The sequence below is a fragment of the Cyrtonyx montezumae genome, unplaced genomic scaffold, assembly GCF_038088225.1.
Source record: "Cyrtonyx montezumae isolate F1298 unplaced genomic scaffold, pur_monq_1.0 scaffold_41, whole genome shotgun sequence".
Taxonomy (NCBI): Eukaryota; Metazoa; Chordata; class Aves; order Galliformes; family Odontophoridae; genus Cyrtonyx; species Cyrtonyx montezumae.
Window position 1 is genome coordinate 2,400,425 of NW_027072047.1, and position 121,422 is coordinate 2,521,846.

General features: G+C 42.2%; 4 protein-coding genes and 4 non-coding genes across 9 annotated transcripts; 6 read left to right on the plus strand and 2 right to left on the minus strand.

Annotated features, from left to right (window-relative positions):
• Positions 1-15,992: 15,992 nt before the first annotated feature.
• On the minus strand, positions 15,993-23,509 carry LIPG (lipase G, endothelial type). The gene is made up of 10 exons (XM_065747081.1): positions 23,437-23,509; positions 23,188-23,357; positions 22,119-22,298; positions 21,531-21,642; positions 20,537-20,761; positions 19,892-20,134; positions 19,416-19,536; positions 18,657-18,875; positions 17,662-17,754; positions 15,993-16,155 (listed from the first exon to the last, which is right to left on the minus strand). The coding sequence occupies exons 1-10, from the start codon at positions 23,507-23,509 to the stop codon at positions 16,134-16,136; spliced, it is 1,458 nt and encodes a 485-aa protein (XP_065603153.1). The 3' UTR covers positions 15,993-16,133.
• An 8,099-nt stretch (positions 23,510-31,608) lies between these two features.
• Positions 31,609-34,796, plus strand: RPL17 (ribosomal protein L17). The gene is made up of 7 exons (XM_065747122.1): positions 31,609-31,665; positions 32,030-32,082; positions 32,160-32,200; positions 33,146-33,280; positions 33,577-33,675; positions 34,181-34,372; positions 34,704-34,796. The coding sequence occupies exons 2-7, from the start codon at positions 32,043-32,045 to the stop codon at positions 34,749-34,751; spliced, it is 555 nt and encodes a 184-aa protein (XP_065603194.1). The 5' UTR covers positions 31,609-31,665; positions 32,030-32,042; the 3' UTR covers positions 34,752-34,796.
• Positions 31,881-31,948, plus strand: LOC136055392 (small nucleolar RNA SNORD58). The gene has a single exon (XR_010622856.1). It is a non-coding gene; the product is annotated as a small nucleolar RNA SNORD58 (small nucleolar RNA).
• Positions 33,427-33,493, plus strand: LOC136055388 (small nucleolar RNA SNORD58). The gene has a single exon (XR_010622853.1). It is a non-coding gene; the product is annotated as a small nucleolar RNA SNORD58 (small nucleolar RNA).
• LOC136055390 (small nucleolar RNA SNORD58) lies at positions 33,950-34,016 on the plus strand. The gene has a single exon (XR_010622855.1). It is a non-coding gene; the product is annotated as a small nucleolar RNA SNORD58 (small nucleolar RNA).
• Positions 34,420-34,485, plus strand: LOC136055389 (small nucleolar RNA SNORD58). Its single transcript, XR_010622854.1, has one exon. It is a non-coding gene; the product is annotated as a small nucleolar RNA SNORD58 (small nucleolar RNA).
• A 3,183-nt stretch (positions 34,797-37,979) lies between the features above and the next one.
• On the plus strand, positions 37,980-59,415 carry SMC2 (structural maintenance of chromosomes 2). The gene is made up of 24 exons (XM_065747086.1): positions 37,980-38,175; positions 39,107-39,256; positions 39,902-40,024; positions 40,778-40,816; positions 40,955-41,065; positions 41,234-41,278; positions 41,781-42,014; positions 42,769-42,918; positions 43,565-43,798; positions 46,632-46,791; positions 47,327-47,444; positions 48,166-48,304; positions 48,488-48,607; positions 48,880-49,084; positions 49,609-49,744; positions 52,959-53,083; positions 53,530-53,723; positions 53,994-54,137; positions 54,396-54,590; positions 55,151-55,351; positions 56,085-56,201; positions 57,166-57,326; positions 58,855-59,002; positions 59,207-59,415. The coding sequence occupies exons 1-24, from the start codon at positions 38,008-38,010 to the stop codon at positions 59,327-59,329; spliced, it is 3,540 nt and encodes a 1,179-aa protein (XP_065603158.1). The 5' UTR covers positions 37,980-38,007; the 3' UTR covers positions 59,330-59,415.
• A 3,337-nt stretch (positions 59,416-62,752) lies between these two features.
• ECPAS (Ecm29 proteasome adaptor and scaffold) lies at positions 62,753-121,050 on the minus strand. Of its 2 annotated transcripts, none has more exons than XM_065747071.1 (49): positions 121,008-121,050; positions 112,841-112,971; positions 107,618-107,734; positions 105,228-105,346; positions 104,379-104,531; positions 100,643-100,808; positions 99,966-100,105; positions 97,752-97,833; positions 97,387-97,506; positions 97,167-97,252; positions 96,798-96,876; positions 95,664-95,713; positions 95,055-95,121; positions 94,826-94,948; positions 93,785-93,888; positions 92,448-92,571; positions 90,612-90,692; positions 89,649-89,877; positions 89,068-89,159; positions 87,151-87,285; positions 85,947-86,112; positions 85,383-85,555; positions 84,785-84,886; positions 83,241-83,364; positions 82,045-82,190; positions 81,076-81,130; positions 80,239-80,353; positions 79,300-79,365; positions 78,930-79,047; positions 77,671-77,838; positions 76,740-76,819; positions 75,888-75,993; positions 74,878-74,925; positions 73,776-73,897; positions 72,462-72,612; positions 71,511-71,576; positions 69,681-69,770; positions 69,510-69,576; positions 68,664-68,755; positions 68,510-68,576; positions 68,077-68,268; positions 66,935-67,143; positions 66,304-66,347; positions 65,542-65,734; positions 64,797-64,941; positions 64,306-64,411; positions 64,065-64,153; positions 63,391-63,462; positions 62,753-63,036 (listed from the first exon to the last, which is right to left on the minus strand). In XM_065747071.1, the coding sequence occupies exons 1-49, from the start codon at positions 121,042-121,044 to the stop codon at positions 62,897-62,899; spliced, it is 5,547 nt and encodes a 1,848-aa protein (XP_065603143.1). In that variant the 5' UTR covers positions 121,045-121,050; the 3' UTR covers positions 62,753-62,896. The 2 variants fall into 2 exon arrangements, with proteins under 2 accessions (XP_065603143.1, XP_065603144.1); XM_065747072.1 differs by lacking the exon at positions 121,008-121,050 and adding an exon at positions 113,336-113,548.
• Between the last annotated feature and the right edge of the window lie 372 nt (positions 121,051-121,422).

A 121,422-nucleotide genomic window follows, 5' to 3' on the forward strand; every position in this document is an offset into this window, starting at 1 on the left:
TGTTTGCAGTTCAGCTCATATTTGGATTTGATCCATTGTAGAAGAGCCACCCAGGGAGACTCGATCTAATTTTAAACTTTCTGAGAGCTTTTCAAGGTTTTGACAGAGATTCTCCATTGGGAACTGAAGTACGGGGAGTAAAACATATACATGAACTCCACAGCCAGATAATAAGATCCTAGCAGGGAAGGCCATCATGACATAAATGCAGATGCAACTCAACAATTAAGTATTCATGGGAACTATTTATATCTGTCTGATAGTTTGTGCAATCCCTAGAGGACTCTGTAGAGGCAGCCAAGCAAGGCAAAGCAGAGGCAGCAGTCCAGAAACACATGGAGAAGATGTGTGCCCATCATGAAGAGGCATCTGGAAGACCACCTGAAGGAGGCCAGGTAGAAAAGGGCTAGCAGTTGTTTTGCTACAGAAAGTGTCTGTAGGTTTCCCACAAACAGGCATTAGTGTTCCTGTTTGTGTTCTTCGTGTGTATGCTTTAAACAAGTTAAATATTTGGTAAGATTGAATGGGTCACTTGAATGTTTCTTCGTTGCCAGGACTCACTTTGTTGAGGTTGAGTTGCATCTGTGATTATGACCACTTATAAGAAGAGACAATCTTCAGAGTCCTGCATGCAACAAAAATCTGTCCCAACAATGTGTAGTCTGAGTTGGGGAAAAAGTCAACAGATAGACTGGGAGTGCCAAAGAGGTGGAGACATGCCTCTAGGCACAGCAGTAGGAAGAAACCCACATCTGCCAACTGCTGACTTCACTCAGCAAGGATCTTCCCTTAGCAGCTCTATCCAAAAGGCTTTTATCAATCCATGTTATTTTCCTCTTCCTCTCACACAATTATTGACTTTATTTTCCTCCACTCACTCTTGCTCAATATTTTCTCTCCCTTTTCTGATGTTCAACAATTTGATGATTTCCTTTTATCTCCCCAGCCCCTACTACCATGTATTGCCAGAATTGGATAACAATCACATTAATAGACAGAGGAATGACAACTGGTGTTTACTAAACCTGTGAACTTCTACTGAGACATATTTTGCAGTATGAATTCATTCCGAGTAAAACCAGAGAATACAGTAACACAGGGAGTGAGGCTGTTCTCTTGCACAGTTCAGCAAGTTCATGACATTAGGAGTGTTCTGGATCTCAGATGGTGATCCAAACCCTGCGATGCTGTCACTCTGGGGTGCATTTCTAAGCACTCAGGCAAAATGTTTCAAAAGCTGAAGATATACCATGGGGGCCATGTTTAGGAAAGGCTCAGACTGCAGCTGGACAAACGTAGGTTGCTCCTTTTAGGATGCACCAGTTGCAGAGCTGGGAGTTCCGCCATCTGAAAAGAGCACTGATTTTGCCAGGCTCTGAACTCCTGCAGGGTTATGGGCTCCCAGTGTGCTGTCCCAGCTAATGCAGTGGGCTTCAGAGACACAGCTGGATATGGGAATTCTGTGCTTCTACACTAGAAGTCTGCTGGCACAGCTTTTATTTATTTATAGTAAAACATGAGAGAGTGGTCTTTGTGCATAAGTGTGCTGCTGGCCAGCCTCCAGGATGGCACTCATCGGGTTTCTGGCAGTGTTAGTTGCATATGGTTCCACATTTGGGAGGGAAAGACCTTCCTCCTGTGACAAAGCAGCAGCCTCTGCACTCTCTGCTCAAGTACTGCATATTGGAGCAGATTTTCAAAAGTCCAGTTTTGAGTTTCTCATTCAGATCTCTAAGGAGAGGCACACAGAGGTTTGATTCTTCAATCCAGTTTCGTGCAACTCTTGGCAACTTTACATTCCTTTCAAGACCCAGAGCTTTATTTTGTTGGCTGAATAACTTTTTGCAGCTGAATTTGACATCAGTGTTAACTTTACCATGTGCCTGTGCATCTGATAAACCAGTGACTCTTATCCCCAGCACCAATCTGTTATTTCAGTCATTTGTCATCTGAAATAGATGTTTTATATCTCTGTGTACTGACTGTCACACCTCTTGAACCAACCTTCACAGCTCAGTACTTCTTTCCATCAGAGTGATACACAGACGTATCTGAATCAATGTAAGTATATTTAGGACCATGATAATGCTTTATTTTGAAACCCTTTGACTCACTGCCTTGCTACATTCTGTTATTGTTGAGGTTTTCATGCATGTCGTCCACATCCAGGGTTTGCTGTTGTCCTTGATCAACCCCACATTCCGGGGAATCTTTGCTCCATGTCTCGCTGGGACTACTTGAGATGTCTCTGTTTCATAATCCTCCATACTCTGGAACCTAAACTCAAAGCCGTCTATTTCCTATGACATGCTTTATTCCTACTGTGTTTAGTTTTTTGATATTTATATCCAAACTATCCATCTTGTTTACCTTTTTAGTGAGTTCAGCCCTGTTCCTATAGTCCATCACTTTGTTTTTTCTCAGCTTCTCCAAGCCCAGTCCCTTCTTATCTTCACCAAACGAGGGAGGCCACTAGTCCTTGTTCAACAAGCTGCTCAAGTTCAAATTATTTTTTTCCCCATCTTTGAGGCTGATGGTTGGTAAATTCCATTGCTGTGTGGTTGTTACAAACTGTATTACCTTGGAAAATGAACCAAATGTCTAAGAGGTTGGACTTGGTGATCTTGGAGCTTGGATCATTTCTCTTAGGTATCTTTCACATGGGGAACTGAAATTTCCACCCCTATCCAAGCAATGATGCTTTGAGGGAAGTGTTGTTCAGAAACCGAACCTCCACATCCCTGGAAGGAAAAGATGTTTGACCACCATCTTCTCTGTAAGTGCATTTCAGAAGGGATCCTTCAATTTGCAAACAGAAGAACAACAAGCCCAGAAATAAAGGATTAGGATAATCTCCCATTCTTCTCCTCTTCCCTGTTGCTTTTCTTGCTTTTCTTGCTGTGCTGGTCAGACCTTGTAGGTTCTGAAGCTGGTTTTGTATCAGTTCTTCCCCTTGCAAATTCTCAGCAAACATTTTGTCAGTGCTCACAAGTTTTGGTGTCAATAGTGACTTGGAGTCTGGGCATGAAAATAGTTGTGATCCTGAGGCTAATCATAGAATCAAAGAATGGTTGGGTTAGAAGGGAGATTAAAGGTCATCCAGTTCCAATCCCCTGCCACGGGCAAGGAAACCACCCACCAGAAGATGATACTCCTGTGCCCACAAAAACTCTGTTGCTAACATAGTTATAATTTCATAAATACTATACTAACAGAGCAAGACTATAGTGGCAGCTACCTATCACGTAGATTGCATCAAAAATTTAAAATCATAAGATATGGAAGTTCCCAACACCTGTTCCAGCTTTCAGCTCTGGCTAACATAGAAAAAATAAATTATTTTCCTCTGCATGCATGCCACATGCTTCCTGTCTTACATGGGGCAGTAACATAGTAGTTGAGAAACTGGGTTTCTGAGTCTTGAATGGCAGGCTCTTAGCTATGGAGAAAAGGTTGGGTCAGCCCTGATGTTCTTCTGAATGAGAAACTAATCATCCAGTGATGTATAGCAACCTTCCTCTTCCAGCATCACTTCTATGCTGTATAAGCAGTGTATTTGTTCTTGATAATGTAATCTCCTCATAGAATAATGAAGGTTGGAAAAGACCTCTAAGGCCACCAAGCCCAACCCCAGCTTGCCCCTACCATGTCCACTGACCACATTCCCAAGTGCCACAGCTCTGTGGTTGTGGAACACCTCCAGAGATGGAGACTTGGCCACCTCCCTGTGCCACTGCATCACCACTCTTCAGGAGAAGCAATTGTTCCTAACTTCTAGCCTGACCCTCTCTTGGTGCAACATGAGGCCATTTCTTCTTGTCTTATCATGATTAATTGATAATTAATGAAAGCCACATTGTCACTTCTACCCAGCAGACACCCAGCTCTTCAGTGTGTCAAGTGTAGAGAGGACCAGGCTCAGGAGGTGGGAAGTCCTTCAATTCACAGCTAACACACCCATGCAAACCTGCAGCTATGCTCTTGTTCAGAAACCGAACCTCGTTGGGGTTGGTGTCCTCAGAGCTGTCAGTGTGTGCCAAGTATGGTGGTAAACAACACTGAGCTGCCCCTCCTGCTAAGCCACGCATCAAGTTAATTCCCTGGGAATGGGATCAGGAGCTCACTTCAAATGCAAATTGCCGTTCATCCCAGAGGTTCACAGCTTCACGTGCACACACCGCCATTCTTCCAGCCCTGAAAGCCAGACAAGACTTAAACGAGTAATAAAGTACCTAATTAGACTTTGACCTCCTGCTGAAATGGGCCCGTGTGTGAGTGCTGGTGTGTATGTGTGTGTGTGTGTGTGTTTTGCACTTCTTGCTGAATTTTTCTCTCCAGTAACTTGCTGTCTAAATGGTGTGGGTCTGTCCGTCACGGTCTGCTGCATCTTGGCTGGGTTCCACCTGGCAGCGTTTTGGCTGAGCCCTTCAGACAAACAGTACCTCTGTATGGGCTGCCTTGCATTCTGCTAGGCTGGGAGCAGCCGAAGAACCTGGGATCATGGCAGCAGTGAAGAGGAGGGAAGGTCTGTGCCATCGCCCACCATATGCCATGAGTGTGGGTTGATCTCGTTCCAGTGCTCTGCACCAGCACAATCCTTGTCATTAGAAAATGGTGCTGGAAGCTTCAGCAAATCCCACAGTGGTTGTCTCAGAAAAGAAGCTGCTTGGTGGGTCTAGGCTGAGAAAAGAGTTGGATATGGGAAGGTGTCAGACTTCTAAGACAAGAATCCCTGAGTTTGCCCAACTTCTGCCTTTCATCCAAAACTGTGAAGAGCTTTGGGAAAACTGGCAAACAATTTCCTCCTGGTGTTCACCAGTGAATGACTGTTGGCAGAGTACCATGAAAAGGGTAGATGTGGCACTGAGGGACATGGCTAGTGGGGATGGTGGCAATGGACTTGATGGTCTTAATGATCTTTCACAACTGTAATGATTTAATGATTCAGTTCTATGAGGAAGACGTGCATGATGCACAACCTTCCTCGATCCACGGCTCCACATGTCGTCAGGGCTCTGAACCTTTTGCTGACTCCATCCTTCATCCTGGAAGGGGCCTTCCTATGTTTTTTTCTAAAAGACTTTAAGTGTTTCAGCACTGTGGTGTGTTATTTTAGTGTTAATTGGGATCTTCATCCTCTTAAAGAGAACACTGACAAACTTTAAGGTCTTGGGACTGGAGGACACAGGAGTGAGGTGGTAAAATTTGTGCATGCATAATTTATATTAGCAGGAACTATTGATGGGACTTGGCTGATTTCCCCTCTTTTTTTTTCTATGCCTTTATTTCCCTTCCTATACTTTGTAATGTTGTTTTGTGCAATGTGACTCCAGGGAAGCCCACTATTCAGTGTCTACCTGCACAGCACCTGGAAAAATGGATTTTTATCAATTTTGAGGTGAAGCTCTACCACCTTTCCCACACCATCTGGGGCTCCTGGAACAAATTCTGCTTTATGATGCAGGGTAATCAACAATCTTTCCTTTATTATCTCTAAACAATGAGCAGCAGGAATATTTAGGAATAAAGAAAAACAGACAAAATGAATAGACCGTACCAGAGACAAATGGGCTTCATATGGAGTTAATTCTTATTTTGTTGTTGCACACACTGTAGTGATTATTTGCTCTCTGTTAATTCATCTCTCTCCCAGCCAGCACAGGTTGCACAGATGCAGCTGGACATGGAGTTAGATCCGTGGTCTGTAAACACTTCAGCTAAGATTAAAGGTACTCCTTCAGAGCGGAGTGTTTTTGTAAGGTGTTTCCAGGTGAGAGAGAACTGGATGGTAATCCTTCAGCTTGGTGAAGAAAAACACTGTATTGCAGAGCCAGGCTCTGTGTGCTTGGGTTCTAGCCCATGCACTTCCTTATTTCAGTGCAGACCAGTTTGCTGCTTGAGTTGAGGACTGCTAGTCATGCCTGCAGACAAGTTATCAGCCAGCAGCAGTGTGCAAGGTGGCCAAGGAAACAGAAAAATATGGTTTTCTTGTGATGCTTCAGCAGGCGTGGTTATGACCTGTGACAGCAAGAGTTTTGGAGTTCTATCTGCTGAAGATTTTGGGTGTTTGGGAGCAAGCGCATGAGGAGGTGCTGGGTCACCAGGGGCTTTGCATGGAGTAGTTCTCAAATCCCAGCTTGACTGGGCTAGAATATACATACCCAGAGAGAGGCAGTGGTTTGGGAATGAATCAGTGAAACAATTCAAGGATGGTTTGGCACATTACAGTGTCAGCATTCTTATACGAGCTCCCTGCTGCCAAGGGACAGATCTTTGCTAAAACTATTTTATTCCTTAAGGAAATAGTGGCTTTAGTTGATAAGAGCAATATATTGAAGTAAGATGTTTTGACTTTGGAAAGGTCTCTTTGACTGTATGGAAACTGATGAAGATTTGGGTGCTGTTCCCCATGTCCATTAAGACAGGAATGTGATAGGATGATTTGGAGGAGGCTGGATTAAAAACACCAGAAGTTCTTAGAATCACAGATTGGAGAAGACTTCCAAGATCCTCAGCCCAAACCCATCCTGCCATGCCTGCTGACCATGTCCCCAGGTGCCACATCTCCGCATTTCTTGAACACCTTCAGGGACAGTGACTCCACCACCTCCCCAGGCAGCTGTGCCACTGCATCACTGCACTTTGGGAGGAAAACTGCTCCTAATATCCAACCTGCGTCCAGCTAATGAATCCTCACATCAGACACTTCAGTCAGACCCAGATCTTCACTGCCTTATGAGATTAATAGTTGACTGTGATTTTTAGTTATTTATTTCTGCCTGAAGGCAAAAGATACAGACATCACTGTAGAAAGTGTGGAAAAGTTACCAGGAATAATCAATATTACTGCTGTGTATTGTGGTGGCTATACCTGATACTCCATGGGACATTGATAGTTTAGGCGCAAAACTAAATTGATTATAACAAAACACTAATTGATTATATTATCACAGTTCTTAAGAGCTAAAATACAACTGGGAATTATTTAATGAGGAAAAAATCATATCCGAGTGGGAAATGGTACCTTTCATACCTGAAAAGTGCATCACATAAATTCTGATTCATTAGATAAACAGTTTTAAGGGTATTTCAGTGGAGATATTGTGTATTCAGTATATAACAACATGAACTTTTGCGAAACAAGTCATAAAATACTACCGTGGCCTTGAGGCATTTTGTTAAAAATATACATATTAGTTCTGCTCAATTAACTTCTTCCATTTGGCTTCACATAAAAGATATCTTGATTTTTTATTTCAGTAGCCCATGAGCAAAGATCTCTCATGTAAGTATATTTATGTACGGCCTATGTAGTTATTAGGTCTATACAGAGTGCTCTGAAAATCAAATTTTTGAGGAAAACATGTCAAATATTACTAAATGAAGTAATATTTTTGGTCAGTGGACACATGAGGAGTTAGATCTATTCATAATAAACTGCTCTTCTCCTTTCTTTTCCCAATCTTTGGCTTTCTTCTACTTTTTATTGGGAATGCACAGCTTACTGTTCCACATTTTCTAAGTCACATGCATTCAAATGTCTTTTTTTTTGCCTTTGCCTTGGCCTCCTTCATCTTCTCACCCAGAAATCTACAGCCACCTGGTATAAGCTCTCTTGGATTTTCCTGCTCTATTACAAGAGATCCTCAGCTGCCAGCAGGACCTCAGCGTGGTGGAATGTGCCAACCCAATGTGGTGTAACACCAACCCAGTGTGGTGCGAAGTGCCAGTCTGACATGGTGGGATGTGCAAAAACAATGTAGTTGCACAAGCCAACCCGAAATGTTGGTTTGTGCCAGCCCAGCATGGTGGGACATGCCAGTCCAATAGCGTGGGACACCAACATAATATGGCGGGACATCAACCCACTGTGGTGGGGTGTGCCAACCCAATGTGGTGGGACATCACCTAATGTGGTGGGACGTGCCAAGGCAACAGAGTGGGACATGGTAGGATGTACCAGCCCAACATAATTACCAGCCCAACTTGATGGGATACTAGCCCAGTTTGGTGGGAAGCATTCCCACATGAGGCTCTCAGCAATGAAGGTTTATCAACTACTACTGTAGAAAAAAACTAGGGTGCTCTGAGACAAAAAAATCCTGTGTATGTAGAAACTCCTGTACAAAACCTGTGTTTCTTGTATCTTGAAGAGAAAGTATCAAATGCAAGGTCCATAAAAATGCCAAGTTCTGGTGGGAGTGCTCACAAACATGCTGGAGAACTGGTGTGGGGGATAAGGTTTCTATATGGCATGGCCTCCTCTGCCTTAGGAGAGGGCTTTTATGCAAGAAGTGTTACCACCTGAGGTTTGTTTTTCAGATCTTTGAAGAATAAGGGATGCAATAGCAGCAGACAGTGAATACAAAGCAGAGTCAGACAAAGTCCTTCATTAAGGGATCGGCCCTGAACAATTTCAGATGCTAAGGAAAGTGCTCTAACATGATGCCTGTAACAATACATCTGATTTTGTTATTATTCATGGTCCCAGCTGTGGTCTTACTGCAGAAGTTTTTCTTCCAGGTCCTTTTGTTATCACTGGAATTTCTGAGCAAATGGAAAGAAAGTGAACAGGGTCAAAAATGAAACTAATTTTCCTTATACTTCCTCACCCTTCTTTTGCAATCTCATCCACATTCAGATAGTGATCTGAATATGCCGATGGTCTATAGAAAATTACACAGATCTTGGTTGCAGTCTGGCACCTCTTTGGCTTGACATGCTATCTGATATCAAGTGATATACATCCTTTGATTTTGTGCACCCCAACTTGAACGCTCCCAGACTGGAGACACCTGGGAAGTGCATCCCTCAGCTGTTATCCTTGTCTGTTCAAGGATCATAGAAATCACAGATTGAGTGATTCTATTCAGAATCATAGAGTCACAGAATTGCAAAGGTCAGAGAAGGCTTCCAAGATCCCTGAGCCCAACCCCAACCCACCCCACCATACCTCCTAACCATGTCCCCAAGTGCCATATCTCTATGGTTCTTAAACACCTCCGGTGATGATGACTCTACCATGTCCCTAGGCAGCCTGTGCCAGTGCCTGACTGCCTTTAGGAGAAGGTAGTTGTTGTTGTTGTTTTTTTTCTAATATCCAGCTTCAGGTGAATGGGACATGTTGGTTTTACTTCAGTAGCCCTGGAAGTTGCCCTGGATCTTCATAGGATTCTCAAGGGACCTCAGCACTGATCTTCTGATTTGTTTCCTTGAAGGTGAAAATAATGTGTTGACTGGACCAGATTGTAGGTAGAAGCTGAGAATTCAGAGCTGTCACTTGGTCACTCGATGTCAGGGGTTATTTCTCCTGCAGAATTTAATGATGTGCTCTGATAATGTCCTACAACAGAAAAAGGCAGTGGCTGCCAAGTAACATGTCCTTTTCTAACCCTTGGACAATACTGGTCCTTGATGTCACATATGGTCTGTGTCTTTCTGTTTATTCTAACTGTGCTTGCACACAGCTATGTCCAGGATTGTCACATGGGTAACTATGGCCGCACTATGCAAAGTTGCCCTGTGTTGGTTGTGTCAGACTTCCAGCTCAGAGAGACTATAGCCTCATGAGGCGGCAAGCGTGCATGTTTGTCTTTACACAGATTTCACCCTTAAATTGCCATCAGTCAGGCTGGAGTGCTGGTGGCACCCATTCCCACCTCCCATGCTTTGCCCAGCTGCTCACCTCCAAGCATGAACATCTTCACTTGTAGCAGTGGACTGGAGGTGCAGTAAGAACAGGGACTAGAGGAGTGCTGCTGAGGGAATGTGGGTGAGGATCCTGCACTCCTGGGTAGGCTTTGGGCATCCTTTAAGAAACAGAGACAAGAACCTCAGAGTCCGCTTCCAGCAGCTCTCTGAGGGATTGGTAGGACACTCAGTATTGTCTGGACCGAGCCATGACCTTAACGCTGTCCTCAAGGGTCACTGCTGATGACCAACTGTGGATGTACTATGCTGTTCTATGTCATAACCAGAGCCCCTTCCTGCAGTTGGCCAACCAGCCCTAGTATCCCATCTGTGACTGCTTCAGTGTCATTCCTGGGGACTCTGAAGAGTCAATGGGAGTCCAGTAAGCAGGCGTGATGTGCTTGGGGCATGTTTTGCAATAGGTCAGCCCGGATTCCTGTGGGTATGGAGAACGTCTGCAGTCTAACAGCACTGGGGGATTTTCTGTTGTCTTCTGGTACTTTCCTATGGATCTCTCTGCTGTGGGGTGCAAGATCTGCTCAGGTGGAAGCTATGGGATATAGGCACAAACAGCATCCTGGTTTGATGGGGCAACAGAAAGCTGCTGGAGCTGCTGCAGGGAGGGCAGTCGGCAGAATTAGGAAAACAAATTTCAGTTTAGATTTTTTTTAATAAGCTTTTTAATGGAAGTTAAAAGCTGATTCAGCAGAAGTGGAGGAAAACAAAGCAGCGGGAATTTGAGAAACAGTTTATGTTTGTCAGCGGAGCATGGAACAATGTGCAGCTTTGTTCAGAGCACGAATTATGCAGGAATAAAATAATAAATAAAGGGCTCTGAATGGGGCTGACATACTGTGTCTCTTGAAAGACGCTGAATTAATCAGGGAAATAAATCATCCTCAGTTTACAAACAAGAAGTGCACTCGTGCGCCTACCTTGCAAGGTGTAAATCAGCACTGCTTCGCCTGACACTGAGCAGCTGTCTGCAGTCCCCTGTGCAAGACTGGGGCTGATGCAAAGCAAAAGCTGCAGGTTGCTTCACCCCAACTGCAAAATCTAATAAAGCAGATGGGAGGAAGATGAGGAGGAGCTCGAGTTGGCTGAAATGCAGTTTTTCTTGGCTCAGCTCTGAGCTGTAGAAATCTTGTTCAGCAAGGTGTTGGTGAGGATCTGTTTGTATCCTGTGAAGGCTGACTCATAGAATCACATAACCATTGAGGTTGGAGAAGACCTTCTGGAGCCCAAGACCAATCCCAGCCCATGCCCACTGACCATGACCCTAAATAGAACCATAGAATCATTAGAGCTGGAGAATACCACCAAGATCCTCAAGCCAAACACTAACCCATCCCCATCATAATCATTAACAATGTCCCTAATCAGAACCATAGAGACGTTACTGTTGGAAAAGCCCTCCAAGATCTCCAGGCCCAAGTACAACCCACCCCACTATGACCACTGACCATGTCTCCAGGTGCCACATCTCCACAGTTCTTGAACATCTCCAGGGACAGTGACCCCCACCGTTTCCCCGTGCAGCCTGTGCCTGCGTCACCACTCTTTCAGAGAAGAAATTGTTCCTAACATTAAGCCACATGGAAGTGTGATTAGGAGCACTAGCACAGTTGACACTCATAGAGAGGGCCAAGTCCCTGCAGATGCCTGGCAGCAGGAGCAGCAGCTGCAGAAACACAGATGTAGGTAGTTTCCAAATAAGAGGAAAACGATGCAGAATTAACTCAAATGTATGTCTTTGCATACTTTTTAGAAACTAACGATGAACAGCAGAGCTCGGCTTTGGCTCTACTTGAGTGTATAGAATGTGATTTGATTTCACAACATCTTCATTAAAATATTTGGTAAGCATATTATTTTGGTGTAGTAGTGGAAATTTAGGGGGGTTTCTCCTGTCCCAGTTATTTCCAGTATTGGCTATTATGATTTTGAGATGTGATAATTAAATAGATACGAAATCTCTGATTTTGTCCTCCTTCTATTTAGTAACATGTAATGGGACTTAAAGAAAAAGAAATATGCACACACACACACATATGTTGGTTCTTTTTTCTCATTTTCTTTCTTGTTCCTTTGACAGCACTTCACTTACACAGTCAGATTCATTGCTTCTCCCACATAGCTGGCATCATTTCTCATAGCCCCCATCATTTCTCATAGCCTTCCAGCAAGGAAGAGGGAATACTTCTCAGGAGCACTGAAACCCTGCTACAGGGCAGCAGAAGTTAATTGAGTATCTTCGATGAAACTGAAAAAAACAGAGCTTCTCTTGGCTCCGCTTTGCAAAGATACATATCAAGTTCATTGTGTCCTGATAAGTAACTGTTGGCAAGGATGCAGAATTGGCTGAGATCAATGCTTTGATGTTGTTACTGGAGCTGTGTGGAAGCACTGTGTGACTTGGACTTCAGACAGAGATTGAGGCCAGGAGCTGGGGAAGACAAGAGGAGGAAAAAATGAGAAAAAAATACAGATGCAGGTTTATCTTGTCTAAACTTACACCTTTTTTTCTCCCAGTTTCGCAGAGTGTACTTCTCACCCAGTCATCTCAGCACAGCACCAGCTTCTGTCCCTATCCCACACTAATGTCTCTCTGTAGGGTTGAAACCCACCAAATCCCTGGTGAAGTTCAAGGAAAACTCCTGCAGATATCAAAGGGAATTCAGATGGGCCCTCCTCACCCCATCCTTTGATCTTACACACATGTGTGGCTTTGCCAGCTGTGCCTGGGTGGGTGAACTCATGCAAAGGCAGCTCAGCTTCCTGAGATGAGGAACCCATCACCACAGTGCCCACTCACAGAGTCCTAGAATAATTCAGGTTGGAAAAAGATATCTGAGATCACCAAGTGTAACTGTAGACCAATTTCAGTTCCGAAATGGAGGGATTTGAAGCATTATTGTCCAACTGATGCTTTAAGGTCTGCCTTTGGGATTTTCCTCTAGTTTGTTTGGAATGAGATGATCAGCTGGCATGGGGTGATAGCTGAGATCCTTCCCAACCCAGGTAATCCTGTGACTTAGTGCATTAGTGATACATAATCCAGCTTTTCTGGGGTGTTTCTTCTTGGGTTAACCAAAGAACTGACATATCTGGCTGTTTCACAGATGTCTGCAGAGCAAGGATCTTCTCATTAACATCTGCAGGTTTTATGGCATGGAAGGAAGATGGTCCCAGTGTACTTTAGTGAAGCTGAAGTGGCTTTCCTCATGGTAATTTGGTAGAATACGTTTGCGTTCAGACAAAAGCAGGATATAGAAAGACACACAGAAATGTGCAAAAGCTCAACCAGACTGGCCTTAAGGCTTGGTCCAACTCTTGTGTCATATCTTACTTTGTCTGAAGCCCTCTGCCTGTTTGCAATAATCAGGACAGCTGCAGAAGTGGAACAGCGCTGCTTGGAAATCCCTGCTTTATTGGTCTCTTTTCTTCATTTTCCCATCTTACTGCAAGCCATGTCAGAAGAAAGGGATTCTGAATATTTGCACTTTGTGTCTTCTTTGCAGTTTACCATAAACATCTTAAAGATTCATGCAACAGCTGCAAAACAATCTAGGGCAGAGATAGGAAAACAATAACCCAGCAATAAAAGTGATCTGATTTTAGCCTTAAATGTGGGTCAGCTCTGGGTCATGCTGCTTCACCCATCCCTCCAAACCCTCCCAATACTTCGCAGGGATTTACAAAGGTTGCCGCATTCTTTGTGCTCACTGCTGGCTGGATAGGATTGCAAGGAAGTCAATGAGCTGTATAATTTATGTTGGAATGCCGGCATTGAACAGGCATAAAATTACAACCCAATAGTGTTGCTGGAGAAGTGGGATATTGTTTTTTTTGGATGTTCAATATCATCTCTGAGTTGAGTCTGACTTGGGGGGGGGGGAAGGCTGAGATGGCAGAGTGGGGCTTCCCCATTGTCTCAGCACGGGGAACCAGCAGGGAATGTGCTGTTCCAGTTCCCAAATGGGCTTGCTGGCCATCCTCTTTCCCAGCACAGCTGTTGTATTGCATTTATTCAACCTCAGTTTTTGTAGCTTGGAAACTGCATTTGTGAGGCATCCTCTTGCAGCAGGGACTTTGCTGAGCAGTTTGATATGTGGGGCTGACAGCAGCCAAAGGCTGTTGCTACAATGGGAAACAATGCGGAAGAGTTCAGTAATTTTCGAATGTGCTTTGCTTTTAATTTACTTTAAAAAGTAGTGATGCCCAGAGAGGACCTGGTGCAATAGGGCACTATTTGTGGCAGCGCTGGTGAGGCTGCAAAGCATTCCTGGAGCCAAGCACAGCATTGCTCAGGATACCTGACCCTTGGGAAGACTGAGCTGTGGGGCTGAATGGAGGAAAGTCCTAAAAGCACTGGGGGAAGGGGAACATGCAAGAACAGAGCTTGGGCCACAGCTCCCTGCACCCATCCCAGGTTTAACTGGCATACATTGAAACTCCAAACTGGAAAAGGTGTGCAGGAATGGATGTTGATACATGCTGGGCTGTGTGATGTTAACCCCAAAATACAGAGCAGCAGGATTGGATCCACAGAAGCATTCAGGTTAGAAATCACCACTAAGACTCCCAGGCCCAAGTCATCCCCACATCACAGACTACCACATCTCTGCAGTTCTTTGACATCTCCAGGGATGGCGATCTTACCACATCCAGAGGCAGCACATGCCAGTGCATCACCCCTCTTCCCAAAAAGAAGTGTCTGTTAATCATCAGGTTGAACCTTGCCAGCACAATCTGAGGCCACTGCCTCTCACCCTAAGTCCCTCAATCTTGCAGTCAATGTCTGCTTTAGTTTTCACAGGAAAATGTTAACCAAATAATTTCATGTAAATCTCCCACAGCTCGGGGTATTTACTTAATTTGTAGAGTCCTGCTGCTGGAGCTGTGTCACCAGCTTTGGTCAGGGTTCAGCAAAGCACCATTAGACATTCCCTTAAGCTGGATGGTGAGGCAGCCGGTAGAGAGACTGAGGAAACCAGTGTTCACATACTGCTGTTCTGGAAAAGCCCATAGTAGGTTAATAATGAGACTTCACTGACTGATACAGAGCTCTTTATTTTAATCTCAAAGCTTATAAAAACTGGAACTCAAAACCAAAATTCTTTAAAACTTTACATATGTACATCATGAGAAATAAATAATGTTTAAAGTCATACAAAAACCAGAATATACAAACAGAGCTTTGAAACCACTCCAAGTATGGCACGGTAACAAGTCTTGGCTACTTGCAAAGGCTTAATCATTAAAGCCTTTACACAAAACCATGAAATAAAGATCCCCAAATGTGCTTTGGTCGGACTGAAGCTCTACACAAACTCAGAACCTCTAAGGATGCGTTCCATCTTCAGAACTCAGTGCACCACATGGCAGCACCACTTTCTGAGGTTGCCTTGCTGCATGACAAAAGTTCAGAGTTGTTACACCCAGTATCCTTCCAAAAATTAAAAAACTAACAAGTTTCACCTCTGATACAACCCACTCCGCTGCAGCAAGCAGGACAGCTGTAGAGTGTCAAGCTCAGAGCAAAGCCATGTTCACCTGGCACCAGGAATCTAAGCAAGGTGCTGTGGCAATGAGGATGAGCTGTTGGCTCAGGTTAATGCTTTACACAGAAATAAGGTCTTAATCATACACTGGTACTACAGCAGCATTGGAGCAGAGGCAAACATTCTCAGTAGTTACAAGGACAAGTGCAAAGCTCTCCTGGAACAGTGCAGTAATGACCTTCCTCCTGTGCTGGGCAGCTGCTATTTTCCTCTCTCATAGATTAATTAACACAGAGGAGCATGGAGCAAGGACTGGGGAACTTAGGAGCAAGGAGCAGCTGCCACTTTCTGTGTTTTGTCCTAGGGACAAGGAGGATGGAGTGCTGGTTGGCACACAGTGATGCACAGACCTTGGCATCAGCCAAGCATGGAGCTGGTTTAAGGCAAGCAGAGGACAGACAACCTGAAGGTAAGTGGCATGGTGCTTATTCTCCACCCCTCCCTACAAAATACCACACAGTTTGTGCTGGTCTCACCTTCCCCAGCCCACAATGCTCCTACAGTAGATGCCAAATGGTTCCTGGAATCACTGTTTCCAGCAGTTCATATAGTTCTCTTCTCAGCTCCACTGGTGGCAAACCAGAGCATCATTGCTGAGGTATGGAGCTCCAGAAGTGTCCCCCCTGTAGTTATGGTTAATGGAAGCAGGAAAGTCATGGCAAAGCTAAATGCATCCCCCAGGATCCCTGGGGAAGGAGTTATAGTTATTCGGGTCGAGGACTACAGTCAGTCAGCTGCTCCTCAGTTTCTTGCATCTGATCCAAAGTGTTATGTCCTGCAAAGCTATTTGCTTTAAGTGCTACCAAAGTTTTTGCCAGAGCATCTTCCCACTGTCATGGTCGTCATGCATCCAATCCATTGTGGGTTTCAGGGAAATCTTCAGAGTGTGTTTGAGATAGACCTGGGAAAAGCAGCAAGGAAGAAGTACCTCCATTAAATGCAGAGGTTAAAAGGAATATCAAAGAATTCCTAAGATTCTCTGGGACATTGGGAACTAGTTTACACAGTACAGGTCAGTATTTTCATAGAATTCATAAAAGTCCAACTGTCAACCCATCACCACCATGCTCTGTCCATCACCATTCTGTCCAAAAAAAAAAAAAAAAGCCCAGAGGAAAAAATTCAGCACCTCTCCAGCAGTCATTCAATGGGAACCTGACACAGACATCACACACAATGAACAGGCCGCAAAGAACTTGCAGGTCTTGTCTTTAGGCTCTGCCTACTCAGATCCACTTGATGACGTTTACAGACAAATTTCAAGCAGAGAGCTGTCATCTCCCAGTGACTTGGCAGGAGAGCTGAAGAGCAAGCAGTTGCTCAGTTTCTGGGAGGAAAGACCATTTCCTGGAAACCATCATGCTCTGGAGCTCAGAGCTGCTCCTCTGCCTCATGAAAAAGCTGTTCTCCACCAGCAAAAGCAGGAAGATATCTGCCAGCACTTCTTTTATGGGGTTACTGAGAAGCACATCAGAACAGCCTTAATGCAGGAGTATTTACTCAATCACGTGGTAGAGAAACAAGTTTTTGCACAGGGGTTTCATTCACAGAATTGTTTGCTACTGTGTGGAGAAGCCTGCTAGCTTCTGCCAGATCCGGGCCAGCAACAGCAAGCATTTATCAGCTGATTTCAACCAAGAAAGTTGTGCAAAGGGTTCTGCTAGCCCTAACAAGCACTAGGTCTCCAGATGAGAAACAAAGGATTAGGTTTACAAAATGAAATTTGAGAGGCGAGGCTTTGTCTTGAGGAAGCTGTCATTTGGTTAAACGAACAGGGATTCATTCAAAGCATGGCTCAAGGCAGCCTGAAGCAATTGGGCTGTCACACCTAGGACCAGGCTTGCTGGCAGTCACACTCTGAGGAGAGATCCTGGTGCGTGGGACATCCTGTGTAGGGCAAGACAGGCATGCTCTGCAATGGGTGAGCTGCCACTGCTGAGTCAGGGGAGATGATTCATAGAATTGTAGAACCCTCACAGTTGGAAGGGACCTTAGAAGATCCTATAATCCAACTCCCCTGCAATGCACAGGGGCACCACACTGAGGTCAGGTTGCCCAGGGCCTAATCTAGCCTCACAGTGAACACCTCCAGGGATGGGGCATCAACCATATCTCTAGACAACCTGTTCCAGTGCCTTGGTAGAAGTGGTGGGAGTTAGTGCTGTAACATCAGCCTCAGCCATGCCTTGCTCATGCACCGAGCCCACATTTAATAAAGAGATTTCTCTGCAGCTCAGAATGAAGTGATCTTTGAGGAAATGTCCTCCACCTCCAGCATTCCTGTGCTTTATAGGGCAGCAGTCTTTAATGGGAGCACCTAATCAACTCTCTCCTATGGCAAGAATCCTGAATTTATCCCCAAGCACCCACACACAGCACACAATTTCTCCCAACTGACTTTCCCTACCTTCTTTTCCATTCATCTGTGCACTTCACAAACCAGAGCTCTTTGCCAGGAGATATGCTGGTCAGCTGGGAGTCCTCCACACAGAAAGCAAATCTGGAAGGATGAAACAGCAGTCAATGAAGGGACTTGCTGTCTTAAGGTTAACAAACAAGATGTAATATGGATTACAGCTCATTCTAGGACATGTTGTTTGGTTTGACAGCCTCTATGGAGCATCTTGGTACACCATTACTTTGTCAAATGGTTGATGCAGTGCTTTCTGTCCTACTGTAAAATTGAACTGGTGGATCTTTTTACCACCCCTTTGTTTCACAGGATCCAGAAAGCAGGACACAAAACATCTTGCAGATGGCAAAAGAAGCTAATTTAAAGCTGAGTGATGTGAAAGACCATAAGCATCAACTGCTTTTGACAGATCTGGGTTATCTTCAGAGCAAGAAGATAGGATTTAGGCATAATACGCTACCAACCTGGCAGCCTCACTTGTTGCTGGCATATACCTCCATGTAATTGTACAGTTCCAGGGATCTCATGAGGAGCAATATATCTCTTGAGTTGGTGCTACAGTATTACCAGCTGCAGTTTTACACACCCATGCCAGATCAGTATGTTATCATGTAATAAGGAGCCCTGCCTACGCTTTGGGTATGTGTTCTTGGCACTGACAGTAGTTTAATCCTCCAAGTATTATTTAAACCACCTAAAAGTAGGCTGCTTCAGTCCCTAAAGGGAGGCAGGACTGTTCCAGCATCTCAATAAAGCAGAAGAACATCAGCTCTGACCTGCAGCAACTGGTTCTGCTTCAAGTTTGCTTTGTAGCTTCATGCTGCAAGCAACCTGCTCCTACACTACAAAGATGCAGGAGGTGGTAACACTGAAGATGGGATAATTTAGGCCACTAGCTAAATTCACACCCTACCCCTTTTCCTTGCTGGATTCCAATTATTGCTCCTTTTGGCTGAGTCAGCTCAGGTGCTGTCCAGCACCACCATTACCTCTGCTGCGTCTCTCCAGATTTCACACGAATCCGTCGGATGTGCAGCTCCTGGGTGGACTTGGCAGGCCGGTACCAGTAGCTCCTTAGCTCCTTCCACAGATCGTACCATGACTGAGATGCTCCCTCCCAGGTGAGCTTTATTTTTAGAAGTTCACCCATGTCCTCTTCAGTATAGACCAGGAAGGTGTTGGTAGCATTAAGGCCAATTTGCTCAAGCCTGGAAGACAAGTAGAGACTCAGTGTTTCCTCATGGAAGTCTGCCAGATGCTCACTCATTTAAGCAGAGCCTTTGCAGCTTAGCAAGTGCTTCACATTGAGTTGCCACCACTTAATTACTGATTGTACTCAAGAAATTTAGCTGGGATAGCTGGTTCAATCAACTCATCATGGATTTGGCTCAGCTACCTTTCCATGGCTTAAGGGTGAATGTCATGCCTTGTCTCCCCTTGGAGGGGCTAAAGGAGGTCAACAGCACCTCTAGAAATACAAGGGCCTGCAGACTGCCCAATGGAGTAAGGCAAAAGCAGAGCAGTCAGCAATGAGCCACAAAGACCAACATGTAGAGCACTGGACACAAATTACTTTCCAAGCAATACAATGTAATTAAGTTTCTGGATGAAATACTAAATAGTGATAAAGCGGGTCTGCTAGACTCAGTTGCACTGCTGGTGTTACCAGAGTGAAAAGAATAATGCCACCTTGCCTAGTCCCAGTGACCTTGCTGTCAAGGGGAGCACAATTGGCAGCTTATACTTACACTTCTAAAGAGAGAGGTTCTGAGTCTCCATTGGTGCCATGGAGGGTGACAGAGAAGGTGGGGTCAACCTCCCCCAGGCTCTTGTAGCTGAAGACATGCATCTTCATTTGATAGTGGTAAACTGGAGAGAACCAAAAAGAGTGCATATTAACAGCAAAAAACAATTTCAGTTTGGTCAAAAAGGACCCTGAGGATCACAGAACTGTAGTACCATAGAACAGTTGGGTTGGAAGGAACCTTAAAGCCCATCTAGTCCCAACCTCCGCTGTGGGCTGGCTTCCCCCCCATCAGCCCAGGCTGCTCAAGGCCCCCATCTTTGGCTTTGGGTACCTGCAGGAATGGGGTGCCTACACTTCTTACTAGTGCCCTGCATTGAGGCGGTGTTCCTCACCCACCTCTAGATCTTCCCCACTACTGAATTAAGGGGCACCTCAAACCTGCACTCCTGGAAATCAGTGTTATTTTAAGAAGCATACCTTTGAACGGCATGTCAGCTCTCGTTTTTAGGTACATCTTGCTGTTCCTTTTATGTCGTGTCCTCCTGGCATTGTAGCCAATGCCGCTGCAGCGGTTCTTGCGGCAGCTCAGACAGATGCCCTTCTTGAAGCGACTGGAATCAGTACATTGAAACGCGAAGCTTTGTTTATCCTGGTTCACGAGGGAGTCCACAAACAGGTGCACAGACCTCTCGTGCTCACACTTAACAACTTCACCAATTGCTAGAGGAGCAGAGTTGCAAGGGATACATTTGGTTTGAGTATTTTTCACCCCACTAGGTGCTAAAGACAGTGAGCAGAAGTGTTTTGCAGCCCAGCATGGGGCAGTGTGGCCAAAAGTGTGATTTTTTTCAAGCAGAAACAATTCAAGAAGTTAGTGCAAGACATCTGGAGAGGATGGGTCACTTGATCTCCTCCATAAAGAGAGCCAACATAGGACAGCCACAGGTTATGATCAGGTGTTAGAGGGACAACATGCTACTTCAGATCTACAAGCAGGTCGAGTTCTAGCAATCAACTCTAAGAGCACAGATAATTCAGAAAGAAAAAAATGGTTTTCTCTGCTCATGTATATCAACCCAAGGAGCGCAACCCGATCAGCAGCAACACAAGTTGTGAACTTACTGCCATAGGCAATGGCTCCCAGGACATCGCTCAGTCCACAGCCAGGCTGGAAGTCCCCCCCATTGGGGTAGATATCTACATGGCCCACAGGCATCTGGATCCCAATACTGACACCCAGCGTTTCTCTTGTGTAGGTGTGAAGGACATCCACAAAGGCAGCATCATCAGGGGAAAGGCGCCTGCTAGGGTCCACTCCTTCAAACATGGGGCCAGCAGGGTCCAAGCCTGGGTTGGAGACAGCACAAGGTGCTAGGTAAGGAACTGTGGTGTTTAGTACAGAATGGGTTATTTCCTACAAAACTGGAAAGAACCTGCTGCTGGGAGTGCCTGCCTTACTGCAAGTATTAGCACTTTCAGAGCTCTTCCCCATTATCTGAATAAGTTGCTCCTTCAGTGAGACCAGGGGGAAGAGCTCTGAAGGGGCAACACTTGCTCACTCACAACCTGAAGTCATGCAACCTGTGCCATTTCCCATCTTCAGCAATTTTACCAATACAGATATTTACTGCTAGGCTCCAAAAGCTCTCATTTAAACTTTTCCCTTCTGCCATGTCCTAGGTTCTCCTCAGTTGAAATTATTTTCCCTCCATAAGTACTCTATGCTCTCAGAAGAAGGTTTCCTGGTTTTTACCAAGTATCCCATGGAACAAACTGCACCCAAGAACTTTATGAGCTATGATCACAGAAACAGTGTCACTGAAAGGCTTCAGATTTAGACAAAGAGGGCATGAGCTGGACTTCTGCTGAACTCATATGTAATTTCAAACATATTCAAGATCAGGTCCTTTGATTTTCCACTGTCTCTCCAGCTCTTATCTGCAGTCCAAAGTGAAGATGCCTTCTCATTGGAAGAACCATTGCTGCCCCAGGTAGAGAACTTGTCCTTTCTAACTCAGCAAGCCCAAAGCACTGAAGCAGCACAGGGAATGAGGCTCTCTGGGGAAGCTCACTACTGTAGACTAGATTGCAAGAGACTGTTTCAAGAGCAACTCACCTGTGATTCTGCCTATTGTTCCATGGACATGGTTACCAGCAAAGCCAGCAACATGAGCACCCAGGCTGTACCCAATAAGATGGACATTCTCCAGTTTAAAGAGAGGGATCTCCTGCAAGGTGAAAACAAGAACACTTAATTTGTCCCTGTGTTTCATGACACGTGGCTTTGCCTCTGTTTGCAGGACTACAAAGTCCAGTTCTAAGAACAGAGACGAGAGAGGGGGCAGACAAGTATGCTTGGTGCTTTATTTCACCAAGATAAGTGCCAGCTGAATGGAGCAAGTGATACCTGTGGCTTGATCTCACAACAGCACAAAACTTTCACCTACAGAGGATGCTCTGTATTGAACCATCTGAAGCAGCCTTGCATGAGAGCTGGCAACAGAGCTCCATCTGAATTTTAGCTCAGAGCTCACAGGTGCAAGCAACCCAAAAAGCAGCATCCCATAGGTAAAGCAGTGCAGTGTGCAGAAGAGCACAATCCTTCAGCTGTGAGCCCTTTCTCCATCTGGCCTTGGGGTTGGGGTTACATCAGTGCCTTCCCCACTTGCTAGAAAACACAGAACATAACAGCAGAGCATATTACCTGCAACCAGTCAAGCAGCTTTGCTATGCTCTTCCCAACAATCTGTGTGTTGTTCACTGCGTCAGTGTAGAGTTGGTGGGCAAGAGAAAGCCAGTCTACCACCACCACATTAGCATCCTTTTCCCTCTCCTGCAGGGCGGAGACCAAGCTGCCCAGCCAGGTCTCAAACATGCCACTCATCTGGAATGAGATTTGAGCATTAGCTTTCGAAGCTCCCTAGTCACACACACACTCTTTCAGGGCAAATGAATGCTCATGTTCAAACCCCAGTGCGCCAGGCTAATGGTGTAAGAGAAACAGGTTTTGGCACTCAGGCCACAGTGAGCCACCACGCCTGTGGTGGAGAAGCACCAGCTCCTTGCATCTTATCGCTCTTTCCTCAAGAGCCTCAGCAATTCTGATGGATCATAAAATTATTCTTGAGCCCTGGCACTGAAGTTTGCTGAAGTGTAAAGCTGGTAAATCCCCAGGCGGGACATGAAATGCAGAAGCAGCTTGATGAAGCCTGCCTGCCCTCTGTTCCTGGGGCAAGAAAAGCCAGTAGCAAATGGCACAACTGTGGATACAGAAATAAGAACATAGAATCACAGAATGGCTTATATTGGAAGAGTCATAAAAGATCTGAGGACCACAGAGACATTAAGGTTGGAGAAAACCTCCAAGATCCCCAACCCACACACACCATGCCACATCTGCACTGTTCTTGGATCCTTCCAGCTATGGATCCGCTGGGGTTGGAAAGGCCCTCAAAGATCACAGAACCATGGAATGCGTTGGGTTGGAATGGCTCATACAGACCACTCTGCACTGGCCCTGGGCCATGGAAAGTCCACAACTCCATCAACTGCCACTGGTCACATCTCAGGAAACAAATCTCAGGTTCTGCTGCCTACGCTCACCTTACAGAGGTGCAGAGTGATGTAGAACAGGTGCAATCATTAAGTTCAGCCATCACAGCATTCTTAAGTTTGGCGAAGGCTGCACTGGTGCAGAGCCCCCACAGCCTGCAGTGCTCAGGGACCGCTGCAGACCTCCCGACCACAGCCACTACTCCACTCCCCCCACTCACTGTCCACCCGTGGATGATGAGGAAAGTCCTGGCCGTCGCGTTGAAGCCGCACTCCTCCAGGCTCTGCTCGCTGCCCAGTTCCAGCACACATCCCTCATCCTCAGCGTCGGCCGAGCGCCGGAGCCCGAACTTCACCCGCGGCCGCGGGGTACGGGAAGCGCCGGGGGCACCTGCAAGGACGGAGCGACGGCTCAGCGGGACGCTATCGCACAGCGGAGCCTCCCGCCGTAGCCCAAAGCCCGTACCCACCTGTGATCCCCGCGGCGAGGCAGGCGCCCAGCCCGGCGCACAGCAGCACGAGTCCCAGCACCGCCCGGCTCATGGCGCTCCGCGCCCGCACCGCCGCCGCCGCTTTAAGGCCCCGCGCGGGGCGGAGCTCATGGCCCGATGGGGCGGGGCTTGAACGAAGCGCGCCGCTCATTGGGCACGCCCTCCTTGGCGTCACGGGCAGAACCAATGAGAGTGCGGGGAGGGAGGGGCGGGGCCAGCCGCTGGGCGGGGCCTGCGGGAAGCGGCGTGGGGAGCGCGCACGTGGGTGCTGCGGTGGGGCGGGAGAGCGGGGGAGCGGGGGAGCGGGGGAGCGGGGGAGCGGGGGAGCGGGGGAGCGGGGGAGCGGGGGAGCGGGGGAGCGGGGGAGCGCAGCGCAGCGGATCCATCCCCGGCACTGCGGGCGGGAGGCAAGGGGTAGCACCGCTCACCTGCTGGGTGGGGTGCTTTTCCCTTACTTTTCGTTACCTACATCCTTATTACCTTTCATGATTCATTCCGTAGGGATCCATAGGGCTCAAACGGTCATCTTGAGATGTGGGACCTCTTTGGCCCTCTCTTGTAGGTACTGATGCAGAGAAATACTGGAGGTGTCCCTACTCGTTGCAGGGAGTTGGACCAGAAGGCCTTTATAGGTCTCATCCAACTCAAACCATTCCATGATTCTGTCACCATGGAGGAGTGCTTGTCTGCTCAAGCCAGAGGTCAAATTTATTGGTTTAAGCGAGATATTCACCATCAAGGAGTGATTATTACTCATCCACAAATGTTTAGATCCACATAGCAGCGTATTACACAATTCTTCCTGCCTGGTTATCTGATACCATTCCTTTTCTCCAGTTGAGAGGGGGTGTGATTTGCAGAGAGGAAGAGGGCAGAGAGAAGAATTGCTCCAATTATTTTTCCAGGTTATAAAACAGCTTTTCTTTTCAATTATAAACCATGGCTCAGGCGCTAGGGTGTAATGAGATTGATGTTAGCTTCCCTCTTGGCTCCTTTCCTTGTTCATTTCTGTGATGCTAGGTGAAGCAGGGCTGCAGAACAACCCAACCTGGGGTGCAGAAAGGACCTATGCAGCACCTGAAGGCCTTGGGAAGGTGACATTCCAGGGTCACCCCTATATTTCACCCTCTCCCTGTATTCCTATCCTGTAACCTATTCCTATATCCCACTATGCCCATGTCCTTCTTTGCCCCTGTATGTGATACAGTTTCTGTTGTGGGTGTTTCTGCTTTCTGAGCACCACGGCAGGGTGCAAGCAGCCCCATGCTTTTGTTTCATGGCCATTCATTTTCCCTCCCAAGCCTTTCAAACACCCCATGAATGTGCTTTGAAGGGACTGGCGCTTCCCACCCCTCGGCAGGGATGAGGCTGATCCCCATCAGGTTATGAAATCAGCTCACATGTGGTGTTACCCATGGTTGTTGAGCTCTCTTTGTCGGAGGAGCCCCCATTCCTATCCCTAAGCTGATTTCTTAGGGCCACAACATTCAAGCCCCACAGCCTTATGAGGTAAAAATGACTGGGGGAAAATCAATGGCAGCCAGTGAGCCACTATACTGCCTGACTATTAATGGTCCTGCTAGCTGCAAATTTACTTTACCACGAAGTCCCCAGCATGTAATCCTTCGATGAATGCCTTTGATTGTGAGGGAATATTTACAGCTGACCCTGCCAGCAGCCTGCAGACCTGCACGGGGCCTCCTGGCCCACAGTAAATCCGCTGGCATCTGTTGCTGGGTTCTTATCGAGCACATGCTCTGTGGCTGCAGTGTTTGGGCTGGTGGACACGGTGGGCCTTGAGGAGTAAATCCCCACATTCCTGATTGATGCTAAGTCTTGTTCGTGTTGTCACCTCGTTGGGAACTGCTTGTACCTGCCTCCAGCCACCTCCAGAGCTGTGAAGCTATTTGATCCCAGCCCTTCCCCATGGCACACCCCATTGATTCTCCATTGCACATCCCCAATGATCCTTCCCCATGGCACATCCACATTGATTCTAGCCACTTACATATGACACGTCCCCATGAATCCCAGCCACTTCCCTATTGCACATCCCTATTCCTGCTGCTGGACAGCCCTTTCCCATGGCGAAACTCTTCTTCATCAGCACTTACAGCGCTTGCTGAGAAAGATAGGTTGGGGTTGGACAGGATGATCTTGGTGGTCTTTTCCAAGTTTAACAATCCCATCATTTAGACTTTAAAAATTAGGTGGAATTTCTCTCTTCTCATGCCTTTCCCAAGCACACATTTTCCATTCAAGCCATATGAATACTAAGCATGTTTGGGCTTGAGCTGGCTTTGGATCCATGCCCATTGGCACTGCAGTGGGGCTGTGTGTGGCCAGGAGAGATGTTTTCTCCTTTATGAGGTCCTCTTTTTGGTGAGAGATTGGAGGAATGGCTCAGGGCATCCTGCACAGCTGAGCACCCAGAGCTGCACCCGTCCTAATGCTCCTGCAACCAGCAAAAGAGAGGTTCCCCAAGCCGAAGTGTGATTTTCAGCATTCATTCATCCATTTACATTTATCTTGGTGGTGCTTGAGCTTTCAAAACTGACCACGTAAATCTGAAGAGACAGCAGAATGAAGAAGCTCTGAGTATGCCATTCATCTTCCCTCTACCTACAAGAAAGAAAAGGAGCTAGCCAGTAAAACTAATTGTTTTCTTTCTTTAGCAAAGCCCAGTAGAAACAGCCTTAATTCTCAGCATTGTTACTGCTAACTCACACCCCACCTTTACTGTTGCACAACTCCAGTTTGTCTTTGCTGGAGTGACAACTGTGCACATTCTCCCTCTGTTTGTGGTCCTGACTGATGTTTGAGAGGTTTTTGACAGCACTTTCTGTGATTCCTACTGGAAAGGAATGGCTGATATTGTAAACCACAAAGGCTTCATGTACTATCTCTTGTTTTGCAGAAGCAGTGTGACAAACAATTCTGGGGCACAGCAGCAAGCAGTACCAAGGCTGCTCTTCATGCAGTGCTCCTCTTCTCTGAACCTTTTGCTGTCTGGATGGGAGCAGCACCTAAGACCGCCTGAGATGGAAAAACCTTGAGCTAGAGATATGCAGCATCTCCTGCTCTCTTCTCATACCAACAATATTATTCACATTGTTTTTCATCAGCTTGCACATTTTACTATGAGAACCCATCCTCAAGCCCAGTATTACTCATCAATGAAAAGTTAACAGCATTTACCCCATACATTTGCAGTATGTGCAGTAGGGGGGTGAATGAGATGTCCATGTGCAATAGGAACACAGGGATAAAAGAGATGTCCCTGCATGAGCTGCTTGCCACAGGGCTTTGCTTCACCCACAGGCCATTTACTCCTAATTGCCCAACTTCTCCCATTTATTATGTTTGTGGAGCATGTGGATTTTATTAGGAAGAATGGGTGGCTCTGTAATTAATTGAGAAAAGCTCAAGGCACTCCGTAGTGCTTTGTCTTCCTGCTCCTGCCTGTTATGTACAGACAGTGCTGATACCCACCCTGGCCCAAGGCCAGCAGACAGACAAGGTCATGCCATAGGGAAAACAGGAGCTGTGTCTCTAGCCCAGAGGAGTCACGGGATGGCGGGACTGAGGTGTGCTACCAAGGCTGCCTGCCACTGCCTTGCCCTGTGCTTCCGACCCATCATATGACCTTCCCGAGCAGCAGCATGTGATGAGGCCATGGAGAAAAGCCCACTTGGAAAGGATGGAGAGGGGGAGGGCTGCTCAGCAGTGGGATTAGGGAGGGCAGACAGATAGAGAAGGCTGTGAATGAGGGGGCTTGGGGCATGGGTGGTGGAAAGGGGATAGGGAGGCAGTGGAAGGAATTGAGGAGGGAGGGATGAGCGCAGAGGTGAGATTTAGGGTCAAAGTGGGAATAGCTGAGTGTTGCAGGAAGGAAGACAGTGCTGTTGCTAGAGCAGAAAGTTGAGAAATCTGTAGCAAAATAAATGAGAAAGAAAGAATGCAGAAATATACATCAACACAATAACTGGGGATGCTGGAAGGATTGCTAAGGACATTATCAGGATTTTGGGAGAAAGGAACAGAGGTTCAAGGCAGCAGTTCTAAGTATAAACCTGTCTGCTATCTGAAACTGCTCCGCTCTGAGGGCTTGGACAGATCTCACCTTAGGCCAGAATGGAGAGGTGGTGACAAATATGGGTAGGTCCAAGCTCAGAGGGCAGCTCCTACCCTGGTGCTGCCTGAAAAAGCAAGCTCAGCTGTGGTTCATCATCTGGTCCAGTGGAGCTCTGAATGAAGTAGAATGAGCAGATAACAGAGGAGAATATGTTGGCTGGGAGAAGTAACCAAAGAGTGGACAGAAGATGCAAGAGTGGATGGAGTTGGAGGCCACACAGAATACACAGCTTCAGAAGTGCTAAACAGGACTCAGAAATCACAGAAAGCTGAGGTTGGAAGTGGACAAGGCCCAAAGAGCTCCCCTGCCCAAGCAGGGTTGGTAAAGCTGTTCACCCAGGATATTATCCAGTTGTTATTTGGGTATCTGCAGGGATGGAGGCTCCTCAGCCTCTCTAAGCAACCTGTTCCAATGTTCTACTATCCCTATGGTAAAAAAAAAAACAAAGTTTTTCTCTCATGTTCAAACAGAATTTTTCCTATTTTAATTTATGCCTTAACTTTGGACACAGACCTGTGGGTACTATTGCTGATTCCAGGGATATAAAATTAAATTAAAGCAAAAAACAAGCAGTCACAGCCCCACACAAACTGCGTAAATGCTTTGCTGGCAGGGGATGCACTGTACAAACACCACCTTCAGCAACAAGGTCATTCAGTCACATTGGCGTTTGCTTTCTTGGTGATTCTCCCCTCTGGGTTTGCCAAGGGTGGATGAATCCATTGCTCTGGGACAATATGCCAACAATTGCTTTGCATTACAGTGTCACTGATTGGTACAGTGTCACTGATTGCAGTGTGTGCCCTGAACATACTCCTGATCTGTCACCAGCAGCACAGGGACAGAGCCCGCTGCATCACACCTCAGCACCAGTGACGATGGGGACAGGCACTTTGCCGTTGTAACACCATGCTCTCTCCACTGTTTCCTCACCCCTGGACTGGGCACGGTGTATACACAGCAGAAATAAGCAGACAGTGCAGCTGAGCTGTCCTCATGAAGTGGTGTTAGTTTAAGGAGCTTCTGGCCTCCTATGGAAGCACTTCTTTGAAATCTCAGGGAACTTACATACACAGACAAGATGGACACTGTAACTGCTGCAGAACAAAGTCCTGCAAGCTGCTGTCCTGATGATGGTGGTCAGCCCATGCTGTGGAGATCCATTTTCCTCCACTGACAGGCCCACAGCTCTTGATCCTGGGTAAGCATGAGGACACTTCTACACAGTCTGGTAGTGATAGGACAAGGGGGAATGGTTTAAAAGTCTAAGAGGGGAGATTTAGGTGAGATGGGAGGACGAAATTCCTTACCCAGGGGCTGGCCAGGAGGCAGAAGGTTCATGCAGTTGAGGAAGACTGAAAAACTTTCCATGACTCCAGCTCCAGTATTCAGACTGCTTTCAATTTTGTCTTCAGGTTTTTCTGCTTAAGCATTAAGTCAAGCAGCCCACTTGTACATAATTTTGTGAATGACAGCTAATATCCTCACATAACCCTTGGACTCCAAAAGCCACAACTGTAAAAGAAATGCCAAGAAAGCTACAAGTCTGAGGAATTAGCTTCTCTTCCTGTGCAAAGATCAGGTTAGAAAACCCTCTTACAGCACAGGGACACGCGGTGGGTTTTAGTGAGCTGGAGTTAAGCTCAACCAATCAGCACCAGTGGAGCTACCTGTCACAGGGCTGTTAGCACAGCCTCTCCTGCACTGTTTGGTAATTTAGTGTGCCCCTGTGGCTGGAAGCAAGCTACTTGGCAAAGCAGTGCCATGTCTCAGGCTCCAACTCTGTCAATCTTTGGAGCCCTTTGGCCAGGAGGGATGTGGCTGTCATGGGAGGTGACTGATAGTTGATTAGGATGGCATTTGGCTAGGTAGTTCCTGTAGGGCTTATAAGGCTGCTTGTTTATTCACAGCTAAATCCACAGTGGGACTTCTGTGATGTTACACTGCTGTACCCACGCGCTCTCTGCTGGCTGCTCCATGACAGGTCAGTGGCTGCCCCACAGGAGGTGTGAAGCCAACACATCCTACTGCTGAAGACCAACAGGGAGGGAGCATCTTTGCCAGTGAAGAGCCTCACGGTTAGGACAAAGCTTTGAATCCTCACTAGGGGAGGGAACCCAATGTGCGTCTCTCACATACTGGAGGCACTCCACGGCTGCTGTGCCACGGGTTAAGCTGCTGGGTGCTGCTCCACTCCACAGTTGCCCTTCCTGGAGGAATGCCTCCAAAGCACAAAGCAGAGCAATAGTTGGACTGAACAACTTATGAGCAAGGCTGAGTCCCCAGGACTGAGTGGTATAGACTGGAGAACTAAGAGGGAGAACATCAGGGGAGTTTAAGGTTAAGTCCTATGGGGCTTCAATTCCAGGAGGATTAGGAAACAGCTGCCCCCAATCCAGAAGTTTGAAGGAACGTGATTTTGGACTTATGTGCTTAATTCTGCTCACTTTGATTACATCTGACAACTTAGTACTCTTGTAAATATTACAATTCTTATTTCACATAAAACTGAATCAGCAAGAAAGTGTTGGAACTAATCTCTGAGAGAGATATTTTTTTTTTTCCTGTCATTTGTATTGTGCCTCAGAATCCTAGGACCCCAGGGAGGACATGTTTTCACATCTGTTTATTTTTCTTTGGTAATGCATTGCTGAGGAAGGCTGTTGTGTGTATTTCAACACTGTAGATCCTCCTTCACATCACCAATGTGGTTGTTTGCACTGAGGTGCCAAGCAGCTTCTAATCCCATGGATGATGACGGAAGTGCTAGTTGGAGAAAACCATTCTACACCAAAAGCAAGCATTTTCTTGAGTGCATGGGCTCCCCTCCCCTCCCCTCCCCTCCAACTCTCTCCCTTTCTCTCTCTTTCTTTCTTCTTTCCCCACATGAACCTTGTGCATAAAATGAAGGACTAATATCTGCATGTGCCCCAGCAATGCTATGAGGTTTCCCTGCTTGGAGGTTGGTGTTTAACAAGTTCCTTGGAGACATGCAGAAAGCTTTCCCTTGACAGCAAAGGGAAAGGCACCTTTTAAGGCAGGTGAATGGAGAGCTGCAGTTACAATTACAGCTCTAGAATTTCCATCCATGTAAATATTTGTGATAGTTCAAATATTTTCCTCTTCCCGTCTGGGTGAAACCCTAGCTTCAAAGCTTTGGGGTTTATTAGCACTAAACAAGAGATCCAGAAATAGCCCAGCAGTCTTTTACATGGACAGCAGTTCTTGCTCTGCTCTGCTTCCTCTAAATGCAGAGATGGACCTTTCTCACACCTGGAAGTGCCTGGACGCAGAGTATTGGCCTTGCAGAAGGTGTTTTCCTTTTTCCCACTCAAGGTTTTCATACTGGTCGTTCGGCTGTAACTCAGGTGCTAATTTCAGGAGTTACTTCAGTTTTATTGAACAGCTATCTAGCCAAATTTCCCAAGCAGCTCTAGCTTCAAACACAGCCTAAAATGACAAACATATTTTCTACTAACAAGTAAATCTTTGACGTACCTAGTTTCAATACTGCTGTAATTTTTTAACACCGGTATCTTTTATAATTCAGAAATACAAACCCTAAACTCCTGGATACTTATTTATTGCTGTGTGTTGCCCCCCCTCAACATCGCTATCCTCATCCTCGACTGCCACCTAGCAGCAGCACTCGGACTTGCTCCTTGCTTCGTGGCTCTGCTAACAGCGCTGGCCTTGCGCAGAGGGTTCACAATCACAGCGTCCGAGAACTGTAGGGGTTGGAAGGGACTTCCAGAGATCATTGAGTCGAACCCCTATGCCAAAGCAGCTCCCAGCCCAGGCTGCACAGGTAGGCGTCCAGGCGGGTCTTGGACGTCTGCAGAGAAGGAGACTCCACCTCCGTCACTGCACAGTGAAGAAGTTTCCACGCGCATTTGCGCTTCATTTCGCCGCCATTTACCCCCACGCCGTTAACGCCATCTCAAAAGACTCCTCCCCTAAGTCAGTCCCGCTCCCTCCCCCCCCCTACCACTCCACTCCCGACCTCTCGCGAGAGCTGCGGCCTTCTCTGCCCTCCGCCGTTGCTGCCCTTCCTCTTCCGCCGCCGCGCCGAGGTGAGGTGATGTGGCTGCCGTTGGGCTGTTGTAATCCGGCCCCATCCTGCCCCGTCTCGCCCCGTCTCGCTTCAGGGCGCCTCGGGGAGGCGAGGAGGGGCGCGGGGTCGGTCGGTGCCTTTGGTATTGGCGGGGTTGGCGATGGCGGAGGGGGAGGATGGGGCGGCACAGGGCCGATGGGCGGCACAGGGCTGTAGGACAGCGGAGGGCCGTGGCTGCGGTGATGGCACTCTTAGGACACCTTTGAGTTAAGTCGTGAAAAGAAATGTAGCCTCTGAGCAGCTCTGAGGGTTACGTCTCGGCCGTGAGGTACGTAATCCGCCGTCTGATTTTTTTTTTTTTTTTGGTCGCTGTTTTTGCGCAGTTGAGCTCCGAAGATGGTGCGCTACTCGCTGGATCCGGAGAACCCCACCAAGTGTGAGTGCTGTGCCGCGCACCTTCACGTAGGGCTGCAGCGGGGCGTGCGTGTGACGAGTTGTCTTTTCTCTTCGCAGCATGCAAGTCCAGGGGCTCCAACCTGCGCGTGCACTTCAAGGTACGTGGTGTGGACGCCATGTGCTTCGTTTTTGAAGTAGTTGTCTTTTATTCGGTACCAGGGAGTGTGGTGATGTGGATTGTGGCCTGTGTGTAACCCCACGGCAGTGTTATGTTATGGAGGTAGAAAGAAGATTTGTTGACTTTGCTTTGTTTTTCTAATACAGTAATATACTGAGCACAGAGTACCTGTAGCGCTGATACCTTACCCCCTGCTGTTTTTTTTTCCTTTACCTCCTTTCCCTTTTTAATTCCCTTATGTAAGCATTGTTTTGCAGCTTGTATTTATAGCTTGCGCTCTTGTACTTACAGCTTGTGCTCTAGCTGCTTTCTGTGAGATTCCATATCAGGCATTTTTAACAGGAATCAATCATTCAGGCTCCAGTTTTTTGGCAAAGTGGACAAAAAGGGTGTTGTGATAAATATAAGTAGTCAGATTTGCTGATTGAGAAGCTGTAGCCATGGGGTGAAAAACAAGGAAGGTATGAAGGAGCTAGCTGTAAACTCAGTAGTAGTGATCAGACTAAAAACTGTTGAAGTAGATAGCAAGGAAAAGTATAATCAGTTATTTTCCTTTTTTTTTTTTTTTCCCTGAGTGCTTTTTTTGGACTAAATTTATAGCAGGAAGAAATTGTTAAAGGAAGGGAAGAGTGTTCCAAGAAAGGGGCAAGTGGTTTTAAACCATAGAATCTTAGGATGGATAGGGTTGAAAGGGACTTTAAGTGACATGTGATTGAACAGGAGCACTACGACGACAGTGCAGGTGACCCACCACCTTCTGGCACCCTGTGTGGGTGCTTCACTACACTTTCTGTAAATAACTTCTTTCTTATATCCAGTCTAGCTCTCCTCTGTTTTAGCATGAAAACATTTTCACTTGTCCTGTCACAACTCCCATTCTAATTTGGGAAGAAGCATTAAAAGGAACAATTACTGTGCATTTTAGAACACTCGTGAGACAGCCCAGGCCATCAAGGGCATGCACATCCGCAAAGCCACCAAGTACCTGAAGGATGTGACCCTGAAGAAGCAGTGTGTTCCCTTCCGTCGCTACAACGGAGGAGTTGGTCGATGTGCCCAGGTGAGGATGGAGATAGGAAAACAAGAGAAGGGTGGTTTGGGTATGTTTCTGCACAGTAGAGATAAAAGGTGACTTTTGGATTGTGTGGGGAGGATCATTTGCTGGTGATAATGTGTGGAAACGAGTGGGAGAACTGCTGATTAGGATTGCTGTGATGACTTTCTTAGGACACCTTTGGATTCAGAGTGAAAAGAAATTTGTATTCTGAGCAATCACATTAAAAGAACAGATAACAGGAAGTTATTGGTGTGGAGAGATCAGGTACCAGAAGCAAACCAGAACTCTCTTTCTCATAGGCCAAGCAGTGGGGCTGGACACAGGGGCGCTGGCCGAAGAAAAGCGCGGAGTTCTTGCTGCACATGCTCAAAAACGCAGAGAGCAATGCTGAACTCAAGGTAGGCTGAGTAATGGCGCTAGCTGAAAACTGTTATTGTGACACTGTGCTTCTGTGCTCCTGAGCTTAGCAGCTCAAATATCAGATAGTCTGTTAGAGTTGTGCTGTGTTAAATTATAATGTGAGTGGTAATTTTTCATGGGTAGTTAATGCAGAGTTATGAACTACTTAGAATAAGCGTGCGTCAGATCTCTTAAAATGCACAGAAAGCAAGATCTGTAGACTCTGGGTCAGTTTTTATCTTTGCTGTGTGCTCAGCTCTTTGTCAGCTTTGATGGCAGTGATGACTATCTTAGGACACCTTTGGAATAACCATGAAATAATAATTTTGTTCTGAGCCATCAGTGTGATGTAGCTTCATTGTGACGCGCAGAAGAGCATTCTGTTTTTCTGATTTCAGTTTGTCCTTGCTTGGTGAAATGATCAACTCAGATCTGCATGATGTGCTGCAGAGGTTGTGTGCTTACAGAGAGAAGTCACAGTGTTTTGATTTTATCCCCCCCCAGGGTCTTGATGTGGATTCTCTGGTGATTGAGCACATCCAGGTGAACAAGGCTCCCAAAATGCGCCGGCGCACCTACAGAGCTCATGGGAGGATCAACCCCTACATGAGCTCTCCCTGCCATATCGAGATGATCCTCACTGAGAAGGAGCAGATTGTTCCCAAGCCAGAAGAGGAAGTTGCTCAAAAGAAAAAGGTAAAAAGCTTGTTTCTAATGTTAGGAACTGTGTTCAAACAGAAGGGTTGCTGTGATGACTTATCTTAGGACACCTTTGGAGTACTCATGAAAAAAAGTGATTTCTGAGCAACCTCAATGTTAGTTTAAAGACTGCAGTGAGAACATATTAAAACTTGCATCAGTGTGCATATTGCAGAGGATTTCTGGCTTCTTCCTTACTGAAGTTGTCACAGATGCACAGTGAGTGCGTGTAGGCATGGACCCAGACAAGGGTGGTTCCAGGGGGAGTACTGAGTTTCGAAAGCTGATGTGGGAAGATTTCTCATTGTTAACTTGTTTTGTCTTTCAGATATCCCAGAAGAAGCTGAAGAAGCAAAAACTGATGGCTCGGGAGTAAAGCAGACACAGCAGGTGTACATAAATAAAGTTAAAAACATTAAAACGTCTCATGTGGGCTTGTGCTGTTTGAGGGATGTTCTGGTGCTTGGGCTGTGTGTGGAGCACAGTTCCTCATGGTATTTCTGCTGGCAGCTGAGTGCTAGCTGCAGAACACCAAGTTGCAGCCACAGAGCAGGAAGTCACTTGAGGATAAAAGGCTGAAGTCCTCAATGTCTTCTTTACATCTGCCAGATCAATTATCCTCAGGGCATTTGATGCCCTCTTGGCCACCTACCAGCGCTTCTGGTTATCTGGAGGACTGGAGGCTTGTCGATTTGACTTCCATCTATAAGAAGGGCCATAAGGGTCTGGGGAAGTATGGTCTTGTCAGCCTGATGTCAGTATCCGGGAAGCTTATGGAGCAAATCATCTTGGGTGGGATCACATGGCACATGCATGGCATCCAGGGCATCAGGCCCAGCCAGCACAGGTTCATGAAAGGCAGGTCGTGCTTGACCAACCTCATCTCCTTGTGTGACTGGGTGACCACAGTCTGGTAGATGAAGGAAAGGCTGTTGTAGTCTACCAAGTCTTCAGCAAAGCCTCTGATGCGGTCTCTCACAGTATTCTGCTGGGGAAACTGGCTGTCCATGGCCTGGACAGGTACACCCTTTGGGTAAGGAACTGGCTGGAAGGCTGTGGCCGGAAGGTGGTGGTTAATGGAGTTAAAAGTGGTGTCTCACAGGAGTCAGTACTGGGGCCCATCTTGTTTAATATCTTTACTGATGCCCTGGATGAGGGCATTGAATGTACCCTCAGTAAGTTTGCAGATGACACCGAGCTGGGAGGATGTGCTGATCTGCCTGAGGGTAGGGAGGCCTTTCAGAGGGATCTAGACTAGCTGGATTGCTGGGCTGAGGTGAATGGGATGAGGTTCAATAAGGCCAAGTATTGGGTCCTCCACTTTGGCCACAATAACCCCACACAGTGCTATAGGCTTGGGGCTGTGTGACTGGATGACTGAGGAGGAAAGGGACCTGGGGGTGTTAGTTGATGCTTGGCTGAACGTGAGCTGACAGTGTGGCCAAGAGAGACAATGGCATCCTGGCCTGCATCAGAAATAATGTGGCCAACAGGAGCAGGGAAGTGATCATCCCTCTCTACTCAGCACTGGTGAGGCCACACCTTGATTACTGTGTTAAGTTTTGGGCCTCTCACTACAAGGAAGAAGTCAAGATCCTGGAATGTGTCCAGAGAAGGGCAATGAAACTGGTGGGGGGTCTGAAGCACAAGTCTTATGAGGAGCAGCTGAGGGAGCTGAGATTGTTTAGTCTAGAGAAGAGGAGGCTCAGATGAGACCTCACTGCACCCTACAGCTTCCAAAGGGAGGTTGTGATGAGGGGTTTGGCCTTTTCTCCCAGGCAACAAATGGGACCTGAGGAAACGTCCACAAGTTGTACCAGAGGAGGTTTAGATTGGACATAAGGAAATACTTTTTCTCTCAGAGAGTGGTCAGGCTCTGGGATGGCCTGCACAGTGAGGTGGTGGGGTTACCGTCCCTGGCAGTGTTCAAGAGGGGTCTGGATGAGGAGATATGGTTTAGCAGCTTGTGGCAGCAATGGGAGTGAGTGGACGGTTGGACTGGATGATCCTATATGTCCTTTCCAACCTTGTAATTCTGTGATTCTCTGATAGTATCCTGTTTCTGGGAAGTCCCTGGTTAAGGACAGAAAGTATGTATTTTTCTGAGATCAAATCCAACAGTGGCTCAGCTTGTTTGGAATGAGCTTTCTACAATACCAGAAACAGTTTTTAGTGACTTCCATTTTTTGTTCCTCTAGATAGGATTTTCAAATCACCAAATAAAAGCAGTATTTATTGTGGCAGCACAGTTGCACCATCATCCAGAGTCTTCCTGATACTTGAAAATACTTTTGCTTGGTATGGTGGTCAGACATCATCAGCTGACAGGATGTTGTTAAGCACACCCTGAATACAGAACTACCAGAAACAGTGCTGTCACAACAATGCCTTAAAATGATGCAGTGATCAAGCTAATCTACTTCCGGAAGTGAGTAGTTATGCAAAGAGGTTTTTCTTTAATAAAAGCCTGTAATTCGGATTACTTCAAATGATTAAAAAACGCCTTAATAGTTAATTCAGTAAAATCTGTTGACTACTGCAGCTCCCTAGACCTTAATAGTAGCACTGAAGCTCAGCTGGCAAGGGAATACAGAAGTCCATCTGCAACACACTAGTCCATCTTTATAGTGCAACAGCAGCTTCAAGGGAAACGCCTGGACCGAAAGAATGCAGCCTTGACCAGAAGCTAACACTCCCCAACTAGACCCACCCCATTCCCACGCCCCTCAGGGGCGGAGATCCGCCATTTTTGCGCCTTCCCGCCCAGTCCTGGGAGGACCCCACCACTCCTTTCCTCCTGGCAGGGCTGCAGGGGTCCTTCAGGGAAGAAGCTGCCCAACTTTTTCGCCTGACTTGATGGCGCCTGCCGCCCTCTCTACCAGCGGGCTTCTGTTCTCTTTATGCTCTATTTTATTTCAGAAGTATACTTAAGAGAGATAGGCTTCTCTCTTCCCTTTTCGGGGCAAGTATACCGGACAAAACAGAACCCCTGTGACAGGCAGCGTTGACATTAGCCATGGGCGGGCACTTCCTCCGACCGCCTCTTCCTCTCGGCGCCGAAATTTCAAACATTTGTCACGGCAGCAGCAGCGGTTTCGGTGAGCGCTTCAGAGGGACTCGGCTGCTCCCGGCAGCCATTAGCCCCTGAAGGCTGTTGGGGGAAGGAGGTTAGTGGGGGCTAAGGGACGGGCGCGGGGCTGTGTCGGCCGAGCTGCGTAGCGTTGTCTCCCTGCGCTTCAGTGCGGCGGGCGGGAGTGCGCGTTGGGCGAGCCGTAACGGCCGGCTTCGTGACAAGTGTGGGCTGCAGCGCTGAGCGCGCTACACGTAGCTACGAGCATGACAATGGCCTTGTTTAACAGACGCAGTGCACATGGGGTTGTTGGGGCGCTTACTGGATTCGTGGTCCCTTGTGATTCCCTGATGGAAATTTCGTGCGTGGTATTTCTGTTCTGAAAGGCGCGTTCCCCTTTTCTCAGACGTGTCGCTGTGTCAGGCATCCTCTACAACTTGTTCATTTTGCGTTTTATTTTGTTTTTTATTCTTTTCCGTTACAGCACGTAGAGTTACAATCCTGTCCTTCCGTTATTCGCTTGGTAGAAGCGCCAGCCTGTGGACTCGACAGCTGAAAGAGGATGTACATCAAGTCGATTATACTTGAAGGATTTAAATCCTATGCTCAGAGGACAGAAATCCGTGATTTTGATCCTCTCTTCAATGCTATTACTGGCTTGAATGGTAGTGGCAAGTCCAACATCTTGGACTCTATCTGCTTCCTGTTGGGCATCTCCAATCTATCTCAGGTAAAGAGAGAGGGCAAATTTAAGTCAGGTCTCCTTTATGTCACTAACCTTTCATTTCAGTCTCCTGAGCAAAACCCAGTGTTAATGTAGACCTGAAGTGTTATTCCTGTTAAAAAAAAAAAAAAAAAGTTATTTGTTTGGATTCTTCAGTATGCAAAACCAATTTTGCTTATTCTTTTAAAGTTTGAATTAATTACATCAATTTGCTGCAGTAGTGCAGAGGCTTAAGGCTTCTTAATTTAAGCTAAAAATATCCACTAAAGGGCAGCAGCCTGAAGCTTAAATGCTTTTGAAGCTAAAGGCACCAACTTGTGCACTTTCAATAAAATTCTGCACTTCCACATCAGGTCTTTGGAATTTGATCAAGATGTTCCTGAGAAGAAACGAACAAAAAAAAAAAAAGAGGAAAAGTCGTTTATTGTAGTGAGTTTTTGTCTAAAGTTATGGCTCATTTGTTACTTAAAAAAAAAAAATACATATATATATATTCATATATATTGCACATGCTGAGACCAATTCTAATTGCTGCCCTAAGGTGATTTTCTTGCCTGTTCTAACTCTAGGTTAATCCAGCAGGCCTCCAAGGAAGACTTTGTTTCTTTTACTAGTGCACTGCATTAGGAATGATAGATGTTCTTTATGTGAAGGTACTAGTGGCTGAACTAGTTTTTTATTTTTTTTTAAAAATCCACTCCTTTTTTTTGTCAGAAATGTCACATAGAAACAGTTGGCAAGTTCTGGCTCACTAAAACTTGAACATTCTGCCGTTGCTAGATGCACTAGCATCTTGCTTTTCTGGTACCTCTCTTTACCCTAAATTTTCAGCTTTATAGATAAACCTCTAGAGTATTCATTCATCTTGCCAAAATAGAAGAGCACAGCAGTGGTTTGATTTCTTTTAAAAGTTTATTGATCTTTTCCACACATTTAGGTGCGAGCTTCAAGCCTCCATGATTTAGTTTATAAAAATGGTCAAGCTGGAATTAATAAAGCAACTGTGTCTATCACATTTGATAATTCTGACAAGAAACAGAGTCCACTGGGATTTGAAAATAACGATGAGATCATCGTCACCAGGCAGGTGAGCACTTAATATACATATATTGGCTCAGAAAGCTGCATACGTTTTTACTGTATTAAACAGAGTAACTTTTCAAGAGGAAAAGGGTTTTTTCAAGAGTTTTTCAAGTCCTTGAGTTTTTGCAATTGTGGCAATATTTCTACTGTGTTAGTAACAAAAAGCATAGAAGTGGAACCAGTGTACTAGATTAAAAATTGTAATTACTTGGGAGATAAGAGTAATTTAATTAGATGCAGTATATTACTAATGTTTTCTATGGAGTTATGTAAAAGCATGGTAGCAGTGAAGTGATGTTCCTAGTAAGTTCTAACTTTCTATCTCGTGGCTTTCTTCTTCATTTCTAAACTTCATCTTGAATTGTCTCCAAAACATGGAACTTTTATAAGAAAACCTGCATAGTTTAGGAATTTCTTGTTTTGAACATATCTTCACCCTCTGTAACTGATCTTATTTAAAGCTTCAGTTAGGACTGAAAAGACTTTTGAAGTATCTGCAAGATCTGTTTTTGTGTTCTGTATGGTATGTGCACACAAAGTGGGAATATATGGAATTTGCTCTGATATTTTGATTCATTTAATTATTTGGTCTTGTAATATCAAGCCACTTTTAAATCACTTGAAGCTTCTGTTTCTTTTCCTTGTCTAGGTTGTTGTTGGAGGTCGAAATAAGTATCTTATCAATGGTGTGAATGCTTCCAACAATCGCGTGCAGGATCTTTTCTGTTCTGTTGGACTCAATGTCAATAACCCTCACTTCCTCATCATGCAGGTATTATGCCTACCTCTCTAAAATTCAGAAAGAATACTAGTGGATTAACACTTTTTCTTTTACTAAAGAAAATCAACTTTCAAGTGAAAATCAAGTATCTATTCAGTAGCTTAGATTTTTTTTTAGCTGTATTTCTTGTTAGACAGTATTTTGTATGAAGTTAATATACTTGCTTTCTTAAGTCCCACTTAGAAAAAGATGAGCTGACCAAATTACAAAACTATTGTAAGCGTTAATAGAGGAGCTAAATCAACCATAGATAGAAAATCAACCATAGATAGATGTTCATGGAATAGCAAAACAGTAGAATTTACTTACTTCAAATGGAGTTGTCCTAGTTATTTATTTCTCAAAAAAGATCAGTTTAGCACCCATTTTATTCCCTGCCCTACACTCCTTTACAAATAAGCCAGATTATCAAGCAGTCAATTTATAATTAAGAAGTTATTTGAAATCAGGAAGTCAGTAAGACTACCAGAACAAAATAAATACAATACCACTTTACTCGGATATAAGAAATAATGTGGAAGCTCTGAAGGCCATTTCAAGCTTGCTGCTTGAGGAAAGGACTTGTTAGTTCTCTTGACATTTCTAGAACAAAGCAATTTATGAAACTAACTTATCTTTACAGTAAAAGAAAATGTTTAGCACTTGTAATAAAGTGTATACATTGAGAATGTGGTTTTGAATGTATTTTTTACTACTGTAGGGTGATACATAATCATAACTCTCCTTTTTTCTTTCTCTATCCAGGGACAAATTACTAAAGTTCTAAATATGAAGCCAGTAGAGGTGAGAGAAATTAATATTTATATATATATTTTTTTCTGGATAAGTGTTCTAGAAATATAATATGTTCAACTTGATTTGGATTGAACCAATGTGTCATGATAAAAATCACCAAAATTTTGTCAAATTATTTTATTTTAGATTCTAGCTATGATTGAGGAAGCAGCTGGTACTAGGATGTATGAATGCAAGAAAATGTCTGCCCATAAAACCATAGAGAAGAAGGAAGCCAAACTGAATGAAATTCGAAGGGTTGGTACTATGTGGGAACATTTGCTAATGATACTGAATAACTAGCTCAGTGTGTTTTTTATTTTTGACTTGCAGACTTTCATTTCTGTATGTGTTTCTACATGAGTATGTATTAATGCTACGTGAGTTTTAAAAATCTGAATACTAATGTTCTGGTTTGTATTTCAGGTCATAGCTGAGGAGATCAGTCCAACTCTAGAGAAACTGAAAGAGGTATGGAATACTTAGAAAAGTGGTAAGAGTCTTTTAAAGAACTGAAGAAATACTTTCAACTATGTTGAATTAGTGTGTGGAAGATGAGGCATGATATTTTCAGCCTTCATAGAATCTTTTAGGATATAAAAAATTTATCATCTGTCCAAATACAGAGTGTAGTTTGCAGGAACTGCAAGAAATCTGGGAGAGGAAAATATAGAGAAAAAGGCAAATGAGAGTAGAAAACATGGAAGTCAAATACTTATCTTAGTTCTTAAACTTGCCTCAAGTGGAGTTTCTATTATACAATCAACTGTACAAATATAGCTTTGTCTGTGATTTAACTAAGATTTTCTTAAGTAAGTTTGCAGTGTACCGTATGGAATATTATGTAGCACAGGGTGTCTTTCCTCTTATCTAATAGTAATCTCAGTAGAAATGCTTGTAAGTTTTCTATAAGAGTACTACTCTAATTTTTTTCCACTCAATTTTAATTTTTTTTTAATCTATATATTATCAGGCACGAGTGTCGTATCTTGAATACCAGAAAATAACACGAGAAGTGGAGAATTTAAGACGCATCTATGTAGCTTTTCAGTATGTTCATGCTGAAGAGATGAAACATCATTCTGCTCATGCTTTGAAGGAAGCACAGGTAAATAAGAAGAAGATCTTGGAATCAATGGCAGAGAATGAGAAAGAGATAAAGGAACTTGGACAACAAATAGCAGAAATGGAAAAGAAAAATGATAAGGTAAGTGAGAACACACTGTAAATAAGTTCATCTGAAATTATTAATAGAAGGAGGTATAGGTGAAGGAAATTTTATTTGTAGATAATGCACACTTTGATTTTATTATTCCTATGATGGATTGTTTAGATTATGTACTGCTCACTCATCATTAGCCGTTCCATAACAGGCATTACTATTAAGTTTCAAAGTCTGAAATACTTTATTTCCAACTGCTGTAAATCATAACCCAAGCTGAGAGACTTCTGCAAGGATCAGAGTCCTATTCAGTAATTCCTCGAAAAATCTGGATAATTTTGTCAGGCACTAAAATGAGACTAAGTAATAACTGAAGATGATAAAATTTTTCCCTCACATTTCCACTCTGTGCATTTAGTGGAAAACTTTATTGGATTTTTTTCTTTTTATTTTTTGTCTGTTTCATATGAAATGAACTTGAAGTGGGAAATACAAAAATCACTAGTGACCTCAGCTATGGAGGTAGAAAATTTGGTTATGTATGGAGTACCCCACAGCATTTTTTCATGCATAAATGCAACTCCTACACTTCCTCTACAGGGACGACATCCCTCTAACTACATTTGAGTGCTATCAGTGGCTTCAAATTGGTTTGGATTTCTGTGGGAAGAGATGTTCTAGTCAATTTTTTTGAGTCTGTCTGCTTCATCAGACATGCATCTCCTGTGCGTAGCATGAACAGAAGATGAAATCGTAAATATTGAATAATTGTACACATTTCTGTTGTTTCTGCTTGTAGGAATTTGGTACTAAGTTACATTCACTGGAAGTCACTCTTTCAGAACTCCAAAGAGCTGATGCTAAAGCACACAGTGATCTTGATCACAAGACGCAGAACTTAAACAATGAAGAGAATAAGCGTAAAGAATTGGTGAAAATCATGGAGGAGGTAAGCCCTTTGTGTAAGATTTTCTTTGATGTAATTCCACTGTAATTTCTACTGATGCAATTCAGAGTGAGCAGGGACAGCAGGTTTTCCTTACCTCTTTGGAGTTGATTGGAAAGAATGGCATCAAGAATTCAGAAACAAATGATGGTGTTACTTGATTTGCGTGCCACAGGTAGTAGACAACCACTAAAAACAAATATGATGTATTTATGAAGGAAGTCCAGCTCTCTACTGTTGATATCTGTTTCAGTTTTGGGAGGAGATCCCAGCTGCATTTGGGAAACCTGCTATTAAAAGAAAAACATCTGCTTCATATTCTGGATGTTTAATTCGTTTCTATTACAATAGGATCACAAAATCCTTTACAGTGAGCTGTTTTTCCTAATTGAGCAGTTATCATTTCTTCCTCTATTTCATTTTTTCTGTAGATGTTGCATTGAGTGTCCTCTTGGGGCAAGTGCACACTTGAAATATGTTCAGATTGTGAAATCAAAAAAGGCTGACAAATGGTTTAAAAAGCTTTATTAATGAAACTAATCACAGCTGTGCATCTATCTTACCAACATAAATTTAAGTTAATAGGACTTGTTTTTGTTTTTCTTGTTTTTTTTGATTTGTGTTTTGTTATTGCTGTTTTTTGCTAAAGGAATATAAAGCACTCACATCAAAGGAAAAGGAAATAAAGAAGATACAGGAAAGACTAAATGATTTACAGGAGGAAAGTGAAAAAGATGCAGAAGCTTTAGCCACAGCGCAACTGCATCTTAATGCTGTGTCCACTGGCCTGTCTAGTGGCACCAGTGATCAAGGAACTTCTCTTGCTGACCAGATGATGACCTGGAAAAATGAGATTAGCAAAGCAGTAACAGAGGCTAAACAGGTAAGAGTCCAAGCTCTTCTGATGCATGCACTGTTGCAAAAATTTGTAGAACATCTATGCAAGGTATTTTGGCACAGGCATTAAGACAAGGTTTTTTATTTTTTATTTTTTTATTTACTAAGCAGGCTGTTTAAGAAAATCCTTGGGCTGATACAAGGAAAAGCTACAACACTGCCTTGAGGAAGCACAGAAATTGGTATTGGAGACATGATACAGATGACTGACAGTGTAGAATAGGAAGCTTAGAATAGGAAATTAAAGTATTTCAAATCAGATGTGTCTGAACAGAGAGTTTGGGAGGAATTTCCCTATTACATTTTATGCTAGTCACATTAGTGAAACACATGATAAGGCAGAAAACTTGCTGTGGCTATTTTGATGTTGGAATTTAAATTTTTGTTGATGAAGGTGCACCTTCCTGCAGTGTCTCAGGCACGGACTCAGATGTAAACGATCCAAATCGTTTATTACAGGTTTTAACATCCCTTATATACTTTCACAATTTCTCTCTTGTAACTTTCCCACCTGCCCTTACATATGAACAATGTAACTTCCCAGAACAGTCCTTAACCATGCATACAGGCAATTATCCAGTCAGGGCTGTGAATCTTCCCAAACCATGCACTCTTCCTCCTATTAGGGCCTGCCATCATGCAGCTTACTTGAACTTGTTTTCCTCTTCTTCTGGGAGTGTCCTTGGTTCTCAGCCTTCCTTTCTCATGCTGTTTATCCTGTTCCACAGCTGCAGCTCTAAATATACTTTTTATATTCCCACACCTTCCTTGACACACTTATGGAAAAAATCTTTTGGGGAAAGTAACAAGGGTTTCTCTGTACCGTAATATTTTGCTTTGCTTCTTCTCTGTCTTTGGTACTGTGCATGTGGTAATGCAGGTTATTGTATCCAGGAAGTACAGTGGAATAGTTCATAGAATGATAGAATGGCATGGGTTAGAACAGACCTCAAAGCTCATCAAGCTTCACACAAATCTTCTTAAAGTCATCCAACCTCCCTGAGCCTTCTCTTTTCCAGACCAGACTTTGCAAGTGTCCACATCCTTCTAGCAGTTTTACTGGCTTCGTTGCCCTGCTCTTCAAGTATAGTAATATCTTTCTTGTATGATGCAACCCAGCACTGCGCACAAGGCCTCAAAGTGAGGCTGCAGCACCACTACGTGTAGAGTATCTTCTATATCTTCTGTGCCCCTCCATCCAGATCACTGAGAAAAATGCTGAACGGCACTGGCATCTTAACATTCAGCAGTTTGTACAGGGTACTGTGAGGGACAGTATCAAAGTCCTCACTGAAATCCAGAAAGATTACATCCACTGCCTTCCCTTTGCCCACTAAGCAGGTTATCATAGAAGGGGAGAAAGTGATATAGGGTCCTAGCTTGGATGGGAGCCTCAAGGATTGCTGCGCCCAGCCCTTGGTGAACCCAAGTTGATAATGCTGCGAATGACAGATGTAGGAGGGCACTTTTCCTGTCTGGCTTACTCAGAATGTGCAGCAGGAAGTTACTTTCATCATACTTTAGGAATTTTTAGAGCTTGCTGTTGTGAGAGAGTTGTGTTCCCTGTTTGTCTGGGAATTTATAATCACCCTTAATGGCGTAACTGATCCAGAAATTTCACCCAGTTCTCTATAGGTTAGCTGGACTATAGGTGGTTGTCAACAGTTTGCGGGGCAGTTCAGCCCAGTTCTATGACAAATGGGGCAGGGGGACCCACAATCCTATGCCATAGGAAAGGAAAAAGGGGAAAGATTAGAGAGATGGGCTTAAAAACACAACAGCGGCAGCCATCTGAGGAGGAAAGCTAATTTACTAAATGAGTTACCAGAATGCAAAATAACACAGTGTAATGCATAGTGATGCAACATTAATTGGAATAGAAGCTAATAAATCAAATAAAATGAGAGAGAGGGTGTCCAAAAACCGAAGGCCTTATTCTAATGCTGAAGGCAAGACACCTGGGGAGTGCACACACAGCTGGGAAGAGAGGGATCTCATGACTTGCCAGCAGTTTCTATCTTTCCCTGTGAGTGGAAAATGGTAACAGAACAGAGATGCAAAGTCCTCTGGGGTTTGTAGTTCTCTTCTGAGACAGGTATACACAGAACTATTGACCATCCATGGAGCTGGAGCATTAACTCTTTAACTCCCAGTGTACTACATGATGTTATGATGTGGAACACTGATAACAGAAGTCATAAAACCACGACAGTAGACAGCTAGTACTGAATAATCAGTAACCCTCCATCCTAGCATTCCAGTCTTGGAATTCATCCCACCAAATCTCTCAATGGTATTGTTGATCTGGGAATTGGTCTTGTGTCAGTTTTTTTTTTTTCACATGCTGCATGCACTGGTATTTCATCTGTGTTCAGAACCCACAACGCTCCCTGGAGCAGCACAGGTGCTTCCATTAGCCTTGCCACCCTCAGACATATACAGTGATACACCATCCCTGACACACCTCACTGTTCCTAATGCAGTCTCCCTTCCTCATCCATCTTAGTTTGAAGCCCTCTCAGTCCATCTCACCAGGTTACAAATAAAATATTTCCTCTAACAAGATAGCTGTGTCTCATCAGCATGTACAGACCAAGAGTGCTGGTACCCAGAAACCCCGTCCGAAATATTTTTTGCTTTTATATCCAGATCACCCATATCTTCAGCTTTAAGGGCCAAGGCTGCTATTTACTATTCTTGCAAACAGTGGGGATTTTTACAAATTAAGGGAGAAGCTGGCTGGGTACATATGTTCTAAATCTGTTGCCAAAGATTATTCCTAAATATCTTCTGGTTCCACGTTTTCTTATTCCTTGCAGGCTCAAATGAAGTTGAAATACACACAGCAGGAGCTAAAAGCAAAACAAGACAAAATTAAAAAGATGGATAGAGGATACAAGGAAGACCAAGAAGCATTTGAAGCTATCAGAAGAGAAAAAGAAAAAATAGAGGATGAAATAAAAAAGCTGAGATATGAAGGTTTTTATATAGACTTTTGCATAATTTTGTGGGGATCTGGGAAGGAATATAGGAGAAATGGGAAAAACAACTATACTGTTTTCACACATGAGGAAATTTATCTGGTCAAAATCACAGAGGAAGTAATTTGAAATGATTCAGTTTTAAGTACTGCAAGCTAACACTTACAAAGCTTAAGCTTAAACTTGGGAAATGACCAGCTTTCCTGTTCCTTCCTGTTTTTCCCTGTATAAAACTTCATAAATGTTGTATCTTATTCCAGGTAATAATTGTTGCAGAAGATACACAAAAGTGTATATTGATAACCCTGAATTCATTTCATCTCCTATTTAGGGAATAACATTATACTTCTTACTCTTTGTGCCTTTCATTTTGTGAAAGACAATATTAACATTTGTCTAAAATTGAAATTTTAAAACAATTTTAGAAGTTTTATTTCAATTAGCTGTTTCCTATGTATGTATATAAACAGAACAGAATGCTAATTTTTAAACTACTACTATGTTTTTGTATTCTGGATGTTTTTATGCTGTAGATACAGAACGAGAAGTCCATGTAGCAAAAAAGAAGATACTGAGTTCTGAAATCAGTTCTCTGAGAGTACTGTGTGAAAGTATAACAGCAAAGCATCCTTATCTACAGTTTCAGTACAGGTAAGATCTCAGTGTCATCCTGAAATACATTTTAAAGTGCTGTTTGGTGCGTTTTATACATGAATTATGAGACTTTAAGAATTGTTCCATCAATTTCTTGGCTGTTGTTTTTCTCTTATTGTTAGTGAATAATGTTTTGCCTGTCTGAGACAAGAGAACGGGTTAGTAAAGTCATGAAATACTAGCTGAATTAATGGGCAGTAGGGAAGAGGATACTGGTCTTAAAATAATATGAATTTAAAAGTTATATAATGTGGTGCTGCAAGTTGTTAAGTCATTAGCTGAAATTTTAGTAATACAGCAGTCTAACCTGCAAAAATATTATCATTGATTTTCAGTCCTGTCTGAGATCTGTGAATAAACTTGCTTTGTGGAAGTCAGTGTTGTATCTGTCCTCCTCCAAATATATGTATCGTTGGATTTGTTTTCTTAGGTAAAATCAACCTGGGCATATTCCTGTAGCTGTGCTAATAATAGAACCTGGACTATAACCAGTTGAGAACTGTGTGAAGAAATCATGCTAAAATTGGCTTTGTAACTGACATTTTACTGGGAAGTCTCTTGCTGTAAAGTAGTTAAATTAATAATTTCCTGTTTATCTTGTCTGATAGAAGTAGAGTTTCTTCTACCACTATAAACAATATTAGTTTCTAGTATAGTTTTTGAAGATGTCAGAAGGAGAACCAAACGTGGTTATCGTAACTGATTTTGTTTTTTTAAGAAATCCAGAAAAAAATTGGAATCCCAAACGTGTGAAAGGCCTTGTTGTAACTCTTGTCACCGTGAAAGATATATCCACAGCAAAAGCCATAGAAGCAGTGGCTGGAGGAAAGCTTTATAACATTGTTGTGGACACAGAGGTATGTGCGTCACTAGACGAGCATGTGTTTAATGACCTAATGCCTGAAAGGCAATTTGGTCCTGTGTACCTGTTAAAAGTCAGAATTATCATATGTAGATACTGTTGATGAAATGGTGCTATTGGAATGCCATATTGTCTTAATATTCAGATGTTCTCTGAAAGATAGCTTTTCTCATTCTAGGCTACTGGCAAAAAGATTTTAGAAAGGGGTCAACTAAAGCATCGGTACACCATCATTCCACTAAGCAAAATTTCAGCCAAGTGTATTGGATGTGAAATCATCACACTGGCCAAAAAACTGGTATGTAAATAATTACTATATTTTTCTTGTATGTCTTCTTAATTTTTTGTAGCATAGTATAACAGCCATACTATTCCTGTAGGGTTTGAGCGTTTCTTAATTATTTTTCCCCTCTGTATCCTTGAGATGTCCAATGTTTAGATGGATTTTAATTGTCTTGCTTTTAAATGAAATTATGTTTTAAAATGCAACGATGCTTTTAGAAATCACTTCTATCGAGATAAGATTGTTGTAACTTAAGGCATACTAATTGCATTTCACTTTATTTCTAGATTGGTCATCTTGACGTGCATATAGCCATTTCTCTAATTGATTATGATTCCGAGCTACAGAAGGCAATGGAATATGTCTTTGGCACAACGCTGGTCTGTAGCAACATGGATAAGGCTAAGAAAGTGACTTTTGACAAAAGAATAATGAAAAAAGCTGTTACACTTCAAGGAGAAATATTTGACCCTCAGGGCACCCTTAGTGGAGGCAATTACTATTTTTTATTCATATACTAATTCTTTATTTTTATTTCTTTACTGTTCTGCATACTTCTAAAAATTGAAAGAGTCATTTTTGCATAAACTTGTACTTGAGATAATGTCATCTCTGAGTAAAGGTATAGTGGTTGTACACTGAGGTATGTCTACAGTTAGACTAAGAAAGAAATGAAAAACTATTAGCATAGTAGAGTTTATATATATATATTAGATACTTATTTGGCTATTGAATCCTGGAAGAGATTGTAAGGAAGGGTTTGAATTCAAGCATTTCTTGGAGCATTTCGTAATTAATTTGAGGTAAATTAATACATGACATTATGTGAAATTGTTTGATGTCACAAAATTAAATTGTAGTCTCTCCACTGAGAATGATAGCTTAGTAATTTTTTTGTTTTGTGACGAAAACAAATCTCTAACTAAACCTGCTTCGTAGCCAACTTTTACAATTCACCATTTGCCTGTTAATATAATTCCTATTAGATTAACTTTGCTCTTTCTTTCTCTGAACAGGTGCAAGCTCTCGTGTTACCCCTATATTGTCTGAACTTAAAACACTGAGAGAATCTGAAGACAAACTCAAAATGAAGACATTTGAACTTGAAGCTGTAGAGAAAGAGCTGGCAAACTTTCAGAATGCGGCTGAAAAGTAAGGTTTGCAGTGTAAAAATGTCTTGTTGTTTTTCTTATATTGCTATAAAGACATTTTGTGTAAATAAATAATCTGTGGGGAGGGTAGGACTTGTTGAGAATTAAATATTTAGAAAATAATGATTCCTCTGTCTAGAATATTTCCTCTGTTGTGACTGGTGTATTTTCAGACATGTCAGGTTGCAGTGGATGGCATTCCTTCTTTCTATTGTCTACTGCACCACTGAGCTTGATGTTACCAGCACGCTTGCTGATAGTGTTGTGGGGTAAATAACTCCCAAGGATGGTACTTCACAAAGAAATTTTATAGGTGATGGTATATTTTGAGTAGTTCTATATAGATAGGATACAAATAATACAAAAGAGAGGATGGCTCACCTTCAGGATGACAAGGCTCGCAGGGGACTCCACGTGGGAGAGATCTCCAAGAAAAGATCCTTCCCTGGTGGTGGTCAGCCCTTAAATGGGGTTTGGGAGAGGTGGAGCCAGGCTCCACCCCTTCCACTCACACAGGTATATCACCTTCACCTGTGCCCCTGTGGCTGACTAGGTGCTCACCTCAGGTGACCAATCAGTGGTTCAGGCCGTGATTCAGCAGTTCCCATACAAGTGTACACGATTCCACTATGCAATGAAGAGCACTGGTCTGAAAACAGGGTGCTACAGGATAACACTTGTGACTGCTCTCCATGACCATAGAACCCCTGACCACATCTCTCTGGTTGCAACCGTCCAACCAATTCCTTATCTGCTTTCAAATCTGAGTCTCCCATTTACAGATAAGGCTGTGGTCTGGAAACAAATCAAAGGCCTCACAGAACTCCAGGCAGATAACATCTCTTGCCCTTCTTTTGTCTGCTGATGCCATCGTTTGATCATAGAAGGCTGCCAGATTGGTTAGGCATGATCTGTCCTTGGTAAAGACATGCTGACTTTTTTAGATCACCTCACCTCAAATCTGCCTTAATATCTGTTACAGGGGAATCTGATTCATGATCTTCCCAGGTACATGTGACTTACCGGCCTGTAGTTCCCTGGGTGTTTCTTTCTGCCTTTCTTAAATATGGGAATGAATTTCCCTTTTTCCAGTCATCAGGAATCTTGGATCACAACCATGATTTTTTGTAAATGATGGAGAGCAGCTTGGCAACCTCATCAGCTAGCTCCTTCAGGACCTTGGGATGTTGATTGGCACCCTTAGACTTGTACACATTTAGTGTTTAGCTTCTCTGTTCTGTTATAGTGGGACAGGTTTTGCATGCTCACCACTCACTCAAACATTCAGATATATGAGAGGAATGGGAAGTCTGACTGTCAGTGAAGACTAAAGCAAAGAACTCATTCAGTATCTTAGCTTTCTCTGTGTTGCCAGTTCTCCCTTCTTGTTTATTAGAAGAGGTACATTCTCCTTGGCCTGTCTTTTCTGATCACTGTATCTGTAGAATCTCTTCATCTTACTTTTCATGTTCCTTGCCAAGTTTAGTTTCATCTGTAAATTGACTTCCCGGGTCGCACCTCTGTATGTCCATGTGATATTGCTGTATTCTTCTCAGGCCACACATCCCTGCTTCCACTGCCTGTACTTTTCCTTCTTTCCCTGTTTGACCAGTAGGCCCTTGCTTGGCCATACTGCTTTCCTTCCTCCTCTGCTCAATCTCTTATGCTTGTGAAAGGAGAGCTCTTGCTCTAAGAAAGACACCCTTAAAGAGCTGCCAGCTCTGATCTGTTATGTCCCTAAGGATAGCTTCCCAGGTGATCTCATCTAATTATTACTCAAACAGCTGAAGTTAGTTCTCCTGAAGTTCAGGGTCCCAACCCTGTTAGATCTGTACTTGAGATCACAAACTTGCCTAGGGATATTTGCTACAGCCTAGACTGCCTCTATCCTAGCTCTTTAATGAGCTCCTTTGTGTTAATGAGCACCAGGTTCAGTAACTCTTCACCTTTGGTTGGTCTATCCAATTCCTGAACCGGGAGGTTGTTCTCAATGGATTTGAAGAATCTCCTGAGTTGTTTGCAGCCCACTGCATTTCCTTCCCAGTGGATATCTGGATAGTTGAGATCGTCCCGATCAGGATAAGAGCCTGGGAGTGCAACACCACTTGTAGCTGAAGCAGGAAGGCCTTGTCAACAGGCTACCCTTGATCAGAGGGCTGCAATAGATCCTGACCACCAGCTGTCATTTACTAGTCTGCTCTGTAATTTAAACACGTAAATTCTCAAGCTGGTAATGGATGTTTCTCAGGCAGCTCTTAACAGTCCCTCTACTTCTTAACCTAGAGGGCAACTCTTGTCCTGCCTATCTCTCCTAAAAAAGCTTGTAGCCTTCAGTTGCAATATTCCAATTGTGTGATTTGTCCCACTCTCTCTGACAGCTATTAGGTCAGAGTTTTCTAGTTGCACCATGATTTCCATCTCCTCCTGTTTATTTCCCTTATTTTGTAATACCCCTCAAGAATTTCAGTTTGTGATAATTCTTACTATTCTCCCAAAGAAATTTAAAGATCCTGAAGGAGTCTGAATATTTGAGTGATACTGCTCTAAGAATGTAAGTTAGAGTATCTTAAGTATGTTTCAGTTTTCAGCTATTCCTTTTTACTAGTTGTGTTTTTAAAAGTAGAATTTAAAAGATATATTTAGTCAGTCCTAAAAAAATCCCCTGAGTAGGTAGTGTTGGACAGTATGGTATCTACCAGCTGGAATTATTTTCCAGATTGGTTTGAGTCATAGCAGATTTCCAAAAACATGACCAAAAGGAAGAAATTAGTTTTGCTTTCATTTACTTCTTTTTTTGTTTGTTTGTTAAACGATTTTCTTATTATACTGGCTGGAAAAACATGAGCTTCAATTTGTTTCCAAGCCTTGTGTTGCATTTGTTTTTAGAATATATTGTCAGGGCTTCATAACAATGAGTTAAATGTATAATATTTAAAATTTAAATATATAATAATAATATAAAACTTATCTGCAAACTTCACAATTACTTTTAGACATATTTGAATTTATATATTTACTTACCTGTATTTTTATTAAGTTCTATTGGTCTTCCATAAAATATAAGCTTATTTGTTTTATAGTTGTCATTGCTGTGACTTACAGCTATCACTTTGGAATGGGAATATAAGCATTTCTATATGTACTTATTTCAACTTGAAATTGAAATGCTGGTTACCCCTCACTATATCAGCATACATCATTATTTATCTTCAAAGGTACCAGCATCTACAGCAGCAGTGGGAGGTGAAGTCTGAAGAGGCAGAGCTTCTGCAAACTAAGATTAAGCAAAGTGCTTATCACAAACAACAGGAAGACCTGCTTGCTCTGAAGAAAACTATTGGTGAGACAAATATGTTTATCTTGCAACTGAAAGATAATTGCAGAGAACATATTTGGCAGTTGAGTAGCAAACAGACAAAGGAAAAAATAACTTTGAAAATAGCTGGCAAACACAGGTGGGGTTCAGATAAGGTTTTTCATGCCCTTCTAAAGGTTTTGTCCTTGTTAAGGGTTCCATATACTTTGAAGTAAAAGGAAAAAATGCTTCTGTAGGGACATTTTAAAATGCATTTAATCCTATATCTGTGTGATTACTGGTACTTACATCCTGAGATACTACTGGTAGCAGTATCTCAGGAATTATTGAAATAGGTGATTTCAAAAAAACTGGAGAAAAAAAAACCTGTTTTTTTCCTAGAAGCCTAGACTCTTATTTCAGAGAGAGGCCAGGATCTAAGCTTAAGGCTAAGAGCGCTGTTCTATCTTAATACTGTACTTTTGATTCAGAGGAGTGTGAAGAGATATTAAAGAAAGCTGAAGAGAACCAAAAGAAAGCGGAAGAAAAATACAAGGAATTGGAGAATAAAATGAAAAACGCAGACTCAGAACGTGAGAAGGAAATAAAAAATGCCCAGCAGAAACTAAATAGTGCTAAGAAAAAAGCAGATGATTCAAGCAGACAAATGAAAGAAAAGCAGCAGGTAAATCTCACGTTTGTTTTTACTTGCTCAGTGCCACAAGCGTTTCCAAAAGTCAGTTTTATTCTCCTGCAGTTTCAATCCTTTCAACTTCACAACTTATATTACTCTGTCATTACTGACCCGTAAAAATTTCTGGTGCTTTTGTGGTGTTGCTCCCTTCAACAGAAGAGCAAGTATTGTGTTATCTTCTACGTTATTTATTCCATCAAATTGAATGTTAATTCTTTCCACTGAAACATAACCTTAATAAATCTGAAAACATCTGTCTAGGAAGTTGATGCATTGGTTCTGGAACTTGAACAGCTAAGACAAGAGCACGCCTCATATAAGCAGCAGGGTGAGGCGGCAGAACAAGCGATCGTGTCCTTGCAGGAGCAAGTCAAAGCTTTGGAAGCTGTGGCAGTTAAGACAAAGGTAAAAGTGAATACTGTGTTTTGTTATTAGTTTTGATGTTACTGAGGATCCCTTAAAGCTTAAATTGTATGGTGAATTTATTTTATTTTATTTTTATTTTATTGACGGTGCTATACTATGTTTAGCTTTGACAAGATTTGGGTTTTGGTTTTTTTTTTTCCACTTTATTAACGCGTTAATTTTTTCTGCTACTGTGCCTTACAATTATATAACATCTGCTTCTGTAGGAAGTTAATAGCCAACCGATTTTCTTAACAGAAATCTCTAAAGAAAGCAGAGGAGGAGCTGGCCAAGCAAAAGGAATTAATGGCAGAACAAAGTAAAGATATTAAAGCCAAATCTGCAGAGATGGAGAAATACAGAGGGCAAAATAATGAATTGCAGCTCAACATTAATGCATTAGAACACAACATCAGCAAGTATCAACAAGAGTCTGCTGATGCTGCTTCCACGGTATTTCAGAATTGTGCTTTTTTTTTTTTTAATCTTGTGTCCAAGAGTGATTATTTCCTTGGCAAAGGAAATAGCCCTTTTTAACAATAAGCTCTATTTGCAACTCTTTATGTGAAAATTTTCCTCAGAGGTGGAGTGGAAACTATAAATTGTAACATATCGTTGTGGATTCTTAGAAACTAAGTTACAGAAGGCGATCAATGGAGGAACAAAAAAACCAACAGAAAACAGTCTGACATTATGGACAAACTGGGTAACCAATTATAGAATCTAACCCAGGTGCTCAGTGACAATGGCTTAGTACAGATAGAGAAAAATATGTTCTAAGTAAGATGGAACTGTATACATGAAAATTTCCCCCAAATCTTGATCCCTCTGTGGTCTTGGAAATAGCATGAAGCATGGTGAAGGGATCCATCTATGTTACACAGGAGTGAAAGAATTGATGCTTTGTTGTTTTGTTTTTTTTTTTTAAGATAGTTGTGGGTTGGATTTCATTGTTGTTCTAATTGAGAATTTAAAAAATAAACTGAAGCATCAGCATGTCTTCTTGTGTACAGCTGGACAAACTGCTGGAAGAGTATAAGTGGATAACTTCAGAAAAAGAGCTTTTTGGTCAGCCAGACACACCTTACGACTTTAAAGCCAACAATCCCAAAGAAGCAGGTCAGAAGCTGCAGAAACTGCTGACAAAAAAACAGAAGCTGGAGAAGTCCTTGAACATGAGAGCTATGAATTTGCTTTCTGAGGCAGAAGAGAGGGTAAATGTTCCACCTTTTAACCTTCAAAAATTTGAGAGTTTGGGTATATTGCATTTGTAATATAGCTTTACATTAATTTTCATACACTCTGTTTCTAAATACATTGAAAATTAAATGTAATCTTCATGAGATAGCAGCTTTTTGTTAGATCATACTAGTTTTATATTTTAAACTGTTACCTTTGCGTGCTAGTAAACTAAGTTGTACATAACTTATAAAACCAAAAATTTCATTTCACAGCCCTTTCTAAGCTGGCAGCAGTAGCATTAGGCAGGCTTTGTATCCGTTACAGTATGTCTCTAAGAATCAGATACGTTGTCATGATCAAGACAAGAAGCAAGATACCTTGAAGGTGTTCTGGCATTGTCTTAGATTCATGTGTATCCTGAGAGTGTTCCAGTTTTGTCTCAGGACTGATTCACTGACCTAATATCTCTAATAGAGTAGAACTGTCCTGTTTTCTCTGTGTGCTTTCATTAGTATCCTTTCCTATACAGAAAGAGAAATGAAGCACAATTAACTTGTAAACAAAGTGCAGCTTCTGGAGTAAGACTGGTTTTCACCTTTGCCAAGTGTTGGAAATTCTAGTGCTTTAATTTGCAAACATACCCTAAAAATTAAATCCTGCGTACAGCTAAACAAATGCTTTGGATTTCAATCTTGTGACTAATTTTTCTGTTTCTCAATTACACTCCCTCTGTTTTGTGCTTTGAAATTACTTTTCTTGGATAAGTACAATGACTTAATGAAGAAAAAGAGAATTGTAGAGAATGACAAGATAAAAATTCTTGCAACTATTGAAGAGCTTGACCGAAAGAAGAATAGAGCTTTACACATTGCTTGGGAGAAGGTATGTTACTTGAAATCTAATTTTATCATTTTAGCATGTATTTTATCTTGAAGATCAGATTCATCTTAGATCACTGTTTTGATGTGAAAAAATCTTGTCTTTTTCTAGAACTGATCCCCATGCCTATTATTTAAATTACAGAGTAGCAACTTATGTTTTGTCCATTTAAGCTTACTTTTGAGTAGGGCATGAATTCTCTGAGAACTGTAGAGACAGGCTCAAATTTACAGAACTACCATTTTCTTTTAGTGCCCACAAACTTACAAGTTAAGCTACTGGCATACAGAAGCCAGGTAAAATATTCTGGCTCTGTAATAGATGCATGAAATCTGTGTCCATGGACCTGGGCTCCTGTTTCTGTGCCTGATAGGCTACGTAATACTAGAACAAAACAACAGCTTATGTTTCATTTGTCCAAACATTGCTTTCTTACTAGTTCTCTCATGAAATATTACAGAAGTTTTCCCTTCTGCCAGGAGAACTTGTACTCTTTGGTCTTTGAGAAAATTGGCTACGCCAAGTCATGTAGCTTAAAATGCTCAAAACTGTTTTCATAATACCTGTGTTCAAGATACTACTGATGAAATAGTGCTTTTTTGTTACACAAACCTTCTTAACAAAATGTAGTGATTTGTATTGAAAGTGTCACAGGTAATAGAATAAGTACACTCTTGGATGTGTTCGTTGACCTTTTAGTCTTTAATCTAGCTTTGAATCTAGGTTTATTCTAAAAACATCCTCTCAATATGTGACATCTGGTTACGTTATTCAGGAGGAGCTGTGGTGGGGAGGATGCTCTTTTTCAAGGTGCTTGTGCTTTTCATAGTCTGTTAATCAGTAGAAATCACAATTTAGAAGCTGGTAAATCTGAGGTGTGGCATAACCATTTCCCTGGTTAACAGGACACAAAAAAGTGCATTTGATTCTTAGCATGCTCATACATCTTTCCTGGTGTCACTTCTAGGTGAACAAGGACTTAGGTTCCATCTTCTCGATGCTTCTGCCAGGAGCCAAAGCTATGTTAGTACCATCTAAAAATCAAAACATCCTGGATGGTCTGGAGTTCAGGGTTGGCTTAGGAAACATCTGGAAGGAAAACTTACTGGAACTCAGTGGTGGTCAAAGGTTGGTAAACTGGTTTGTTTTTTGTTGTCTTTTTTCCATTGTAGTTGTGGATATAGATAGTATGTCTAGCCAATTATACTTCAGAACTATAATGTAAAAGAAATCAGTCTTTTCCACAGTAAGTCAGAGACTGTCTTCTTCCATCCTGGCTTCATATTTAAAGAACTATTGATTCAATTCCTCTCAAAGAAGAACCTGACTTTGAAGAAGGAGGAGCTTAGCATATAACAACAAGATTCTGTTCCATGGAGTGCTGACAAAAATGTGTGATGGAAAAACTGCAGTAACTGGGTAGCATAGGTACTGTTGACACTGAGTGCTCTGGTCTTCTTTGAGCTGCAGTCTTTTGGGGAAAATAGAGTACTACTGTAGGGAAGTGACTGAGCCAACGGAGCCTGTGCTTGCAGAAACCTGGCAGAAGGGGCAGATGATTGCTGTGGATGACTCCCAGCCTGATGGAACCACATTTATTGTAACATTTTGAAACAGATTCAGGAACCCTTAGATCCTTTGTACGATGCAACCCAGCACTGCACACAAGGCCTCAAAGTGAGGCTGCAGCACCACTACGTGTAGAGAGAGTGTCAGCTCATTGGCTGGCTGTGCTGTGGTTGTTGCACCCCGCAATGGGCTTTGCCTTCCTGGCTGTCAGGCAGATGACCTTGGCTGCTGCTGAACCTGCAGTCACCAGCAGCCATGGGTCTCTCTCTTCAGAGCTGCTCTGCAGCTGCTTGTCTCCCTGTTTGTGCCTGTGTCTGTCATTGCTTCGCTCCAGGCGCAGCACCCGGCGTCCTCCTTACACTATGTGCTGTTGCTGATTGTCTGGTGTGTGTAGATGTCTTTGCAAGGCCTCTAGTCCTTGCAGGGAGTCAACAGCTCCTCCTGGTTCAGTATCATGGTAGTCTTGCTGAGATGCCTTCTGTACCCCTGCATCCAGATCACTGAGAAAAATGCTGAATGGCACTGGCCCTAGAATTGTGCCATGAAGAATTTAGGCCCATGGATTTAAGAACAGTGAGCTTCTGTAACCCTTCCCTTACAATTTTGATCACCACAAATGGGATGTAGCTGCTCCCTTAGTAAGTCGCGGTCCTCAAATTCAGAGGACAAGGCAGCCTAGGATCTAACATGAATATTAAAAAATGAGGCAAAAATAAAAAAGAACAGATCAGATGCCTCTGCCTTCTTCCTTTCTTGGGTGATCCACTTCATCTGTATGAGTCCAATTGTTTCCTTAGAGCTCCTCGTGCTGTAGGAGAGGAAAAAAAAAATCTAGATGAGAGATTGTAACCCAACCAACCTGATCTGCCAATAAAACAATAAGTAACAATCACTGTTTCTAGCAAAAGGTTTCATATTTCCTAATGAAAAGTTGTTTGCTGTTGGCAGCAGCTGTTATTGTCTTTCTCTCCCCAGAGCTCACAGCGTGAATCTGCTCCTCAGATTGCATTTTAATACTCCCGGACAACTGTTTTAATGAAGCCTCTCAAACAAGAGCACAAAACAACTTTCTCTTTCTCTGTATTAGATCATTGGTGGCCTTGTCCTTGATCTTTGCCATCCTTCTCTTCAAACCTGCTCCAATTTACATCTTGGATGAAGTGGATGCCGCCCTTGACCTTTCTCATACTCAGAATATTGGACAGATGCTTCACGCTCACTTCAGACAATCCCAGGTAGGCTCTTGAAACTGCTGTGACTTTGTGCATTCACCCAGCACGCTCCATCAGGCTTTCAATGAGCAATGTATCTATTTTTTTCTTTAAGAAGATAATATCAAAGGGAATTAAAAGAAATCCACTTTTTTGAAAAGCTTCCTGTGTTTTTATCATCTTTATTTGGACAGCAGCATTTACTTGAAGCTTTCTGTTTTGTTGTAGTTCCTTGTGGTGTCCTTGAAGGACGGAATGTTTAACAACGCCAACGTCCTCTACAGGACCAGGTTCATCGACGGTATATCTACAGTTTCAAGACACAGTCTGCTAAAAAAAAGCAGCTGTTGAATGAAGCCAATAACTGCAAAGCTGGGTGACACACGACACAGCAAACATTCTGCATCTGTTGACCATAGCAAGCCCCAGAATTACCTTTTATTTTGATGTTACTTTAACCTTGTTTTATTAAGTCATAGTTTTAGGCTTTAGCTTTTGTAGCAACTGCTATTCATGGCAGCCCCCTGGATCCTTTGTATCCGCTTTTAGTGCTCGTAGGTTTCAGAAAGCTCACTGTGGTCTTAGTGAGGGAAAAGTGAGGTAGGAGTAGATAGCTGTGCAACCTACTTACTTGTGAGAAGTACAGCAGGCAGCGGTTTAACTGCTAAGATTTTTTCTTCAATGATTTAAATAAATAATCAAACAGAAAACTTCAGTTTGCTTTCTTCCCTTGCTGTCTTTCACCCAACAGGGCTCAGTTAGAATTGCAGTTTAATGTGTCCCTGCCTTTGGTGTAAAATCCGTAGGAACACATCTTCACTCGGAGCACCCCGAGGCAGCAGCCACTCAGCAGAGCACACGGGCAGCGTGGAAGGGAAACCAAGCCACACTCAGCAGAACTGCCCCGTTCTCGTGGAGGGGGCTCAGTGTGGCAGATGCTTCTGTAACCGATTATGGGATAGAGAAGTAGCCAATGTACCGCAACACCAGGTTTGCATTCCTGTAGTGCACTCATCGCCTGGCCTTCCATACATGCGTACATGAAACACACACCCACCAGATGTAAAAGAATATGTACACATCTGTACATATAATGAACATGCTCACAGGTGAAATGTATCCCACTCCCACCCCTAAAAGTTCACCTGCTTTGTGTTTGGGGCAATACCATAAAACACTCAAGAGGGAGAGGAGAAAAAATGACCAGCTACTGCCAGGAAACAGGTCATGCATCTTTTATTTAGTTTTACCTTTTTGGTAAGCAACAGGGTTTTCTTTCAGTCCAGGCCCTTTACATACTTTGACAGTACAGATTGCAGTGAATGTGATGGAGATCTTGCAACGTTAGAAAACTTCTCACTCTACATCCATGTAAGCAACAGCTTGTAGGTCAGAATGAGTACTAGTGGCAGGTCTGTGCACTGCACTCCCAGTATACAAAGCAGCATTGCAGCAGCACGAGGATGCCCACGCTGGGCAAAGTACAGTGTGTTTTACATAGTGCAAACACTTTTAGAGGAAAAACTCTAGGAAGGCCACATCTATTTATTTATTTATTTTTAATGCCGTCGCGTTTACAAACGAGAGGGGGTTAGAAATCAAGCCTCTGACTGAATTAACTGTCGTACAGGTAGGTTCTGTGTATAGGCACGTGTTTTAGAGAGGGGCTCTGAATCTTCTGTAACCACAAGAAAGACATATTGCTTTGTGATTCAGACAATAGCAAAACACCTCTAACCTTCCTAATGCTGGCCCAGAGCTGTGAATACAGCTGTTCTTACAGTTCCTAGAATACGCTCTTCCCTCTTAGTGTAAATCCCCAATAAAGAAAGTCAGGTTGCTACTGACGACAAGTCCAGTTCCCCTTACAGCCTCTCGCCCACGTGAGGCAGTGCCTCCATGTGCTCCAGTCCGCAGTGAAAAATGAGATTACCACAGGTCTGGAGACTCTTTGTAACTGTCACTCCAACCAAATATGAAAAAAAACAAACCCAAGTCAGGCAATGAACTGCTACAGCAAAGCATCACCGGTAATATCACCTAATACAAAATAAATGAGTGCTCATGACACTACATGTCATGGTAAGCAAATTCGTCAAGGCGCCGTAAAATGATTTGCCCAGGAGAGTTTTAAAATATACACTGTGCTCAATTAGTTCAACCTACACGTAAACAAAGAGCGGCTCCCTGCAACAAGGTGTAAATCAAAGTTATAGCACCAGCTCCCAGCACCAAGAAGTCACTCGCTGACCAGTCCTAGCGTACAATGCATTAGTGCTCGCTGAGGGTTCTGCTACACAACAGCCACAGTGGGACAGCTCCACCCATTGCTGCAGATCCTCTTACCAGGTGTGTACAAAAAAACAACTAAGAAAGTTCTTTCCCTTCCCACGGACAAAGCCAGACAACCGGGTCTTACAGCACCAGGAAACAAACACCAAGCGGGAAGTGGCACCTGAGGGAGAAGTAGGTACTGCAAACCCGATGCTGAACAGATGGACGTGGAGAGAAGGTGATGGCATCACAACTCTCGCCCCAACTCTCCAACTCTCTGAATGGAGCTTCACGGATTGTAGAAGAAACCAGCCTTCCTGTGCAGGAAATCACGGACATGGTGGCACACACAAGAATGATTTTATTTCACCATCAGCAAAGCATTTATCCCCAAAAAAACTGTACACGTAGGGCTGGTCAGGTTGTGGTGCAGTGCTAACTTTATGCAATAAAAAGTCTGTCGCTGTAGTGGTCAGGTTTGTTGTTCATCTGAGGAGGGCAACAAGGGACAGGCAGCATGGCCACATCATCAAATAGCAATTTTACTCCATGTAAATGCAGACAATCTTTCCTCTTAAGTGCAAATTAAAAGGTTTTTGCTAGAAACCAGCATGACTTGGGCTGCTGAGAAACAACGTACAACTCAATTCTTTACAAATATTGACAGTTCGAAATCATTACAGGTTTCCAAAGCAAGAACAGTTACAAACATGAAGGGGAAGAAACATTACCAATGTTAAAAAATTATCATTGCCAACTTCAAACACTCTTCAAAAACGTATCTAAGAAAAGATTGTTTTCCTATATATATATTTTTTCCTGCAGCTGAGGAGTGTCCATGCAAAACAATTTTGAGAAGAGCAGTGTTCCACCTGGGCACCAAAGAGGCCCAATTCTGTCCCACACAGCTCAGTAAAGTGCTCTCTTTTGCATCCTTTGAGGAAGGAAGTCCTCATTTAAAGTTTGGGAGGCCGAGGTTACAGCTGGGGAAGGCAAAGCCTCGGTCAATCCATTCTGAGGTCAGAGAAGAAGGAGAGAAGCTAACACTACCCTGCCTTTCATAGCTCACGGACAACAGGCCACAAGGGAGGAGCAAACAGGAGGAGCAGAGGTGGGTGCCAGATGAAACTCTGCCCCTGGAAGCTGCATTTAAGGCAGTCTTCAGAGGCAGTGTTTTGTTCTTTACAGGTAACGAACACTAGCTCTACTGCAGAGTCCCAAAGACACTGGGTAACAGAACTCCACACATGACATAAGTGAAAATCAAACACGCTTTTCACTTCCTGTGCTGGTGGTTTTTTTTTTTTTTAGTAATTGCTTTGAAGGACAAAGGGGATCTGAGTAACATTCTTTTGCTGATTTAAAGGAAAATAAAAGCATCTTGCCCTCGACATTTTTCATGTTGCACACTTAGAAACATTCTAGGGCAGATCGTTAAGAGGTATTTACTGACAAAAAGGTAACTAATTATAAGCTCAAAAGAGTAAAAGTAACATTAACGGGGAACAGAATTTAAGGCATTTTTTATTTTGGCCAGGAATGACACATGCTACAGAGTAATCTTCATTTTCCCACTTAGTTTTCAGACCACTGCACTTTTTCTGTTTGTTTTACATGGCACTTTGTAGTTTGTGTTTTTACAGTTTAGTTTAGATTTTCAAGTGTTTTCTTCAATATAAATGCCTTCTCCTGTAGCTCAGGTCTGCTGTCTGATGCCATGGTAGATAACGAGCGGATGAGGTGCTCTCTGCTTTCTGGTGTCAGGCTTTCCCATTGTTTAGACTCTGTGTAGATAGAGAATGACACCAGACATGAATACCAGTATGCCAAAAGTCCTCACCAACAGTTGCCATCCCCACATGGGCTGAAAGACCACTTGCTCACACATCACCCATGCTGACTATGTCTGGTCCAGCCTCAACAGACTACTGCAGATCCAACTTTATCCATAGTTGCTTCAAACCCTCTTCAAGTTTTCCCAGTCAACAAAGAGCTAACTGGGAAAAATCTAAGTCCTAATTCACCACTAAATCTCCCAGAACAGAAGGTAATTCCATTTCTCCTCTTCCAGGCTTCAAAACCATGTGCTTTTCTTTACCCAATAGCCATTCTCCCATGTGGCAAACACAAAGTCTCACCTTGCAGTCTGGTGAGCAGTAGCTGTATCACAGACAAAGCTTCTGTTCTGATGGACGTGTAGCTTTTGTTTTCTAAGGGATTTAAAAACAGCAACAATAAAAAAAAATACCACACAAAACCGAGCAAACTCAGAACCAAAGGGACACCGGCTGGACACAGAGCAGTCACCCCCATGGCCTGACTGCTCATAGCACAGCTCACTCACACCATCAGACTGCAGCACTACTCTGTCACAGCACCTCTGAATGGCAAAAGGTGACCACAGAGGGGCTAATGAGTCCTCTAAGTCCTGTATCACCCTCCCACTAACACAGGTCTACTGCTCCTTGCACAAGTTGGAACAGCAACAAGGTTCACGTAACTGCAGTTTGATCATAAACAACCTCTGTGCATCACAGACTCTTCCTTTGCTGTATTTTAAGGGCTGTAAATCATCTAGATTTTAACAAATAACATTAAGTGTTGGTATACAAGCACAAGAGGAATTAACATCCCTGGGCACAGCATCTTGTACTATGCCGTTTTCAGCAGCTACTACAGAGCAAGGTAGGATGACATGTTATCTCTAGCAGCCTATGCTTATTCTGCACTCTCTCCACTGGCCAACAACCAAAGGAGAAACGTAATAACACGCAATTCCTTATCAACCTTAAGCTGGGCAACATCCACTTACCTAAAGAGTGGGTGATAGATGAACAGGTTTCCAGCAGTATTTCTGTAAGGGCCTCAGGGTCAACGTGCTCCTCCTCGAACAGCACCAACCTGACAAACGTAGAAGCAGTCAAAACACTCTGTATCAGTAGGACAGAGATCTGCTCTACCTTCCTCTGAGAATCACTGAGCATCTTCAATGATGTACCAGTTTGAAGCAGCAAAGAAACATAATTGAAGTGAAAGGCAGAAAGAAGAATTACCTCTGAAAATAGGCATTCATTGCTTGCAGCACTTCAAGCTGCACTTTCCATGTGCTGAGTTTCAGATGGTCACACATTAACTTGCAGAACTCTTGGCGATAGCAACCTACAGAAAATTAAGGAATTGCTGTTGTGTTACCACAGGGAAAAGCAGAAGGAATCACTTCCTGCCTTGTCTCCTGCACATTCCCTATCTTGCATTCAAGTGACATCACCATAGCTTTGTAGCACAGGACCAAGTCAACACTCTACAATCAATAGTTCCTGAAATTTTCACCCACCAAGGCGGGGCATCACGCTCATTAAGAAGTCCTGGAAGATAAGCAGCTACTTTCTGGCCTGCTAATAAAAGCACCCTGTTTTTTTCCTATACATCCACAGATCTCCTCAAAAGCCTTTCCATGCCCAACGCAGTATCTAGGTGCCTCTCTCCTCCTCCCCCTCCTCCTCTGAAAGGGGCAGACTTCAGTGTTCAGACTCAGATGACTCACGCTGTGTCTCTGGGCTCCTTGGCCAGGCTTTGCCCAGGGTCTCGAAGGCACAGAGCAAGGACTCCATCTGCACCTCCCTCTCTCTTGCATCCTCATCTTCTTCATCGAGCTTTGGTAAACTTGCACCCACATTCTCAGCGGAGTTCTGCAGAGGTGGGGAAGGCATGACAGATAGGGAACAAGAGCATGCTGGCCACACACTTCAGTTCAACTAATCTTTACATACAGCCAGTGCATCCAGTCCCTGCACTCAGCCAGCATCCCCACAGAGAGAAGTATGACTCCCCCACCCTGGCTGCCAGCAGCTTCATAACCCAGAACCAGAGGCAACCTGTACATGGAAAGCCTCCAGGGACTCATATCCAAACAAATCCCTGTACTGAGAGCCTGACTCACAGAGGTGTAAAGCACTGCAAACGCTCAAGGGAAGCGCTTCATACAGCTTCCTAGGAGTGTCCTGCAGCCTGCAGAGCAGCCAGGAAATTAACTTCTAATACAGTACCAATGCAAAGCTGGATGTCATGGTACAGGTTCTCCCTAGAGGGTAACAGGGAGAATTTAAAATTTGGGAAGCACAGCGATAACCTTCCCAGGGCTCATGAACAGTCTGACAGTCAATTCTAACAAGGATTTAGCTAAGCCCTCCTCACACTGCCTTCTCTGCAGAAAAGTGGCATGCATTTAACGTCATCAGCCAGCCCATTGCTACTCGGTTGTTCTAAAATCTCAAAAGCTGAACCATCACCTTCTTTATCATGGGGAAGATGATATCTGCCAGCTCCTGGAACCGGTCTTCCTTCGTTGCTTGCAGCACTGCAGCCATGCAGCGTAGTGCTACCATCCTGTACTTCAGGTTCTCTTTCCGACACTCCTTCAGTACAGCCTGGACAACATCAGTGACACTGGGCTGGCCAGGCACCGACTTCTGCAGCTCTGCACTGCAACACAAATGCACACAGAGACCCATATCAGCCCCAAACACAACCTCTTCCAGAAATCACTAGCAATTTCCATGTTAAGGCATTGGGTTGCCTATCAACATTAATCAAATCTACATTCCTTTGCTCTTCTTCACTGTTACCCTGTTTGTTCTCTCCAGTTCTCCTTCCTGCCTTTCTATATGTATTTTCAATGTATTCTCCTTCTCCCTTCTTCTTCCTCTTTCCCTCTTTTCCCCTTTAAGGTGGCAATCCTTCCCCTTAGTGTCTTTTTTTCTTTTCTTTTCTTTTTAGCAATTCTGGCCTTTCAACATCCTTGTCTTTGCCCTAAATCAACTGTTAGCTCTGCAGGTCCTTGAGAAGCAAGGTCCCTCAGCCCTCACTAGTGACAACATTTAAGACAGAAGGAGTGGAGAGAAACTCCTCACGTCCTGATGAGAGACCATGATGCTGTTCAGAACTTGCAGAAGAGCAAGGAGACAGACTCTTCCATGCAACACAACCCTGTACAGCAACCTCCTTTATGACATATCAGGTCCCAAGAGTATCACTTTCTTCAAGATACTTACTTGCAGGCAGAAACGACACTGGTGATAGCCTTTAACAGCTCCTCCTGCAATGAGTAAAATAGTTACCACCGAGAAACACTCCATGGCCACACAGTGGGGTCCTGCTGAGCAAGCATGTCCTTTGCACTTTGACAGAAGTACTGGGGAAATACATCTGTGATACCAGCCAATGGAAGTAACATCTTGCACCTTGCACTTCCCCCATGCTCAAGCAGATGCTGCAGCAGCCTGAACTTCCCATCTGCACTTGAACAGCAGTGTTTTAAAGGGGCCTTGCAGCACCTCAGAGCACAAGCTAGTCCCCCTCAAGGCTAAATACGGTGCAGCAGAACTCTAATCTGCAAATGATACTAAACTGGGAGGAGCTGCTGACTCCTTCTGGGGTTGAGAGATGTTGCAGGGATATTGACAAATGGGAGAGCTGGGAAATCACCACTGACACAAGGATTAATTAGTGCTGGATTCTGCATCTGGGATGTGAAACTTCTGTAGTTACATTAAGGCAGGGAAAATACTAGTTTCCCTGAACCTGATTTCCCGCATGTGGTCCTCTGTAACAAAGAACACTGCACTTCCTGCTTCAAGAACAAGTGCTGGACAAACGTTCACAAGGTGACAGTTCGTTTTTTACCTTTCCAATCCATGTTCTTCCTGGCAGGCCCTGCAGCAGTGCAGAGAGCACTATTCCCAGATGTGGAGGTACAAGGGAGCTGGTCTGTTTGGCAATCGATGACATGGCAGCTGCTCCCTGGGCTTTCATCTTCCAGGACTGGGACTGCAGAGCCTTTTGTGTAATGGCTATCAGCTCCTGCATATACAGCCTGATGCCACCCTGAGTACCTGCATATCAAACAAAAGAAAATCATAGTTTTCCCCACAGAAATGAACAAAAATCTCATCTTAAAGAAAAAAATGGGGGAGTGGGCAATTAAAGATTCCCATGTTTGTTTGTTTGTTTCTTTTAACCCAGAAACTGTGTATCAGTAATGCCTAATTCAGGCAGTGCAGCAAAGAATTCTCCCAGGTTTATTGAAGATTGGTTCTGTTTTCTCAATAAATCTTCTTGCAAACAGAATCTTTAGATTTTTGTATCTACAGACACTATACATTGTATCAGTCAGCTTCTACGGAACATAACTTTTATTTCACCCTCAAGGAACAATAACTGGAAAACCCTTTTGCAGCCCCTTCTTTTTCCAGACTTCAAAAAACTATTCTGGTGACTAAGGCACCAGACCTGAAATCAAGTCAGAGAAAGAATGAGCAAAACCAATTCCACTATGCATTCAAGATCTTCCCCTAGAAAGCATGGCCAAACAGCCCTTGTGATTCTGACAGTACATTCACTGAAGTTAAAACCAGAGTTAAAACCACAGGCATCACCAGAAGACCAGAAAAGAAGTCCAGCACCAGAGGAAGGCTGAAGTTCCCTCAAATTCAGAGCATGCAGCAGTCCCTGAAGACTGTCATGGAAAGTTCCAAAGGTGTTCAGTTACACATAACATAAGGGTAGCATTACAGCATCATTAAGTGCTGCATGATCATAAAACAGTTCTCACTGTCTCTCTGTACCATCAAATATTGACAATTCTAATTATTTCAAACAACCACAGAGAAGTTAACCTGAGTTCTTACAGTACGTTTTCAGTATGGTAGGAAATGAAAATAAGTTTCCCACATCTCTTAGCAAGGTAACTTCCTGTTATCAAAATTTCCAAAAAGCACAGTACTTCACACCACTAGGAATATTTCACCCCTCAAAATGCAACTTACCAGGTACATTTTCCTGCCAAACTTCATTCCACAGAGTAGAGTCATCTTTTTCTCCTTTCTCTTCATCAGGAACCTCATGCATGCCAAGGAAAGCCAATGGCAGCACCTGTTTGGCATGGTTCTTCACTACATCTGGACTGTAGCGTCCCATAGCATGTACAGTTAAAGCACAGCCTGTCCTGTACACTGTCTCTGAAAGAGCAAAATAAACATGTTGTAACTAGAAGGAAAGCTTTTTTGTTTTTTTTGTTTTTTGTTTAGTTTGCAGTTTCATCTGCCTCTCAGTAGAGGGAAACACAGATCACAGTGCATGGGAATTACCCAGCTAGAAGGCTAGCATCACAATATAGAAATATTTCTCTACCAGCTTCTGTCAGCACCAAGAACTTTTTTTCTATATATTCTATAACTGAATATTCAAGAAGAAACATACCTTCCTTTTCCATGTACCAACTGCTGAGTTTGTGCAGTAGCTTTTCTGTGCTACTGTCCCGAGAAGTCTGTAACAAAATAGAGACTCAGACCACACAAACACTTGGAAATTAAAAAAAAAAACAACCCTAAAACTATCTCAAACCCCTACTCACCCGAACTAGATGCCCAATTGCAAAGGCAAAAGACTTCTGTATCACACTGTTGCGATCAATCAGGCCAGTAAGTAAAGCACTCATAAGTTTGCCTGTTGGAAGAGTTCACTTTGTCAGGTGTATCATCACATTTTTACTGCTGAGACAAAAATTAGAATGGCCTGTGTTTCACTGGATCACATTCTCACTCTTCACATGTTGTCTGCATTATGTATCTGTTTGTTCCATGTTTAATCAAGTGCACAGTACAACACAACTCTTGGTGGCAGCAAAGTTCAGCCAATGCTGATGTTTTGCCACCTTTAGCCTACTCAGCTTGACAGATAATGCTCCTCTGACATGAGCACCCTAGCTGATCAACTATTCAGATGTTCTCCTACTTTGCAGCAGAAAAGAGGCCTTCTTTGTATTGACAGTTCACAATAAATCTTTCTCTTTACATTGAGACTTAAGATCCACAGGACCTAACTCCCTCTTTATGGCTCTCCTGTAGCTCAGAGTGAAGAAACAAGTGCTTATTACAGCACTACACTAACTCAAGCATTGTGACTCCACTGTAAAAAGGTCTAGAGACAAATTTCCGTATGTTTCTCCTGGGCGCTAGGGAACTCACTCAGCTTTTCTCTTATCTCTTCCAGGTTGGTGATGTATCCAACATCCCATAGATCTAACCCACTATCTCTACCTCACACACAAAACAACTTCAAACAATTCTGAACAAAATACAACAACAACAAAAAAAAGGATCACTCCTGTGATAAAAATCAAAGGTGAGTAGGGAAGAAATGCTACCTACAAAGCAGCAATCAAAAACACTTAAAACCTGACACCAGAAATAAACCCTACCTGAATAAGGTGTTAGGTCCTGGGGACACTGTGTGGTTAGTGAGACAATTACACTGGCACAGCCTCCCTAGGAGATTGTGAGAGAAAACAAAAGATAAGAAAATGAAATAGCACCTGGTTACCACTGTTAATACTTGCTGAGGTACAGGTCCATTAAAATCCCATGCATACCTTTGTGCCAAGGCCTACTCCACTCTTTATTAGTTCACACAGACGAGGAACCAGCTCACCCAGGACAGAAACATCCAGGTACTGCAAGCTCTAGGAAAAGGGAAGGGGCAAAAAAAAAAAAAAAGTTAAAAAATGTGACATGCTTCAGCTGATCTGAAGGCACCATAATGCATCTTGTACCACATCCAGATTGTACTGTCCTGGCTCTGTGGAGAGGTGACCCTGCTGAAATTATTACACTCTATCTTTGTCAAAAGCTGAAAATAACACAGAAGCAAGAATTCATTTTGGACCAGAAAATAAGAGATTCAAAGGAGTGCCTATCTTAAGACAAAACCGAACATTTGCCTTGATTGCCTGAAAGCATGAAGCAGTAACATGGCCTAACAAAATGGCAATAGACAAGTTTTTAAACAGAAGGAGGCAAATGAAGAAAAAAGCCACAGAAATTTGAGAGATTTTACTGGTGTAACTTCTGATCACTTGTACATATGATGCCTGTGAGCAAACATGTCTCATGTTACCACCACACTGCAGAAATGTCTGCTGAGGGGAGATTCATACCCTAGCAAATTCAAGGACCATACGTTAATTCAAGTTAACATTCTCTGAGCTTCTAAGTCAAATTTCCTAACAATTTCCCCTACTTCCCAGTATGGTGAGGTGAGAAAGGAATAACCCATTGTATCACTTCCAAGGATATAACCCACCATTACCCAGTCAGCCCCATAACATATTGGAATAGTGGAGGTTGCTCACAAACAAGAACATTTTCAAGCTACTCCAGAGAAGATGCACCATCTTATCTGTTCCCTAACAAGCAATGACAGAACAGTGCAACTGTCTGGAGCAGAGAGAGGTATGGCCAGGAGGAGGGACAGCAGCAGCTGCTCCAGCTTGCAGGGCATCCATGAGTACACTTCTACATGGAATCTTTCATCCCCACCTAACCACTTCACACACTATTAATAGAGTACTACACCTGACACCAAAATGCAGCTCCCCCCTGGCACAGAGGCCCAACAGCCCCAAATGCTGTTACGTGCAGGAGATCTTGCTGTTGTTATTTTTCTGCAAGTGAAGAGAATAGCTCGTTGGCTGCACATCTCCTAAAGCTTGCCCAGTGCTCACACTCCCTTGGACACCTCATGTCCCTGGCTACATGAAGTGCCCAAGCAGAAAAAGGGGAGTCCTTTTCTTTAGAAATAGGTTGTTACAGAGTCCAGGAAGATTAAAGACCAAACCCTACAGCACAATGCCTGAGCACCAGCAGCAACCCATAGTGACAAACACCAGCTACAGACATTGCTTTCATTGTCACTGGCATTTTTTTCTCAACATCTCCAACATCTAAAGCACAGCCAGTGCCCAGGTGAGCTTATCTAAGGCAGCACAATGCAAGGACTAGGCAGCATTTGTGTTTGAAGAACAATGGCTATCATCAGCCTGAGGCTAGGAGAACTGCTTTTTTGCTAAACTGTAGGCCAGAAATGAAGAGAAATGGCAAAAAAAAAAAAAAAGCAGAATCAGCTGAGCTCCCATCCAAGGAAAAGCATTTGTAAGAACCCTTCTTCATCAAAGAGGACAGGTTCTCACATAGAAAAACATTCTGATTCCAAGTGAAGCCACAGCCATTTACAGCTGATGAAGAGCAAGCTGACACTATAGGACAAGACAAATCAGCATGTGAAAAAGATGAACAGCAGGCATCCACACATGGAGATAATAAAACAAAGCCTGAAGAGAAATTCTGTAAAAGCTCCTACTTTGATTCCCAGTCTTCTTCAACCACATATCTTAAACAGGAAACTTCCCAAATCAAACAATTACCATGTTAATGGTTTCCATCATGGGAGACGACTTGACAGCACCAAGTCTGGCACTATCCATTGCAGTCTACAGAAAAAAAAACATGAAAAAGAAAATGTTAATTCAACATGAAAACAGTGGGAAGGCTGACATGAGGTATAACACACTGTCTCTTAAACTCAAGCCAAAAATTCATTTCAGATGCATCCAGGCAAAATGTGATTACTTCTACAAACTGTGAATGTTCTCTTTTTCAGAGAGAGCTGAATGTTGTAGTTGGAGTACAGGACATAGTCTATGTAATTCTGATATGATGGACAGATAGAAATGGGGAAAAAAACATAAAAAAGACTTACTCTTTCTTATTTTTCACTACCTTCTAGTTGACAGAAGTTTGCTCCCTACCCCTTCCCACAATAAAAGCAGCTCAATTTGCTCCTGAACACTAAGGTATCAGTTACTTCCCCAGAAGGCTGTGACTGATTAACATGGTATGTTGAGATTGATTAAAAGGACACTGCTGAAAACACCCAGCTTCAGCCCGTACTGCTAGGGCATGCCTTCTAACTTATGTTACAAGAATTAGCCATACAATTAACCTCCTAGGAAAAGCAGTAGCAAAATCTGACAGTACAGGTACATTATTAGACTCTCTGCCTGTTTCACAGTTGCATATGGAGTTAAAGTGATGTTTAACAACACTTCCTACCAAGGTTGTTCTTCAGTTTGTGAAATATGTGGAATCTGGGGACTAAAACAAAAAAATCCCAACATTTCTTGTCCCACAAAAAAACCCTAAATCTGTTCATCCAGATTCCAGTGATTAAATTCTTTCAGTAACCCTTCAGGCAATCCACTTCACCTCTATCTCTCAATCTAATCTGCTACTTTCTGTTCACAAACAGAATAAATGAAACTTAAATCTTTGTTATTTCTTCTCCGTTGATAATTTCCATTAATAATTGCACTTACTTTCTCCTGATCTGTTGCACAGAGACTCAAGTAATTGAGGACCTGAGGCTCCAGTGCACTCAAGGCCTCCAGCAAGGCTGGGATAAGTTTTGGTGCATGAGGTTTCAACATAGATCCAGCACTTTTACTGATCTTCACAAGAGTGGTAATGCTAGAAGAAGAATAAAGGGAGAAATCAACACAGAAACATACTTTTTTTTTTTGTTGAAAAATCTCTGGCATACTTCAATGTAGTACCAAAACATGGCCAGTTCAGGTCATTGGTATGCCAATATACCTGCACCTATACACTGTTCTGATTAGGAAGTAGCAGACCTTAGCCCTGATACTCCAAGTGATTCTATTCTTTGCATGGAGATTGCTTATATTAGCCAGGGTATCACGAAGGGCAAAGAGTACTACAGACAATTATAGGAACAAGTAACACATTTCAAAAAAGGTTCTGAGCAAAGTCAGCCAAGAGAAATCAGTTGCCTCCTCCCAAGAAAAACATTACAACGATCTGTTCAGATCCCATTGGTCAGCCTGAAATTTTTAGATCTCTCAGGTTGCTTTTTGACAGTGTTTTCCAACCTTAAAAAGGATGAAAAAAGAAAGAAGAAAAATTCACTGTTTAGAGCTTTCTAACCTCTCTAGGTAATCATGATCAATAAAAAAGAATTGTTTCTGAGGAGACCAGCTGTGTTCTAGGTCTGAAGTAAACGAAGTAAACGAAATAAGGTTACAAAGCTACAAGCATGAGAATTCCCTACATTATCAAGAGACATCAAACCATTACATGGTATAACATGTATCTGAACAGTGTGACCAAGCACAGTGACATCTGCAATGCGTACTGTCATCACTAGACATGAAATAAGACCTGTCTTCTCCAGGAATTATCATGGTATTTTTTTGTTTGTTTGTTTACAAGTTGATGAGATGCCACTTCTAAAGGGTCAATAATCTCAAGCAGAAAAAAAAACACATCTGCAGATCACTTTGCCACTTGTACCAAGACAAAAGAACTCTCTTCTGAGCACTTAATCTGCACATCTGCAGAAAGGTGAGATATTTCAAGATCAAAATGTATAACTAGTTAATAATGTTGCCTCCATTTGTCTAAATAAGATGCTTCCAAAAATATACATACAGCTCCCAATTAGAACTCAGAGAGAAAAGGGTTCAATATGAAGGCTGTTTTGGGGAGAAATTCGTGACTTCGAACACAAGTTGGGAAAGACTACTAAGATCCTCTAGCCCAACCATCAACCCACTCCATACCCAAATCATATGCACCCTCAACCCAGCAAGCTTGCAGGATGCAAAACTGACCTGAGAGATCGGACTTCAGCAACTGTGCTGACTATTCCTTTATCTAGGAGGCAAGGGAGCAATACAGCTATTGTCCTCTGACCTGCAACTCCTTTGGAGGGATCACACATTTTCACACAAACCTGGAAACAGATGAGAATTGCTGTTGTATGTACATATAAATTTCCTGCTTGTATTTAATTATAACACCTTTTGAGTCAAACAAAAGAAGTCAACTGCAACTACAGAAATGTTCACAGTGAAACTCAAGCTCTGCTACGTATTCATTCTTCACTCTAGAAAGCATTCTGACACTAAACCATGTTCTTAAAGATGTTTCAGCTAGTCAGCTTCCAAAAAAGGCAAATTCAGGCCACACCTAAGAGTTGCTGATGTGCACCTGAACAGAGATGCACTAAATGACCTCTCAGCTCAGGACAGCCCCTCTCAGACACACAGACTCAACTGTTCCACGAGATCAGGCTGCAAATTCCATGTCACAGGAGATTCTGCAACTGTAACAACAGGGTGTTGGGACCAGATTACCACTTATGTCACTGAAATTTCAAGCTGTATACACTGCAAAAGTTAGCATTTCAAATCCAGTTCTTATAATCCGTTAACATTTCCACTGATTTGACCTTTTAGAAGAATATCAAACAGAACATAAAGTGATACGCAGACTATCCCTAAAACATTTTATCAGCAATTCTTATTAAAGTTCAGACTGGTTATTTCACATTAGGTTTTACTGGGCTTGGTCAGCTACATCTTACTGCAGTTACAAAATGTTTCTTTAAACCTCACTGCTGAGTGGGGAGAAGATGTGGAGGAAGAACCACCAATTCAGCATCTCCCTCCTACACGCAGCTTATTGCATTAACCTCGAACACTAAAACTCCAACAGTGTCAACAAAAGTAAGTAGCAGTGTGTGTTGGCCAAGCTTATTACAATTGCCTTTTAAGAGACTATTCTATTTATCACCCTGTCTTATATAGATGCTTCCTCAAGATGACAGGCTGCAGCAGAAAGGCCATTCCTGAAGAGATTAAAAGGAACAAATATTGTAGACATCCAGGACACATGTGTATCTGTGTACAAATCACAAGATGAGATTTTTACCTTGCTGAGGGTTTTTAAGGCTAGTTCTGCTGCCTTTCTCACAGACTCCTAAAAAAAAAAAAACAACAAATAACACTTTCACCAGTTTTATAGCTTCTATTAACAATGCACACTCATTGATAAGTATAACCCTAGTACTGTTAAGATTATATTCATGGCTGACACTTGGAAGCTTTCAAAGGAACTTCAAAACAGCAAGTAAACAGAAAAATCAGCACTGATCTGGAGGCACATGACCCCACTACCTAAGACTCTCACTATATACCTGCACTGATGAATTAACAAGTATTGAGCAAAACTCCTGTATACTGAAACACAACCACTGACATTGGTAACTTCTTTGGATGTCAGAAGAATTCTGTCCTGTCACAAGTAAACCTTCCCAAAGGCTGTTTTACAGGTAAAATTTAAGAATTCGTGTCCTGTGGACCCATTCCAGAAGGCAGCATACAAGTAGCTGTTTTGGAGGCTATTATATTTCATTAGCAATAAGGCAGAACATTCTGTGCCAGTTCGTTTAGGTGCCCCAGAACATTACTGAACACAGTGAATTTACTAGTATAAGAGTGAATTCCTGGTACACAGCACAGTTTGGGAAACAGTCCAGCCAGCCTTGCTTTAGCCGGAAAATCTGGATCCAGAGAAAACACAAGCTCAAGCACAGTCTCTGATTTTTTATCTGCAAGGTATTTAAGCACACAAGCTGTCCAAAATTAATGTTTCTATACTTGAGAATATACTTAGGAATTCTTTAGTATCCAGGAAAAAATGCTGAACCCTCATGAGTAAGGACAGCAGGAAGGAAAACTAATATTTAAAAACATGAGAAAAACACACAATTCATAAAAGAGCACAAAAATTTTAACAGCAAAGGGCCTGAACCTGCAGTCTGCTTAACACAGAACTCCCATTAGCTTCAACTTGATTTCTCAAAGAATCTCTTCTAAACACCTCATAGTTTGATCAGTACTTTCTGTTGAATGTTTCAGATCAATTAACAGTTCCATTACCTTAATGTCATCTTGCACTCTAAACAGAACTTCCCAGATTTCTGGAAGCTTGTCTATAATGTCATCCAAAGGCCTTCCTCTTAGTAGGTCATTCAGTGCAAGACAGCTGCAAACAAGGAATTTCATTTCCATCACATGGTATATTTCTTTGATAGGGGTATACACACATTTATAAATACAAATAAACATTAAAAAGAAAAACAGCACAACTGTTCTACATTTCTTATTTTCTCCAAACCCTAAATCTCTCTTAAAAAAATGTCTCCTTTTGCAGAGGAGACAAGCATCCAGCTAGACACATGAAATCTGAAACAAGCAACAGCTGTGAAAAAACAAAGGCTGCTGTGGTAAAAATTGCTGTTGAAAACTTTCCAGTTAGGATACTGTTTCAAATTTCTTTCCTCCAAGTACAGGATAAAAAAACAAACACAATGGTCTGAAGTCTGGGACTGAAATAAAATGGAAGTTTTCAAAACAGCATAGACATGAACTGATATAAATTAAAAAAAAAAAAAGTTTATTAAAAATGCTTTTCCAAGCAGTATTACTGCTGTCAAATATGTATATAGACAGACTACTAATATTTTCTAACATTAAGCAATTCTTCAGGCGCATGGACAGCCAAAAACGTTGTATGCAGAAAACTCCTCTGGGGAAAGTTGTTTAGTATTGCATGAAATAATAATTTTCTGTCTCAAAGAAACAAACAGCTTTAAGATTTTATCATACTTCAACAAGACCAGGGTCTATCCTGGAGGACACGTCCTCTTTCCCCACAGACTTCCTCAGGTTAACAGGTTTATGATAAAGAAAAGAGTTCAAAGAAAAGTCTGTTACTTTTGCTAGCATTACCTGGATTCCCTGATTCTCCACAGACTGCTGGTTAGGTTACTGACCAAATCGTCAAGAATTTCCTTCATATACTTATCAACCTATAATTAAAAAGAAAAGTATACAAATGAGACAAGCCCAGAATATGCATCTGTTGTGCATTCTGAAGAAAGATCCTAATGGACAATATTACATGACTTCAGCCGCAGCAGACGAACCACTGCTTGCCAGAGCTGACTCTGTGAAAGTTCTTCTGATTTTGCTTTAGAAGCGCACTTCACTGCGCTGCCTTAGGGCTTGGAGCTGCAACAGAGATAATGAAAAACAGCAGCTCTTCAGACCTTTCCAACAGAGCAGTTTAGATGCAGCACCAAACATGCATTACTGAACCAGTTGTACTCTGCCGAAGGATCAGAATCAATGACTTCACCCAAAGTTCAGCCTTGATAGGAAAAAGGATTTGCAAACCCACTTCCAATTCTTTCAGAGCCTGAGCAAGGGCATAGTGAGAAGTCACTTGTCCCTGAAACATGCCTGGGAGGAGATAAGTTCAAATTGATAGAGCAATCTCTTCCCATAGATCTCGTCCCACTTCAGAACTAAGGAACCACATTTAAATGTTCTTGCTCTAAGGGATGTATTTTCAACTACAATGATTTCAAGAACTTTTCATATGCAATATCAAATCAATATCACGGTGAGTAAAGACTCCACATGCAGGCTAAAGTCAGTTCAACTTTTACATTGGCCACATAGTCTACAGTATCCTCTCACAATCAAGAGGCAACACAAAGCCTGCATGCATTCTCCACCTCATCCTTAGAGTCAACCACATCTTCCTTGAGGACAATGCCTAACCCCCACATTTCCTAAGATAAAGCTTTCCCATAAGGATCTTTGAAACACTCTAGAGTTAGCAGGAACTCACCACTGTAGTTCACAGCACACTCACCATCGATTTGTCAGTGACCAAGGTGTTCCAAATGCTGGTCATTGCTTGACGAATGCCCAGGTTGGGGTCAAACTGGTAACGGTAAAGCCGGGGAAGAAGCTGGGGCAAAAATGGAGCCAGCTGCTCTCCAGCCTTGGCAGCTATCACATTGAAACCAAAAGCTGCTCCCTGAAATGATGACAGAAGAACATCTGGTTAAAACATTTATTCACCCACTCCATTATTGCTCCTGGGCACACCACTGTCATTGGCAAAGCTGACTGACAGTCTAGATAACAAGAAGAAAAGGACAAAAGCAGAACCAGTACGATATATCAAGCCCTCCCCACCCCATACCCTCCAACTTTTATTTCAAGATATCACTTGATACCCTTTTCCAAAGTTGTGGTGGAAAATTACAACTGTAAGTATTTGACAATAGTTTTTTTTCCAAATAAGCTCTCCCTGAAGAAAGGACACTGCTTCCCTTCAACTCCTCTGCGTTCCTAAGACCTAGCATAACTTAGAAACCTAAAAATTAAAAATAAAACAAATCTATCTTAACCAGGAAACTTAAATTTCTGAGGATTACTGGTTTGCATGTGACCTTATTTACTTTAAACTCAAGTGTTCTTTCATAGTTTTTGCCAGCACAGTGGAACTGATGCTTACCCACCAAGCACCGTGGAATTTAGTAGGATAGCTCGAAAAGAAGCTTCTCAAAACAGTACAGTGACAGCCTCTGGTTGACTTATTCTATGTTTCCTGACTTGCCATGTCAAAAGCTGCCACTCAAAACCTCAGTTATAGAATTTCACAGGATAGGATGTACTGTCTGTGTCACAGTCAAGAAAAGACAAACTCACAGACAGGACTGCTGCCATGATATGCAAAGAACCACCTAGCAAGATCCAGCAAAGCTTGCTCCACTTCATTTTTCAACAGATATGCCCCAGTGTTGAGTAAGGGAAGTCTCACTGTCCAAACACATTAAGATCTCGCTTTTGAACACTCAAAAAACAAAAGAGAAAGGATCACAGCCAGTTCATAGTGATACACGCTGATAAAGCCTGAGATACCAATGATATGTTGTAAGAACTTCAAGTAATCTAAATTTGTTTCTCATGCTGATTAATTTGTACTGAACAAGTCACCAAAGCACCAAGACGTGGCCTTCACATGCAGTTATTTATGGATCACAGAACTGCTGTGAGAGAAATGCAGTCACTGTTTCTACAGTTCACAGAAGGAATAGAAGTGGTAAGAAAGCAGTAAATTACCTTTCGAGAATTCCACATGGCATGATGGTTGGCCAGATTCATGAATTTATACACCAGGTCTGGCTGACTGAGATCACTAGCCAGTGAACAAAGTTCTTTGTATGTAGAAAGACCTTGACTTTGAAAAGCAGAAGAGAAATCAGTTATTTTTAGGGAAACAGTTACTTTTATCTAAACAAATACCATAGTAGTTAACACTACACTCAAAGCACTGCCTAAAGCAGAGAGAGAGAAGTGAATAGTCCTGTCTGTTCTACAATAAAATAGTTATAGTAACATAAAGAGTATGAAGTAATAAGAAAATAATCTAGGGAACAGATTTACAAGCAAGACAAGCACTATGTTCATTGACCACTGTCAGTAAACTTACCCATCTGGGGTTTTGCTCAAGCCACCCTGAAACACCACAGTTTCTCCAGTCATCTCATGTTTGGTTCTGTCGGAAAAAAGATCCAACATTAGCTCTACCAAATTCTATCCTTGAATGTAGTACACGCTATTTAAATGAATTTGTTTCTCTTTATATTCAGTAAATTCCCATCCTTTCACTTCCAGACCCATAAGAAAAACAAACAAATAAATAAATCAACCAAAGAAAAAGAACAATATATCATGTGAGACACGGCAGAAAGTTAGGGCTTTGCTGTATAGTCAGAAGCCAAGTCAAAACACTGAATGATGGCTTATTTCAGACCAGATGCAAGCTGCATCAATAGAAAGCACATGTGTACTTCAGGATGAAAGAACAAAATGTTTCCACACATCTGATCTCCTCCTGTTCACCAATAATGAATCCCCCACACTTGCAGATTATGTTTTTGTCACCAAGTCAGAAAGGAGAAGGCTGTTAAGGAGCACATTCAACTCAGAATAAACATGATTAACAGACAGTACTGCAAAACCACAATTTTTTGCACTGAAGTAGACATGTGACTATTAACAATTATCCTCAGCAACATGTATGTTTCAGACAGAAGCAACACTGGTACTGTTCAGAGTTGCTGCAGGAGCTCACTTTGCAATTACACAGTGCAGCAGTACGAAATCTAACTAAACCCAAACTGATTTAAACTGCTTGAATCAGGACTAAATCATTATTCGGTAACTTTGTTGAATTCAGAATGGAACAAAACTGGAATAGCTTCACTCACAATAAACTCAGGCTGAATGAAGAAATATCTCAGTTTGACAGCCTGGCAGTATGTGCACAGCAGCCCCCCTGGGCACAAAGCATCTCTCTCACAAAAAAGAGCACATTTTCATCCCCATCAGATACGTAGCTTAGAGTACTCTCCAAGTTGCATCCTACCTTTTCCCAGTCATAAGGGTATCAACAAGCATGGTGACGAGCTCTTGCTGATCCTGCTCACTTCCTAGTTCATATATCAGCCCAAGACCTTTTGAAGCAACATCTTGACTAAGCTCTGCAAGATATTTCACAAAGTGAAATTAATCATGTGACTAGTAATAAACAAATTTCCACCACAAGATCCAACAAAAAAAAAGATCACGATTAAGAAACAAAAGTTGTGTGCTGCAGTCTGTGGACTGGCTCTCCATTTTAAAACAGATCTAGTCAGGCAAGATAAGCTTTGGATTCTGAAAAAAGCAACTTGCTCCTGCTCCATAAATTAAGTGACATTTTCATATTAATATTGTCACCAGTGCTTTTGAAATAGTTGAGAGCACTCTAATTGCTACCATTATTCAGACATGCTACAGGCCCCTGGAACTAAAGTTCAACAAACAGTCCCTTCTTTAACTTTGGTGAGCTCTGTGGTTAGTCCACTGGATGCCACTGCTGGACATACAAGTCAAACATTTTTAGTTCAAAGACAGCTTAGAGTTTCTGTCCAAGAAATCTGTGATACTTCTGCTCAAAGCAAAGCAGAAGCAGCAAACTGAACAGCTTTTGTTATTACAGCCTGCAGAAGGAAATGCAGAAGTATATTTATACACTGCTTCTAATTTCTACAAGATCTACAAAATAGAATTTCTGAAGTAACAGAAGCGATTAATGTTTTTTTTACAGACATATTTTAATGTTCACTGACAGAGAGGGTGAAGGTGAGTTTCTGCCTTCTGAAGAGTCTTTTTGTATTTTTAAGACCTCACTAGAAGACAAAACTGTTGCAGTAGTACTTACCATCACTATCTGACAGAACTGAAACGAATGCACTTTGAATATCCTTGAGGCGAGACTAAAATATGAGAAAGAAGGGTATTATTTTAATTTCAGGTTTATTATCCTTTGTCTGGTCTCAAGGCAGTCCTTAACAGGTAAACAGAGGGGGCCATTTCAATAGGTGAGATAGGGTTCCCTCTGTCCATTTGAGCTACAACTATTATGAAGTGTCATCCTTTCAGATTGGTAAGCAGCTGTCTGGCTGTCATTCACAGAATGTAAGTTATTTGCCCAGCACCTTTTTATAGGTACCACGTTATTAGTAAACCACACTATTTTTTTCTTTACTTAATACGTAGCAGTAATGTGTCACAAATGAGGCTTCATCTAGGCAAGGGACATCAGCAAACTAAAGGATTTAGCTACTCCCACAGTATATACTTTTAGATCAGTGAAATATCATAGTACCTTCATGTAGGAAAGGATGTTTTGGTTGCTTTAACACTTTGTGACTCCCATCACAGACAAGCACTCCAAGTGTAAGATTTTTCAAACCACAATGAAAAATACCAAGTACGTAAAACATATGACTTCTGCTAGGTAACAAAGTTGTGATGAATTCTGTGAAACAGGTAGTGCAAGAAAAAACACCTAGCTCCTTGATGATTTCTTCTCTGAAACCTCTTTTTAGTATTTTTCAAAAAGAAATCCTAATAACTAATAATAAGGGGAAAGATGAACTGGCACATCATCTTATGAAATGGATTTACACTGTGCATACTCTAACTTGTTCATCTGACAGTTACAATGTTCCCCAACTAAGAGAAGATAAGTCATGTCTCAAAAAAACCTCAGTAAGGACTGCAGCAGCCCTGGGGATAAATGAAAGTGAACAGAAAAGGACAGACAGGGAAAGAAATAGACAGAAAGGAAGAAAGCAGCAAAAACAGAGACAAGGAGCGAATTTCAAGAAAGGGACATATTCCTTACCTTAATTGCTTTGTGTGTACTCAGCTTCTTCACCATTGACAGAAGCCAGATGCAAGCTGCTTGCCTAACATGTGGGTTGGGGCTGACAATGTGCTTGTTCAAAATTATGTCTAGGACCCAGGGAACCACATCATTTACTTTCAGATCTATATGAAGGAAAGGTACATGGGAAGGAGGAAATTTGCAGTCAGCTATGCATTTTTTATTACCATACAACATGTAGCAGCAATGTAAAAATATATGCTCACGTGAGTAATCAGATGACACCTTATCCTCTGCTTATTTTGTAAAAAAAAATGTACAGTGTAGTTTTTGGGAAACTGTTTCTCCTAAAAGAAATTCTGACGAGAGCTCTCCTAACCACCCATGATAATGCTTGTGGCCCACAGGAGTATTAGCATTCATAACTATTCATAGTATATATATACTAGTATTAGTATTCATAACTATTCATACTGTGTACAGTTCACTGCACTATCTTCTTTGTTTCTTTAGTGTGCGTGTGTTCAGATTCAAAAATCCTGGAGCAAAAGCAGGATTTTGTTATGCCCTACTCTGAACATGCTCAGCTTTGTGTTCACTTGAGGTCTAACACACCATCCCAACATTAAAACATAAGTTTTCAGGTCTAAGACTGACCTGAACAGTGGTTTGGTTCAGAGGCAGCATTTTGCCAAGCTTGTATTTCAACTGACACTGAATCTCAGCCCCTAAACTGTTCTATCTATTGCATCTAACTGTCACCTCACAGTAACAGCCCAAGCTGTTGGAAAAGGACTTGCAATTTATTCTTATAATCATATTGCCCAGTGCAATCTTCAAAATGCAATTTTTAATAGTTTAGGTTAAATGTGAAGCTAACTCAACAATGGAAACCAAAATGGAAAAAAATAAAGAAATGCAGTGTCAAGTGACAATGAGCTAGATTTCACAAAGAAGCTATTTAAAAGATCACATGAAATAACTTATTTTATCAAACCCATCAGATATTACAGCTACCCTTTGAGTAGATAAGACTTGAAGAGGTGAAACAACTTGCTTACAACTCATTATTGCAGAACAAAGATCAAAGTGCAGTGTAAAATGTCTCTTTAATTACTAATAATCCAAGACCACAGATAGAGCCAGTGTTATTAATCTCACAGTTGTGAGATTTCACATTTCTCAACACAGTCCCCTGCATAAGGAAGGCGTACCTGGGGCAGGGATATATTCCTCTTCTGTGACTGTCCATGCATCTCGTGCAGTCACTGAGCTGGTTCCTACAGCAGCACTTGTAATAGCTTCACCCACAGTAAACTGCAGTTCTATTTGTCTGGCCTGAGAAACACAATAGAGTCTCACTGTCTATTGACTAAATGAACAGCAAAAGTTCTGGAATTTATTCCAAAAACCCACAGCCTATTACTCAGTCCAATACTCAGCACTTATTTAAATATCACACTTTTGGTGATCTTCTAAGACTGTCTAGTGACTTAGATCCCTTGGAACTGATGAAAGCAGTGCTGATGTCAAATACTTTAAAATGAATGGTAAAGAGTTAAAGCAAAGAATTTGACAGTCTCTACATAAAAGAACAACCAGAAAAAGCATAAGGGATAGGATCAAAACAAAATTTAAACAAGATCACCAGTCATTAACAAAAACTACTGTGACTCTAAGAGATTTTTAACATTTTTTTTTTCCCACATGAAAACAGTTCAGCCAATATTTTGCTTTGGTTCTCTGTCCTCCTTCCACTATGTTCCTAAGTCCTGAGGAACAGAATGCATAGAATTCTGCCATTTTTTGTCAGTCTTTGTGGTGAATCTTCAAGAATTGATCACCATACCTGCTGAGTACCACTGGTCTCCTTCCTCTCTGGAAGTACAAAACGCTCACGTAACTTAGACAAGCATGTCTTTAGCTTCCTACAATCTAAGATAAACTGTTTTTCAGTTGTTTTTTTTTTGTTTTCCCCTTCAAGTATGTATTTTTTTAAATGAAGCTGTAATGTCCCTGAGCTGTTCCAGGACATAAATACAACACTCAAAAACGTGACTTTGTAAATGTGTACACAATGTTCTTACTATTCCTGCCTGTTTGATCACATCAGACTGGAGGGGCCTATAAATTCAGCCTGTTTGATACTCAATAGATGCTTTCACAGTGCTGAATTCTATGCAAGTATGAACAAGGAAGAAATATAAAAACAAGCTGTAAAGAAAGACACTAAAAATCTCCCTGACTTCTAATTTTGCAGTCTGGCATACCAAAATATGTCTAGCAGCTCTGTAGTACTGTGAAAGAACATAGTAGTGAATGGTAGACCTAGACTGACAACAGATCTTCCTATAAATAAAGCTTCTAATTCAAGTGAGTTACACCAGCGGATGTACTTCTGATGAAAAAGAACATGTATTTATATTACAGCCTTGTAGCATATGCTTGAATGCCAAAATACAGACTTACTAAAAGCTTTTAACATTTTATGTGTAAAGGCAGTCCCCTTGAACCAGGGACACATACTTCACCTCAAAGACTGGGGCACAAGCCTCAACAGGCAAGCCTTTAAACTGTGGCATAAAACATTTCAGAATTTAAGTGCCTCAAACCTATTTTGGCTCACTACTTCATGCCAGCTTTAACGAAGTTAGAAGCACTACAGATGACAGCTACTTTGTAAACCTGGCTCCAGAACACAGAGAAAAACATTTGAACAGAAATGCTTATGAAAAACAATATATTGCTAGTTTCTCACCTCTACGGAATCCATTAAACCTTGAAGCAGTAGCTTTTGGTGGGGAAAATCTCCATCTCCCACAGGAAAGTAACCCAACGTTTGTATTGCTCGTTCCTTCATCTTAAATACAAAGAAAACAACAACAGTCAGGTTATCCTCCTGTAAGTCCAGAATATACATTTTCAAACCTCTCCTTCCCACCTTCTTGCTGTTTCACTTACAGTACCTGCAGTCATACATGCAATAGACTTATTAGTCAATTATTGCTTCACTCTTCCAAAACAGTTTTCCAAATGACATAAAGCAAAATAAATGTCGTGTTACATTTGATAGTTATTCTCCAGAAGATATTCCTATTTTCCTTGAATTAAAATTATCCCTTTTAATAATTTTCATCACATGGGCTCCTACTTGGGAGAAGAGGAAGAACACACAAACAACTGCTAGGGAACACCAGACACTCTGAAAACGCTTACTCCAAATCCGATCACTACAGACAACAATTAGTCCTAGTCCAAACAGGTTCAATAGTAACTTCTTTAAAAAACAAGGTGAGTTGGACAGGTAATACACTTCAGAAATCAAAAGGAACCATAATAATGTTACAAAATCTTGCCTTATTTGTTTCCTTGCTGGAATGGATTCGCGCCAGTAAGCTTTCAACAAGTTGGAGCTTTGTAAATCCTGCGCCTTCACTGGGGATTGGCAAGGGGCCATTTCTGCCAATCTCCCCAAGAGCTGTGCAAGCAGCCACCACAAGGAAGGAAGAGGTGCTGTCCAGAAAAGAACCTACAGGAGAAAGTAAACAGGATTACCTGGATCTTGTTTTATTATCTAACAAAAGGTAAGCAAGTACCAAGGTGTGTTTATTTCTGTTACAGCTGGTAGGAAGCACTATGCTCCAACAAAATCAAAACGCGAGGAGACACAGGGAGGAGTCTTGGCAATGGCTTAACTCTGAATTGGGCTATGTTCATCAGTGAGCTAAGAGTCCATGAAACACTGAAAAAGGTTATGTCCGTACACCTAATCACACAGTAGTTTTACAGGATGTAAATTTTATCATACAAAGTGAACTCAGGATTAATAGCACCTACAGGCTGAATATCTTAGAGGTCCTCAGTCTGAGGCAGCTTACAAGCAACTATTACATGCAGCAAAGCGTCAGGTGGGAAGTTACCTATTGTCTCTGTCGTTGACTTTATGAGCTGCTCTTGTTCTGGCATGACTGCAGTGTTCGGCTGTTCTATGTCATGTAGCTCCATTGCTCTGATTTTCCCTTTGGCCAAGTACCTTCCTATTGTGAATCCCAAAGCCAACAAGGATCCATGTTGGACCTCCGGGCTCTACAGACAACACCAACAGTGCAAAAAAACCCTTCATTTTCCAAGTAACATTTTCCACAAAGCACTGATTTAAAAACACACATAGACAAGCAAGCTGGGAAGGTACCCTGAAGAAAACTGAGTTGCAACACACAATACAACAGGAGTTTGATATTGCCAGTACTCTCTGATGGAGTCCTTCAGTATAAGTGAACAAAACTCCTATAGATTCAAGAGGACAGACTTAGAATTCAGCACCAGAATTGACATTTCTAAAGTCTTCCCTCTGGAGGCTATGTAAAAATAAACAAACAAACTGATAATTTCCCTCACTTTCAGAACACAAAAAACAATGACAAAGAAATATGCACTTTATTATTCTCTCCAGAAAACAAATGTTCTCAGATCCTTCACCATTCTGTAAGCGGCAAAAATAAATAAATAAATAAATAGAAGACAAAGATAAAACCAAGGGGAGGGAGATGGACAAACAGTGAAAGAAAGCCACCATGTGGGTGGGAGACACTGCTAGGGAAAGTTGAGTGCTGCCGAGCAGTCCTCAGTGGGGTGAGAAGCAGCTGGGTTTCAACCAATTCCCAAGGTGCTGTAGGCCATGTGGCTTAGCTAAGGGAGGGGGATGAAAAAGAAGCCAAGATTTTCCTTCTGCAGGTGCCTTAAATTGTGCACAAATATGGAATTAAAAAAGTATTGGTGATAAGCAGTCTAATCTATTACCATTCAATGAGACAAAGTATATATAAGGGGGTAAGACTGGAAAGAGTGTGACCACACTGGCTCTACTTTATGAGAAGTGTCTCAAGAAACCTTTTTATTAAACTGAACATCAGCTTCAGGGATTAATTTATTTAGAGACCTGTTCCAGTCACCTACAGCAAAAATCCCTTCCAGTCTTCCAACATCCAGCTAAAAGCCAGCTAGTTAATTTTACACTCGGATTAAGGCTAATACATCCTGAACACACTGTAAGAGGTTCAGATTTCCCATCAGTTACATGACACTGAGAAGCACAGCAGGAAGCAGACAAAGGAAGGTAGTTACATGACTGTCTTTTGTCATCTTGATCAGCTGCTCCACAGAGGCCCTAAGCTCATTTCCAGACATTGTAGACAGAACTACAGAGTAGAACAGGGCAGCGAGCTCACGCATTTCTTCTTTGTTTGTGTTCATCAGGCTCTACAGAATTTTTTAGGAAGAAACAAAACATGGAATCAACTATTTAAAAAGTCTGTTCATGCAGAGTTCCAAAAAGCTACAACAGTCATGCAGTGGCATAAAGAACATTTAATTATTTAAATTCAGAGTATTATCATTTAGTAAGAAACAAAGCATTCAATACAAAGCACTAATTAAACATTAACTTTTAGCAGGAATATTACCAGTAGCCCCATAATGACTATTCACTAAATCTCTGATAAATAGCTGAATGAATGCTTTGCAGAGTTTTGTTTTCAGAGAAAAGCTTCCAATATTTCACAACTACATGGAACTTAAAAACAAATAAACAAGAAAACCCACAGAAGACACAAAACTGCAAAGGCAGTTTTTTTTTTCCCCACAAACTGCCAAAGGCTTCTATTTCCTTTTTATTAATGAAATAGAAACACACAAACAAACAAACTGTAGAGGTTAAACCACTTAAATACAATGGCGATATAAAGAAAACACAACATTGAGGAAATCACAGTGCAAATTTATCCATTTTGTATTAGAGATCATTTGTAATTTAAATAGTTAAATGGTTGAATTTCTGAAGCCTCAGGCCATTTGATAAGATGAAACTGACAGCAGAGGTTAAGATTATGTGTATAAGGCAACGTGAAAAATCTACACTTTAAGCTTTGAATGATTTAGTAACAGAAGTAATATAGACATGAGCCAAATTAAAAAAAAAACAAGAAAAACAAAACCAACAAACAAGATACGAGATCTGTCAGGCTCTTGAAATGTATGCTCCAATATAAGCTCCAATTTCAGCTGAAAACATGTATCAGATCATGTTGCTGACTTCTAACAAGCTCCTGGAACTGTTCCTTTCACTTGGCATACTGAAGTCACACAGGATGATTTACAACTGGAAACTTGGTCATATCAGTTACCATCCCTAGAAGCTTGCAAATGGATATGAGACCAAAAAAAAAAAAAGGTTTTCCTGCAAATGAGAAGCAGTAACGAAGAAGAGAATGTTTTTAATTCTATTCTTTGAGGATCATATTTGCACTTAAATGAGGTGAAGTAAATTGCACTCAGTGCAGCACAGGTTTCACTAGGACAAATCATTAGAACACATTTTTTTCTGCTGACAGATTCCCCAAAAGGAAGTAGTGGCAATCTACAAGGGTTTAACAAGTCCTGGGTGCTTAAACAGAATCACAAAAAGAAAATAATCCAAACAGAGGTGAATTCTCTTTGTCTTATTCCCCAGTAGGCTTCAGTTTATCAACTCTTTGTATGGAGATAATAAAAAACCAAACAACACAAAAAAAACCCTCTGTAAGATAGGCTGTAAAACAATTCTGGACTACTCGTCACAATTTCTGACAGACTCGTATATCTTCTAAAGGGAACATTTCCATTTATATACAGTTCTTTAAAAAAGAACTTGCAGAATTTTGTTCTTGGTTTTCTTTTGCTCTCATCAAGGGAAATATTGACTGACTGTTTCAGGAGAATCACTTACATATGTTACCCAGAATGCCTAAGAAAATTAACAAAGTTGAGGAATCGAAAGGTACTTTTTCCTACCCTGCTCTATATTACACTGAATGAGGTGGTGTTCAGTGCAGGCAGAAATAACAGGATCGAAATTAAGTGCATACTTGACAAATAAAGCTCCATTTCACCACATGAAAATGCTACATTTTGCTAAAGCCAAATGCCTCCAAAATGCTCTTTCTGCCTCTCCCCTCCCCCAAAAATTAGAGAAAAAATAAACAAAACCAACAGGTTTCAACGCACCCTTATCCAATCCATTTTGTATACAAATCTAGCAGCCAGCTTCTCTGGATATACTGAAACAACTTCCAGAAGACAGTACATGACTGGCAAACCTAAACAGGAATTAAATTATCAGGTTATTTACAAGAATCCAGCAATCCACAATAAAAAGCTTCAAAATGTATCAGGCATTTCAAAGTACCTGCTTGCAATTCACTAGGGATAACAAACAATACATAATATTAGGGTATGGTATTTCTTAACGATATTGGACAAACGAATAGTAGCAAACGTAGGGATAGTATCTTTTTCTAAAGGCACTCAAGTGCTTTAAGATGACATTTGTCACAGACAAACAGTTATCAGAATAAGGAAGACAACATTCACTGGCAAGGGAACTGTGTTGGACAGAAAGTTCACAATTTTAAAACACTATGTCAACAACTGCTGAGACTTAACTATCCTACCATCTCCCACCTACACAAAAGCATAGAAGAGAGCAGATTTACACTGAAAAGTACACAGTCGGTGTGGCAGTTCTGCAATTCAAAGTAATGGGCATTCATTTCTAAGGAATGACTTCATAAAGAAGGTGCTCTTACCTCCAACACCAGCTAAGAGCTGCTGAAGTAGGCCAATATATATCTGTACAGGATTGGTTTCTGTACTTTTGGAGGAAGAGGAGGAAGAGAAAGATATGTGGTTGCCAGACATGAGGTTTCTTATGTAACGTCCAATAGCTGGGGCATGGTCTTGCATATCTGCCAGGCTCTGTGAGGTTGGTACCACACCTGCACTGTGAGCAAGACACATCCGCAGATACAGGACTATCTAAGTAGAGTAGAGAGAAACACAAGAACATTACAAATGAATGCAAGAGCACTCAGGAAACTAAGGAGACAAAAGAAGAGCAAGGAACTGGCTATATTCAACATAACTGAAATAAGACAATAATTAATAAACTCAAGACAGAAGAGTTAGCAATGATAATCGTGCATATACAAAGTACAAGAAATCACAGGATCACTCACTACAATATGCTCATATAAGCATACAATCCTACAATTCCTGCAACACATTCATCAGAGTTTTTGTTTATTATAAGCTGTTGCAACCTGTATGCAGGCTGGTCAGTACATACCTAATACCAATCAGGCAGGCACCCAAATGCAATTCAGTGCATTACTACGCAGATCCTACATCACATCTGAATTTCTGTCTCCAGTTGAGGAGCCAGGTAATCTGCTATGAAATGAACAGCCCCAAGGAACATAGCAGGGCTTAGGCAGAAGATTGCCAGTTTCCTTCTTTGAGAAAGTGCTACACTAGGTCTGCTTCAGAAAGTGGTAGGACAGTCCTCCCAGAAACACTACTCCAAACCCCTTGGAAAATTCTGTTCAGACCTCTATTTAAGGACAGAGGGAAAAGAAAAGGAGAAGTTAACACTGACAACTGATTATATGGGGAATTTTGAAATATGAGGTGACTTATAAGCACTAGCTTCTTACATTATTCTCTAAATAAATAACACTAAACATTATCCAAGGAAGTAATCGCAGAATTACCTCTCCAAACGTGGCAGGATTGAAAGGTAAGGCTGCAGTTCCTGTCATATATTTAGCCGGAGTTTTCATTCGGTGAGAGGCCTAAATAACACAGTATATTAAAAATGGAACATTCAGACTCATGTACAGCAAAGACATTGAACGGGTCAATGAAATTTTGCTGATGCAACTGTTTATCCTCCACTGAGCAAGTGAAAATCTATACGAGAACAATAATGGCCCAATACACTTGAAAAGACAACCAAAAGTGTACTGTAGGTCCATCACCATTACCTTCCTGCCAAAACGCAAAGTGGAAATTCTGAAATCATGAGGATCGAGACGCAGGGGAGGCCTGAGAAGGAACAGTACACTTTTTTGCACCCACAGGGAAAAAAAAAAAAAAAGCACTTCAAAATTCATAAATAGAATACCTCAAACTACCTCAAAGATTTCTGTGAGAAGTGGGTTTCTTTCCACATTCAGCAGACCAAGTTCTACTCCTTATAATACAATTTGTGAAGAGGGAGAGAAGGATGATGGTAACTCATGCAGGAAAGTCATTTTGCATCTTGGCCCGCTGTGCTACGCAATGCGTACAAATTCCTCAAACACCTCCAGCACTCACACTACTCACAATATATGAAAATTCATACTTAAAACTAACCAAAGGAATGGAGTTCAAAAAATGTCTCTGAGCACATGTAAGGAAGACCTGAAAAGTGCTTGATTTTTTTTATTTTTATTTTTTTCCATTTAATGCACACAGGTGAGACGAAATCTTGTTTTTCTCTGTAGTGACTAAACTAGGCTGATCCCTATTGTTACACAGTGGCAATACAAAGATCAAGGAAATAAAAAATCCCAAAACTACATGAGACAGGCTCTAATAAAAAGCCAAAACTCTTTTTTTTATTTCCTTTTTTAAAATTTATTTGAATAATCAGTGCTTTGGATAAAAGAATTTACCTAAAACTTCAGATACCTCAAACACCAACAAAGTACAATACTGGCAAAGGACAAAAATTAACAAAGAAGTACAACATTCGTGAGAGTTCTGTTGTCACAGAGCTCTTGCAAAATTATACTTCTTACATACAGAAATAATAATTAAAATATATAATAATAATTAAAAAACTGAACCATAGACAGATAAAGAAAGCACTGTTTGAGAACCATCATAACATCTGTATATTTTTCAAGCTTATTAGAGGAATAGTCCACAGAAATGTGTAACACAAACTAGATTATCAATACCTCCCTAGGCAACTTCTCAGTACAAACAGTGAAGGTTAACTTACTGATGTTGTTTGTGACATAACATTCTGCCACAAACCATTACTTAGATGGCCAAAAATTTGATTAATTGCAATGAAGATGAACAACCAAGCCTTCAAGTCAATAAATCACACTTCTTTGATTGTTCTAATGTCCTTTTTTCTCAGCCTGGAACGTTTTTACTGTTTTATGCACAGTATTACCTTGCTCCGGCCTAATCAGAGTAAGCTTTCTTCCAAAAACCTGTTTGTTAAACATGCCTGTCTGTGAGCTCTTAACACTTGCTTCTTTGCGTAGAAGACGTGGCACAAGCAATATCAATGCAAAATAATCTGTTAAAAGAAAAGCCTTCATGCCACTTAACACTTGGGTCTCTTGCAATTACCGCCAGTGGAAGATAACCATGAATACTGACTTTGGCAGTATAGCTCCTGTGATGCTATATATGGTCTTTGCTATGATCTTACTAATTCTGCTCCTTGAAGGAGGTAGAGGAAATGGATATGGGGGTGGGAAGTATCATGCTTACTACATGCCTAAGCATAAGTCTTGTTATTTAGTAAGACATAAGCACTGTACCTTCTCTTGAATATAATGAACCATTTCAGGGAAGGAAGGCATCTGCTTCCCAGAACTCTCCTTTTCATTTTTACCAGGAAATGTTCTCAGCACTTGCTGGGCTTCTCCATGTACCTCCTCCCGCCTTTCAGAAGAAAAGATGAGAAACAGACGCTATTAGCACAGAACAAATGAACAACAGTCTTTAAAAAACAATGAGATCTCAAAACTGAGCAAGAGCAAGCAGCTTTAAAATGAGAAATGCCTTTCTGAAGTGAAGTGGAAAAAAGTATGCAATGGAACTTTAGACAACTTCTTTACTATAGAGAGGTGGAGGAAAAAAGGCAGTGACAAGTGTCTGCCATAAAGCAGTCTGGACCAGGCCACTTCTGTGCATCTTACATCCTGCTAATGGTCATGCTTGGATTCCAGTTCCCATGTCCTTGTTTTCCTATCTTCCTACTTGGATTCTTCAAGTGAGGGGACATCCTGGAAGTCCTTCCTATCTACAACCTTCAGCTGACACTACCAGGTCTATTGCTCCTCTTAGCTTAAGATCAACACCTAAAACAGTTCTGACACTTCAACAATAAACTGCAAGAAACTGCTCTATTGCTTTCTCTGTTGCTAAACTTTCCTTAGTTACACAACAGCTGCACAAATAAAAAATTGAACATTTAAGTAATGTTGGGGAAAAAAAGACATCTAAGTAACAAGAACAGACAGGTGTGAACGAAGTGATTACCCTAAATCAACATTCACCTGCTCCTGAGCAGGAAATGGCAACTTGTAAAAAAGCATCTTTCAGTTTCTTCATGAATCCAAGATAAAAATAGATCGTCACAATTTACCAGGAAAAAATTATGGCAACTGTAAAGATGACCAAATGCATCATGACACATTCTACTTTGTGAGTGCAATCATTCATTAGCTTAGATTCACTGAATGGCTTAGGTTGGAAGAGACCTTTAAAGGCCACTCTGCTCAACCCCCTGCTGTGGGCTCGTTGCTACCACTAGATCAGGCTGCCCAGCACCCCATCCAAACTGGCTTTGAATGCTACAGTTCACTGAAAATGAAAAAGAATTCAAGCCAAAGACAGCATAGGAAACAGTAACAGCTGTCCACATGACTACCAAGAATGCCACTACATTAAAGGACAATTTTCAAATTACTACATTTGATTTTCAGTACATTAATTCTCAGGCATTTATACTCATTCATCACGGATACATATTTAATCCAAATACATAATGGATCTTTTATATACATATTTTGATTAAATATATATATATTTGGATGAAAATAATTTAAAGTGAAAAAAAAGGTTAAAAAAGAAAGAAAGAAAAAGGACTTACGGGTCTCCTGCTGCTAACAGCAGTAAGTATCTGGAAGGGATATGATCTGGAGGGAATACTGTGCTAGCAAATTTCACAGCCACTTGACGTACTTGAACTTCAGGCTTAAAGAGAACAGATAAACGTATGGCCAAGATGTAAACAAACACTAGTGATCCACTCTAGTCACTGTGTCTATCATCTTCTTTGTTCCTTCATCCCAAAGTACCTCAAAATTGAGTTTGTCAATTTTTGAGACATTGTGCTTGCTAACTCTTCATGCGTCAAGAAATGGAAAAAAACTAGCTTCTCATATATACCCAAGTGGAGAATTAAATGGTAAATTAAACATATACACAATTTTGGGAAATACAAATCAGAATTATCACTAATTCTGAAGTATCTAAATGGTCCCTCCCAAGCAGTTTAGAAATGAAGGATGACACACATAATCTACCCTTGGAAAAAAGAACTGCTCTCAGAAGCAGTACAGCCAGAATCACTGATTCAGGAAGATCATTCTCTCTGCTGGTTTCATACTTAAAATGGTACTGCCTGGAGACCGAGACTGCTGAAGTACATAGGCAGTGATCATGAAAATAGTTCTCTTGCACATGTATTACTGCAACTATTAGAAATAAATATACTTCCACAGTAACCCTAAGTACCCACATGAACTTGTAGTATACAAAAGCCACTCATTCTGAAAGTCAGGCCCAGACCTCTAGGGAATCATGAGGCAAACCAAGATAATCAATGAAGTCTAGTTTCCTCTGGATTAGAGTCTCAAGTTTCCTTAGGAGGAGACTATTATTGATGCACACCACAATTGTAGACACTTTGATTGTGAAACAAAGAACACAGAAAACTGCATTTTCTTTCCTTCAGCCACCACTGCAACATTACACATATTTTGTACATCTCATGATCACCTCAGCAGAATACTACATTCAGCAAAAAAAGCAAGATATTTTCCAAAAGACCTCAGAACAAAAAGTCAGGAAAAAGACAACTGCATAGCTCTTCTTTTAAGGTACTTAGTTTTGACTCTAATAGAAATACCTTTATTAGATAAGAAGCTACAAGTGCTTCCATCAGAGTACGCTGGGCTCCTTCCAAGTTACTATATGCTCCAACCATCATTGACAAGGCCTCCTGAATGGCAAGCCTCGTATCAGCATCTTCCTGCAGTAGAAAATACAGTTCTGTTACTTTACAATGTACAGTGACAAGAATCGAGCAAAACCAGCTCCAAATCTTACTGATTTCAAAAAGCCCTACGAGCACTCACCTTGCACAGAGCTTCAAAAAACTGCTGTACCAGTGCTATATCCTTGGTAAAGAGCTGGGGCATTCGGCTGAAAGAAGATATTTTCATTCATGAAGGTTTGGGCTTTTAAAGTTGAGTTGTTTCACTTTTCATTGATCTTCCCCTTACTCCATATTTTAACTTCAAACAAAACACAGCCAGCACAGATAGTCTATCCTATCCTTTCCCACCAAAATGCAGAAGATCCCTCATCAGAGTTCTGAAATCAAAATATTCTGGGGAAAAGCAATTAGATCACCAGGAAAGCACTGAACATGCCACTTGCCCAGCTGCCTTCTAATCTTTGCTCTACAATTCCTTAAATTTATGTTTCTGGCAATCTACAAAGTAGAACCATTTTATAAATTATATTCATTATTCATGAGTTGCCATTAATCACTTCTAGTGAAACTAGCAGCCAAATGCATATCTCATTCTACACCTCTGTAGTTACCAAGAAGAATGCTTTTCTCTGCGCTGTACATTCAATTGCAGAACTAGCAAGAGGTTCAGGCCTTGCTCTTGATAAATTAACACATTACTCTAAAAAAACTATTCAATGACCCATTACTTAAATGGCACTTCTGTTACCTGGAGAGTTTCCCAACTGCTGAATAAGCCATCGACAGCAATTTCGAATCCTTAAATGATAAAAAAAATATATATATACAACTCAGCAAAACTAGAAATACATAAAGGCATAGATATAAAATAAATAAATGTTTAATTATAGAGCATATCCTGTCTCCAAAGTGCTCAAGCAGGCAGTTCCTGGACAAAGAATCCTGGAACATAATGAAATCCAAGAATAAAAGCATCAGATAGATAAAAAAGAAACAGAAAATTACAAGTGACATAATGTAAATCTTTCTTCTGGTCTCAGTTAGTGTTTTATTTTCAGGCTGGTAGCTAAGAAAATTTGGCAAATGTATGAAGCAGTACCTAAGGAAGACTGAAACTTTCCACTGACCCTAACAACTAGCTTTATGGAAGGGAAGCTGTTTGTGCAGTGAATCCTGAAGATTTCACATATTTAAATATGGATGTACTCCCTCCTAAATGGTCCTTTTTCACACCCTTCAGGCAGGGGAGACTCACACCTTCAAACACCAATTCAAGACAGAGGATTACACCCAAAGGTTGAAAGGTACCAGCAAAAGCATGAAAGTTGCACAAAGGAAGTCTGCAAAATCAGTCTTTTAAAAGATACAAAGAAGTATCTTGAAGAATTTGTTTTGTGAAATTGCACTGGAAAGATCAAATTACCTATGAACCAAAGCAGCACTTGCAATTGTTTTTAACATCCTTTCCATAGCAACACTCTTACTGTGTAAATAGGAAGGAAGGTATTATCAACATTTTCACACTACATGTGCTTGGCAAATTGGAGTGGACACCTGGATTTGAGGTCTCTTGTGCGCTCTGTGTAATGACTAATAGGAAATGGATGCTATTCTGCCTCACTCTTTAGGTTAAACAACAAAGGAGTTTCCCAAGCACCTACACAGTGCAGTTATACAAATAAAATAGTTTTCCCATTATAACCTTTTAAAATATTTCCTTATTCTCTTACAACAAAAATTTCTTAAGACATTTTGGAAAGCCACCTCAGGCAACTATATACAAGCAAAAACATTAATCTGTTCCCATCATAAATACATTTGTCTTTTGATTGTATGTATATGAAGATTTACAGTTCTGCAAGTAAAGAACCTTTCAGCTTACCTCTTTGTATTCACTAACGAGCTTTGTAAGTCCATTTAGAAGCATTGGGCCTAATGGCTTTATTTTACTTTCTGGACAACTGAAATTACAAATATTAAAGAACATGTAATTTTCTGCATCCCTTAAGAATATACTCTGTCTATAACATTTTTATATAATTTTTTATCCCCTCAGCTTTGCAAAATCACAGCTTAACATGAGCAAGCACACGCAACATTCATGCCCCACTATGTCCAAGATTGAAGAAAAAAACATCCTAATTTCTATGAGTTATAGTGGCATTCTTTAACCTCAGGCTGTATCTTTAGTAATTATGGTGGCTTCTAGGCAAAGAGTTAAAACACACTGTGCACAATCCTGATTACTTACATGATACAAATATGATGCACAAACTGCAGGGACAGACTTCTCAGTTTTGCATTTGTGTTTGCACCAAAGAGTCCATCATAAACCACCTGGACAGAAGGAATACAGAACAGAACAGTAAGTGTCTAGTTTTATACTCAAAGATTTTCTAACTCCCATTCTTCAAGCACCATCACTATCAAGAAGTTCATTTAAAAGATCAGCTTAGGAACACACACGTTACCTGAATGTTGGCTGGGAATGTTTCTGCAGCTTGTCTGGACCGCAGAAGATGAGGAACAATCTTTAATTTAACACGAGTGCTGACTGACTCCCGTTTCATTTCTGGTTTCAGAACAGATCCCTGTCATAAAAAGAGTTGAAAAGAGACATGGCATCATTGCACAGCAGTACTTTCAAGTTCCAACTCAGAATGAACTGGGACAAAATATTCTTTAGGAAAAAGAAAAATCAACAGCACAGAAGTTCATTGAAAGCAGAGATCAATGGAAGTGACACATTAAAGAAATACATATGCAAGTTTAACAAAATAAGGCAACTACAACTTCAGAAATTAAGCATGTATGCAACTCTGAATGTAAATCCTACCTCCTTGGTTTTCAGTGGGATATCTCCAAGATACACCTTATACATTTTGTTGATGATAGCAGGATTGTTCCAGTCAATTAAACTAAAGAAGAAAACACACAGACCATCAACTTAGTATTCTGAACATAGATTACTTTGAAAAAATGTATTTATCTTACAGTATTTTGCATTATATTTCTATTCTTACTTGAGCTTTATTAGATCTGATTTGACTTTTAACCACTCCTCCCACATAATCAGGAAGAACTGAATTACATATCCCAACTATAAATTGCAGCAATGTGACTATAAACAATTAATCAGAAATCTACACACTCACTTCTTGTCCAGTGAAAGAAGAGAAACTTACTGACTGAATATGAAATAATCATCTGTTAAGAAATGTCTCCATATTCACAAACTGCAGTGTTCTGGTGTTTCATTGAAGAGGTTATTTGTAATGCTAAGACTGTTTAATCCTGGTTTACATGACAAATCTATCGCCCACATGATAATTACAGCCATACAATCAAAGAAGGGTTTTGGCTGCAAGAGACCTATAAGACCATATTTAGTACAACCCCTCTGAAATGAGCAGGGACAACTACTATACCAAGTTCCTCAAAGTGCTGTCCAACCTGGCCTCGAACATCTCCAGGGACAGTGCACCCAAAGCTTCTCTGCGCAGCTTGTGCCAGGGGCTCACCACTCTGAAAGGAGTTTCTTCCTAACATCTATCTCCCCTTTTCCACTTAAAACCATTCCCCTTTGTCCTCTCATATTTCCTGATAGAATCCCTCTTCATCTTTCCTGTAGACCTTCAAAAGTTTCAGATCTTTCCTGAGATAGGGTCCCCAGACATGGATGTGGTAATCCATATGGGACATCATGAGGGCAGAGCAGAGGACAATCACCTCCCTCTTCCAGATAAGGCCAGCCCTCTTTTGATGCAGCCCAGGATACAGCTGGCCTTTCAAGCTGCAAGTGCACACTGCTGGCTTATGTGCAGCTTTACATCCATCATGGATCTATCAGTAGAATTTTATTCATACAAGGAAACCGATTAAGTCTGTATGCATTTCACACACAGAATGTAGCGGTAAGAAAATCAGTCCCTTCAGATCTGAAAAGAGACTGAATTTGTCTCAGGACTTTTCTCAGAATATACTGATTGAGCTGATGGTATCTATTGGAGAGACTGTTTCAAACAAACACATATGAATATAAGAATTAAGCAAAGGAAATAAAATTATAGACACTCAAAAAGAATTGAGGAAGACACAACCTCCTCTTTCAGCAAACAGCTGATTTCTAAACAAGTGCATGGTGAGGTATGCTCTAGTTCTCATAAAAAATTGAACATTGCATATTAACATGCATTTTGTCCAAGTGCACTTTGCTTTTCAGAATACAAACACCAAGGGAAAGATGAGACAATTGGTAGAAATGCAGAATACCTTCCTTCACCAGGCTTTCCTACTGCTCTCCAGACAGTAGGACCATCCTCCCTGCAGCTTTTGAGGCACAGAAACAGACTTGAATGGAGACAGTTTCACATCACATAACTGACTCCAAGTAACTCACTGCTTCTAGTAATACAGAAGCTACCCACACTCTCCAAAGACAAGTCTCTCACTCATCTCAGAACATGAGCCAACATACTTTACATGGTCAGTGACTCAGTAAATAGGATCAACAGCAATTTTTCTAACCTTCTTAAAGGTTAAAGACAGAAGTATCATCTGTAGATGATGAAAGCTGACCTGTAGACAAGCAAAAATGAAAACAATGGCGGCTGCCAAACTTTCTAGACAACAGTCCACTTCACAATTCCAGTCTCTTTACTTCCTAGCTAAATTAAATGGAAGTTCTCTTTCCCAAGAAAGGCAGTATCTATATATATTCACCAGCTGTGAATCACCTACCAAGACCTTACACGTCAATGCTAACCCATACGGGACAATCTGGAAACCAGGGAGTAAGAAAATGGTTCAAATGTAATATCAAAGATGACTGCAAACAGTTACAGCTTCAGCTCCAGAGTCTACTATTTTCACAGCAGTGAGTCTGAACTACACTGTTCCAAATCCCAGCCCCATGTGAACATGCAGGATCTATGTGTGGGATTGTACCCCTCTTTTCCTCAGAACACAGCCTCTCTGGAGCATTACATTAGCTGCAGTGAGCATTATTAAAAACACTAGCACCACCTTTTCTAAATATCCACATCTGTACCTTTGTTTGCTCTTCAGCTCAAGGTCTGCTGCAGTGGCCACACTGTGTCTTGTATCACTGGAGGCTACAACCAGATGTACAACAGCTTCAAGTTCCGGCACTTGCTCTGCTTCGATGAACTTCACTATCCCCAGCTTACACTATTCAACAAAGTGGAAGGTAAAAGCAGTTTTACTGACAAGAAAGCATATGTCAAAATAACCACAGCAACCCAACCGTCTGAAATGCTGGCTTTTGCCTATTAAGCTGAGGTTCAAATGCTCTCCTCATATCTTTAACAGAATCATTCTCTCGTATCCCTTCAAAGCAATCACCTGCATACTGATCAGGGAAACTCTGTGGACACCTGCTAAAAGGAAAGGTTTCAGAGAATAATTCTTCCACCTTGCTATCTCCAAGAGTAAGATGCAAGAGTATGCTGTGGTCATGCCTGCTTCCCAACCATCTCAGAGAACTGATGGCAGAGTGAAGGAGGCGCACCTCCCACCTCTACACCACTTTCGGAAAGCTTGTTAGGGCACCATGTCCAAATTACTCACTACATTCGCTAAGGCAAATGAAAATCTGGCCAGAATTAGTTTAAAAATGTTTCCCTCAAGCCTTCTCTTGCTCTGTGTGTAGCTGTCCTCATTACTACCTCTCAGCTCCCCAAGATCAGTCTCTGTGACTGCAAGTACCTGCTCCAGCAGCTCTGGTGTCCATGGGCTATCTCCAATTACTCTCTTGGCTGCATAAAAGCTCATCCCTGGAGGTGGCTGAGGGATTCCAGGACCTCCCACAGTACTTGAAGAGCCCTGGCCCAAGGGCATGTTTTGCCGACATTGAGATTCATTCAGTACATACCTAAATATGGAATGGAGCTTCATTAGAGGCTTTACCACTCCACACTGCCATTTAATTCAAATGGGTAGAATTGAAATAATCTGTACAACTTGATGCATTCATCTTTAATTAATCGATGACTCTCACACAAGACAGAATTTTAATCATTTGAGACTCAGTTACCATCTACCTCCAGTGCATCCTGCAAGAGCTACAGCTATCTAAGAGATATAAAGAGAAAAAGAGAAAGCCAAGAGCAAAATAACAAACTCTGTTAAGGAAAGGTCCACTGGCATTTCTGGGAAAAGGAATCTCAGGTTACAAACAAAACAAATTATCTTGGCTATATTAAAAGTCAGACAAGACTTCACAAGGTTTTATTAAAAGCTTTAGCAACATTTGTATAACGTCTGTGAAACACTTCAAACTTATTAAGCGAAATAATGACATGTGCAACACAACAAAGTACCAGGAAGCGATTTCTGACAACAGAAACAAACTTACCCATTGGAAATGGCAGTTTAAGTGCAGGGGCACAAAAAGTTACATATACAGAGCTCAGCCATTTTGCAGACCGTCAAGTCTAGTGTTATGGTTTTGTGATTTTTGTTGTATTATTGATATTCCACATCGTAACATCATGCGGTGTACTGGGAGTTAAAGAGTTAATGCTCCAGCTCTGTGGATCGTCAATAGTTCTGGGTGTACCTGTCTCAGAAGAGAACTACATTCCCCAGAGGACTTTGCGATGCTTTGCATTTTTACATATTTCCGCCCAGAGGGAAAGATAAAAACTGTCTACGGTCACGGGACTCTCTCTTCCCTTCGGGACCGAGCTCGGCAGTGGGTGTTTGTTGCAGCCGTCTGCCTTCAGTGTTAGCGTAAGGCCTTCGGTTTATCGGACACTCTCTCTTGCTCATTTTATTTATTTGCCTCAATTCCAATTATATTGTATTATACTGTGTTATTTTGCTTTCTGATATCTTATTTAGTAAATTAGCTTTTGTAAGAGACTAATATTTTATACCATTGCCTCAAAGTTTGCTTATGAACATGTCCGAACATGTCCAAGCTAGTCCTGGGCAAGGGTTGTGAAATCCTTTGTCTAAGGGACAAGCAGATGGGCATGTCCTGGGGCAACGAAAGAGAGATAAGCTGCAGCTCAATGGCCACTGAACACTCTTTTGTGTGGTACTCATCTCCGTGGGGAGATAGCCATCTCAGAAGAAGCTTGCCTGGCAGGCTAGCACGGGATTTGCCAGTAGGGAAGAGAAATGAAGGATAAAAGAGGGATTGACCACCATGAGATTGTTGTGGTTTTGTTGTTGTGGGTTGGTGTTCTTCCATCGGAAACCTCACGAGCTGATCCCTGCTGCTGAACTCCCTGCTGGGCCTGCTGCCTGAGATGCTGCTTTCTCCTGGACCTTGCCGCTCCTTCGAGGTGTTCTACCATCTGAACCCTCACGAGCTCATCTCTGCTGCTTCTCCGGTGCTGGCTGACGCTGTTCCTGGACTTTCTCCATGCTTTTTCTCCCGTGCTGACCCGGTGCCGCTTCTCCAGGACAGCTGCTTGCTGCTCAGGGCTGCCCATCGCTGCTGCTGTTCTCCCCGCTTCTGGGATCCTGGCTGGTGACTATCCCCGCGTTGTACAAATCCTTGCTTCTTTCCTATCTTTCCTATCGCTCGCCTTCCCTTCCCCATCACCCTAACAGTGTCTGCCTTCCCCATCTCCCTGGTCAATATTGGTAATAAACTGGTCGGACCAACATTTGAACCGTTGTTTCTTAATCTCATGCCGGGTATACACATAATCAAAGAACTTCTTTATATTGGAGCGTGACAGCTTTCCTCCTCAGATCGTTGCGCTGTTTTGTTCCTAGGCCCATCTCCCTTCTCCTTTTTACCTTTCCCAATTCCCCTTCCCCGGGGCATGGGCCCGTGGGTCCCCTGCTTCAATTGTCACAATACTGGGTCAAACTGTCCCGCAAACCAGTGACACATCTAGCCAACTCTGAATACTACACACCCTGGCAAAAATCACCCTGCCTCTCCCTGTACTTTCGGAAACTGGCTCAATACAAGCAGTTCAAGAAAGCATCAAAACTGTAGTAGCGACCAGCAATAACTGTATTGCTCGAGACAGCCACACTTTGCTCCTCATTCCAGGACACAGAGAACAAATAGAAGTGAGCAATCTCAACAGTAAGGACAGATGTTCATCCTAAATCACCAAGAAGAAATTTTGATGCCATAATTGTAAACACTTCATTTTGAGTCTTAAGCCCTAAAAGTATGGGTTTCTTGTTGTTTTACTATGTGTAAACTGGCAAGGCCAATTCAGGAACAGGCAACGACTGATCAAGTTCTATCAGGCATAAATTAGCTGCCAACAATTGCAAGATCTCAGCCCAGGGAGCAAGACTTTAAAAATAGGGTCAACCAGAGCCACAGGCTAGATGAAGACACTCTCTGAGCACCTTCTGGATAGAAAATCAAACCATGAAAAGATGTCTACTCCTCTCCCCAAACATAACAGTCTCTCTGAGTATTTAAAAATTAGTTGTCAAGCTTGGCCAAAATACGAAAGCATAAGGGACTGAAGTCTCCTTAAAATGCCACAGGACTTCATCTCCTGAAGCTACAGACACATTAGTGTGGGGATGAACCTAGTAGCATACACCTGAGCAAAGTGATGACAATAAGTGACAACAGGCTGGGCATTCTGATCTCTCATCTGCTATACTATACACAATCAAATGGCAAGAATGTGGCCTCTGAAACTGCTGACAGGCACATGGCTTCCACAACAGAGCTGCATGGAGAAACATCACACAATCACAATTTGAGAAGTCACTCTTGCAGGATAAGTCAGTAATGTGTCTCAAAGATCCTACCAGAATCCAGGAGCTACTAGAAAGACATCTTTTCCAGTGATTGAATTATTTCTATTTTACCCCAAAAGTTTTTCAAGCAATAAAAAGACCTTTAAAATTGGTAGAAAATAGCTTCTGAGAATACTTGATTTTAGACACCAAAAGATTCCTGACTAACAGTGAGCAGTAAATTCAAGTTGTTCTGTAAACTATTCTTGCTCTCAGAAACGTGCTCATACAATGACACACCATTACAGTTACATTTCAGATGCAAGAAAAATCTTGTCATTGAAGGTTAAGTTCTGAAAAGTACAAGTATTCAGACTATGCTTACTTATGGCCTTGGAGGATCAAGACTCAAAACTCAACAGTAGAAGTATGAACATTTTGATTTGGTTTTCTACTTTAAAGGTTTGTTTATTTAAAAAGTAAGTTCATATGCCATATAGCTTCACATTTACCCCGAAAGAGGTCAAGGACAGAGTAGCATAATACCTAATTAACCAGAAAAAATATGTTTTGTTAAATAAGGAACATGCTGATTCCATTCTTAAAATATGGACCCTGCTTTGTATATTCCTGAAATATGTAATCAATATCATTTGAGGTAGGAAATAACACTGCATTCCAATTAAGTTTCCAAGGATGCAGTTTGTGATGTTTCACACATCCATCCAGAAGACATTACCAAACAAGACCAATACGAACTCTTACTTACCCATAAGGCATAAGAAGTACATCCAACATGAAGTCCAAAAGCAGCTGTACAGTCTTTGGTTTTTCAGCAAGATTAAATGGAGAAGCTGCTGCTTTCAGAGGTTCAGCAGGATATTTCATGTGAAAAAGGGTTGGTATTAGAAGATGCATTAGGCTGAAAAACAATTACATTTACTGCGACTATTTAAAAAAACAAAACAGTTTATTCCTAGCATTAAAGAGATCTTCAAGAACAGATACAGTCCTTAATAGCAAAAAAAAGAAAATCTTAACAAAACTTAAAATGATTAAATCCAGTGGCCTCTAATACTCATTCTACTAAACAATGGAAGGCAGAATACAAATTAAGATTTGTGTTTAAATTAAACCATAAAGTGTGCATGCATACACACACTCACACAGTGCTGGAAAGACAGTCACAATCTTTCAGACTTCAGTATTTTGCAATTACGCTGTCTATAAGAAGTGTAAAGACATAAGTTTGAGTCTGCCTACAGCAGAAGTTGACTGACACTGTTCAGCTTCAATAAAGTGCACGCACAAAGTAGTACCAGTACTTATGCACTGGTACACCCAAATTCCCCAAAGCTCGCCTCACCCATATACTTTAATTTTTGGCAGGGTAAAACCATGCTCCCAAAGAAAACAAATATCATGACACTTATCTCTAGAACACCAGCAAGACTGTACTGCAAGACTTTTCAACAAGCCTATTTTTAAAACTGAATAAAGTAGAAATATGAATAGAAAACACACAAAAAAAAAAAAACAGAATTATTTTAGGAAAAGATACAAATGACTTCATTAAAACGATACAAACAGAATTTACTCCAAGCATACATATTTATACCTGTCTTGCTGTGGTTGGGGTTTCCCTTCCATTGCAGTGAGAAGAGTGGGAGCCAATTCACACTGTCTTTCCACAGGCAAACGAGGGTATCCCATCTTAACATAAATAATGGTAAAATTCTAAAGAAAGAAAAAAAACACACATAGTAATGCAAAATATTAATTCCTTAAACTCTTCTGGAATGCTGTATTGAAACGTGGATGCTGGAAACAAATTCTGTTTGGAAGACCAATTTCTTAATTACAAGGCTGAATGGACTGAAAGTTTTTTGAGGGCTGAAAGAAAACCACTCCTATGAAGAAAGGTTTGGGAGTTGGGCTTAGAAAAGAAAACGCTGCACGAGGATGACCCTCCATTGCAGACTTCCAGTACTTGAAGGCAGTTTAAAAGCAGGAGGAGGATGAACTTTTTACACAGTCTGACAGTAACAGGACAAGAGGAAACGGGCAAGGGGAAAAATACATGAGATATTAGGAAGAAATTCTTCACCCAGAGGTCCTGGAGCAGGCTGCCCAGGGAAGCTGTGGGTATCCCATCCCTGGAGGTGCTCCAGGCCAGGCTGGATGAGGCCCTGGGCAGTCTGACCCAGTGGGTAGCAACCAGCCCTCAGCAGGGAGTCTGCAACTCTGCTTTACCTAAGCCACAACTTCAGTGAAATCAAACACACTGTTTTCACTTTCCTATTTCTGTAAGAAAAATGCTACACAACTGAATAAATACAAAGTCAGCAGCATAGGCAAGTTTTCTCGGTATGTGTTTCTGAATCATCACATTTAAAAGCTGCAAATGCAATACAAAAAGAGTCCAGGGACAAGACAGCATAGCAGTACTGAACACTGGACCATCTATAATTGCTACTATTGATCTGAATCTAGCGTAGAACTGGAGCGATAAAGAACCGTGTGTTCAATGAGCTGCTTGAAATAAGCATGCAATTTCAGTTGTCAAATTCTGTATAAAAAAACAGAGAAAGCCACAAAACACTTAAAAATTAACAACAAACTGCAACTAAGAGGTTAAAGACTAATAAAGACGAAGGATTGAAAACAGAGATTTTTCTCGTCTTTAATTCATTATGGTAGTCCCTCAGAATGAAACTACACTGAAAAAATAATAACAGAGAATTCCATAATGATGCTGACAGTTCTGCAAGCTCTCTTCTCCAGCTAGACCAGTAAAATATGAAGCCTAGTTATGACCTACTGATCTAGTTACAATCTGCTCATCCCAACTACCATTCTGTGATCAAAATAAATACCAAGTTCAGCTTGTCAAAGGGTGCAGTAAAGAGGAGGAACTCAGGGGACACCTACATGCAGGGAGAAGGCTGGCAGCCATAGTACACCACTGCAGACCAATGCAGTGCAGACCTCAGCTGGGTACCTGACTTGCTGGCCATTATTTGGCAAGAAGTACAAGCAACAATTCATAGCAGGAAAGCTTCAAACACAGAAGCATATCTACAAAGCGTTGAAGTGGGAAGCATTACATTTCTTCATAGATGGCACTTGCTAAAATTTTTCAAAGCCCACTACCTCACTAAACATAACAATATGCACCACTCATACATCAGTGAACATAGATTATCAACACATACTGCCAAAAGCACAGTTTGTCTTCAGCTACAATGGTTCTTCTACTGCTCTGCGGAACGCTTGCAGACTAGAAAATAGCATCCACTTCCAAAAGGTAAACTCTGGATAATCCTACTTTTTTGCAGGCAGTCTGAGATTACTTCCGTGTGACTGCAGTTTTAAAGCAGAAATACTTTCCTTTCTGTTTCTGAGGCTTTATGTTTCCCATTAGCACTATGTATGACGCAGGAGACAAACAAGACGAACAGAAAGCTTCCCTCCAATTTTATCACTTGTTCATGATTGGTATTTGCAATAGATTTACCACAGCTCAAATGACAATCATCTTTCTTAGTCTTACAGAACATCTAAAAACTGTTTTTCCTTTTTCATCTACATTTAATGAAACTGCAACAATAAGCAGTTTTCTTCTCTTGCTCAACAAGGGTCTTGACCCTAAAAACAAACAAAAAAAACTTTCCTCATGTTCAGAGACATGCAGATACTTCAATTAAGATCCTGTTTCTGTAAACATCAGGATAAGGATTGCCAGCAATTTGCAGAATGGGGCTGCTACAATAAGCAGGCTATCTACAACAGAACCAACAATAACGATTCATGAAAGATCAAGAGTAATTTTGCAAAATCAGTAGCTTTGCTGTTTTATGAAACTAAGTTCCATCCGTACCAGGTGCCGATATCATTTCTACAACATACTTGTTAGGAGAACAGACAGAATTCAATGCAGAAGGTTTAAGCAATATCCTGCTTATTTCAAGTAAACCAGCAGCTATTATTGAAAGAACAGATACTTACAGTGACAAAAGACACTGCAGAAGGATCTTGATATTGAACTAGCAATGTCTCTACAGGAAGTTGAATTTTTGGGCGACTTTTTATTCGCTTGTTCAGATGAACCAGCAGCTCCATGACCTGAGAGGAAAGAAAGAAAAAGAAAAAAAAAAGAAATGAAGGAACCCCCACTGCTCATCTACCTGCACTGCCTGGGTGGGAACTATAAGAACTGAGATTGAAGAGCCTGGGAAGAAGGGGGTAGGAGGAAGGTGATTTCACTTTGATCTAGTTCTCACTGTCTTACTCAATTATTTAACAAAAAAAAAAAATCATCTTCCTCAAGCCTTGTAAAGCTTGCTCGCGTTGGTAACCGGTTAGCAATCTCTCTGTCATTATTTCCACCCACAAGCTGTTTCACCTTGTGTTCCTGCTGTGGAGAAGGAGTAAGAGTGACTGGGAAGGCACCCATCAATCAGCCCAGGTCAAACCACCACACAAAGTGCCCAGAAGTAGGGTGAAGGCAAGTCCCAAAACTATATGTTGTTATATACTTCAACATATTGGCATACTGGCAACACATTGATATTATTTTTTGTTCATTTATTAATTGAAAGATAGTGTTTTAATTGTATTGAAAACTGTAAGATTTCAAACCACAGTTAAATTGTCTTATGGCTTTTTAAAACAACTCAATTTCTTTTTATCACAAGGTTGCTCATCTAACAACCAAGGGAAGCCCGGAGACCTGACTCTTTGCATTTCAAAACTCTCTCTCACATCCTTCTGCACAGGATATCCAGCAAACCACTGGCAAAATCATAGTAGTTATGCGTGACAGTTCAAGCTCACAGGGTTACATCAGTGGTGAGGACCACAAGCTGCCAGAAGTCAAGGAGTGTTCTAATTTTGGATTGTCCTGTGTGGAGGCAGGCACTGGACACCTTCAGCTTCTGAAGCTTTGTTGTCAGTCAGCACAGAGATATATTGGCAGATGGAAACCCAAATTATGGACTCAGAGAAAGGGGCACTCGATGCTGGTCATTCTCATGGCTGTCCCCTAGAGTCTCAACTCCACTTTCAGAATCAGAATTTTACAATTCTATTGTAAAGGTAGTACATAGAATTAATACTAGAATAACTGCAAGAGAGTCAGAACACAGTATGTCAGTTTAGTCACTTTGTCTGTAGTCAGTAACTGGGAGAACAAAAATTGTCCTTCTCTTTCCCTTTTACTTGATCAACTTTTTAGCCTTTCAAATGGTATGAGCATTAATGTAAAAAACATATATTCCATTGCCTTAACATGCACTCAAGGCTAGAGTTCAACAACAGGTACATCTCTGTTGCCTACTAAGCAAGATGAGCATAGGAAACCTAGGTATTTGTGTTCACAAGTCATAAGCCTTCAAAAATAATTTCTGACATTTTCTCCCATTGATTAATAGCAAAATAAAAGCAAGCTGAACTCTGATACTATGGAATAGAAAGAAGAAATATGCACACTTATCAGATTGATTTGTCTAACAAGTTAAATACTCAACAGTATCTGCTCATCAAGATTAAAAACTAGAATTGCTTTCCTCTCCCTTCTGTATCACTAACAAGTTATTTTGATGTCTATGCACAACAATAAAGAGAAAAAAAACACATCCTGAATTTCCTTGACATATCCTGAATTTGTCATGAATGAAATGTCATGACATGAAAACCTACTACTGAAAGACAACTTCCCTTCGCTGATATATCAAGAGTAGAATTCAGTCATTTCTTAAACTGCAAAGGATTTGCTTAGCACCGGAAAGCCCAAGGAAATGTTAAGTGGTGATGATATCATCACTTTGTATGGATAATAATCTTTAGTTTGACTACATGTCATGGAATCGAGTGGATTTATCATATACCCTATCATGCACCAGCTTCTGGTAAAATTGAAAGGTACAATGGGTTGTTAAAAACCATGCTGAAAGCAATGGGTGGCGGAACATGTAAGCATTTGGCAGAAGCCACCTGGTTGGTCAACACTCAAGGATCTATCAGTCGTGATGGTCCTGCCCAATCCAGCTCTCTACCTACTGCAGAGGGAGATAAGGTCCCTGTAGTACATGTGAAGAACATGTTGGGAAAAGCGGTTTGGGTTCTTCCAGCTTCTGGAAAGGGCAAACCTCTCCGTGGAACTGTCTTTGCTCAGGGACCTGGGTCCACTTGGTGGGTGATGCAGAAGAATGGGGATGTTCAGTGTGTACCACAAGGGACTTTGATGTTGGGGGACGCAGTCAATAATTCCATGTATATATGGTGTGTGTGTGTGCGTACCTAATGCACGTTAATCACTGCCCATATATGTATGTATCTATCGAGCATGATGTAGTGATGTGGAATAAAGGGCAGAATGTCATGGATTTATGATTTTTGGCATTGGTATTCCATATCATAACATCATGTGGTGTATTGGGAGTTAAAGAGTTAATGCTCCAGCTCCATGGATCATCGATAGTTCCAGGTGTACCTGTCTCAGAAGAGAAGAACTACATTCCCCAGAGGACTTTGCGATGCTTTGCGCTGTTACATATTTACACTCAGGGGGAAAGATAAAAACTGTCTGTGGTCACGGGACACTCTCTTTCCTTTGGGATGGACTCAGCAGTGGGTATTTGTTGCAGCCGTCCGCCTTCAGCGTTATCATAAGGCCTTTGGTTTATCGGACACTCTCTCTTGCTCATTTTATTTGATTTATTAGCTTTAATTCCAATTATATTGTATTATATTGTGTTATTTTGCTTTCCGATATCTATTTAGTAAATTAGCTTTCCTCCTCAGATCGTTACTGCTGTTCTGTTTCTAGGCCCATCTCCCTTTTCCCTTCCCCTTTCCTGGAGCGTGGGTCTGTGGGTCCCCCACACCAATCGTCACAGATCTGGGCTGAACCAGCCCGTAAACCGTTGACACTACATAAAAATGGAAAAAGGAAATAAATTTTATTTTACTATTAATTTTAACTACTGTACTTAATAAGAATGATGTGTGATTTCAAGACTTCTTAAAATTTTATTTTCAAAGGAGCAGTGGTTTCTTTTTCCTGAATTTCACAACACTTGCCATTTCTCAAGTGGAAAAAATTTTGCCTCTGTCCAGGGCAGGGAGACAGTGGAACTAGAAAATCATTAAGGTGACTTCAGACCCAAACCACTCTGTGATGCTATGAAAATTAAAATACAAAAAATACTCTAAGAAATTTCATCAGCTAGTTGAGTGCATTTTTCATAGTTCTAAGAGTACATGATAAACAAATAATCAGAAGAACCCTCCTGAGTTTGAACAAGTCTCTCAGCACAGTGCAATTCAATCCCCTCTCATGAGTTCACCATTAGGTCCAAGTTTTGTGCAGATCCTTTTCAACTGCTCACACCTCTGCCTTTCAGGTCAAATCCTCCTGGTAGAACAGTAAACACAAGCAGGTGCTCCTCTGTCAGAATCCAGGTCAGGTCTCTCTTGCCTTAAACACAAAGTTTAAAAACGCTTCCACACAATCATGCAATTGCTATTTCACAATACTTGAGTGTGTTGCAGCAGTTCAAGATGCAGGTCAGACAGCAGGAAAATATACATACCCATGTACAATATGGATCTCTCCCGAAGCCTGGCTCTGCTCAGAAGCTGGCACCTGGACATATAAGCCATCAAGGCTGCAGCAACAGAACATCACACACATACACAGCATAGGCCAGGTATCTCCTGGTCCCTCCAGCGATGGACCCTTCATGGTCTCAGCCCCAGAGATAAAGTCATCCACATACTCAGCTTCAGGACACCCTCCTGGTGGCCATTAGCAAATTCTACAAGGACCACATTACTAAATGGGTCTCATCCCCATATCCTTGCATCTCTCCAGCAGTTGACAAACTAACCTTGTCCCACCAAGAGCCAGATTTCCCATAGCCTCACTCTTAGAGACCATGTCTCTCCATCTACTGGCACACAGACAAGTTCCCTCTGACATCAAAATAAAGGTGTCTCATTCAAAACTCAGGCAGAAATGAAATTTAACAAGAATACAGGACAGACTGTACGGATCTGGTGCAGGACAAGGCCAGACAAGCATAACAATCATGAACAGTTCACACATCACTATCCCGTTTTATCCACTCATTCCTTCATTTCCCCACAATTGCTCCTCCCTAAGCCACTTAGGTCCACATCTTTCTCCACCTTTGGTTCCTCCATTAAACATCAAAGTTAGGCTTGAGCAATCCCAAAACACTCTTTCCCCATATTCCCTTGGGTGCACTAGCCATAGGCAGGAGCACCTCATTCTAAATAGTGCTATGACATTGGCTAATTTTGGTGGGTTCCACATCTTAACAGTGGAGCTGAGACTCTCTAGAAGCAGCCACGAGAATGATCTGCACAGAGTGCCCCTTCCTCTGAGTCCGTAATTTGGGTTTCCACCTGCCAATTTATCCCTGTACTGACAACAGAGCTCCACAAGCTGACAGACCAATGACTGGGCCTGAAAGTATGTGAAACAAAGTGCCAGTGTCACTTAGGCACCTCCCTTTTCTGCTGTGCTCCAGAGCTGTTGTGCAGACATGGAGTTGAGGTTTTATTACATAACCTAACGCAGGAAACTGAATTCCTTAGGTACATGTTCAATTCTAACAACAAAACATTTGTTCTTCTCATTGATCCATGTACAACTAGGAAAAGGCCAAACCATTCTGCAGGTAGTATTGAACGTGAATCTGAATGAACTCTACAACAAAGCTGCCTTCTGTATTAGGGACATGAACTCTGTCAGACAGACATTAAATTACATCTTCAAAATGATTTGGTTCTACTCCTGCTGTCAGGCAGTGAAAGACATCCATAAGAACACCTACATGGTGTTTTGCTCAGAGAAGGAAGCTTGCTCCACACACGCTATTAGCCAGGTAGATGTACAACAGAGCCCTGTCCTGGAAGCCACAGCAGATGCCTCTGCAGAAGTCAGTCTCTGTTTCAGGCTAACTCACAGCAAGCTGGCTTCAAGCAGAAACAAATACAGTCTATATGTGCAAAAACCACACATACACAAAACATCTTGCCGATGCAGGCAAGAACTACTTTCTTATTCTCTGTTAGGCTCATGGCACCACTTCCTGAAAGAGCAGATCTCTTCACAAAGAACACCAAAGAGTATTTTAGTGCCACAGAAAGGCATTTCCTTCTGCCTGATTAGAGCAATGTACCAGTAGGTTGCACACTTACCTTTTTACGAACTCCTTCCTGAGTGCTGGACAGCTTGAGGAGAACAGGTGGTAGGAATTTGGAAATAATATTCTGCAACTGCTCATCTGTTTCTGCATGGCCGAGGCGCAAAAACACACGTTCAAGTTGATCTGCAATTTAAAGAAAATAAGAGAGGAAAAATAAATCACCAAGACTAAGAATTGCAGTAGCATGATTTTTTTTATTTTATTTTTTTTCCTGAAATTTCCTTAGTGTGGGCTCATAATGAGATGCTATACACAAAGAATGTATCTGTCTCAGCAATGCTAAGATCAGGCCCACCTTCTATTTTTAACACTAAACCAGTAAAATTACTTCACGTATTGGCCTCCACAGCTGTGTACAAAGGACTCCTAATACAGACAGAAGCAATAAAAATTTCCTCAATATTGCTTTATGTTTTTGGGTTTTTTTTCCAAATAAAATACAAAACATGTCCAAAGGTGGTATGAAAGGTTAGCAGCTCTAAGTCACGTTCTGCACTTTCTGCTTTTGCAGCAAAGCTGTGCAGTTGTAGAGCTGCTAACTTTTTTAAGTATGTTGTGATCTGCATTCAGACCATGACGTCCCATAGAAATGACAGAGCATGAAAGATTTAGCAGCCACTTCTTATTCATCTTGTTAAATTCATGGTTCTTGTCATGCCTGGGGACCCCATTGTTGCAGATGCCATGCAAACAGAACAAAGCGACCACACAGAGCAGGACCCAATACAGATTACAGCTAGTGCCACAGCAAAATAAACAAACAAACAAACAAATAAATAAAAAGTCCAGGCAAAGTACATGGTATAAGCCCTGGGACAATTCACACCACAGCAGCTGTGAATTAATTAATCGGCTGTATACCTAGGAAGCACAAAGAACATGTTAAAATACATATATATAAAAATAAATATATGAAAAAGTCCTCAAAAAGCTTGAGACTGCTGTTCAAAGTTTGATACCAGCAGAAGAATTCATAGGACATCTTGACACAGATCCACCAGTTCTGTCCATGACCATTTTTTTTAAGCCACACAATCCAGAAAACCTTAAAGAAACCATACAAATTTTTTCTCAATCAGGTGATGACTTGTTTCAATTTCTTAATTCTTTTCTCCCAGAAAAGACATTACCATTAGTAGGAAAAGGACTGCAACTACAAAACACAGGTAAGTTCTTCCAACTTCTTCAAGATCAAGAAGAAAAAATAAATAAATGTACAAACATCCAATTTCTCATCGAGCTATCAAAAGATCATTTCAAGGAAACAAATGAGACCAAGTTCTTCAGTCAGCAGTTCAAGTACAAGAGATGAGAAACATCTGTCTGTGCAAAGGATGGAGGAGCTCCTCTTGTAAGCATTTGCAGCTGTCTTGACAGCTGTATCAGCAGCAAAGCCAGAACTGCCCAGCACAGCAGTGCTCTGGCAGCCGGGCTGGGCACTGGCACACAGTATTGGGAGCCTCCCTGCAGGCGGAAAGGAGATCCAGTGTTTTAAGGGACTACAGGCCTTGGTGCACCCTGCAGGAGGAAACTGCTTCCCTAAAGACTAACCTGGATTGATCAAGCCAAGATTAGAGGGTGACAAGAAGAACTCTCCTTCAGTGGAGAAGGATCACTGGACAGGCTGAGAGGTTAAAAAGAAAGCATAGCTGCAGAGAAGAAGTAAAAGACCAGCTGAATGTGCACTGCTGGAGGGTGATGGAACATCAAGGAAGCTCAAACACAAAACCTCTAGCCAGGAAGTCCCCCATGATGTAGCTGCAGAACAGCTTCACTGTCCTATTTTTATTTTAATCTGTCCTATCCATGTGCTGAGTCCTTACAGCATCATTCCTCCTCTGCCAGCTGTGGATTAAACACCCCCAATTTATCACCTCCAACACTTTATTTTCTGCTTAGCAAATGACAAGCAGCTGAAAAGACAGGAATGTGAAATTTTAGCATCAGGGAAATTACAAGCCAAAACTGAAGCACTTACAATGCAGAATGACTTGCAAGTTGAGCTCCCGTTTCAGACCGAATTCACAGAACATTTAGACTGTCAGCTAGTCAACAATTTTAAGATATGTATCTCCTTTTATTTTTAAATCCTAACAACTCTTCCTTTTTCAACTTCCGTTTTGTGTTGTATTTCACCACCCTGAAACACCTTCCTGCCTCAAGGATGTCTAATGACCCAGAGGGCACTCAGAGGCTGTTTGGGTCATCCTATGCAGGAGAAAGAGCTCAAGCAATCAGTGGAATCATCAAACTTTTTCCCTGGGAACTGGGATTCCAGGATGACTCTTGTAAGTCACAGTTCTCATGGCAGCTGACGTGGGAACTTCCCCAGCAACACATTCCTTCACAAGGTAAGGGATCATGCTCAACTGTAAGGAAATACAAGTGAAGTTGCTTCCCCAGGCCATTTGTTACAGCCACAAGCCTAATGGCACCTTCCTAAAGGCACAGCAGCATAGCCTGGCACTGAATTACCATGAGACAGCAGTGAGTCCTGTGGCTGTCAGGGACAATGGTATCATTGGATGCATTTAGAAGAGCATGGCCAGCAGCACAAAGGAAGTTCTCCTCCACCTCAGCTCTGCCCTGGGGAGGCCACACCAGGAGTACTGTGTGCAGTTCTGGGCTCCCCAGTTAAAGAATAGGGAACTGCTGGAGGGAGTCCAGTGGAGGGTCACAGAGATGACAGGGGACCTGGAGCATCCTCTATATGAGGAAAGGCTGGCAGACCTGGAGCTGTTTAGCTCGGAGAAGGCTGAGAGGGGATTTTATCACTGCCCCTAAATATCTAAAATGGTGGGTGTCAAGAAGGTGGGGCTGGGCTCTTTTTGGTGGTGACCTGTGACAAGAGGCAATGGGCACAAACGTAGGAAGTCCTTATGAATATGAGGAAGAACTTCTTTACAGTGAACATGACAGAGCACTGGAACAGGCTGCACAGAGGGGCTATGGACTCTCCTTTGGAGATACTCACAGACCTGCCAGGATGCTTTCCTCTGCAACCTGCTATAGGGAATCTGCTTTAGCAGAGGGCTAAACTAAGGGATCTTCACAGGTCCTTTCCAACTCCTATGATCCTGAGATTCCTATAATTCCTGTGAACTACAAGCATTTAGATAATTTCCAGCTTCTCATATTATTCAGTTGGAGTAACCAGAACTGCAGTAATGCAACAGGAGAAGCTAGGAGCAGGGAGAAAAAAAAGAGGGGGGGGGGGGGCTACCTCATTGCTTATCCTGTCTATGAAACAAGTTCATTACTTTTCTCTCCCTATTCTGCCTAGTTGGTTAAGCCCTAATGTTGCAATCACATTTCCTTGCCCTAGGTGCAGGGACAGCAGGACCATTCAGGAGATCCAAGGAATCTGGCTGCAGGTAGGAAACCAGCAAGGAATTTGTCAGCTCACAAGCAAATCACACTCCTGAGCTCCATTGCGGCCTGTATCCATAGCAGCAGCACAGGGAAACAAAGGAGGAGATGCCCATAGAGCTATAAATCTCATACACATCAATCATTCAGATCCCAGCTTTCACCCTACTGAGCAAGACCACCTCTCATGCTGCCAGTGCAGCAGAGCAGAAGTTCAGGCAAATGAATGGGTCCACACAAGATGGGACGGGGGAAGGCAGCAGACGGAGTTGGATTGCAGTCTACCCATCATAGATCTGTCCAGTACAGCAGCCCCTACAAACAACTGTAAATCTGCAGGGTTGTAGTTTCAAGGAGAGGGACCATGTAGTTCTAACACAACAAAAATAATTAAGGCAAGGAGGTCTAACTCGCTTTGCTATACAGCACAGAAGAAAAGATGGCACAACAGCACTTCGAGTAACCCGCAGCAATTACAATTAACTGCTACAGCTATCTTACTGCAGTTTGACAGAAACCAAATTTCACATCAAGGAACCTCAAGCATCTCAGCCTTTATCATTGCTAACCCAAACCAAGCACAAAATGCAGTCCATCTGACACCCTTCCCATAATTTCTCCATTCACAAGTTAATTAGAATGGTTAACAAAGACAATCTGCAAGTTGCTAGAAGCACTGAAAGGAATAAATAATTCGATAGAGTAGCACAATAGTCCCATCTAAGAAGTTGGTATTTCAGCTATGTGGGACTGTGCAATGGCATCTCCTTCCTAAATGTCACATTAAGTCCTCATCTCAAATTTAGGATGGCAATACCATCTTGGTATTTGTTGCCACCCCTAGTATCACCTGTATTAGCTAACTATCATAGCTTTATAAATTACTTGCATCATCAACAAGTCTGCAGAACATAATGATGAGGAAAGATCTCACTGTCAGAGACCACGGACCAACTTATAATAGACCAGAGGATTTACAAAAAAAAAAAAAAAAAAGAAAGTGAGAAAGTCAAAATGAACGAGAGAAAGGAGTACAAGAAGCAGGCATCAGTGGAAACAACTACTACCCAGAGTCCAGACATGCCAGGCTCTAAATAAATTACAACAAAAACAAGCTTGCACTTCAGCACCTTCATACCAATGGAAAAGATAAGGACACACACAGTCCACTGTGAGCTTTGGAAGGAACAATTCAATTAAGATTAATTAATTACTGTCATTCTGTGCAGCTCTGATCCTCTTGTTCTTGGGATACTCTCTCAAGATCTCCTTTAGATATGAACATGAAAGCTAGCAGATACTTCTTTAAAGAAAGATGATCACTGCGTTGCCCACAGTCTGGTAATGACATTGGTGACAACCGTGGTCCTAGTAAAACTTGCCCATTACATTAGCAAGAACAGGAGAAATCATGCCCAGTTAAATAGGAAGTCCTCAAAACATTACACATGCCACAGCTAAGACAATGACCTTTCACTAAGGATTAAAATAAACAGAAAAGAACAAACAAACTGCATGAGTAAAGGAATGAATACCAGAGTTTTATTTTTAAAACTCATACCATTAAGTTCATGCAAAATTTGTCATAGCTATTCATGTATTTTGGCATAGTCACAACTTATTTCCTAGAGGCTCTGCAGTATTTTCACATAGCATTCAATTTTTATGAGGGTTTTCTTGAATAAAACATGTCTACAAAAGGAAGAACACAAAAGGAATTTAACAGTAGGTGCTGTGTAGGAAGAGACCTTCTCTTCCACCATACAGGAAAGAAAGTGGCAGGACAACAAGATGAATCTTTGTATCTCTGCTTACAGCAGCAGCACCTAATCTGCTTCCAGTGACACAACGTACTTGGAATGTGAAATCCTCAAGTTACCATGGCAATGCAGTTACCTATTTGTGAGAAAACCTATGTTTTGCTCCTTACATTTTTCATTTATTTATTTGTTTCCCCCCAGTCTCCATTTAAAATTACAACAAAGATACAAGACTGGTTGCTCAAGACCATAGCTCTTGCAAAAAGCAAACAGATTCTGAAACATAAGGTAGCATATAGCATACAAGCTTAACAGAGAAGTCACACTAATTCTCCAGCTTCTGTGACAAGCTTCCAAGACCCTGCTGACCTGTGCCATAGCATGGCCAGCATTATTTCTCAGCCTTCTCAATCCTGCAGTCAACAGCAAGCCTTCAACCTGTTCACTGAGACAATATGCCCCTTCTTTAGTTCTGCTCTACAGCAGCTTGCCAAGCAGAAGAGCAGAAAGACATGGAAAAGATAAAGCAAAGAAATAAAGTGTTTTCTACCCTCAAATTAAATCACATGTAAGTTTTTGGGTGCTTGGTCTTGCTCAGGGAGCTGACCTATCAATTCTGAGTTGCCAACACATCACCTTTCATTTCTGCTGAGCTCTGTTCCCATCCTTGTGCCCAGACACTCCTTCCTGTTCTCATGAAGAGGAACTCTCAGCTCCCTCAGGCATTCTTAGGTATTATGTGCAGCAGGCTGGCCATCCTGCACAGATCTCTCAGCAACATGTACTGATGTAACAGGACCAAACAAAATATGCTCTCCTTTTCATGAACACAGGCTCTAGAAACTACCAAGAGTAGGACTCCTCTTGGTAACTATACCTGGAACCTTGGAGAGAGTTTTGGGTCCTCTGCAAAACAAAGAGTAGAAAACCAACATTATGTGTACAAAGCTGGAACTTCACTTTCCTGAAAAAAATGAAAATCTGTTTGACCTATTACTGGGACTGCCACAATAAAGCACTTCCTGAAGAATGTTTCAGTACTGCAAACGAACAAGAAGCCTCAGTTATTGGAGCTCCACAGAACCAACACTGCACCAGTGCCCCCAGCATCTCCCCTGGAGGGGACACAGGACGTCTCTGCCTGGATGGCATGCAGGTTTAGGGACAAACATCTGCTGCAGAAGCTCCAACATCCCTGTCCCTTGAGAGCAAAGCAATTGTTTCCATGCTATTCTGCACACAGAAGGATCAAGTTCAGGAATCAAACGGGTTCATGCCCACTGTGCCACTACTAGAACAGACATCAAGTTCTTGTTGAAATGGAATTAGACTGTGGGAGAAAATATATCCAGCACGCTTATAGCAGCAAACAGTGAGTCAGGATTTGCTGGTGCTATTCCTGGCTCGACCAGTAACCCATTATGCGCCCAAAGGCAAACCACTTACTGGAGCATTTGTAGAATTGGGCTAATCACCATATTGTTCTAAAGGCTCTGACTGGAAAGGAGTGGGATATAACCCTCATTCCCCAAAGGGCCTTCCTCATTTCCATCCTGTTCTTCCATATTACAGACTTCTTTATTTTTTTTACAGAAGCTTGAATAGCACTCCAAATTCCTTATACCTGCAATATGCCAGGCTTACGCCTCCCAAACAACTGGCTATTACTCAAAATTTCTCTTGCATCTGAACTCTCACAGCTTCAGGATCTGTTCAATTACTTTGCACTGATTTTTAACCTTCATTTTGATGCTGCTTGCGACCTCTTGAACAGCCAGTACCCACATACGCAGTCTAAGCAAAGAGTTCTGTTTTACTGGTGCTACAGAGCTAAATACACATACAAGGAAAACTGATCGTCAAGTCTAAAACTAGTAATGATTGTGCCTGTTATTTTATGACATTTCATCTTTCCAAAACGAGACAGATTCCTTTCCACATATACTAAAGTTTTAAGCGTATAAAAAGAGGGAGTGGTTCAATTTCTCATTCCTCCTTTGCCTGAAGGAAAAGAGTTAATGGAGAAAGAGGAATTTGAGTAAGATGACAGTGGCAGGTATGGGGGAGAAGCCAAAAAAACAATTAAAAAAAAAAAGCCAACAACACTGTCTTTCACTACTGGTAAGAAAGTACCAAATTCATTAAAATCTGCTCGCTCTGAGGATGCAGCAGAGCAGCAACGACTGTGCCACGCAGTTTTTGACACAAATCTCACTCGGAAGGCGTTGGAGAGCAGCTTAACACAAAGGGCTGTTGAGGAGCTGATCCGCAGCTCGGGACTGCTTTTCGCACGGTCAGCTCCGGGGCTGGGAAGACAGAAACGCCGCACGGACAGAACTGCAGGCGCTGCCGCACCAAGCGGCACCGGGACCTCCAGGAGAACAGCAGCAGCAGCGAGGCGCGCCGCGATCACAGCTTCTCCCAGCTGTCAATGGAATAAATAGCCTGGCATTCGTGTCCTCCAACCCGAGGCTCGTCGTAACCTGAAGATCTGCGGCCCGCCACGAGGCCCCGCGGTTACATAAAGCCCCGCCGCTCAGCGCTCCGTGTGCCACCCGGCCCCGTTCCGCTAACAAAGAGCAAAACAAAGACAGCACCTCCACAGAAGCGCACAGAGAACACCACCGCAGAAAGAAACCGCAACGGCATCAGCGGCACCAACGCGCTGCGAGCGCTGCCCTTCACCTCGGGCAGACAGCGGACCCATCGTCCCAGAGCAGCCTTTCGTTCAGCTGAGTCATACGTCGTCTATTAATTAATCCCAAACGGGAAGAGCCCCGTACACCGCAAGGGAGCCGGGGAAACGGGACGGCGCGCTGTAAGCTGCGCGAGCCGCAGCGGGGACGAGCGCACCGCGTCCCGCAGGCCCCTCCCCACCCCGTCCCTACCCACTCCCCACGGCCTCTCCCCGAGCGCCGCAGCCCCGCAAGGTCACACGCGGCGGGGCAGGCCCTGCTGCCGCCCCGGAATACATTTCCCAGCCCCGCAGTCCTCCGCCGCCGCCCCGGTAGCGCGGTGACCGCCACTCACTGAGCTCGTCCTGCGCGGCCGCGGCGGCCGCAGCCATGTTGTCGGCCGGGTAAGGAAGGAAGGAAGGAGGGGAGGAAGACGGGCAGGAAGGCGGAAGGCGGGCGGGAAGACGTGCCACGCTCAGCCTGGCCGCCGCCGCGAGGCCGCTCCCGCCCCTCTGTCTGTCTCTCCCCGCAGCTCCGGACCGCTCCCGCCTCCTCCCCCGCCCCGACGCAACCAGCACGGGGGCCGGCCGGGCCCCGCGCCGCCCTCCCTTTATATTTAGAAAGAGCTGAGCCATCGCCGCCCCGCCCGCGCCGCCATCACGCTGACCCGAATCCATGCTGCCCTCCGAGCCGCCCGCGCCCGTCTGCGCGCACCGAAGGGGCGGGGGACGAAAGCGCTGCGTGGCGGTGCGGCCGGTAGAGCCTCTCCC

Bases quoted from the DNA above. Each gene is read 5' to 3' on its own strand.
- LIPG (XM_065747081.1), bottom strand. From the start codon at position 23,509: ATGAGCCGGGCGGTGCTGGGACTCGTGCTGCTGTGCGCCGGGCTGGGC. The intron at 20,135-20,536 runs GTAAGTTCACAA...CTGCTCCTCTAG, and splicing joins GGGAGCCATTGCCTATGGCA to CAATTGGTGAAGTTGTTAAG. The intron at 16,156-17,661 runs GTAGGGAAAGTC...TGCTTTTCCCAG, and splicing joins ACAGATGAATGGAAAAGAAG to GTCTATCTCAAACACACTCT.
- RPL17 (XM_065747122.1), top strand. From the start codon at position 32,043: ATGGTGCGCTACTCGCTGGATCCGGAGAACCCCACCAAGT. The intron at 32,083-32,159 runs GTGAGTGCTGTG...TTCTCTTCGCAG, and splicing joins TCCGGAGAACCCCACCAAGT to CATGCAAGTCCAGGGGCTCC. The intron at 32,201-33,145 runs GTACGTGGTGTG...TGTGCATTTTAG, and splicing joins ACCTGCGCGTGCACTTCAAG to AACACTCGTGAGACAGCCCA.
- ECPAS (XM_065747072.1), bottom strand. From the start codon at position 113,414: ATGCAGATCACAACATACTTAAAAAAGTTAGCAGCTCTACAACTGCAC. The intron at 96,877-97,166 runs GTAAGTAATCAG...TTGTAATTTCAG, and splicing joins GTGCATCATATTTGTATCAT to TTGTCCAGAAAGTAAAATAA. The intron at 68,577-68,663 runs GTGAGTAGGGGT...ATTTTGTTACAG, and splicing joins CAATTGGGCATCTAGTTCGG to ACTTCTCGGGACAGTAGCAC.
- SMC2 (XM_065747086.1), top strand. From the start codon at position 38,008: ATGTACATCAAGTCGATTATACTTGAAGGATTTAAATCCTATGCTCAG. The intron at 53,724-53,993 runs GTAAATCTCACG...ACATCTGTCTAG, and splicing joins AAATGAAAGAAAAGCAGCAG to GAAGTTGATGCATTGGTTCT. The intron at 59,003-59,206 runs GTAGGCTCTTGA...GTTTTGTTGTAG, and splicing joins CTCACTTCAGACAATCCCAG to TTCCTTGTGGTGTCCTTGAA.